Source organism: Xyrauchen texanus, chromosome 5 (genome assembly GCF_025860055.1).
Source record: "Xyrauchen texanus isolate HMW12.3.18 chromosome 5, RBS_HiC_50CHRs, whole genome shotgun sequence".
NCBI classification, from domain to species: domain Eukaryota; kingdom Metazoa; phylum Chordata; class Actinopteri; order Cypriniformes; family Catostomidae; genus Xyrauchen; species Xyrauchen texanus.
Genome location: NC_068280.1, coordinates 4,888,174 through 4,989,816, shown reverse-complemented (window position 1 = coordinate 4,989,816; position 101,643 = coordinate 4,888,174). Strand labels below are relative to the sequence as shown.

The following is a 101,643-nucleotide window of genomic DNA, read 5'->3' as shown; positions in this document are numbered from 1 at the left end:
ACAGGACACAACCTTTTAAGCTCGAATTGGGCCTGCAGAGAAACAATTATTATCTAAATATTCATATCTACAGTCTTGAGCAACACAAAATCAGCATTGTTTTAAAGCTTAGAAGAACAAATCAGAAGTGTTCCATTTTGATAATTGTGCACTCTCCATTTTATTGTAATCTGTAAAAACATCAAACTGATCAAATAGCCATGTTTCGTATGTAATTTAGAAAGCACGAAGAGTAGAATACAACCAGCAGATTTGATTTACTGACATACAAAAATATAGCAAGAAATGTAAACAGGTGTAGCTTATAAGCCAGGTTTTATCTAATAACTTCACAACAAATAGACAGAACATAATATATCACATACCATTACTTAGGCCTTGTTCAGACTGCCACTAAAAATCAGATTTATTTGCATATCCAGATTTTATCCAGATGCGTTTTTGATAGTCTGGACAGCAAAAAACCCACATGAAATCTGATTTTTCCAAAGCTGATTCAAATGACATCGGGAGGTGGTTTCAAATGCGATTGCAATCTGATTTTATCAGATGCGTCTCAGTCCAGACACTCTGGCTGCTCAATTCGGATTTCAAATGTTTTTTTTTTTCGTCACTCTTAATGATGACTGCAGCACGGAACATCACAATATTTGTTTGGACAAGGTGCTTATTTGATGTACCTCCATTTTTCCCACATCTGTTTTGAAAGCGTCGTCACATGGGTACGCCTACGTTTTTACCAAAGCAACCCATGCAGATAGGTTGGTTATGTCTGAACGCGCTAATCTGATTTGATCACAAATACAGTCTGCCTGAAAAGATCTGATTTGAGAGGAAATCAGATTTGCCTGCAGTCTGAACATAGCCTTAGAGAAGAGGATTGCCATTAAAACGAGCTCACACACAACGTAATCAGATGCATAGATCATTCGCTAATAATCCACACTTTAGCTCTCCTGGATCGTATGACTTCATCTGAAATTATGTAGTACTTTATCCAGCATCATGGAACACTAAACCAATTGTAGTAGTATTCAGATCACGGTAACCAGAGGTGAAAGTCATCCAAATATGGGCAGAGAGGATTGTTCCCTGTAATTATATAAGGCCACCAGGTGATGGCGCCAAGTACATAACACAGACTTAATAATGGCTCAATTGACACAGAATGGAACTGAATGAGATCTTGTTACTCATGCGTGTATGCTTTGGGGAGAGAGCATACCTTTAGCCATTGTTTTGTTGCATGTGTATATAGTTCTTATGTACAATTATTCTGTTATATTTGTTTGGAGAGGCTTTTGGACACTTGGAGATGTTTTTGTACACTAAGATAAATTATTTTTGTAATGCCATAAATGTTATAGCTTTGTAGTATTAACACAAAATTTTGCTCTCTATAGGTGTCTTGAAAAGTTAAACCAGTGAAAACCCATAAACTCAGGCCTGTGCTTTTTGCCAGACCAATTCGAAAATGTGGCATTATTGCCTGTCATTCATTTTATACATTCAGGTTCTCTCAGGATGTGCTAGACAGATCATTTTAGATGTTTTTAAGATGCTACTATATGTCACGCTTTTGACATTTTGAGTTTTGAAATGGCATGTGAGGGGTGGAGTAAGCCAGTGTTGTAGTACTTGAGACCAGATTCAGACCATATTTTCATGGTCTTGCTGACTTCATGTGCTATCGGAATTATCGTAAATACGAGTTTCCCACTCGGAAGCACACGAACGACCCCTCAACTCGACTGGGAAACTCTGAGATAATTTGATGATGGGAGAAGTCCTAAACTTTCAACATGGTGGAGGAGAGTACAGTTTCTTTAGTGAATGACAGCTTTTATAAATGTTTCTAAATAGTAAAGTCAAGTTGTTTTATTTGTATAGCGCCTTTCACAACACACGTCGTTTCAAAGCAGCTTTACAGAAGATCAGGCATTAACAGAAGATAAAACTGTAATATCTATGTTGTCTTAGAGTCATCATTGTGTAGTTTGATTAAATACAATTGTGAACGATTGTGAATTGAGTTTAAAAATAAGCAATTAAATCATAAATATATTAATAACTCCAGTGAGTAAGCTGAAGGCAACTGTGGCAAGGAACACAAAACTCCATAAAATGTTGATTAATGGAGAAAAACAACCTTGGGAGAAACCAGACTCACTGTGGGGGTCAGTTCCCCTCTGACTAACATCATGAATATAATGCCAATATTACTTATGTATAGTTAAAATCATGGTTTAAAATGATTAAATTAAGTAAGTGTTAAGGGCCAGTGTTTATTCATAGATTTTGTATGAACTGTAAGATTAATGACCACAGTCTTTGAAGTCCATCTTGATTAACTGCAGATCACATAGATGCAATTGTCCTTGTTAATTGGCTGATGAAGGGTTTTGTTGGCAATTGATAGTCTATGTATTTAATTTCAAGAGTGTAGTCCATCATTAGACCGAGGTGATGCAGGCAGAGGTCAGTGAGGTGCATTACAGTTCAACCTGGCCGGTAATTTCGGCGAGGTCTATCCTAAGTCCAAGGTTCAGGCAATGGCATATGAAGTATCATATGTCACATGTTTGGAGTTGGCATCAGTTCATCCTCTGAAGTCCATCATAATAGACTGAAGTCATGTTTGGCTGGCACCGGCTGCTATTAGTCATCACACAGAGACACGTTACAGTGGAGTCCAACACGAAGCAGGAAAGGAGCTGGATCCAGCCGGTTCTGGTGACCTCAGGATAGGAGTCCTGAGGTTGAGACAGGGAAACAAATAATATCATATTAGCGTAGATGCCGTTTAATTTTTTACAGAGTTATAGATCATGAACAATATTTCTGGTTCCGGCAGACCTAACTAAAGCAGCCTAATTGTGAGTTGATGGATAAATTAGGTGTATGTCTGGCTAAATAAATGAGTCTTAAGTCTAGACCTAAAGTGAGAGAGTGTGTCTGCATCCCGAACAGAGTTCGGGAGACTATTCCATAGTTTAGGAGCCAAATATGAAAAGTATCTACCTCCTTTTGTGGATTTTGATATTCTAGGAACTATTAACAGGCCAGAATTTTGCGATCGTAATGAACATGATGGAGTATAGCGTGGTGGAAGATCACTTAAGTACTGCGGAGCTAGACCATTCAAAGCTTTGTATGTAGTTAACAGAATTTTTAAATGAATACGGAATTTAACAGGTAGCCAATGTAACGATGATAAAATGGGGCTAAAATAATCATATATTTTGGTTCTCATCAGCACTCTGGCTGCTGCATTTTGAACCAATTGAAGTTTATTTATTGATCTTGCTGGACATCCTCCCAGTAATGCATTACAATAATCTAGTCTTGAGGTCATGAATGCATGAATTAGATTTTCGGTATCAGCAACAGTGAGCATGTCTCGTAATTAAGCAATATTTCTTAGGTGGAAGAATGCTGTTCTACAGACATTAGTAATTAGATTTTCCAAGGACAGATTGGTATCAAATATAACATCCAAGTTCTTTGCTGTTGAAGATGATGTAACAGTACATCCATCTAGAGTCATTATATTTCTGTGATTTATTTAAAGGTTTTTGGTCCAATAATTAGTACCTCTGTTTTGTCTGAGAATTGTGAAATTTCATCAGGTTTTGAAGAATATAAAGTTGTGTATCGTTGGCATAGCAGTGGAAACTTATTCCATGATTCCTGATGATATCTCCCAGGGGAAGCATATACATGGAGAAAAGCAGAGGCCCTAAAACCGATCCCTGTGGCACTCCATACTTTGTTTGGTTTGACAATTCCTTATTTACACAGACAAAGTGGTAGCAGCCTGCTAAAAAGGACCTAAACCATGCTAATGCAACTCCACAAATGCCAACATAATTCTTCAGCCTATTCAAGAGAATGTCATGATCTATCATGTCGAAGGCAGCACTAAGATCTAAAAGCACTAGAAGAGAAATGCAGCCACGATGAGATGATAAGAGCAAGTCATTTCTAACTCTGATAAGTGCAGTTACAAATGCAGTACTGTGATGAGGCCTAAATCTTGACTGAATTGTTCATATATACTATTTCTCTGTAGAAATGAACATATTTGGGTGGACTCGGCCTTAACCCCGAGTCCAGTCAAGTTTTGTGAAATCTTCGACTTATCTGACAAACACTTTTGACTGACAATATCAGAGATCTTGGTGTTTATCCCGCATTTCAGTCTGCTGCATAGAATCAGAACTAGTGATGCCCAGTTCACAAATCAATAATTTTATTGAGTCAGTTCTTTTGAGTGAATTGGCCAAACCAGTTCGCAAAAGGCCTCGATTGGCTATTCAGTCCGGACTGCTATCTCACTGAATAATTTCCAGCAGTTTCTCACTCATTAAAACAGCATCGGGATATTTCAGAAAATGAAAAACAAACCAATTGTTGGATAAAATAGATATTTACCTACAGTCAACAAAAGACTGGTGCAAGACATTGGTGCTGTGTCTTGTTAATAATGGGCTGTTCACACGAAAAGCATTATTGGATACATCCATGCTGTTTTTCAGTTGTTTTTCTATTTAAACATGCTAAACGGATGTCTTTGACCATTGCATTACGTAACACTGTTTTTTGACGTCTTGTGCAGGAGTGCTACAATTGTTTTAAGTTCTTTTGTCAAGTGACATCAACTGTTAAAAACGTATCTCGAGACACTTGTGTCATAATCTATTCCCTGTTTATATCTGGAAGACGTCTATTTTACATTGTTTACTCATCTGCAATATTGTGTCTATGATGTCAATAAGCAAATATCTATGAGACGTTTATGATTGAGAATGATTGGAAATCTGATCTTTTTAAGATGATTAGCAGATGTTAGATGCTTATGTGACGCTCCTGTTCTACCCGCTCCGTACGGGACTTGAACCAGCGTCTCCGGCATGGGAGGTGGGTGCGCTAACAAGGAGGCTAAAGGCTACAGCCCCTATAGCGTCAGTCACTAGTGCACCTCTTGAGGTCAGGAGAGTGAAGTTTATACACATTGCACAGCTATCTATCAGCTGGCTCACGTTACACTCACCCCCCTGAACCTCACTCCCATCCGGGTCACGGCACCATTGTGACGCTTTTGTTCTACCCACTCTGTAAGGGACTCGAACCAGCGTCTCCGGCACGGGAGGTGGGTGCGCTAACAAGGAGGCTAAATGCTACAGCCCCTAGAATTAGTCGCTAGTGCACCTCTTGAGATCAGGAGAGTGAGGTTTATACACATTGTACAGCTATCTATCAGCTGGCTTCCATTACTCTTATCAAATGAAAAGATCTAAAACAGACATTTTGGAGACATACTTGTGCTGACTTTTAGAAATGGTCTCAACTCGGCGCTCTCCGGTCTTGGTCTTGACTCGGACTCGACGCTCTTCTGGTCTCGGTCTTGACTCAAACTCGACCTACTCTGGGTTTCTAGGCTGGATTTGTACTTGGATGAGCTGGTCTTGACTACAACAAAGGAATACGTATCTAGATTACATTAATCTTGTACGTGAGTAACATTAAGTTAACTCGCCTATAAATGTGACTTGTGGTAGATTCTAGATTAACGTGTCCTTCGCGAATGCCCCCTTGGATGTCTGGCTATTTAGTATGCTTTGGGTACTTGTATGCAAACGCAATATGTTCTTAAAATATGATAATAAAACTGCATTCCCAGCATGCCTCAGTGCCTTAATCCAGTACTGATAGCCCCTGTCACTACCAGTGAAATTACAGGCAGACTACCGAAACAAGTCAATCACACCCATTAACTATTGAACCCAGCTCTTCCAGCTCTCTTCTGGGCATTGTGACTGACAGAAGAAGAGAAATGAGAAAGACTAAGACAGATTGGAGATGTCTGACAGTCCCAGATATTTCTTCAACTTGTCCATCATTGACAACAAAGGTTTTGTTCCTACTGTCCAGACAAAATGACAACGCTCATTAAAGCAACTTGACGGTGTGGTTTGTGAATAAGTAAATAAGTAGAGTAGTGCATGGGGGCAGGTTATAGCTTGTCACTCCTAAAATGTCTCTAGGCTATCTAATGAATGTACACTGTCAATGATGTGCTGAGTGAGGAATGCTGTCTTTTGAACTCGTCATAGGGCACAGGCAAGGTAACTCAATAATCTGTTGACATTATATGCTTTAAAACAATTCAGAGACTTTTTTTTGCCATTAAATGGACAATATTTTGAATGGAAAGTGTTCAAAGCAAATGTGTACATCTTCTTATGGATGGCTGAATAGGTTGACTTGTTGCCACCAGGATGTCACGTGCCTCTGAGGCAGGTGCTTTGCTGCCATCATGTGGCTCACTACAGTTGAACATCTAGTATAGCATTAATATGTCTGCACATTTAAAGCAACTCTTTAAGCCCAAGAGCTATTTTAATGTCAAAAGTCTCCCTCCATGTCATCATAGCTCTGTTCAGGTAAAATGGGCCATCCGTTCAGCTAAAGTATAGCAAAACCATCATTGTGAATAAAGAAATGTGCTCTACGGTTATTTCTAATACTGTTACGTTCTGTTAAGACTTCATATACCATCCCCATGGATGGTAAGCAGTTTTGACAATTATAATATGCCCAGATAGCACATGTACATCTCTGAGATGTCTGTTTAAGATCTTTTCATCTGGGATGCATCACAATCTAATTTACATCTTCTAAACATCTAAAACAGATCATATTTATGAACGTACTTAATCAGAAACGTCTCAAAGACATCTGCTGAATGTCTGATTGACATCCGAGACATACTTATTGACATACGTCTAATAGATGTATTGCAGATGACCACACAACGTAAAAAATACGTCAACGCACACATCAAATAGACATCTGGGTGATGTACGAGTGCTTTCAGAGAATTTCTTTCCAATTGTCATTTTATGTGTAAATGTATTTTTTACTCATTACAGTTGTAATCAAATTGGTATAAATGTCTGTTAGTGTTTGTGTGAGGTGGTTGTGTGTATTTGAACACATTTACAGTATGGATGTCGCATTCATGCAATACTAATATAACACATTCAAACTTGAATTACTATTTGAGCAGTTTTAATGGAAGGAAACATCCAATTGTATCTCATAAGTCAGTTTGGCCCATTTTATCTGAAACTTAGTGGCCCATTTTAGCTGATCGCAACTAGTCTTCTTTCATAGTTTTATCAAAGAATTAGGTTGTTTTGCTAAATCACACATTTTCTTTCTTATACAGACCCTCGTGACACACTTCATAATACATAACAATTGGATGTTCAATAGTTGCTTATTTAAGAAATAATTGACAATGGACCATTGAATTATGTAAAGGATATTGAACATATTTCCAGTTTAGTAATTTGGCATGGCGGTCTTCAAGTTCTCTAGGGGGAACCCCTGGATTAAACCTCTGGAGTGGTGTGGATGACTTTTATGCTGCCTTTATGTGCTTTCTGAAGCTTCAAAGTTTTGAACCCCATTAACTGCATTGTATGGGCCTACAGAGCGGAGAAAGTCATAAACATCTGGGATGGCATGAAGGGGGTAAATGATGAGAAAATATAATTATTTTGGTGAACTATTCCTTCAAAGTAAATGGGTTTGTCTTGCTGTCCATAATGGAGGGGCTCGAGCACAGGACTGGGCTTGAGCTCTGGGATCCCATTCTTTTCTTTAAACATTGGCACACACAACTGAAATCAATGAAATGTCTGTCTATTCATATTTTCACAACATGACAGAGAACTGGTATCAAATGAACATGTGTGTTTTCATCTAGAAATCACTTGCAGCATCAATCCTTCACAATGACGTCACCCCCAAATTTCACAGCTCTTCGCCCCATTAATTTAGCCCTAGTGATCAAAAACAATTAGTGGATGTGGCGCTGTTTTTGTCTCCCAAAGCTCATTAGCGCACTACATGCACTGTCGAAGGGAGACGGGTGGTAAAAACAGTGGGCGCACGCGACGCGACGCATCCGAGAGCGGCAGCGAAGCGACTCTTGTCTGTCTGTCTGTCTGTCTCAGGTTAACAGAAACATCGCTTTGCATCTGAACGCGTCCCCAAGCCCTTAGCTCTGCGTTCTGGGGGAAAACTACACTCAACTGGACACCTCGGGGGACAAACTGCTCGAAAATGTTTACCTTGTTGTCGGCTATGTACTTTGTGGTGCGCGCGGCTTCGGCGCAGGTAAGACAGCGCAAGCGTAGCCTACGATGCTGCATGAATGACCGACCTCGTGAGTGCACGGTTTGAAAACAAGGTTGCATTAAAATAGCATAAACGCAAGTGAATTCCTTATATATATATATATATGGTTGCTTAAAATGTCTGTAGTAGGTTTATTTGGCATGCATTCGTCTTATTTATAATGCACGAGGTGAAAAATAAGTACGATGGGAGGGCATCGACCTCTTTTACGATGCCTTGTGTGCAGCACCATAGTTAGCACCCGTTCTGTTGGAGGCGCTGCTCCACCCTTTCCACAGCATGTTATGCAATGTTAACTTGGCTGAAATGCCTCTGTCCCAAGCAAGGTTAAATATCGCATCAATGTCTTGGGTGATCAGTAGTGCATTGCTTTAAACGGCTCTGTATTTAAGATGATCATAACAATAGGCCTAGCAGCCTGATGCTAGAGGAAAATGAAAGTAAAATGCAAAATAATAATGCATTGTTTGTGCTTAAACTAAGAAGTCCTGGCACAGATACAAAGGTAGCCCTGGAGTCTAATAGGCGTTTTGCAGTTTATTTGTTAATCCAGCATCATTTAAAAAACTGGTTATTACTTACTTGACCCTGGGTTAGCACATCTTTTGCTCAAATATGGTCTTATAACTCAGGAATACGTCACCCGAAAGCTATCAAGCTCCAAAAAGGACAAAAGAGCTCTATAAATGTAGTACATGTGACTGGTGCACAATATTCCAAGTCTTTTAAAGCCATACGATAGCTTTGTATGAGGAACAGGCCAAATGTAAGTCACTATTCACTAAAAATCTTCCCCTCCGCCAGAGCTCACAAATCTCATTCACGGCTTACGTTCAATTACTCTTGCTCTGAACAAGCTCTATAATGACTTCAATCACATTGATGATTTTTGGGTGAGTGAATGAATCCTTTAAACGGCACCTATTATGGCATTTAAAATGTTCCTAATATTGTTTTGGGAGTCCCCAACAACCGTTTTACATGCATGCAATGACAAAAAACACTTGTGTTGTCTTATAATATGCATTTATGTTTACCTGATTTGCTCACCGACTCCCAAATGATTCGTTCAACGACTCATTTTTCCAAACCCCTCCTTTGCGTGATGCTAATCTGCGGTGATTGGTCAGATGACCCAGTCAGTTGTGATTGGTATACTCTGTGCAGAGATTGTCGGAAACAGAACGCCCATCACCGCTTTGTAGTAAAAAAATCAAAATCAGAGAAGGAATTTGAGTTGATTTATGTTAGCGATCATAGCCCAAAGTTCGGTGGTAAAAACCCAATCAGTTATTGTTTGCGTTAGCCCAACACATAAACATATTGATAAAGCGCTGCATTACTACAAGTTATTGCTCTATTCTTTATGACAACTCCAATAACATCGACAAACATTTCACATATTTCAAAAAAATTTACATTGGAGACCTAGAAGCTGCGCTGAGCGTAACTTACACAACACACACAAGTACTTATTAACATGCTAAAAAACACATAAAAGCAACAATTATTAATAATACTTACAGGTTGTGATTCGGAGGAGGAAGCTGATCCAAATAAACTTGGTACTGAACCTTCCTTCAGTATCAACCGCTCGCTGAATCCACACTTGAAAGCGTTCATGTTCGTAAAGCAATGGTCATTAAAATGAGGTGAACACAGCACAAGGTTCGGGCTATACTTGTGTGGTATAGTTGTAAATATAAACTCTAGCCACTGATTCTTCACATGCTCGTCCCTGGGCAGTGAAAAAAAGGTCGCGTTTGATACGCACTTCAGAACACAGCGTCATGTTGTCGACATGATGTTTTCAAGTTTTCCCTGGTGTCTGCGCACGCAATGAGTGGGCGCGGCCAATTTGATAATTTTTCGTCTTGACGTCACAACGGAAAGGAAAATGACTCACTGGAAGAACGATTCATTAAATTGACTCAGAGTCGACTCCTACTTTTGAGAGACAATAACCTTTTTTACGGTGAACTTTCATATATAAAACTTTGCAGGATGTTTTTGTTCACTTAAATCTGTGTTACACTCTACATGAAAGGTAATTTTCAAAATTCCATAATAGGTGCCCTTTAAGAGTGCTAACCCCCTGTCAAACGTATAAAAGTGGCCTTAACCCAGGTTTAAAAAATATCTTAAACTAGGATTAAGCAAAGTGTGAAATGCCTATGGAACAGCTCAACTAGATTAAAGGTATATATCACACAAACTCAGTGGTGGATAAAGTACTGATTATTTTTTTAAGAGTAAATAAGTGGTTTGGTGAAAAGCTGATCAAGTAATTGCGTTACAAATTACTTTATTTTATATAGTAAATACACTTCCATTTTTAGAGCACTAAGACATTTTTGTTCTTTTTATTTTTACAATTTCTTTCATTTAAAATAATGCCCAATTCCCACTACTTAGTAGATCCTCGCGGTGGCACGGTTATTCACCTCAATCCGGGTGGCGGAGGACAAGACCCAGTTGTCTCCACTTCTGAGGCCGTCAATCCGCGCATCTTATCACGTGGCTCGAGACTCACAGCATGTGGAGGCTCATGCTACTCTCAGAGAACCACGCACAACTTACCACGCGTCCCATTGAGAGCAAGAACCCCTAATCGTGACCACGAGAAAGTTACCCTATGTGACTCTACCCTCCATAGCAACCGGGCCAATTTGGTTGCTTAGGAGACCTGGCTGGAGTCACTTAGCACACGATTCGAACTCGCGACTCCAGGGGTGGAGCAACCCAGGCCCCCAGATATTTTTGTTCTTGAAGTAAATTGATGCTTCCTTTCACCAAGGAGGCATTGAATTGATCAAAAATACTGCCAAAATCATGAATTGCAAATTATTATTACGGAGGCATTTTTCCAGAGGCATTTTTTGCCCCCGTATTTTGAATTTTGGGGATATTTTTGTTAATTTCGGTGTTATTTTTGCCCTGTTCATTTCTGAGACTATTGGCATTGTATCTTTCTACCGTATTTAAAAGATTGTTTTAGACATATATTAGCAAATAAACAAGATAACAAACTACATTGTGTTAATGTTTGGCATAGTTAAAACACTGCCTACATTAAATACAAGTGAAGTTTGATCAGTGGTTAAACGTGTTCAGATGTTCCCTCGTACCTGAATGAAAGGCTCCTTTCCAGAATAAAATGAAATATGCAGAAAATCACTGTATTACAATTTTTGTATAGTGACAGGAAGGAAGTTCTCAGCTCTGTAGGTCCATACAATGCAAGTAAATGGTGACCAGAACTATGAAGGTCATAAAAACATACAAAGGCAGCATAAAAGTAATCCATAAGTCTCCAGTGGTTAAATCAATATCTTCAGAAGATAAATCATAGATGTGGAAAAGAAACAGATCAATATGTAAGTGCTTTTAACTATAAATCTCCACTTTCTCTTTCACATTCTTCTTCTTTTGTTTTTGGCAATTCGCCTTCTTCATGCATATCGCCACCTACTGTGCAGAGAGGGGAATTTATAGTAAAAATGTACTTAAATATTTATCTGTTTCTCACCCACACCTATCATATCACTTTAACTATTGAAGTCTTATGGATTATTTTATGCTGACTTTGAATGTTTTTCAAAGTTCTGGTGCAACTTGAACTTCAAGAGCCAATCAGGAACCTAAACCTATATGGCCAGTGCAAAGGCAGAATTTCTCAACTCGACCTTTTTATGAGCTTCTTGGCGTTTTGCCCATATATGGAATTGGTGTGGGCGTGAAGGATGAGCTGACGTCACAGATGACGTTCATGGGGAATGTGTTCGTTTCTGGTGGAGAAGAGCAACAGACTCGGAGAAGTCAACTACATATCCCAGTGTACATCTCGTTTTTATGCCACAATGCAAACCGTATGACATTTCCATTCAAGACTAGAGGTGACCCTCCGTTCAGTCCGAGTTGGAAAGCAGCAAGTCTCTGGCGCACATCTTAACCTACACAATCACGACTGAAAGATGGTGAGAAATCCGGATCCATCCATTTTAGAGCTGTAGTATATTGTAGAATGAATCATGTTGTGCATAAGATGGCGGGCTACTTTAATTTGAACACTTCTGAAGGAAATATTGATTCTGAAATATGACCTTAAGAGCTATAATATCAAAGAAATGTTGTGAATGATATTAAATGGGCATTTCCGCTGTTGTGGAGTCGGTGTAACATCGTGCAGGCGTAATTGTTTGCAGACAATCTTTGGCGCGTAAATTGTTGAATTTGTATATAATATTAACGGAATATGACATTCAAATTTCAAATGCTGAAGTTACCGTTGCTACTCTGGTCGCGTGACTCGAGTCGCTCGGAGCATCAATTGCGACCCCATCTCATTCATTCATGGTTTTATTTAAATTAATAATGTTTGTTTTACATAATCTTTTGGTTTGAAAACCTACAAAGAATGTTCCAAGACCGTTTAAAGTTGGCTCCCAAAATATTATCCAAATTAGAGCCATACACTTACGTTAGCGTAACGTTCTGGGCCCATTTTCTGAAACAAATGACGAGCAACCTCTGGACTTTGTCAAATGTGTAATTGGGCCTGCTCAACCGCTCGGAGTGGGATTCGAACCGTTGTCTCCGGCATGGAAGGGGGCGTGTTAACGAGGAAGCTACAGTCCCCAGGGCAGTTGCTAGTGCACCTGTTGAGGCCAGGGGAGTGAAGTTTACACACTGCACAGTTACTTACCAGTTGGCTACCGTTACACTCACCCCCCCCCAAACCTCACTCTTATTCACCATTGTAAACGGTCCTGCTCGACCTGCTCCGAACGGGATTCAAACCGGAGTCTCCAGCCTGGGAGGTGGGCGTGCTAACAAGGAGGCTAAAAACTACAACTTAACTGCACAGCTACCTACCAGCTGGCTACCTTTACAAATGCACTTGATTTGTGATGCCATGTCAGTTTCATTCATGCAAAATAGGTCATGGATTTTTTTTGTCTCACTTCAGGCTGAACCAATCCGAGTTTTGGTGACTGGCGCAGCTGGACAGATTGCTTATTCTCTGCTGTACAGCATTGCCAAAGGAGATGTGTTTGGCAAGGACCAGGTAAGATGGCGAATGTTTATCATTGCATATGTGTACTGTTTCACATGCTATATTTTAAAAATGGACTGTATAGAAAGAAAATGTTGTATATATAATGTGCCGCAAGCAGTAATCTAGTATTCCATTCCAAACAGAGCCGTATAGTTCTTATACTGCAAATTTTGCCAGATGTAGTAGGGCATGGCCATAATTTTAAAACTTCTCTATTTCAACTCATTTTTTGATAGCACTACCAAACATGAAGATATTTCTACACAAAATGTTATTCAAAATGCAAAATAACTATGCAAAATGTACATTTACTACAATATTTATGAAGTAGGCTGGAAAAGTCTAGATAAACTTTGATCTTGGTTTGTTGTCTGAAAGTTTATAGGCTCAATCGGGTCAGAAATATGCACAGAAAATTTTTCAAAAAGATAGATGGATCGAAAGATAACAAAAGAGAAAAATACAAGAAAGAGAGCTTAATTTAAAGCAAATTAAGACTACCTCAACATTAATCCAGATACATTTGAAAACAGCGTTTTCATTTTCGAAATGCTCTCCGTCCACACGGCCATTTTACATGTTTTTCATAAGTTGCCAAGTTTATATTTAACAATGCTATCAAAGTGAATATCATGCACAACAATGCTGCTACAACATGGGCCGCCATATTGATTGTTTTGGGTTGGATGATCAACAACCGTGTCACATGACTATGAATACATCATCGTGTTCAGATATCTCCATTTTCACTCTCTACGCTACAACTTGAAACATTTTCAAATGTATCCACTTGGGAGAGCGATTTCTGAAAGCTCCGTCAAAAGGGGCATCTTAGTGTGAACGGAAGGCCAAAACTTTGGGGGGAAAAAAGATACGTTTATAAAAGAAGGCCTATTGTGGGTTTGTTTACATTTGAATTTTTGAATCTGTAGGCGTTTAAATAGTCTTGACCTGTTTGAACATTCCATCAATGTAAGTTTATGGGATTTTTCGCAGATTGGAATGTCCGTTGTACAAAAAAAAAAAAAAAGTAATCCGTTTGAAAATTCAAAGCAACACAAGTCAGAACAGACTGAAGGTCTGTGCCAAATTTTGTAGATGTTGCTTGAAAGCTCTGGGAGGAGTTACTGTTTATAATTTTGGTCTTTAAGGAATTTAGAAAAACATAAAATAATGTCTGTATAATAAGATGACCAGTTGTTTGCCAACAGTGTAGCATACTACTGAAACATCGCATAAGTATATTCCAATGTTAACACGGCCTGTTTTGTGGCTGATGCTTTGTAACGTATTTTGTTTCTTTTCATTCAGCCCATCATCCTGGTTCTGTTAGATATCACTCCGATGTTGCCTGTGCTGGATGGCGTTGTCATGGAACTGCAGGATTGTGCTCTTCCACTTCTGAGGGGTGAGGGTTGCAATTCATGTGCCTGATCCCAGATCTGTTTCCCTCTTTTCCATAAATTTACAATTTAAAGCTTTATTTTTTTTGTCCTTTTTGGAGCTTTAATGAAGTTGTCACTATGAACTAAGCAGCGTAAAGGAGATTATTCAGAATGTCTCGTTTTGTATTCCAAGGGAAATAAGAGCATCTGTGTTTGGAATGACACCAGGGGAGTAAATAATGTCAGAATCTTCATTTTTGGGTGAAATATTCTTTAAATCCTCTTTAAAAGAAATCAATTCAGCGATAGAGTGCCTGACAGAATGAATGAAGAAAATTATCTTTTAATTAATTTTGACCTTATGAGCCTTTGATATCAAAATCAGGTTGGGGAAGATATGGCTGGACCAGTTGTCAATGGACTCCAGTGAAAACCGGTTTAACTGGCTCATCTCTCTCTCTCATTTGGTTTATTTATAGTCAAGCTCTATCCACATCTTGAATGTGTTAAATGCACAAGAGCAAGCATGAGACTGCAGAATAGCACTGCAGAATCAATGCAGAATGAGTGTTTGGGACACTGTTTTTGATGAGCGGGGAGGTGTGACTAGCCTCAAGTCATCTTATTGGCTTAAACTGTAGGATGCTGTTCATAGTCAGGAACCAATCAGAAACTTGGTGACACAACAGGGGGGGTTGGAGGGGAGGAGTCCAAAGAACAAGTTCTATCGCAAAAGCTGAGCTTTGGTTGAAGGTCCACTCTGATAAATAGACTGTCATTCTGAAGATTATCAATGCAATAAGCCATTTCAGGAAATATTGACAGCCTGATAAATGATTTATGGCCATGAGAGATGAAAGCATTAGGAGATAATGTGAGCACATCCTCTGGAGATATTTTAGTATAGGTACAATTGTAAAAAAAAATTTAGTGTGTGCACTTTAGGTGATTGGACCATGATAGGAGCGAATTATGTCACTCGTTCAATCACATACTGTCCTTTCTTGCTTGCTAAAACTAAATTGTACTTTGGTTTAAAACTTGTGTTTCCTTTGACCCTAGAACAGTGGTTTGCAATTTGTTTTTTTTAGGTCCCTTTGTAGAATGCTTACCTCCCCAATAATTATCATCATAATCATATTTCTTTGAATGCTAATCAGTATTGAGTTGCTATAAAATTGCTACTTTTTGGCACTACTTACAGTGGCTAGAAAAAGTATGCGAACCCTTTGGAGTTAGCTGGTTTTCTGCATTAATTGGTCCTAAAATGTGATCTCATCTTCATCAAAGTCACGAGTATAGATAAACACAATGTGCTAAAGCTAACAACACCTCTTTCATCTCTTTGTTGAACGCATCCCATTAAAAATGCACAGTGCTGTGGAAAAAGTAAGTGAACCCTTGGATTTAATAACTAGCTTTTGTTGATGCCATTAGCCTAGTGGTTCACATACTTTTTCTAACCTACACTGTTAAAGATAAATTTTAATGCATTATAAACAATTTTTCTTTTGAGAAAATAGCTTTAAAAAGACAAAGTCATACTGCTTTGCATAGTATCCCATTATAGTGAATGAAACATCATTCGGTTTTGGCATGTAGTGTCAACGCACCAGATTTGAATTTGTGGTCACAAATGAGATTTTTAGGGCAGTCAACTGTAAATATGGTTACAATGTTCAGTAAATCATGTATAAAATAGTCTGTAAAGATCCTATGTTAGTCTCTTTGTCATTCTGTACCCCCTTGTTTCTCTCTATTTCCCTCCACAGAGGTTATTCCCACTGATAAAGTTGAGGTGGGCTTTAAAGATCTTGATGCTGCCATCCTGGTGGGCTCTATGCCCAGAAAAGAGGGCATGGAGAGGAAGGACCTGCTGAAGGCTAACGTGGCCATTTTTAAAACCCAAGGTGAAGCACTGGAAAAGTATGCCAAGAAGACTGTCAAGGTGAAAACTAAATTCAACCATTAATGCTGCATTGCACACATCTGTTTATGTAAGACTAAAGTTGTTAAACACGGAACATTAAAATTCCTCACAGGCTAAACTTTAATCTGGCTGAGGATTTTTTTTTTTCTGTTAAATAATTTGTACCTTACAATAGGGTTCCTGAAGTAAATATCTTTCTCTCTATATATATATATATATATATATATATATATATATATATGGTACTGATTTTTAACATACAACAGTTATTGAATATATAGGCTATAAATATTTTTTTCCTTAGGTGCTGGTTGTTGGAAACCCAGCCAACACCAACTGTTTGATTGCCTCCAAATCTGCTCCCTCCATTCCTAAGGAGAACTTCTCCTGTCTGACCCGTCTGGACCATAACAGGGCTCGCTCTCAGGTCTAAAACCCATTGTCTTTTTCCCTTTCAGTCAATACTCTTAAACTGTGTCTGTATGAGCTTTGTGTTTCCTGAGGCACAGGTAACTTGAGCTTTTCTTTAATTTCCATCGCAGTGGCTACATTTTGCAAGCAATAAAAATTAAGTGACATATTGTGAATATTGCAATAATTTTAATGCACTTGGATATTACCCTTCCTACAGACCTCATTGTTTGACTAGTTAATTTTTTTTATTTAGTGAAAAACAGTGTTGAAAACATGCTTTGATTTTTTATTTTTTTTTAATAGATTTTTATTGTATTTTAGATTTTGCTTTAATCCCAAAAATGACAATTCTCATCATTTACTCACCCTCATGCCATCCCAGATGTGTATGACATTCATCTGCTGAACACAAACGAAGATTTTTTTAAAGAATATTTCAGCTCTGTAGGTCCATACAATGCAAGTGAATGGTGGCCAGAGCTTCGCTACCCGCTAAAATGCAGGACAACACGTGTCCCTTATGGGATAAAATACTGGACAGATCAGCTAAAACGGGACCATTGTAAACCCTAGCAGCAATAAACATAGCATATGCCACGTCTCTTGTATTTAAGCCATTGACAAATATAATATTTGATACTGCCCTCATGAAAACATCAATTGCATTTTTATTTTTTTTGAAAATGCTGAAATGTTACACCATGTACACTTACTATCCTGTCAAAATGCATTTATTTCCATCTTGGTAAAGAAAACAAATAATGTGTAACAATATAATGCCTTGCACAGTATAAAGATAGAAATGCACTAAAATAGCACAAATTCAAGTAACATTAAATGTTTTCCAAAGTCTAAGTGGGAGGTTGACTTATTGAAAGTAGTCATCCCCATAGGTTGAGTATTCATTCATAATTTCATTCATTTCATATTTCTATATTCATACATTTACATTTTTAAATATTAATCTCATAAAAAAATATACATTTGCAACTGCTGTGTAAATACATTAATTCCAGCTCGGTGAGAATACACATCATTTCCACTTCAGATGTAGCTTCTGTGCCACCTTTGCTGTGTAAAGATGGATTTAGTCCCCATAGGTTTAGTATTCATTGCAATGGGCATTAAATCTCTTAAACACTCATCCTCTGCGATATTAATCTGCCGGTAGACTGACAATCCGCTTTGTTGCAGCTATCGTGAAGCTGCATTCATGATTCACGTTTATAAGAAGAAACTGTTAGTTCTTCCTCCAGGTAGCTTTGTGTTGGTAAATGTCCATTTGTGAGTGCATGCCCTTAGCTCATTGTCAACTTTCCTCCGTGCCTATAGGTGGCGATGCGTGTTGGCGTTTCCTCTGACAGTGTGAAGAACGTGATTATCTGGGGAAATCACTCCTCTACTCAGTACCCAGATGTCCACCACGCTACAGTGAACAATCACGGCAAGGAGATGGCAGCTTTAGATGCCGTAAATGACGAAAGCTGGCTGAAGGGTGACTTTATCTCCGTAAGTCAAAGATCTTGGCACTATACTTTGGCCTTTATAGCTTCATTTTAGTGTTTAGTGTTCAGTTAGTCTTTTCAATTATCTATAATGGTTGGTTCTTTATCAGACGGTGCAGCAGAGAGGTGCAGCTGTCATCAAGGCCAGGAAGCTCTCCAGCGCCATGTCAGCTGCCAAAGCCATCTGTGACCACATGAGAGACATCTGGTTCGGCACTCCTGAAGTGAGTCTGGACATCCACAAGTACTTTACACATGCCATGAGTGTCCGGAATTCCAGTTTTGCAAAGGAATATTTACAGTCACTGTAGAAAAGAAAGGCTAAAATGCAATTGATTTTGTACCCGAATTGATATCAGCCTGGTACTTTTTGTCGCTAGAATGCAGTAGATCCTCAAAAAGGGTCAAATGCCAACATCTTGTAGTCAACAGACTATTGAGTGCTAAATATCTCTTTCTCTGTCTCTGATCAGGGCGAGTGGGTGTCTATGGGCGTCTTTTCATCTGGTAATTCCTATGGAGTTCCTGATGACCTCATGTACTCTTTCCCGGTTATGATCAAGGTTTGTTTTCATCATAACTGACTTCCTAAAACCATTCCTAAACCAACAACTCACCCCATAAAAGTGGGTATGTGTACAGATTTTAATTTCTTGGAAAAATAACTATTTGTGACCAGTGTTGGGCGTAATCCAATTACAAAATAATGTGTTACTTTAGTCTTAATTCATTATTTTGCCAAGAAAAGTAGTGTAATGGATTACCTTTTTAATTTCTTGTAATCAGATTAGTTACTGGCTTCAAATTAATTTAATTACTTTTAAGTACGCTATAGGGTTATGCTTATTTCGAATATATTATTTATGTAGAATTCATGCATTGTGGTGCCGTAATGAGTCATAGTACAGGAGAAATGTGAGTGTAAGACTTGTTTGTAACAATGAACAAAAAGAATTAAAGACATTATTTAGAATTTGTTGAGCTGAAAAGTGTTTTTGAAAGTAACTTAAAAGTAATGAGTAATCTGATTACAGTTTTGGCGAAATAATTAGATCTTTTGTAGTGGATTATTATTTTGAAATGACCGAACACTGTTTGCTTGAAGTACTGTACCACCATGTTTTTACGAGTCTCAGTCAGCACGTGTCAGTAATGCCTCCTACACACTACACGACTTTCAAAGACGTTGGATTGTGGTGCCGTTCATATTACACAACTGTCTGTCTTGTCATGGAAGATCGTAGCTTTTTCAAATTACATGAGGAATCGGCGACAGGGGTGAACACATTGCAAGGCTATTGATGAATCCCCTACGACTCTGTCTGGACTCCAAATTACGTTTCACAACAGATTACACACGAGAAGTGATACGAAAAATATGCATGATCATTACGTTATGCATTTCAGAATATGATGTGTGTGTTTTTAATCACCTGTACATAATGTGTAAACGCATCATATATTTTATTGCTTACAATATGAAAAGTCTTACTCCACCCGGTTGTGGTACAGTTCGGAGGAAACGTCAGATATTCACTGGTGCTCCTGCCAATGTTCCAATAATTTTTCCTCCATTTCTTTGGTCCAATGAGACTTTATTGATACCGTAGCCATGCTAGTTGATGTTCTGTTGCAGGTACCTCAGTACTCCTACTGAAACTTCCCGTGCCCCGTTTCTTGCTCTCTCTCATTGGCTGTAGGTTAACGCTGTGGCTGTATTCAGTCAAAACACATTTCACATTGTGCGATTTGGAATCACTGACAGGTCCAGATATTTAACATCCTAGATATCGGTGATGCCTCGGCGATGTGTCAGCGCTCGCATCTTTGGTAGTTCATCATGGGAGCGAACTCTGATTTGCCTACGATTTCAGGCTTTTGTCGGCGATCTCCACAAAATTGTCGACAAGCGAAAATTGGGCTTAAAATCGTGTGGTGTAAAAACACACTACACGACATAAGCGCACGTTATACAGGCGACGCCACCAAAGTGAAATACTCCAAAAAATTACTTTTATTCGTACGTTTTTGTTTTTTGATTTTTCAGTTGTTTCTTAGGCTGAGAGTCTCAGAATCGAATTATCATAATCTACACTGGCGGCCAAAAGTTTAGAATAATGTACAGATTTAGCTGTTTCTGAAAGAAATTGGTACTTTAATTCACCAAAGTGGTGAATTAAAAGACAAAGGACAACTGTCTCTAACAAGGACAGAAAGAGATGTGGAAGACCAGATGTACAACTAAACACTCAGGGGTGCTTTATGGGAAGAATTGTAAGGAAAAAGCCACTTTTGAAACAGAAAAAAAAAAAAAGTTCGAGTGGGCAAAGAAACACAGACATTGGACAACAGATAATTGGAAAAGAGTGTTATGGATCTTAAGCCCATTGAGCTTTTGTGGGATCAGTTAGACTGTAAGGTGCGTGAGAAGTGCCCAACAAGACAGTCACATCTATGGCAAGTGCTACAGGAAGTGTGGGGTGAAAGGTCACCTGAGTATCTGGACAAACTGACAGCTAGAATAACAAGATCTGCAAAGGTGTCATTGCTGCACGTCATGTGAAGGATTTTTAGATGAGAACTCTTTGAAGTATTTTAAGAAGTTCTGAAAACTTTTTCAAATTGTAATAGTAATTTGTCACGTTATTAACGTCCTGACTGTACATTGTGATAATGTAAAAAGTACCAATTTCTTTCCATAAGAGCAAAATCTGTGCATTATTGCAAACTTTTGGCTGCCGGTGTAAATAGTTTAAAAATGTGTAAATCTTCTTTACATTGATGCCAAACATTTGACCCTCCTTGTTTTTTTGTCGAGTTATAAACCTTTAATTTTGGGTATGCCACTGAAACAGGAAATCTTTAAAACACCTTCAGAGCTTAAAGTGTTAATTATATGAATTTATATATAAAAATATTAAATGTCAATATTATAATTTAAATAATTGTTGGTGTTTGTGTGTATGTGTGTGTGTATATATTTATATATATATTTTTTTTTTTTTATTTTTTATCATTTATATATTGAATTATTTTGTTTAATGATCTTTCTCTGCAAATTTTGATGTGATTAATATGCATATGTAATTCATCATACATTTGTATCGAATGACTTCCCTAAAAAAATTACTCATACCATATATAGTTTTGGTCATACCGCCCTCCACAAATGCACCCATAAAACAGTCTTTACTGACCACTAAATGTGTTCCTAGCTGAAATCACATCACTGGGTCTAAATGTTAAAGTTTCTATTGCAATACTCAGCATTTCTGTGTGTGTCTGTGTGAACCCCAACAGAATAAGACCTGGAAGGTGGCTGACGGACTTGCCATCAACGATTTTTCCCGTGGAAAGATGGATGCCACCGCCGCTGAGCTGGTAGATGAGAGAGATACGGCACTCACCTTCCTCGGGGCGTGACTCGATGTCACCTCAACAACGCGGCAGACGCTTGACACTTCCAAGTCCCCAAATTCCCGACTGTAATGTCCTGTAGATTCCATAGCTGACGTGTGTGTGGATGAAAGTCTATGTATGTATGTATGTATGTATGTGTGTGTGTGTGTGTGTGCGCGCACGCACCACTTTACAAGTTATTAATGAAACTAGAAATGTCTGCAATGCAACTTTTCCTCTATTTTGAGTGCCTGGGGCAAAACCTGAAGGTGAAATTGTCCATTGATTCAAATACGCACATAGTTGTCCTAACCAAATTAACAATAATTTGTCATCCAACAATAAAAGACCACATGAAAATGAATATCTGTTGTGCACTTGGATTATGTGTCATTCTCAAACAAAAACAGATGCTACTAAGTGGATATGTGGATTCAGGAAGAAAGGAAAATAGGTATTTTACACTTTTAAATGTACATGGGATTCCTGCAAGATCACATCTATAGATATTTAAAAATGGAGATCCATACAAAAGTTATTTTGAAGCCAAACCAGTTTACTTGAATATCTAGGGTTTCAACAATCACTGAAAAACTGATACTTCTTAATTCACCTTTGAATTCAGATTTACAGGCCAACAAACGTTTTTGAAATTAAAAATGAAAAATTAATTTTTATATTGTAAATAGAAGTTTTTATTTTTTTACCCCCCTAGTTTTGCTCTATATACATATGTAATCGGTTAGATATTTCCCCGTACGTGAAATTAGTTTTTTAAAAATCCTCCGGTTATTATGGGCTGCAACTCCATGGGACCGTCTCATTTGTGAGTGTCCAAGTGGCGACCGCAAGATGCTGCTGTTTCACATATCCACACTGTGTCCGTTTACAAACGCGGTGAAAAATGGAACGGAATTCTCAGACATTTGATTGGTCGAGCCGGAACGCCTCCTGCTCTGATTGGTCCGTAAACAAACAATATTTCCACACCTCAATTTCGTGCGACACTACCGCCCTTGAAACGGCGTGCAGAGCAGTGGACGTGTGAGTATCCTCGCATGGGCTGGCAAAAATACGCAAACAGGCCTGTCTGATGTTAAGATGTGTTGCATTATAGTTGCCCAACCTCCCAAAACCCACTATCTGTACGATGTGTGCTCGTGCTTGCTTGCTAGGGCCGTTGTCCTTGAAGTTGTTGTATGGTAAAGTTCATAAAGGCTAGATAGGAGGTTGTTGTGTTACTTTGGTCCCCATGCTTTTTAATGCATATTTGGACAAGCAAACCTGGCAGTTAGGTCTGCGTGAGTTCATGGCCTCCTGTAATAGTTATCTTGGCCGTAAGGGAGAGTTCACTCAAGATACGTTGTGTGGCAGCCTGATTTTGTGCAGATTTTTCTGTGGGCGAAATTGGTATAGGGTACCAGAACTTTCGGAAACAGCATGCCGACTTCCCGTGTGATCATGTTTGTGTTCAAAATCAGCTATTGAAATGGAACCCAACACAGAGGTGTCGAGGCACTTTTTAAATGTTTTATAAAGCAATACGTCTTGCAAGGCTGTGCTTTACAGTAATTTTACAAAGGCAATGGTTGTTGTCCAAACATTATAAAAAGACACCAATAATAAATTAGTTGTTTTCCTCATAGTGATTTTTTTCAGCCCAAAAATACAGTTCATTAGCGTAACTGCTGACTGTTTACACTTGCAAATCAACAGATGCATGTTTACAGGTATGCTTATCCTCATTTTACCATCTTAAAGGGACAGTTCACCCAAAAATTAAAATTATCTCATCATTTACTTACCCTCATTCCATCCCAGATGTGTATGACTTTCTTCTGCTGAACACAAACTAATGTTTTAGAGTATTTCAGCTCAGTAAGTCCAAACAATGCTAGTGAGAGTCCAAAAGCACATAAAGGCATCTTAAAAGTAATCCATGAGACTCCAGTGGTTAATTCTATATATAACATGGTCTGTTATAATACTTGATTCTGATTGGCTGGAATGCACCGGTAGTTCCAGTCGGTTTTAATCACCATTCTATATTAATGTGCATTCTCGCTGTTCTCCATAATGACATATTACGAGAGTTTTACGCCTCTGTTTAAATTAACTCAGATGCGAATATCGTGTCAGAGCTGAGATTAACTATCACATCACAAAACAACAGTATCAAGTCATGCAGTGTCATCTTTAAATCAACTGTGACGCTGGCTGGAGAGAAGGAAACCAGGACCCATCAAATTTACATTTACATTTATGCATTTGGCAGACGCTTTTATCCAAAGCGTCTTAGAGAGCCCTTATTACAGGGACAATCCCCCCGGAGCAACCTGGAGTTAAGTGCCTTGCTCAAGGACACAATGGCGGTGGATTACCAGTTATGTGCTTAGACCACTACACCAACACCACTCCAAATGCATCTTTTGCTGTCCGGCAAGATGATTTATATTGTAATATGAAAAATATTCATCTAAAATGGCTGCTTTACTCAACATGTGTGCCTATAGAGGGCGCCCTGCGATCACACATCGCTGACTGAAGCTCTAAACACGCAACCTTTTGCTGTTTTGAAATCGAGCAACGCCACATAGCGGTTTTATTCTAAATTCAGCCAATCGTGCCGCCTTAATGGATACCATCTGGATGTCTCAGAGGTCAAAGTCTACCGGATTAGAGCGTTTTAGATGATTTTCTCTGCATCATGAACAGTAAGGACAACACCTCAGCAACACATCACCAACAGCGCTTTTTCCTCAATGTGAAAATGACAACGAATAGGAATATAATATTACACGTTTTCATATTACAGATTGCTATATTTCTCACCCACACTTATATCACTTCTGCAGATGTGGATTTAACCATTGGAGTCATATTTGTAACGTTAATGCTGCCTTTATGTGCTTTTTGGAGCTTCAAAATATTGGTACCAATTCACTTGCATTGTTGGGACTAACAGAGCTGAAATATTCTTCTAAACATCTTTATTTGTGTTCAGCAAAAGAAAGTCATAAACATCTGCGATGGCATGAGTGTGAGAAAATTACGAGATAATTTACATTTTTGGGTGGAATATCCCTTTAAAAACGCAATGCTCATGGCGCGAAACGAGACGTGCCGCAACGGCCAAAGACGTCGTCTGACATGTGTTAGCAGTTTACAATATATATATATATATATATATATATATATATATATATATATATATATATATATATATATATTATTATTATTATTATTTTTTATTTATTTTAAACATCACAAACGGAACGCAATAGACGTGAAACTAAAACCGTGCCGAATGCGTTTTTGCGTCCGTATGTGCGGTTTTTCTATTGTTTTGCCTCAGAAAATAAGTGCTAGAGTCTTGCAGCTAGACGGACGACGAAAGGATGCCCTTGACCGGGTCGCCCTGTTTTTTTGTTTTGTTTTGTTTTTCCCAGCGTCTCGCGCAGGAGTGTTGCATTTTTCAGACGCCGTGTCTAGTTGAAAATAACTGTTAAAACGCGTCTCGAGAAAGCTGCGTTTTACTATATGCGTTGCGCTGCGTCTAAACTTTTAGCGCAAGGTCTTGAACAGAACGCGTGCATCTCTTGAGACGCCTTTTCAAAGCTGAACCTTTTCGAGATACAAGATGCGACGCAACGACGAAAGCGCAGACTGAATGTAAAAATGCGTCTACTGTGTGAACGCCCCTTGAAGCGCACAGTGCGTGTTGCACGTCATGGTGCGATTTCCGAGCAGTTTTACTTTTTTCTGTGTCGTGACGTGATGGGTGGGAAGTGCTGGAGTTTATTAAAGGGGTTCTGCACTATTCTCTCTCTCTCCATCAGCGGTTCAGTCATTGCAGCAGTGCGTTACAAGCCCCGATCGGGTGTCCTGTGCAAAGACCCACTGAAATCTCATCTGACTTCAAAGAGGCTCTTGTCGGGTTCGGTTCAGATGCGGAGGAGCACTTGAGTCTTGTTTTAGTTGATCGGCAGTCCCATATCCAGAAACATAGAAAGAAAAGACCGTTCTGCGTTGCTGACACTCATACAGGATTATTATATATTTGGATTTGTTTATTTATCTTCGTAAAAAGTTCCTGATCATGTCTTTTGTCACTGGTAATTGGTTTATTCATGCCTAAAAATGATCTGGTACCATGGTATAGTGATGGTATCAGACAGGTATCTTTCATGGTTCTCCAATGCATGTCATAGAACATCATGGTATTAATATGGTACTTTGTGTTGCATTTTTGATATTGTAATTTGGGAGGAAGTGGTATGTGCCAACAGGAAAACTGATGCAACCTCACTTATTTCATTTTAATTTAACACCAGCAAAGGCAGCCGATGTCCTACGTGTCTTGTTAGCCGACATACATTTTTAATCCGTTTTAGCTGTGACATGGTGTTTTTATTTATTTTGTTTAATCTAAAAACATTTTGGAGATTTAAAAAAATGTAAACACTTAAAATGCATGCAGTTTTAATAATATGAACATGAATTGTACATTTAAAATCGTATTTTGGCACACCACACTGAAAAATAATGTCTTGGGTTTACTTAAAATATGTATGTAGCATTTTTTCAACTAATCCTTTTTATGTCAGCGCAACTAGAAAATCTTTGTTAGAGCTACAAATGTATCATTCATTCAACTTTATTTACTTTAAACGGCATGTTACACGAATACCTAAATTAATGGACTCATATGTTCATGGGACATTTACACGGATTGAACATCAAAGTTAACAATAATCACCCTATGTTGACTTTACACCAAATATCTTATTACAGTAAATGTCAATACTAATTAAAAAGAGCTCAAATCTCTACGAATTCTTAATAACAACTAATTAAATGCCCCAATTAGTTCCTTTGTTTTGACCAAACAAACATGCTTAAATTATTGAAGCGCAGGGCTTAGGAGTTCCCCACAAACTCAGTTCTGTACTGCTCCGTTGTAATGTTGTCACAGTAACGCTGTCTTTCTTTCCCTGTGTTAACGTATAGATCTGTATAGAGGTCGCACTAATGCAGGTATGACAGAGTTTCAGGAGAAGCAGAGATTGCAGCATGAGAACTCGATGCACACAGAGCTGGAGAAACTTCTGGCCACTGCAAAGTCACCGGAGGTGGAGGTAAGACTTACTGCTCTGCAGACTATGTGCTCAGTGGAGGCAGGGGCGCAAATACAGATTACCGAGCGGGTATGCAAAACTAAATGCCCCATGTATCTGGTAAGCGAGGGGGCGATGGGTTGCCATCCATTATAAGCATTGGGGGTTTATGTTGGAGGGGTCGAGGAGGTCGATTGCACCACCTTTAGTGAGTCGCTGGCATTGCCATTGCATAAATGGTTTGTGCGCCTCTGAGTGGATATGTCGAACATGTCCCACCCGTGCTGCTGCTGTCCTTGACTGCATGTCTGTGTTTTCCCCCAGCTCACATATGTACCCAAATCTATCACCACATGCATACACAGACACTTTTACCTATTTAAATGAGGACATGCCATAGACTTAAATTGTTTCAAGGGTCAATGATGTTAATGACATAATGCAAAAAAAAAATTTGTGATCAAATTAATGATATGATAATGAATAATAAATTAAATATTTATTTATTTAATTTTTAAGTCAAGATTTGCACTGCATTATTTAATGACAGCTTTAACTAATCAATGCTGGCAAGTGACCGTGGTATAAGTGGTATAATCCATGGCTAGGTGTGCGCTAAATGACTTTAAATGCACAAAAAACTAAATTGGTTTAAGATGGTGTAACTGTCTACTATCCATTGAATGGATAACCTTGTCATTCAGTACATTCAGATTGTCAGCTGACTTTTTTGGCATTTTATTGCCGCATAAATTTGCTAGAGTAGACCTGACCAATTGAAGCATCCCCAGATCATAACACTGCCTCCAGAGGCTTGTACAGTGGGCACTATGCATGACGTGCCCATCGCTTTGGTATAGAGTAAATCTGGACTCATTAGACCACATGACCTGTTTCCATTGATCCACAGTGCATCCTTTACGCTCCCCAGCAAATTGAAGTTGTTTTTTCCGATTAGCATCACTAACAAGTGGCTTTCTTGTAGCCACACACCTGTTTAGTCCCAATCCTGTAAGTTCTGTCAGGAAGACTCCCAGATTTGAGTAAAGTTTTAGGTTACATTTATTTGATGAATATAAAACAGGAATGTAATGTCTCTCATTGGCGTAAAGCGGTCTGAAAAAGTTGTACTCGGAACCAGCAGATCCTGCCGGGGATAGGAGGCAGGGGCGAGGAGCCTACCCCCGTGCAGGACAGGACTCAACTGGTGGTGGTGGGGTGGAGGAGGTTGCCGTGTTAGCACAGCAACGCAGCAGCAATGTGATAGAGTGTGAGCAGACTTATAAAGCAACGGCTTACATGTGATTGGCTAGGAGTTAGCCAGCTAATGATGCACAGCTGCTAGTCTTCCCGCAAGAACTACGCCGCGCTTACATTTCTCGTTGCATTGTGGGTGTGGGAATGCTCTTACTTTCACTATTAAACATACCCGTGAGTTCTACTGTCGAATATTTTATAGTGTGACTTCAAGCGTTTTAGTGATCTCCGATCGTGATAATTTCGACCACATTTCTTCCACAAAACTCACGATTTACACCATCCTTCCAGGTTTTAATAATGTGTTAGAAAGTTCTTAACCCAATTCCAGTGATTTCAATATCCTTATTTGTTTTCTTTGCTTGATGCAGGCCAAAAAAAATGTCCCCTTCTGAAACACAGTAACATCTTTTCCATGACACGGGATACATCTTCTGACATGGTTGTTTAAGAAATTAGAGAAGCGCTACACTTCATCAGTTCGGGTTAAATTGTTTCCAGCTGAAACATATTAATCACTACAATAATGATCCAATCATTGACTCTTAAGTATCTGCTTATTTAAATCCATACGGCAACTTTTCTTTTGTCCAGGCAGTGTATCTCTGGGTGTAAATAAGGTGGCTCAGGAAACTGCTTTTGTTTTGTTCCCAATCATGTCACCTGTAACTGAGAAAATGTTTGTATTGATACGACAAAAAAATCAAAAGTTGTAGGATTACAAATATAATTCATCCTAGTGTCCAAAAACGTCTCCAAACATATAAAACATAACAGTTGTACATTAGAACTAATTACACATGCAAACACAACAATGACTAAAGGTTTGTAAAGCATGCAGATGTGACTTTAGTCATGAGATTTCACAGATTGAACTCCTTTTGACTCAATGGCGCCATCTCCTGGTGGCCATATGTAACATTGTGCTTCGTGTGGATTATCTAATGATCTATTCATCTTATTATGTTGTTTGTGGGCTCCTTTGAAAGATAATCACCTTGTCAAAGTAATGGTATGTGATATTGTATGCTCAGTTTATTTTTTGTAAAGTTATGCGTGAAAACACAACATTAGCTATTACTCGCTATATTTTTGTCTGTGAGTAAAACAAATAGGCTGGTTGTATTATGACACATATATGACATAGTTATTTGAAGAGTTGAATGTTTTTACCGATTACAAAAATATGTAAAGTGCAACATTTTTTATATATTATCAAAATGGATTGTGTGCAAATATCAAAGCACCTGTTCAGTTTAGTTCATAATGTCTACATGCATTGCAAAGTAGAGATTCTAAGATTACAAACAATAACAATTTTGTGTTGATCAAGATTGTAGTTATTCATCTTTTGGCAATAATTTTTTGTTCTCGCAGTACCATCCGAGCTTAAAGGGTTAAAGAGTCATTTTCATCATCTTGGACATCTTCATATTTCATTTACCCATGAGCATTTACTTAAATTAAACATCAATTAGTAGTGTTTTTTTTTTGTACAACATTTAATATTTGCAATTAAATATGTTTTTAAATGTTCAGAAAGTCTTATGTACATTCACGATTAACTTGAAAACACTGTAACATCATAAGCTGAGTTTAAGATGTGTTTATTGCAATTAGCCTTTCATTAGTTTTCAAATAGACGCACTGAAACAGTGACCTATAGGCTTAATTACTGCCTGTCGTGCAATGATGCTACTCCAGAATCATTATTTCAAAGGAGACTCTTCAGAGTATTAATTAAGCACACATACTGCACAGTGTTTGTAAATAAGGACACGATTGCTGTCACTTCAGTAACTCTGATTTGATCTAGTAATTCTTATGTTTCTTATACAGCAACCTATTCAATTAATAAACAATTGAATTAGCACAGAAAATAATTCCAACTCATCTCTCAGTTTATAAAGATGGAGGGAAAACTTTGTACAGTAACACACTTATAATGGAGGTCTATGAGGCAAGGCATTCCAGTGGGGTTAAACAAGGGGGGTAAGTGATGCTATCACACTAGATTCATGTTAACATATATAATGTTTAAGGATTTTGTCTATAATTTCTTAACGGTGTGTATTTAACTTTTCTGTGGTGCAATGCCCCATAGACTTTTATTGTAAGTGAATTACGGTAAAAGGGATTTTCTTTTCTTTTTCAGATTCCTCCAGTTTTATTACACCCAGAACATTCTTTAAAAATCATCCAGACAACTTGTATTTTATCCACTAGAAATAGACAAGTGGCATGACAAATATAAATAATCAGACCTTGTATCACCCTAAAGGAGTTTATTTAGCAAAATTGACTGGTTGACTGTACCTTATCCTGCTTATTACAGAGCTAATTACCAAGAAATGGGCATGCAATGGACATTCATTTGGCTTAAATTATTTTATTATGTGAGAAGATACCACATAGTGATGATATAAGAGACACGAAACAAACAAAACTATGTAGGAAATCGGTTGCATGTGAAAACAATCAATTATACATGAAGTGTTCAAAAAATATTTGACCACAGAATGACACAATTGACCAGAAAACTGTGTAATAACTATAGAAATGTGTAAACAAACAATTGTCCCCTGATATCTGTTGAGGTCATCGTCACAAACATACTGTATACAGTCGGTACGTTTACATGCACAGTTATAATCGAGCTACAGTGGGTTTTTTGAGTACTCGAGTTACAGTCTGTCCAAGTATTCATGAGACAATCAAATGTTTGAAGGAAGAACATCAGCTAAGCAAGTGTTAAATACATGTTCAATACACCAAGGCCAGTTGTGGTCCAATTAACGAAACACTGTTTGTTCGACTTCATAAAATCGAAAAAGGACCATTTCAGTCAGACTATAGCGTTTACATGATGATTTAAAAAGACAAATCATTGTTTTAGTCTGACTCAAATGAACGTACTGACCGTCTTGTTGGTCACTTTGGTTGGGACAGTTATGCTAAGAAAATAAATGTGAATAATACTTTATATAATATAATTCTTTCTATCAGTATAGAAGTCAACTCTGCAGGACCATCCTTCACAAATGATGTTGAGCTCAACATCTTACCAAAGAATGTACTAAAATTGTAAATGCTCGATTTGTAATTACTGATTTGTGTGAATTGTGTCTCTTGCAGACCTCCAGGAAGGACTTTGAGGGCTTCACAAAGCTCTTTCACCGTTTCCTTCAGGAGAAAGGACCTTCTGTAGACTGGGCCAAGATCCAGAGACCACCTGAAGACTCGGTAAGACAGTTGATCGCATGCTTCCATGTGGCCCATGTGCATCTACTTGGGCTGAGCACTGTAGCTTAAAAATTATACCTCCAAATTTTGGTCTCCGATATAAGTTTTTTGGGGACCTTAAAAGGGAGAGAAAGAGTGAAAGTCAATATAGCTGGAGAGAGAGAGAGACAGAGAGAGAGAGAGAAGGAGGTGTTTGTGTTTGTGGGCAGTTTATTAAGCCCATGACATTTCTCTTCTGGTCCCCTCCCCCAAAAAACCCAGGGCCCATCCACAAATACTCACACACTGAAGGTTAAACTATGAATAGCAGAACACTTCCAGCATCCCACAACCTTGGCTGACATTTCTATTCAAGCACACAGCCGTTTGTGAAACTCAAGTTACAGCACATAGTAATCCAGAACAAATGATCTGAAATCAGCTCCAATAAATCAAGACTCATTCAACCCAGGACGAAATAAATGTCACAACTGCTTCTAGATCAGTGCTTAAGTGTAACATGCCCTCTCAATGGCTCAGTTCTATTTCAATCACTATCTCTATTCATATACTCGAAATGCTGAATGGTTGGATGGATGATCAGATAGCTGAAAGAGTGTGTATTTGTGTGTAGTAGGCTAATAAACAGTCTTGTCATGTTCTAAGCATGCTGGAGTGAAATAAATCAGCCAATCACATTCTCATTTAGTCTTTACTGTACTTCTGTACGTTTGGGTGTTCTTCTTTTAAAGGGGCAATACAACGAGAAATACAATTTTCCTTGATCCTCTTATTGTAGATAAAGGTTTATTGTACATTGAGAATATGGCAACCCATATGGTAAAACATTGTGAAATTTGGCACAATTTTTAATGTGTATCTCTGTAATACTGGTGCTGTGGGTCACATGACGCCATGCGAGGAGCAGATGTGTAAATGACGAGCTCTGCGCACTATGCTAGTTTTTTTTTAATTATTTTCATGTTTTAATCCAGTGAGATTTGAAACATCCAGCTACATATTTGCTCTTTGAGGTAAACATGGCAAAGAAGTCAAAGTCCTCAGGCTCTGGAGACATTAAAAAACACTCACGTGCTCAAGCTGAATCCTCTGACAGGCCAGCGGACCAGGGACTCGTTTTGGGCGGTGCCGCGGGAAAGCCATCGTCAACTGTCCAACATCTCTGTGATGCTGACGAAGGTTGTGGCTGACTTGGAGGATCTCGCTGTAATACGTCGATCGATTACGGCGATGGAAACAAAATTCTCTGAGTTGGTTACAAGAGTGGCAGACGTTGAGATATGGATCGATTATCTGGAGTCATCGGAAAGGGAGTTATCTGCTAATCAGCTAGCTAACAACCCCTAAAGTTATTTAGATCCATTGAGTTTATTGTTCCTGTGGAAGTGTCTTTGGATATTGAACTTTTGACATGACAGTTGCAAAATAAATCAAAAGTTTCTGCTGTGATGAAACTCGAACTTGTGCAATTTTGATTTATAGTTTGTTCATCTAATAAAAGTTGTATGTGTAGGTTTTTGGTGAGTTTACATCAGTTAGAAGCTGAAAGCTCTTTACTTGTCAAAAGCACACCATACCTAGACCGAGACCAATCAAAGCAGCTCATATAAACTGGGTGGTAATTTAGAGGATGATTTACTTTTGTAAGTTCTCTTGTTTCAGACCATCTTCCAAAACACAGTGTTTAATCTTCAGTGCGTTAAAGGACTACGGATTCAATTGAATTCTGTCTTTATTTACTCATCCTCATCAATACAAAATTATTTTGACGACCATTCAAGCTGGTCTATTCCATACAATAAAAGTGGATTGTGATTTTTACTGCCAAGCTCCAAAAAGGAAAAAGTACCATTACACTTTAATGAATGTAGTCTTCACGACTCATGCACTATATTTTAAGTCTTCTGAAGCCATACTATCTGGACTAGTTCAATTTTGAATGTGTCAGATTATTCATAAATTATATATCTTCACTCAAATTATTTTTTCTCTCTCTCTCTCTTTTTTTTTTTTTTACAGATCCAGCCCTATGAGAAGATCAAGTTGAAGGGTCTTCCTGCCGATGTAGCATCCAGTCTTAATAAACTAGCTGTGGTGAAGCTCAATGGAGGTCTTGGCACCAGCATGGGCTGCAAAGGACCCAAGAGTCTCATCAGCGTCCGTAACGAAAACACGTTCCTGGACCTGACTGTACAGCAGATCGAGGTATTACATCACATTGGTTATGTTTACACAGTCACTGGGCAATTTACTAATAATTATGTAAGTCCAACGACAGCGTCATTTATTTATTTATTTATTCACACTCTCTGCGTTTTAAGTATTTTTAGTATCGGCTCAACCAAAATACTGATACTTTTGACATCCCTAGTCACTTTGGTTATATATTGTGTTTTCTCTCTCTTTTATAATCAAACTGCGTATTAAATTAACTGTCTGTAGCTCAAACAGGACTCTTAAGTAATGGTGGCAATACTGATATTATCTTATATTTATATTGTTGTAATTTAAACATGCAAATGTTCATGAGTATTAAATGTACAATTGAACTGATTTAAAGGATAGTATTGTATGGAACTGAGGAAAGTGGGTGATGTGGCATACAGTGTTTACCTACTGTACATCTGGTCAAACATTTCTCTGGCTTATATGCAATCTGTTTAAGGTGATGTAAGACCCTGTTTGCTGTTTCAGACCTTGGTAAAGATTTGTCATCTGTGTTAATGACTGTATTCCCCAAAGTTGCATAATATCAGTAAAACCTGATTGCCTTCTCTTGAAGTGGTATTTGTTCTGCAGCACTATTATGAACTGGCAAAGTTAGTGTCTCGCTCGTGAATGAATCAGTATTTTTCAACAAACCTTTGAAGTGAACGAACAGTTGTAGTTTATTTCCATTGTTTCGGTTGTGACTGAATCTATGATTCTATGGCTCACTTTATAACACATACAAGACATTTGTCGTCACCTACTGGTGTAAAAATGTAATATACAGAAATAGTAATTGAACGAATCAGTGAATGAATCCAGAATCAAAAGACTTGATTCAGTGGAATGAATTAAAATCCCCACCTCTTACTAGCACTTCTTGATATGGTTGTAAATTTTGATTTGACAAATGTTTCTAGCCTTGTTCAACTATAAATGAATCAAATATTGTTGGCTAAATAGTTTCTCTGTCTTTCAGCATTTAAATAAGAAGTATAATGCAGACGTTCCTCTAGTGCTGATGAATTCCTTTAACACAGATGAAGACACCAAGAAGATCTTGCAGAAATACACACATCACCGTGTCAAGATACACACCTTCAACCAGAGCAGGTACTCTACTCTAACCGCTAGGCCACGGTGCTAAGACCTTTTCGGTTTTTAACCTTTCCTCACTTCTATCGACACAGGTATCCCAGGATCAATAAGGAGTCTTTGTTGCCCATGGCCACAAACATCGGCCTGACGGGTGAGAACGAAGAAGCTTGGTACCCGCCCGGGCACGGAGACATCTACGCCAGCTTTTTCAACTCTGGTGTGCTGGACAAGCTTATTGCGGATGGGAAGGAGTACATCTTTGTGTCCAACATTGATAATCTGGGTGCCACGGTGGACCTGCATATCTTAAACCACCTGGTGAGCCAGCCGAGCGGCAAACGCTGCGAATTCGTCATGGAGGTCACCGATAAGACAAGAGCTGATGTGAAGGTGAGGGGGAGGGAGAGGTTTGCATGCCAAGGTTGCATGCCAATAATACTATATACAGTCTCTTGAAGCCATACAATATCTGCAAGGAATATCTAGAGGAACAGATTGAAATTTAAGTTGTTCTTCACTAATAGTCTCATATAATCAAAAATGTCAAACCAAAATGCATCACTCATGTCAAATTTGATGTTCTCAGATGATACACTGACCAATCATGAATGAGATTTCTCGGTCTGTTCCTCTCATTAAACCATCGTATAGCTTCAGAAGACTTGAAATATAGTACAAGAGTCTACTTTTACAACACTTCAGGAACTAGAACTAGAAGCCACTGGTCAATATTTGCTTTCATTGTATGGGTAAACATTCTCCAAACATTCTGCTTTAATGTTCCACGAAAGAAAGACAGACATATGGGTTTGAACCAAGTGACATGAGGGTGAATAAATGATGACAAAATTCCTGACTTATTATAAACTATTCCTTTAAAGCTCACTGGCAGTGTTTGTTGCAGGGTGGTACGTTGACTCAGTACGATGGTAAACTCAGGCTGCTGGAGATCGCTCAGGTTCCCAAAGCTCACGTAGACGAGTTTAAATCCGTCACCAAGTTCAAGATCTTCAACACCAACAATCTGTGGATCAGCCTACCGGCCATTAAAAGACTTCACGAACAGAACGCGATGGACATGGAAATCATTGTCAATCCCAAGGTGACAAACCCAAGCAACATGCTAATGCCTATTAAAATGTATTTGTTTTGGACAAATTCTAAGGCAGCATTTTATGTGTCCTTCAAGGAGAATTCAGTACTGAAAAGTATTGAGTTCAATGTACTCCATTTAAAAATTCACTGTTTTACTGTCCGGTGTAATTAGAGAATACAGATGTTATCCTGTTGTTAGCTTAGCAACATGCTAGCGCCCAACTTTATTGAAATCAATTTGTTATGGCCGAATTCTAAGCAGCATTGCATGTGTCCTTGAATAATTAAATATTACATTTATAGAATTTAATATATTCTCCACAATCCATGCACAACTCACCACGTGCCCCATTGAGAGGGAGAACCACTAATAAAAGCTGAGCTACCCAGGTCCCCGCTTTCAGTGTATTTTTATGCTTATAAGAGAATCCTGTTGTTAGCTTTGCAAGATAATAGCGCAGACATGGGCAACATACGGCCCGCGGGCCAGATCAGGCCCTCCACATGGTTTAATGTGGCTCATTTATCGTAAAAGCGTTTTTATTTTCATTGAATATTTCAGTTAACTTGCATTGGGACCTAACACGTCTCCACAAGCATTTAACTTGCTCAGGGTTGCCAGATAAGAGATGCAACATCTCCAGTTTGAGATTTATACTTGCGCAAATTGGAAATATTCCACCTAATGTTATACTTATTTTGTGCAATCTGGCAACCATGCACTCGAGTGAGCTCTTTCTAGCTCTCGCTTTCCCCTTTGAACATATTTGGCGATCTGTAGTGCAATATTCTGCTCAAGGAAAAGGGTTATACGGCCACCTCGTGTCCATTCTTGAGGCTGCTTGTGATGTTTGGTGCTCCTTTGCAGGTAAACCTTCTTAGTGATGAAATTAAATACAAAAGTAGATCTCGGCATCATTGACATGCGAGCAAAAGCAAGCCAGAGATGAATATGTATTTCTTATTTGTGCACATTACATAATGTTTAAAAAGAATAATCCCATTAGTCACAGAAAATTGAGTACACAACTATTTCTTGGCTTAAAAGATATAAAAACCAAATCAATGCAGAACATTGTATCTCAAAAGGAATACTATGTGGCCCCCCATGCTCTACTTAAAGCCCGATGTGGCCCCTTTACCAAAATAGTTGCCCACCTCTCTACTAGCACCAAATTTGAAGGGTTCAGTGTGAACTCAATACTTCATTACAAATGAACTGTTATACTCTGGAGTCACTTGTGCACTTCGCATGAGAAGAGCTGTTTGTATCTACGGTTTTCCTAATTAACCGCTAGACACCCCCATGATGATTCTAATTACCAATGGACTGTTGTGGTTCCGTTCTCCATAAGAAACTACTGCACCAATACGAGCAATCCAGATGGAGACCAACAACCATGTTAGTGGTTCAACAGTTGAGCCTGAACAACGAGTTCAGGCTCAACTTGTGCCGTTGTTGGCTGTAATAACAACTCAAATAGTTAATGATATCAACTTAACTAACCTCGGTTCAAAGCTTCACGTCATCGACCCATTCCTTAATCTTTAACGAGTGTGATACTGTAAAAAAAAACAAAGGTTATTGCGACGCTAAACATCACATTATCGACTAAGAATATACACCGACGCAAGTGAAAATGCTTGAGACCAGAAAACGGAAACAGGCGTCCGTTATGAATTGAGGGCAGCTCCCTATATAGGCAGTAGAAAGCAAGGCATTTCACTTGGTTTTGCTCTCAGTGCCTTTATTTCAGTTCCTTTGTGATTTTGGGCATTGTAAATAAATTGAAATGTTTGTTTGTTTGTCAGACTCTAGATGGTGGTCTGAATGTGATTCAGCTGGAGACCGCGGTGGGTGCTGCCATGAAGAGCTTTGACAACGTGCTGGGCATCAACGTGCCTCGCAGCCGCTTCCTGCCTGTCAAAACCACCTCTGATCTCCTGTTGGTCATGTCTAACTTGTACAGCATGGACGCGGGGTCTCTGACCATGAGTCACAAGAGAGAGTTTCCCACAACACCTCATGTCAAACTGGGCAGCTCCTTTACAAAGGCAAGCCAATCCGATTACGGGACACTGTCTCTTTAAGGAATACATCCTTTCTATAGTTAGCCGTTTTTAATTATTAAACCTTGCAAATGTGTGTTTGTGTGTGTTCTAGGTTTGGGACTTCCTGAAAAGGTTTGAGAGCATTCCTGACATGCTGGAATTGGATCACCTGACTGTATCAGGAGACGTTACCTTTGGAAAACAAGTCACTCTCAAGGTATGGAAGTCTAGGAAATAAGACAATAAAAGGATGCAACGATTATGGATTGACTGAACCAAGATTGTATACAAAGGTTGTACAGTAGGAACAATGTATATCTTGATTTTTTTTTTTCTATACAACAGGGTACTGTTATCATTATTGCTAATCATGGAGACAGAATTGATATCCCGGCTGGAGCGATGCTGGAGAACAAGATCGTTTCAGGAAACCTGCGCATCTTGGACCATTGAGGCCTTAACTACCAAACTACAACTGTTGCAAAACATTTCAACTGGACTCTTATAGTGTGTGTGTGTATGTGAGATATATGAGTGTCACCCTCAAAAACCGTCCATATGATTAGCATTAAGTATCCCTTAAGACATTTAAAGTCATTTTGACCATTTCTATAAGGACTTTATATTCTGATGTAAGTTTAACAAGACTGCTGCTGGTTTTGCTGCTATGTAGCTCACTCAATACTAACACTGAATACAAGTGTCATCTTGAAATGGAAGAACTGATCAAGGATCAGCTGTGATGGTTAAATCGGAGATTATGGATTCAAACCTCTGATTCCAGCTCTGGGTTTGTGGATTAAACTGGGATAGTTCAAACAAAACAAAAAATTCTGTCATTATTCTGTCCCTTTAGGAATTTTTCACTTTTAGGTAAATTATTCCTTTAAGACTCGAATCTAAACATATAATGAAGGTTGTGTTGAATAAAGACAGAAATTAAAGTACAGATATTCCCTTCAGGGAGAGTGATTTGGTTCTTGGGCTTTTATTTCAATTAATAATTAGGACTCCCCAGTGACTTGAGTATAAAATAATATGCATTGTTTAGTGTTAAGAGAAAATTGTATATAACGTTAGTAAATACAGTGTGTGTTTTTTTTTAAGAATGTGTAATCAATCACTTTGCAAATTAATCAAATCATTGCCTTAAGTATCACTGCATACATTTGGAAAAAATATCGACAGAAAGTGCAATAGGGCTGAAAAACATTTGTAAAACTAACATTATTATCTTGATTTCAGTTTTATGAACAGTTCATTCCAGATATCAGGTTTAGAGACATTCATATAGTTTCAGCAGTTGATGCCCTCTAGTGGCTGTAAACGGGGGGGAAGACGACAGAAGTCTGTTAATCCGAGTTTCTGATCAAAATACATTCAGTAAGCATTCATTAATCATCTACAAGCATAACTCCAGACCCGTTATAAACCTTCACGATCGTATAGCGCCATATTTATTTTTGGCGGGAATGAACCAAGTTGTGAGGGATCGTCTCTGATGGCACAGCTACTATATTACACCAAAAATTTTTTTACAAATCGTGTTTTCTTGAGTTTTTGTCTACTTAATGTTTTGAAAAGATGTTTTAACCGATGTTTCTTCAGCTGAACGATACACACCCACTTAAACAACAGTTCAACAGTGAGTCTCGTTTTCATTTCCGTCTAAAATCAAATATGGCGCTGCTGTGAATAAGGGCTTTAACCTCGACTTGAGTAATAAGACTAATCCATTAAGGCATTAACCCCACTGTAGCTACAAATATTGCATTCCAAACAGTCTGCCATATTAAATGATCAAATAAAGACCTATACATTCTTTAGAATAATGAACTAGAGTAAATCACATAGGCTAATTGGGTTGTTTAACTGGCTGTTTAAAGACAAAGCTATAAATGCACATAAGCTACACCAATACAAATGAACCAAACAAATGCATCTGCATATAGCACACACAAAACTTCAGACTGTTGTTCACAAATGCTTTATCTATATCACAAATGAATCAGGGTGCAGAAGTAAGGAGACCTCAGTTTTGTAGAAAAGCACAGTTTTAACAAAAAATGCATGTAAGCAACTCAAATCACCATTTCATCATGCTTTTTTGTCCATATTGCTGTAGATCTTAAGCTCTGGGTGTATTTAAATCAAAACTGTCACCCTGAGCTCCAAATGTCTCCACTGCAAAAGCAGAAGTATTGAAAATTTCAAATATAAACACCCTCCATGAGTTTCATTCCACGTCTTGATTAAAAAGAATTGTTCACTTCCTTCAAATAGTTCTGCAGGACCATAAGATCACAAGTGTGTGTGTGCTGATGTCATACGGCCGTTGTGTCTCCATACTCTCTGTTCCAGCGTTCGTACTGATCCAGTGTTTGAGGACTGACACTGTGCTTTATCCTCTTCAGAGAATCAACAAAATCAGAGAAACGAATGTTCCTCATCTGTACAGGAGCAAAAGAGATGTTCATAATGCAATACTTGTCTACTGCTTACTGTGCAGTTTACCACTGCTATTTTACAAATAGTATGCGATAGAGTACACATTATGTAGCAATAAACATCTATATTTGAATAGCCAGGTTTTAAACATAGTGAATGACACAAGTGTGACTAAATGATGACAGAATCTTTATTTCTGGGTGAACTATCCCTTTAAGAAACAGGTAGATTCATCTTCAGATGTGAAAAAATCCTCTACCTCTTTGGCTGACAGGTTTCTCACTTGGTCAGGCCTCAGTTCTGTTTAGAGAAGGAAAACAGAACATGATTTAATGACTACATTTTCAGCTTAACATTGCAGTAGACCAAATGTCACATTTGTATTGGATACCAACTCACCTCGTATGGGACCAAGAGCTGCGTCTTTGGCCAGTGAGGTCAGATCGCTGCCAGAGTAACGGTTAGTCATGCTAAAAAACACATCGATACTGGCCTCATTCAAATTAAATGCAATATTAAACATACATCATTAATATTTATCATGCTCATTTGCATAAACATACATAATTATGACGCTGGCTTTTACCTGGCTAACTGACTCAGCTCTTTCTGAGTTAAAGGGTTGCCATGTTTACTGAGGAGGTTCATAAGCAGCTTCAAACGAGTCTGAAACCCACATACACACAAACTGATTAGTGCCTGTATTCATGGTTAATTCATTGACAAGCCTAAACCACATAATGAATATGATTGCAGTACCTCCTCTGAAGGTAAAGCCACATAAATGCGTTTAGCGAATCGCCTGTAAACAAAAAACATATCACAATCCATTTAGAGGGTGTAGTTAGAGGGAACAATGAAGTGGCAGATTACAGGTCAAAGGTCAGAGGTACCTGAGAACAGCCTCATCGAGCTCCTGAGGTCTGTTAGTGGCTCCCATTACTAGCACTCGATCATCTCCTCCTGACTGCACCTACAACACACACACACACACACACACACACACACACACACACACACACACACACAGTCTGATTCACATTGCAACTTATTTTGGCCAAGACCACACACTTATAAAGCAGAAACAATGAAGATTATTGCGACCAAGCACCTTTCGTTTTGTTTTTATGTGCCGTTTAGGGCCGTTTTATCTTAAATATATTATAATATTACTTTTTAATAATTACATTTTCAAGTCGTTACTGGATAAGGATTTTTAAGAATCATTAAAATACAAATCGATTCTGTAATGAATCATTTGGACCCATTTGTGGGCCAGTTTGACCGATTTGTTGAAAATGATCAGCTGATTCTCAGTCCACTTACTCCATCAAACTCGATGAGAAACTCTGTTTTGAGTCTTCTGCTGGCATCATGCTCCCCTTCTCTCCTCTCACACAGCAGACTGTCAATCTCATCTGAAGCATTAACATTAATCACACATACAGAAAGACACAAGCCTTGAAGCATGAATGAATCTGACTGCCAGTTCTTACCGATGAAGATGATTGATGGCTGCAGTTCCCTGGCGACAGCAAATAGAGCTCGAACCAGTTTCTCACCCTCTCCCACCTGCATGCACACAAACACATAAAAACATTAATGCAGATATATGAATGTGTGCTTTACAGTGATTTTACCACATGTGAGGATGTTTTTAGACAACAGTAAATTATTAAAAACACCAAAGTAGATAGACAAACTGTTGGTTTGCCAAAGCCTAAGCCTTGTCAAAATGTAACTAGTTTTGAGGTGTATACATGGACTACAGAAGGACCAAAAGTATGACAGCTAGCTAGCTATCTACAAACCGTCAGATGTATATAAATAGACTTAAAGCAGATTAAAGGGTTTGTTTGTGTTTTTTTACATTTGAATGTTTTAACAGTTGGAGTTTGAACGAATGAGCATTCCGTTGGGCCGTTTGAACATTCCATTAATGTAAGTCTAAAGGACTTTTTCGATTTATGATCATCCGTGGTTCAAAAACCATAATTCCAATCAGTTAGAAAAGGCAATGGGACAAGAGTCAGAACAGCCTGAAGGTCTGTGCCAAATATGGTGTAGCTTGAAAGCTGTAGGAGGGGTAACAATTTATCATTTTGGTCTTGGTTTAGGAATTTTAGATAAAACCTTAAACCAAATGTTATGACAGCTTCAATTGCATCTCAGTCAGGAAAATATATTTTATAATATAGGATATATAATATCCTTATATATAGATATAAAAATATATTAACCCTTTAAGCTCTGAAGGTGTTTTAAAGATTTCCTGTTTCAGTGGCATAACCAAAATTAAAGGCTTATAACTCATAAACCATAATAATAATACAAAAAAATTATTTAATAATAGAGTAAATAATACAATTGTTTGGGATCATTTTAAAGAAAACTTTTCATTTTTTGTATGATATAGATCAGGGTTCCCCAATAAGTTTTCAACAAGGGCCAAATTCTGGGACACGGCCATCGTTTTTTTTGTGCTCCTGCTATTATTATTATTACTATTGTTGTTTTTATTATTACAAGAGTCATGCATAAGTATTCTGATATTTTTTCTCAGAATTAATTCTGACCCACTGGAATTGTGATATAGTCAATTGAAAGTGAAACAATCTGTCTGTAAACAATTGTTGGAAAAATTACTTGAGTCATGCACAAAGTAGATGTCCTAAACGACTTGCCAACACTATAGTTAGCTAATATTACATCTGTGAAGTGGTTAAAAAAGTGTATGTAAACTTCTGACATCAACTGTAACATGTATGTCCAAGACATACAGTATTCTCTATAGATATGACTCGCTATATTTTTGTCTGTGAGTGAAAACAAACATATGATACATGGCTATTTGATCAGTTTGATGTTTTTACCGCTAACTATAATATGTACAATGCTAAATTATTTAGAAATTATCAAAACGGAACACTTTTCAAATTTTAAAGCATTGTGAAGTAGAGCTTTAAAACGATACCTATTTTGTTTTGGTTAGGACCAAGTGCCCTCAAAAGTGAAGCCCAAATGTCTCGATCGCCTCCCGGTGACTGGGCCTAGTATAGGTCATAAACCCCGCCTCCCCATGTTATTCAACGGGACATGAGACCAACTAAACAATTAAATTACACTTCACATATCTTTTTTCCAAAGATAGTTTCTGTCATTTACTGTAGTTTCTATCACGTTGATGTAATTTCAAGTGTTTGTTTTCAAAATAAGTTTGTTTTTAGTTATTTGATGCTATAAAAACGGTGCTGTGACATCATGATTGACAGCTGTGATTGACAGGTTCTCTGAGCGAAGTAGTCACTGAAGCACCTACTGACTTTTTTTCGGGATCTTCGGAGGACTGAGGAGATTGGAGCTTTAAATTGAATATCTAAATTTCTATAATTAATTATTTCACACCGTCATAATGGGTTGTTCAGCGAGAGTGAGGGCGGGGCCTTGATTTCACGGCTTTACTTCCTGCTCACTACTGCGCAGGTCTGGTCCCGAAATCGCAACTGCGCAGACTCAAGTCCCAAGATGTCAGCGCCATATCGGGACACTGGCGGCTTCAGTTCTCACCAATGGAAAAGAGTGAAGGGGCGTCGTCCATCTTTTCTTACAGTCTATGGTTAGGACTAGTTATTTATATTTTGATAATACATTTTTTTCTCGGTGTACCCGCCAATCCAAGTTTAAAGGGTTTTAATACAATATCCTATAATATAATAATCAAAACATCACTCACATATTTTGAAGTGAGACTGGCAGCACTGATGTTGAAAAAGGTGGCATTAGATTCCATCGCAACCGCTTTAGCCTGTGAGGAAATGGAAAAAATATAGTTCTGTTCTTATAATATCCAAATATTCATCTATAAAGAGTTATTTTGTATCTTACCAGCATGGTCTTCCCATTGCCAGGAGGGCCAAAGAGAAGGAGACCTCTCGCAGGAGCCCTGAGGCCAGTAAACAGCTGGAGATTAAAAAAGATAAGTCTGGCATCAGTGCAAACATACCTTCATAATATGTAACAATTGAGTTAAAAACAAAAGATTTAAAATAGGATAAAACAAAGAGTTACAACCCTTAATTCTGATTGGATGAGCCCTACATCAACTTAATTCTGTAATAATGCGCTAAGTTTCGCCATTGCTCTGCAACTGTAAGCAACAGACAGACCTCTGGACGTAGAGCAGGCAGGATGACGATTTCCTGCAGGGCCTGCTTTGACAACTCCTGCCCTGCGATGTCCTCAAACCGCACTGTAGACCCACTAAAGCAAACACACACAGATGCTTAAAATTTGAAAATTTCCAGTTGTGCTTAAAAACAATGTATGACTACACGAGTGATCTGATGTTACCTGTCCACTATCTCATTGAGAATGAGGTTGGCCAGCTTGCTGTCCACATTTTTCAAGTTCTTCATGTCTCTTTTCTTCTGAGGTGATGCTGTGGGGGCATGGCTGGCTTTAATGTTAGGTCTGTTTGCACCTCTTGCTGAGGGACCCTACAAAATAAACACACCCAAACATAATGTTCCAGATCAGCTACATGGACACTTCCTGTCGAAGAGGGCAACAGTGTTGTAGTCAAGTCACTAGATCTCGAGTCTGAGTCCTCACTGCTCAAGTCCGAGTCACCAATATTGTGTCCGAGTCGAGTCGCCAATAACTGCATACAAGTCCGAGTTATGAGTACTTGTCTATGTCATATAATAGGCACAAAAAAGAATCACAATTCTGTTGCCATTTTATGCACGCAAGACTGGTGGGCAATATAAGGCATTATAAGTATCAACTAGTGCTGGGCATATAGCTAAAACAAAATATGGGACCCACTTTATAGGTGTCTTTAACTACTATGTACTTAAGCATTTGGTACAATGTACTTCTAATGTACAAACATGTTGCTGCATTGTACTTACATTTAAAGTACTGTAGTTACACTGTTAAACATACCCCTAAACCTAATCCTACCCCAATCCTTACCCTAAACCCACCCCTAAATCTACCTGTACCTCAACCTCAGTAGCAGCAAATGCAAATCATGTGAGAATTTAGAAGAACAATAAGTAGTTACACAATAAATACATTGTATTATCTGTATTTTAAAGTTAGTACATAGTAAAATGTTAAAGACACCTACTATAAAGTGGGTCCTTCGTTTTGACAATATTCATTATATTTCAAAAATTAAGTATTTGCTCTAAAATGGCTTAAAATTGTGACATGCAAGTAAAATACAGTAAAATTCTAGTTAAAATTACAAGGTATGTTTTCCACTTCATTATATTTGCTAATTGATACTTTTTATTTTTTTAAAACTTAAATCATATTGTTTAATTATCTTATTAATTATTATATTATTTATGTGCACCATTACATTATAAACAGTGTTATACAACAGTTTGTTCTGGTCCTCGAATCTGATTGGACGAGAGACGTTCCAAGAGCACTGATATCTCACACCATCAGAACTTGGACATGTTACTGTTTGTATCATTCTGGATGTGTTTGTGCTGTTTTAAACTGAAGAGTAAAAGCAAAAAGCAGCTGGATGAGTGTCTTTTCAGTTTTGACTGTGACATTAAAAATTTTAGCCAACAGGTGGCGACAAAAGACCTCATGACTGCAGCTGAATCACAGCCGTGCTGATATAAGGCCATACAGCACAACAATATTTACCAACAAATATATATTTATTACATTTTACAAATGCCACACTTCCATTTGAGACTTCCATGAACATTTTCTTAAATGATGATGCAAACAAACCTTTGAACTGACTCACTGAAATTTACAATTTGAAAAACGTATTCATGAAAATGAGTCACTTTTAATATATTTAATAACGCTCTCATGGTTACAAAAGAAGTCAAACTTGCAAAACTGTCCAACTACCATGCTCTTTAGTAGATATGAGAATTGTAAGGATTTTAACGATTCCAATTCCTCTTAACGATTCGGATTCGGATTCTTTAAAGGTTCCATTGACAATTCTTTAAGTACTTTTGGGAAGGAATTATTTGTAAATAAGAAATGCAATTCTCATTTCAGATTTGATGGAGCAGATATATCAAATCTGAGTATTTAAGTATGGTGTTACATCTACATCGGGGACAAGTTGCTAGTTGGAAAGCATTATCAGAACCAAAAGTCAAGAAAATCATATGATTCTGGTACTTTTGAAAAATGGAACCAGTTCTAAACAGGAACCCTACTCTTTAGGAACTTAATGTGCAAAACAAAGCGCATTAAAAACAGTATGATATTCATGACGTACTAGGTTAATTCTATGTTGTGGACAAAATATCAAACATATCGTAAATATAAAAAAATACATATTTTGTAACAATGTGCACCTGACCTGAAGTCTAGTTCCTACTGGACTAACCTTCTGATTGTTCTGTGGACCGATCCTGCCAGTGTGACTGGTTGAAGGTGTGTGGTGTAGGGAAGCTGTAGGGGCACTGTGAGGTTTGGGTGGGTTTTTGGGTCGTAAATGAGGTTGACTTGATGATGTGAGAGTCTTTTTAGGAACAGCTCCACTGCCTGCAATTACAAACACATATTGCACATATAAACACACATACAATAATCAATAAAGTAACTCTTTTCCATGCACTAATCTCGTTATACAAATATAAAAAGGCGTAGCATGCGCAAGCATTTCCCATGACACAAAAGAACAGAATTCTCTCATCATTTGCTCACCCTCATGCCATCCCAGATGTTTATGACTTTCTTTCTTCTGCTGAACACAAACATTTTTTTTTTATTAGAATATTTCATCTCTGTAGGTCCATATAATGCAAGTGAATGGTGACCAGAGCTTTGAAGCTAATAAAGCACATACAGGCAGCATAAAAGTAATCCATACATCTCCATTGGTTTATATATGTCTTCTGAAGTGAAGCAATCACTTTGGGTAAGAATATTACTATGAATCTCAGCCTTCAAACATCGCTCCTAAGCTCTCGTCTCTTCTAAGAGATATTTCGTTTTTGTCGATTTGCACACTTTGTCCAGATTGCCACCTACTGGGCAGGGGGGATCATTTATAGTTAGAAGGAACTTAAATATTGATTTGTTTCTCACCAACACCTATCATATCACTTCTGAAGGCATGGATTAAACCACTGGAGTCATATGGATTACTTTTATGCTGCATTTTTGTGCTTTTTGGAGCTTCAAAGTTCTGGTCACCATTCACTTGCATTATATGGAATGTTATACCATTTTATGGAGTTGAAATTTTCTAATAAATATATTTTTTGTGTTCAGCAGAAGAAAGTAAGTCATGCACATCTGGGATGGCGTGAGGGTGAGTAAATGATGAGAGAATTATAATTTTTGGGTGAACTGTCCCTTTAACCGACATCTATTAAAGGGGTCATATGAGGGAACAAATGTTGATCTCAGTAAAAATGGTTCATTCTCATGTGACATGCAAAGAGGGCCTCTTAAAGACACAGCAACAAATACAAAACGTCCATTTAATTCTAAGGGTCAGAGAAAGGGTTGAAAACCAAAATACTGGTTTTTTGGTTTTTGGTGCAAAAAAAACTTCCAGAATCCTCTGATCCACCCCAGATGAAACACCCACCTGGCCGCAGATTCCCATTGGAGAAAGACAGGTCAGTGGGGTCAGAGCTACCCTCTGCTGGTGGCACCAGTTTAGCTTTTGCGAGAGGGAAAGGACATTTACAAAGAAACACAGTAGACCAGAAGAAAGCAGATGAGCAGGGATATTAGAAGATGAAGCTCACAAAGAACATGCCAAAAATGTCACCCCCAAATCAAAGCAGAACAGTTTTGATTTAAAACAACAAATGCAAAGTATGGAGAGAGGAATGTTGCGATAAGAATATTGCATGTTGTGTAGTTGATCCAATAAAGGTGAAGTGTGTAATTTTTAGGAGTCCAAAAGCAACATCTTGGCAACTGCCCAAAACAACCAAGCATCAGGGGAGCAAGTTTTGCATGTGCAATCACTGCTCACACTTTACTTAGAAAATATACAAATCTAGTTATTTTACCAATTCTGTTTGGTGTCTCTAGAGGTGCAGAAATTACACACTTAACCATTAAATGCCTAAAAACTGACTTGAACACAGCAGAGAAAGCAACCATACTAAAACCCCAGACAGAAGCACAACCACTTTACAATGAGATTATTTTAGTTCATGAATTAGAGATTTCCAGATGCCCTCCTGAACTCACTGTATCTGCTTACCCAGAAGCTCCAGTCGGTCTTTGGCCATGTTGAGGTTGCTGATCATTTTGTCCTGAAGTCGTCTGGCTCTGTCAGCCTTCTCACCTAAAAACAGACAGATGAAGAAGACCTTTTATCAAGTTCTACAGAAGCTTCTTCATCTAGCTTTAAAGGCTACATGAAACCCTGTTCACAACCCATTTTACTTCTGCAAGCAGATTATTTCTGGATCGCAACAGTTTTGGGTGTAATCTGATAACAAGGTAATTAGTTACTGTAATCTAATACACATTTCATTCAAAAGTAGTGTAAATTCTTGTAATCAGATTACAGTTCTTAGTACGTTACTTGGGTTGCACATATTTCTCAAATAATTCAATGTAGACTGCATTTAACACATGAATTATGTTCATATATATATATACACATCTGTTTGCATGGAGCACGTGTTGGTTGAGTGCATGACTTGTAAGTGACAATAAATTCATTGAGCAGAAAAACAAACTGTGAAAAGTTAAAAGTAAGGTGATTACTTCTTCAATGAAGTAATGAGTATAGTAATCTGATTTTTTTTAGAGAATTAGTAACTTGTAATGGATTACTTTTACTGAGTAATTAACTCAACACTGATTACAGATTGCAGTGTGTTTCACACACCAGAATGGAGACACGTGGTTTTGCCGAACATTATTACTAGGGCTGTCAATTTAATAAAAATGTTAATCAAATTAATGACATTGGATATCTATTAATGAAACGAAATTAAGCTCATGCATAACTATTAGCTGAGAAAGCCCCTCAAATAACAATAATGCAATATATGATCAAATAATTTTGCCTTGCCTATATGATAAATATACTAATTATATATATATATATATATATATATATATATATATATATATATAATAAAAATAATACAGGTCATTCAAATGCATTAAATTATTTAGGCACACAAGTAAAGCATTATAAAATACAAAAAGCGGCTTTAGAATGCAATGTATTGTTTATTTGCATATCATTGAACATAAGCTTTTCATTGGCCTACAGTTCACAGCAATCCATTTTGAAACTGAATTCGTCAATCAGTCCAAGAATTATTATAAGGGTTTGACTAAGGATGCGTCAATGTACACCTGCGTCAGACGAACGCGTTTGAAGCGCCTCAGTTGCATAGCGTCATAAATTAAAATTTTTAGTCGCTGTGTCAAGTTAAACGAAGTTTGAAACTTCGAAAAACCTGTCTTGAGATCCCTGTGTTCAGATTTGCACTTAATCATGCGGTGTTTGAATATACAACTGGAGTTTCGCTTACTGCCCCCTGGAGAAAAAAGGTGGTACTCCAAGCTTGAATTGCTCATATGGAAGGAATATTCCTTATTATGGTCCGTGGACATGATTAATTGCGTGATTGTTTTTATATAATTAATTGCACTGAATTAACACGGTAAATCAACAGCCCTACTTATTACATACTTGGGTCTTTTATTACATACATGAGTGTTTCAAAACGTATTACCGGTTGTGTACATCAAGTCAATCTCTGGCACATCAGCGCACATTGAGTATAAAATAGCGTGTATAATATGTATGTGTACACGCATGTGGAATACTGATAATTCACCACTGTTGAGCAGAAAATTGACATGATAAAGTTGACATTTGTTTAATAAGGTACTCATTTGTCTTGTAATAAACAAAGAAATATATATCATGTGATAGTAATCCTATATAGATATGAAATAATCATGAAAATGTGATTTATGGAGCACAAAAAAGGGTGGCACTAACACACATCTCAGGTCTTTATTGACCCTATACACTCGTTTATAAAAAAAAAAGATATCTTTTTTGAAAATTGCCCTTTTTTTGCTTCACTATTCAGAAGAGAAAGGTTGAGGAGTAATAAAAAGGTACAGGGGGAAGAATGAGATACCGGGTCACCGAAGACCAATTTAAAATTTTCAAGCCAAGAGTCAATTTTGATATCATGTTAATTCAACTTTTACAACTATAAAAGTACAATTACATCCAATACTACAAATCATGTACAAAAATCACTGTTTTTGAAAATATTTGAAATAGTTTAAGCCATAAATAGTATAACACTGAATAGAAGCATTTATAGCAGATTCAATGCAGTCTTGAAATAAACGGTTACCCCACACACACACACACACACACACACACACACTACGCAGTTTGTTTATACCCTAATGGAAATCAATATGAGTGAATAAGCTCACCAGTGCCAGTGACCTGGATACGGATGCCCTTTTCCAGCTCACTGATGCCCTTTCTGTACCACTGCACCGCCTGATCCTTATCACCTATAACATTACATTCAGGTTAGACACAGCAAACACTCATTTTCCATCCTGTATGGATTATAAATACAGAATGTTATTGATGCAATCCTAAACTAGCACACCAAGGTTTCAAAGTATCAATGTAAACTACACAATCAAAGATTGGCCCTTTTTTCCCCAAAAATATATTATTTTATTGATGAAACCATTTTAAAACAAACAAAAAAATTGGCCAGCTTTCTGACAATAGGCCTTCAAGTTGGAAAAGACTAATTTATTCCCCTCCCCTTTTCTCCCCAATTTGGAATTCCCAATGCGCTCCAAGTCTTCGTGGTGGCGTCACCTCAATCCGGGTGGCGGAGAACAAATCTCAGTTGCCTCCACGTCTGAGACTGTCAATCCGCGCATCTCATCACGTGGCTTGTTGAGTGTGTTACCGTGGAGACATAGCATGTGTGGAGGCTTCAACCTATTCTCTGCGGCATCCACGCACAACTCAACTCACGCCCCACCGAGAGCGAGAACCACATTATAGCGACCATGAGGAGGTTAACCCAACGTGACTCTACCCTCCCTAGCAACCGGGCCAATTCGGTTGCTTAGGAGATCAGGGGCCGGTTGCATAAAACTGTTTTAGACTAGTCTTACTAGTTAGTCGTCTAAAATGTTGGTCATAATTTTTTCAGTCAGTTGCATAAAAACTTAGATCAGTCTAATTAAAGACCAAAATGTAAGACAGCACACCTCAGGCTAACTTTTGTTTACATTCCATTTTGCCATTGAAAATAACTGTCAGCTGAGCCAGTGGGGGCTGAAAGGGGCTCGAGTTGAGACTTGGTTGAAACTTTGACTTCAAAAATGGTAACAAAATGTTGTGTTTTTAATTATTTGGGTTAAATCACTAAATGTGTTCATTAAAATACATTTTGAAGCACTGTAGTCCTCTAATAAGCAAATATTCTCAGCGAATAAAAAATGTATTGAGTGTCCACTGTCGGCCATTTTTTTTAAGCTGTTCAGTGTCTTATTTTTCCCACAATGCAATGCAAATTAGACTGTCTTACTAAAGACAACTGTGAGCTTGTTTTATGCAACAGGCTTTCTATGGTGTCTTTAGCTAGTCAAACTAATTGTTAGATGCAGTCTTAAGTTAATAGCTATGTTTATGCAACCGGCCCCTGGCTGGAGTCACTCAGCCCGCCCTGGATTCGAACTCGTGGTCAGCGTCAATACTTGCTGAGCTACTCAGGCCCCCTGGAAAAGACACTCTTAAAATAAAACTGTACATCCTAAAAGTCATGCATGGTCCAACCATATGCCCCAGGGCAACAGAAAACTGAGAATCAGTTGCTTGTTCACTGATAGACCATCTGTCAATGACACTACAAAGTGAAAAACAACCTAATCTTGTGATATGACAAAGTTAATCTAATAAAAACATGTCTAGGTCACATTTTACAGCAAAATCTTTAGGAAAAGGAAGACATTTTAAAAACAATTAAGCATGACACAATACTCATTAGTAATATAATTACCATATTAATATATTATTTGAATTATAAGGTGTATATTTGTTATCATAACAATTTTTGTAATTCCTATAATTTATGCTCTTTTAATCAAATCAAATCTTATTTAGCATTGTGACATTATATTGCATATTTTATTTTATTAAAATAAAGAAATTGGGTTTTTTTCCCATTATTGCTATTGATAATTGCCATTAAATGCTCATCACAGTAATATAGCATTTTTATGTGTAATACAGTAAAATAAATGATTGTGATAAAATGATTTATTTAAAGGGATCATGAAGTGGAGAATCCAATTTAGACATATAAACCTGTACTAGGTAACAATAAAAACATACTGTACATTTCAGATGCCATGTGTGTCCTTATGTCTGATGTTGTTTTAAGTTCATTTATATCATTAAACTTTATGTTGACTGTCCAGCCTGTTCCTGGCTCCTCCTTGCCCGTCCTTTTAACTGTTATAGTCTCGTTTTGAAATCTGTCTGATCATGACGTCACGACACATTGCTCGTTTGTATTTACACATCCCACAACATGCGTCAACGCACCCTTGGCCCCGCCCACTGGCGCACAGTTCAAGTCAAGAGAGGAAGCTATCCGTGGCTAACAATTCCTAACAACACCTAAGGGGACCCATCTGGAATAATTGGGATTATTTTGTAAATAAACATGAACTACACAGACTCTTTGACTGTTGTCATGTATCTTGATGCTTTTAAAAGACGGTTCATTGAATTCTATTCCGACTGAGCTGAATTTTGGGGGCTGCATGATGTTAGCCAGTCATGGTGGAAAATGACCATACGTTACTAAACTGTGACTGTGTTTTGGTCCAAAAAACTTTTATAACTTTATCATTGGACCTCAGGTAAGCACTTAAAAATAGCACTTCATAATCCCTTTAAATCTGCATAAATAAATGTCAGTACAACTGATTTATAAATATTTTATTATTTAAATATTAAATACTCATAATGGGGTAAAATTGGCTTTTTTTTGTTTTTTTGGGGGGAGTGAAATATGACCTGGCCATATGATGACACAAATGCAAAACTGAGGTAGATCCTTTCATAGCAGAGTGAAGGTCCACGTTTTCAATCGGACTGGTCATGTGGGCAATCCCTGACATCCTGAATCAGACCTCTACATCCTACTGATCCCAGGGATCACACAAATCACGGCTTTAACTCCGCCACTGATCACAGGACAGCTTTGAGACAGGGTTTATAATGGCTGAGGTCCAAGATCTGATCACAGATCAGATCATCATCTAAGAGAATTCTGGCTGATCTGTCAGGAGTCAAAGCTCTTCTAACATTAAAGACCATGACTATGAAATCTTCACAAGAGAATCCAACTTGACACGGTTTGTCTATCTGGTCGAAGCTGGTCATTTACGGTCATTAGCAGCTCCAAGCAGGTTCAGATGGAAGATCAGATGGACTGCCATGCAGCAAGAGGGGCTCAGGTCAACCTGGTTAGGTGGTGGTAAGCTGTTCGGGACACAGGCGAGTTGGTAAAACCCTGTTGAACCTGGTCATTCACAAACATTGCCGCTTAGCTCAAATCATCCAGAACAGATGAAGTGAAAATAAAAACAGTCCAAACCGAAACATCTAGGACGTTTTATAGTGCTGTAATGATGTATATTTCCTATTTACCCAGATACCTACAAAACCTACAAAAACGTACTATGACAGTCCCATGGTACAGTAACAGATGACAATACCATGATACTGAATGATTACTATATTCAAATACCATAATATTTACATTAGGATTTCAGTTGTTTCTTGTTTTTTAACCACTTCTCTACATCATCGGTTTATCGGTATCTAATACATTTCATTATTATTATTAAAACATTCACAATGCACATTATTTAATTGTTGTAGTCTAATTATAGCCCTCAATAATGAATTAATATATTCATATACCATAGTGTACACATTAGAGTTTGACCGATTTATTGTCCCGATAACGGTTTATCTGTACCTAATACTACATTTAATTATATAATTAAACATTGACAATATTATTTTTTTAATTGCTGTAGGTTAATTAATTTATTATGGTCAAAAAGCAGCAATGAAACATAAATATTGGTTCTGCCACCGATTATTGAACACTTATAAAATAAAATAAAAAATAAGTGTCTAAAAATAAGTGTTACTATCTCGGTACATATAAAATAAAAACATGGAAGTACCAAAATATTTTTGTTAACAGAGTGTAACTAAATTTCACAATCAAGGCAGTAATAAAGGCTGATTACCCTTGTCATCCTCATCGATCTGCAGAGCCACAGAGATGAACTCAAACGCCTGTTTGTGATAGTTTCGGATCTGCTCTCCGGTGTCATCGCAGCCTTCGGAACCGACATCTTTAGCTCGGGCCGCCATACTTCGGCGGATCGGCTGGTACAGCCACAAGAGGAGGAGTAGGGGTGCCCACAGCAGGGACACCGGGAGCCAGTACACGGTTCGGATAAAAGAGCGCAGCTGGTCCAGTTTAGCGCAGCCGGTTCGGTCAGACACCTGTCCGCAGGTGTGTCCTCCCGTACGCACTGATCCTCTGTGTCTCGCTCCGTCCCCAGAACTCATTCACCCAATTCGGGCTATCTATAACCATAACGGATCAAATGTTTGTGTTGAGTTTTATTTATTGGTGTTGTCGGTTCTTCAGTTTGTTGTCGTTTACAGCGATTGCGGAAGTCGCCGTGTGTGTTGTGTGTGTGTTTCTTTTTTTCTTTTTTTTTTTTGCTGAATACGGTCTCACGTTAATGACGTAGGACTGAGCACTCTGGGCGACAAATTATGTCGTATATGATGTTTTACAATTATAATTATAATTATTATCGTGATTATTTATTTATTTATATTAATTTAGCAAGAAACATACATATATTTATAATACATACTGAGGGATACAAAACAGATCTTCACATTTTGTATGCAAATATTAGTGTTAAAAAATGTCTTCGTCAATACAGTGTAAAAAATTTAATCAAAAAAATTACTTTAAATTAAGACATGTATGTCTTGTTTTTGTGTGTGTGTGTTTTGTTTTTTTACCGACTGAGCATTTTTTTTTTTTATGTATATATTGTATGTATTTTTAATAAGGACCTGTTTCGTGTGACGTCATTGTTTGACCGCGGCGCCATGTTTGTCAGTTTGTGACCAAAGTTCCACATTACTTCATTGTGCTGCACTGTGGAATGCGGCAAAGCTGGCTAAATTTTTGTTTCTATTTATAAATCATGAAAAGGTGAGACTGGTTTTTACTTACCAGATCCCAAATGTAAATTGTCTCTCAATAAAGTTGTATCTTTTAAGTGACACGTCAAGCAGCTGTGAACACACCACCAGACTACAATGTAAACATATGAGTCTTAAACACTAATATTCCTCGGTTGCTTTCTTTGTATTCTTCATAAGTTAAAAGCAGCTCTTACATTAATACAGGTGGGATCAGCACAGACGTTTTGTAATATTTTGACCAAATCAGAGCAAAAAACAACACAAACATTAGTAATTCTGGATGAGAGATGTTTACGGTGATCAGGGCCATAGCTAGTGGGGTGAAAGTTGGTAATGATTCTAGGGGTCCAAAGGTCCAGGGGGCCCCACAACAAATGTAGTTATAATTTGTTATAAGGTATAATAGGAAAAGTGCCCAGAGCAGTATATACATTCGGGGGGGCAGATTACCTTGCTTCGGCCCTTAAAGTGATTTACCAGCAGGGGCGGACTGGCTACAGGGAGAACCGGGACTTTTCCCAGTGGGCCGGCCATGAAACAGGGCAGAACGGGCGGCGATAAGCTGAAATGAGCTGCTTCGTTATGCCAAAAGGCATATGGCCGAAGAGGGGCACAAAATGGCAACGCGATATGTAGCCATTTCCATTCACCACCATTGTTTCCTCCCGCTGATGGTCACAAATATAATAGCTACAGGGAAAATGTGATGTCACTGAAACAGGTCAATATTTTCATTTTCACGGATTCCTTTAATGCAGTGCTCACTGCTCTTTGTTTATATAATGTGCAGATAACAACAATAATAATAATAAATGGCAACAAATGTAAAATATATATATATTATATTTGAGTATATGTGAATTTGATCACTGAGCAATATACCATAACTATAAATTTAATTTGTCGGGAATTAGCTTTCATAAATTAATAAACATTATTTATTTATTAGTCTTTTTAGTGCTACTATTTTGAATATTGCTCTGTATGCATATTTTAATTTCTCATTGTTTGCTTATGTTTGTTAATATTCCAAGATTTAAAAATATTTATTTAGTTAAAAAGTATTAAAAAAGGAAAAAATAAGAATAAATAAAATAAGAAAAATAAGTAAATAAAATGGAATAAATTCGAAGTCTTTTGGGCAGGTGGCCATCTTTGTAACGCTCTCGGGAGGTTATTTCCAGTCATGAAATTGCAGCTCCTGTCAACTTGAATGGGTAAAGACCGAAATCTCCAAAAAGGTTGGTCAAAGTTACGATCAAAGAACATATTTCAAGTCAGCAGTAAAATCTGACAACACTGGTATCATGAATTGTACTTCTTTACCTCGGATTACGTAGGGGGGAAAAAGAAGAAAAAATATGCCCCGGCTTATATTGCTAATGTGCATGCGCGTTCTCGAGTTGATTGACAGGCGATATCTGTATCTAAAAGCGATTGGCTCTTTTACCTGTAAGGCGGGACTTCCTTTCTTCATCCTTCCTTGCTGACCGTTTTGCGCTCCAATTTCTCCCATTCATTTGAATATAAGTGGTCCATCCACTGATCTATATATATAACGAATTGGTTACCTAACGTAACCTCGGTTCTCTCTAGATGAGGGAACGAGTATTGCGTAAGCTAGCTTACGCTACGGGAAAGATTAATCTTTTCTGAGATATTGAAGCCAAAAAATTATCCTTAATTTTGTATCATTTGTCAACGCAGTGCAGCAACTGCAGACCTTGATCGGGCTAGCTAGCGAGCTCATTGGTTGCTCTGCGGCAACTGCTGCAGCCTATAGATCGAACTTGGCTGAACTCGCGCCCAATGAGAGGCGTCCGCGCGCTTACTGCATCAAAGCCCGCCAAAATGGCCGTGGCTAGAGTGCATATAAGCGTAGTTCGTGAGGCTGGAACCCTGGTTTTCATTGAATGAAGCGAAAGTCGCCGTGGCACGAAGCACGGCCGGCTACGCAATACTCGTTCCTCATCTAGAGAGAACCGAGGTTACGTTAGGTAACCGATTCGTTCTCTTACGAGAGGTTCTTCAGTATTGCGTAAGCTAGCTTACGCCACGGGAACCCATTGTCAACGGCGTGTGCGCCAAGCATCCACTGCATGAGCCCCGGGGGTGGGGGGACCCGGGGGAGCCCTTGTGAGTGGGGAAATAATATTTGGCCGGCAAGAGTGCGGGCCAGTGTGTGTAATACATAAGCACATAGTGGGAAGGGAACGACAGAGCGGCAGTGCCGGTCTGTGTGGAATGAGTCCCATCAGTGCAGCTCACCAGGGGAGCTGTAGCGTATTAAACCGCTAGTAGTTTTGCCTGCATGGCGGGCACTTCCAGATTGTAAAATCTGACAAAGGTGGAGGGGGAAGCCCAGCCCGCTGCCACACATATGTCGTGAATGGAAATCCCGCTGGACCATGCCCACGATGAGGCCATGCCTCTAGTGGAGTGAGCCCTAATGCCCAACGGGCATGGCAGGTCTTTTGACGCCGTATGCGGCAGCAATAGCGCCCACTATCCATCTAGACAGTGTCTGTTTCGAGGCGGCGAGACCTTTGGTGCGCCCTCGAACGAAACGAAAAGCTGCTCAGAGCGCCTGAAAGAGGCGGAGCGCGCAGTATACAATCTCAGTGCTCTGACTGGGCAAAGGAGATAGGCGTCGCGTCAAGCATCGGATGCTGGCAGCGCCGATAGGGAAATGACCTGTGCTCTGAAAGGAGTACCGATCACCTTGGGAACATAGCCGTGTCTAGGCTTTAAAATGACCTTGGAGTCACTTGGTCCGAACTCAAGACACGCAGCGCTGACAGACAGCGCGTGAAGGTCTCCCACACGTTTGACTGATGACAGGGCAGTCAGAAAAATGGTTTTGAGTGAAAGGTATTTCAAATCCACGGATTGAAGCGGTTCGAAAGGGGGGGCTTTCATAGTTTCGAGAACTATAGAAAGATCCCAGATAGGAACCGATGGGGGGCGCGGGGGGTTCATCCTTCTAGCTCCCTTGAGGAAGCGGATGACCAGCTCGTTTTTTCCCAGTGACTGGCCGTGCAGGGGTTCAGCGAACGCCACGACGGCCGCCACATACACTTTGAGCGTGGATGGGGATCTGCCCTTATCCAGCAGCTCTTGTAAAAACACATGTCCGTGGGTCCAGGTCTCTGTCGGTGCACTATTTTGAAAACACAGACCATTTTGGCGCATAGAATCTTCTCGTGGAAGGGGCTCTAGCGTGTATGATGGTGTTTATTACCCCTTCTGGCAGAGCGACGGGTAGTCTTTGATCACCCACGCGTGCAGCGCCCAGCGCTCTGGGTGGGGATGCCAGATCGTGCCGCGAGCTTGAGAGAGGAGATCTGCTCTCACTGGGATGGGCCACGGCGCTGTCAGTGACAGCTGCGTAAGCTCCGGGAACCATGTCTGATTCTCCCAACGCGGGGCTATGAGCAGCACCGAGTGACGCGTTTCCCTGATCCTCTGCATTACCTGTGGCAATAGCGAGACGGGAGGGAAGGCGTAAAGCGGGCGGTTGGGCCAGTCCTGGGCCAGCTGCGTCCTCGCTCGAGAAAAATATTGGGCAGTGAGAGTTCTCTTCTGACGCAAGAGGTCTATCTCTGCTCTGCCGAATATGCGCCATAACTTCTGGACTGTTTGAGCGTGCAGGGACCATTCCCCTGGAGGAATATTGTCTCTGGACAGTCTGTCTGGGCCGTCGTTCAGGTGGCCTGGCACGTGCGTCGCCCTCAGCGAGCGCAGGTGGTACTGGGTATGCGTTTCGTCAGATGGAAGAGGTTCCTGGATCTGACACCGCCCTGACGGTTTAGGTAGGATACCACAGATCTGTTGTCCGAACGGACCAGGACGTGGTGACCCTGAATGACCGGGAGAAGCGCATGGCGTGCACTCGACCGCTATCATTTCCAGACAATTTATGTGAAGGAGCTTTTCCTGAACTGACCATAGGCCAAAAACCGGAGAGCCCTCGCAGACCGCGCCCCAACCCGTGTTGGACGCGTCTGTCGAGATGACTTTTCGGCGAGATACAGCTCCCATCGTCACTCCCCGCTGATACCATTCAGCCACTGTCCAGGGCTGCAGAGCTGAAGTACAGGTCTGAGTCACCTTGATCGGCTGGCGGCCTGTGGCCCAAGCCCGGCGAGACGCGCGGTGTTTAGCCAATGCTGAAGCGGGCGATGCGCAGTAAACCCAGCTGAAGTACTGCTGTGGCTGAGGCCATGTAACCTAGCACTCTCTGAAATTTTTTCAGAGGCATGAGGCTGTTCATCTGAAAGGACGCGGCTAGTCAGCTGAACACGGCGCTGGCTGTGTAGATAAGCGAGCCGTCATTGCCACGGAGTCTAGTTCTATTCCAAGGAAGGAAATTGCCTGACTGGGCTGTAGTGAGCTCTTGGTCCAATTGACTGCAAGACCCAAACTGTTCAGATGGCTGAGGAGAACTGTTCTGTGAGACAGAAGCTCCGTATGTGACTGTGCCATAATCAGCCAGTCGTCCAAATAGTTCAGAATTCGCAAGCCCTTCGTGAAAGTACGGGGTGCTAAAGACAGGCCGAACGGAAGGACGGTGTATTGATAAACCTGGCCGTCGAAGGCGAATCTCAAGAATGGCCTGTGACGGGGATTTATCTGAATCTGAAAGTAGGCATCTATCAGATCGAGAGAGATAAACCAGTCCCCTGGCGCGTATGCGTGAGGAGTTTCCTGATTGTAAGCATTTTGAGCGGTCTTTTTGCAAGCACCTTGTTCAAACCCCTGAGATCTAATATTGGTCTGAGGCGCCGTCTTTCTTGGGAACAAGAAAATAACGGCTGTAAAACCCGACTCAGCTCAGCAAGGCGGCACTTTCTCTATGGCCCTTTTGCACAGAAGGTTTGCTATTTCTGAGCGAAGCATGCAGGCTGCTTCCGTGTTCACAATAGTTTCGAGCCACGCTCTGAAGCGGGAGGGCGGCGATCGAACTGTAGCAAATAGCCCTGTTTTATTGTGCTTAACACCCATTTGGATATCCCTGGGATAGCTTCCCACGCTTTGAAGCGTAGCGCTAGAGGGTGAATGGCCAAATCGCCCTGATTGCCGCACAGCCAGCTGAACAGAATGTGTGGCGCTTACTGTGCTTATGCATGACTGCTCGCAGACAGCAGGGACAGGCTGTTCTGTGAGTGACTTCCCGATTGAGGTGAATGGGGAAATAGTCACATCTGTTAAGTGATGTGCGAGCATAGTCACGGGCACGGGACTTACATACAGAGAAGTGTTTGCTGGCCGTGTGACAGAGCGGGCAGAGAATGGGCGCTCGCACATATTCGTGAGCGCGTTTATTGACTCTAACACTCGAGCGGGCTGTGTCCGCTTTATGTGAGTGGGCTCTGATAGGAACATGGGAAGTGTAATGCTTGTGTGTAGGGGTGAACACTGGATTGTGGGCACATTTTCTACACATAAGGCATGTTTGCTCTTTACAAGATTTCTTTGGGTCGCCGTGAAAAAGGCGTTTGAGTGCAGGCAAGCGGGCAGTATCACCGGCTTGTTGGCTGCTGAATCCACCACTGTAGTAGCCTGAGAGAGGGGACTGACAGGGGCTGAAGCTTTGACGGTGGTCCGCCGCGGCGGACTGAGCCGTCGTTTTTTCAACAAGGCTAGGAGGACTTCGGTTGCTCAGGTTTCAAGCGCAACCTTAGACCGAGGCCCGCGGGGCGGCGGTCTGCGGCGGCTGTCTGAGCGCTGATCGAGCGGCCGCCCTGTCGGCGCTGAGAAGTCTGACTTTGTTGAGCTGGGCGCTGTGAAGAGGCTCGTGCAGGAGGCTGGTCACGTGGGCGGCCTGCAGAGGAGCTAAGCGCGACGCGGCAGGAAGAGGTTCATGGCTTGGGTGGCTTTCTGGACTTCTGAAAAGCGGTCAACAATGCCACTCACTGCGGAGCCGAAGAGACCGGTCGGAGAGAGCGGTGCGTTGAGTAATGTGGAGCGCTCTGCTTCTCCCATGTCGGCTAGCGTTAGCCACAGATGTCTCTCGGTCACAGTCAGCGAGGCCATGCACTTCCCTAGAGCTTGGGCTGCAGCTTTGGTGGCGTGAAGGGCGAGGTCTGTCGCGCTTCTTAGATCTGTAACAGCCTCTGGGTGCCTGCCTTTCTCATCCCACTCCCGAAGAAGGTCCGCTTGAAGGATCTGTAAGACGGCCATGGAGTGCAGAGCAGATGCGGCTTGGCCGGCGGCGGAATAGGCGCGGCCAACATAGGCGGAAGTCGCTCTGCAGGCCTTAGATGGGAGCACTGGCTTAGACCGCCATCTCGCGGAGGGCGGGCAAAGGTGTGCTGCTACCGAATCCTCGACCGGGGGATGGAGGAGTAGCCCTTGAGTGTGGAGTTCCGGCAGGAAGGGAGCGGCCGGGCGCGGGTGTTGCGTGATGACGGCTCTGAAGAAAGCAGCCGTCGAGTCTGTTGGGAGCCTGTTCAGGGGCGGTGACCACTTTCGAGGCTGAGGCGGTCGGCGGCCTGTGTGAGGAGGCGTGTTAGTTCCCCGTCGACTCGGCGCGGGTCCTGCTGGATTCCTGGGCCGAGGAGGAGGCGTGGGAGCCTGACCACTCCTGGCTGTCGGAAGCCATGATGGAACAGCCCTTATCCTCCGCCTCGATCCTCCGAGATGGCAGCAGTCGCGGCCGCTGGGCGGCAACTGCGGCGTCCCGAGGCGGGGAGGGTGAGAGCGATGCTTTCGAGGGAGAGGCTCCGGCGAGGCAGTCGCTTCTATCACCGGTTCTGTCAGCCTTTGGGGCGGCGCTTTTCCTGCTTGGCGAGCGGAGGCGCGGCGGCCGGTTCTGGCGCTCGAGTCGAGCCCGCAGGGTCGACATCGGAAGCTCCTCGCAGAGGTCGCATCCGCCTTCAGCGGGCGAGCTCTGCATGCCCCAGTCCCAGGCAGAGGCGCCAGATGATGTGGCGGTCTCCGGCTGAGAGGCGCGGCATGAAGCGCCAAGTGGTGCGAGGCATCTTAAAAAGACGCTCGTTACCCTTTTGTGAAGTTCGTTAAGAACTAGCTTGCTCTAAAAAGGATACGTCGCCGGATGGCGTAGCTCGCAGGATGGCTGAAGGTGGCGGAGGCGGCCGGCTTCTTCGGCTGTCCAAGCTTGCTAGATGCCCCTCGAGCGGCGACGCGGCTTCCAGTTCAGAGATGCGAAGAGCTTCAGCTGAAGAGATGAAAATCAGGGTTCCAGCCTACTAACTACGCTTATATGCACTCTAGCCACGCCCATTTTGGCGGGCTTTGATGCAGTAAGCGCGTGACACCTCTCATTGGACGCGAGTTAGCTCAAGTTCGTCTATAGGCTGCAGCAGTTCCGCCAGAGCAACCAATGAGCTCGCTAGCTAGCCCGCTCAAGGTCTGCAGTTGCTGCACTGCGTTGACAAATGATACAAAATTAAGGATAGTTTTTTGGCTTCAATATCTCAGAAAAGATTAATCTTTCCCGTAGCGTAAGCTAGCTTACGCAATACGAGAGAACCTCTCGTAAGAGAACTGGATTATATATTATATATATAGATCAGTGGGTCCATCTGTGCTGAATAGCTCTACGGCTCAGAAAGCCGAATCCTCATGGTGCTTTTGTCTTACTGGAAACAGTTGTAAAATATAAAGTAATTTGTTTAGATTGGTTTTTATTTTATATACTGTATTATATGTTTTTCCTGTATTTTAATAAAGACTTCACACCAAAGATACAAATGGAAGTCCGTATCAGCAATCTCTATGTGCCACTTTTCAGCATTCTGAATATTTACATCTGAATAATGATGCTGAGCAACTTATATAGCCATAGAATATTTGAGAAAACATACTGAAAAGTTAAAACAGTAGAATTATTTTCAGCATCAGGCCGATTTGAGACAACTCTTTCGGGCCGCCAAACGCTGCTCACTGTTTACGCGAATATTAGTTTAGCGGCTCTTTTGCGCATGCGCTACGTCAACTGCGTAGAAACCAATAACAAACTATGGCAGATGGTGAGTGATTTCTCTCAGCTTTGTGGTGTATTATACATTCAAAGATTCTGCAGAGATAGCGCTTGTATTACTTTAAGACCTCATTCGTGATCATATGCCGTATTGAGTTTTATAGCTCTTGCGATTCATCTGAATAATGAAATTATTGCAGTATGGCCCATTGAATCTCGCCGTTGACTGCAGCAAGATCTGTGGAATCATACTTGTGACTTTATATGCACAAATGCACGACTTATGTGTAATATAGATCTGTTTCTGGGTCCTTAACCTGGTGAATAACTTAACATGGTTAATACCACGGTACTTGATTATTTCCATATGTATATTATTACCATGGTACTCTTAGAGTGACTTTTTTATTTTAAGTAATGATTCACATTATGATATCTGATCACAGATCACACTGATGCTGAGCTGAGCATGGAAGGACACACTCCTGTAAGTAACAGTGTTTCATTAAGTCGTATTGTGGTTGGTTTGTCTTTATCAGTTGTTATTATTGTGCTTCTTGTTCATTTTTAGGTCTCAGAAAATCCTCATGCAGAATATGGCCTCACAGAAAACATTCAGGTAGAAGAACATCAGTGGAAGATCTAAGATCAGTGAACTATAAAATGCAAAATGCTGTAAAGTCTGTCTTGAAGATTGCATTTAAAACTTGTAATGATGCAGTGTGAATGAGGCTTGTGTTGGATTTATATGCTTGCATTCTGCCTCTCCAGAGAATAGTTGAAAATGAGAAAATGACTGCAGAGAAAGTCATCAAACAGAAGGTGGACCCCCAGACACTGCAGACCCTCCCAACACGAGCGTATCTGGACCAGACTGTGGTTCCGATCCTCCTACAGGGCTTGTCGGTTCTTGCCAAGGAAAGGTCTGCAGGAGCCTATAAGTTCTTTCCAGAAATAAGGGACCAGTTTGTAAAAAATAAATAAAAAAAGCTGTACCAACCCCCATTCAAAATTGCAAGCCAAATGTTGCATAGCATAGCCCATGGTTAAAAGTGGCCTTAACCTGAAGTTAAAAAAGATGTTAACCCATGGTTAAGTTGCACTGAAAAAAATAAATAATAATAATAATAATAAAAATAATAAAGTTAGAAAATAAATAGCTTATTTAATAATACATTATTAATATATGCAGGCTTTTATGCACTGATGCCACACGATTGGCTGATTAGATAATCACATGGATGATTGTTGGTGTCAGACGGGCTGGTTTGAGTATTTCTGGGATTTTCACACAAAACAGTCTCTAGAATTTACTCCGAATGGCGCCAAAAACATAAAACATCCAGTGAGAGGCAGTTCTGTGGACGGAAACACCTTGTTGATGAGAGGTCAATGGAGAATGGCCAGACTGGTTTGAACTGATAAAGTCTGCAGTAACTCAGATAACCACTCTGTGCAATTGTGCTGAGAAGAATATAATCTCCGAGTGCTATTCTGAGATGCTGGTTGGTGCTGTTTTTGCAGCACAAGGGGGACCTACACAATATTAGGCAGGTGGTTTTAATGTTGTGGCTGATCTGTGTAAATGTTATTGCACCTTTTGGACAAAGTTCCACGTCAGTTTGAATTTCCTCCCTCAATCAATAAAACCCTGCCTCTAATCTTGCTATCCATCTCTCTGTCTTTCCTCAGGCCTCCAAATCCCATAGAGTTTTTAGCGGCATTCTTACTGAAGAACAAGTCTCAGTTTGAGGAGCGGAATTAAAGACACAGTGTGGAAAAACTGCAGCGGGACACTTGTAGAGTTTTGTTTTGTGAATTTAAATTGAATGCGGTCACACTCTTCACATTGCTTGTTTGCCAATGTTAACTGTAGATTTTTAAGCTCGAATAAACATGTTCAAGCAGAGATGTATGTTTAAATGGGTAATTAACAGATTGCTTGCCAGGTACAACTTAAAGAAAAAACCCCAAAAGAAAAATCAGAGACATGGTTTGTCTGATAGTGCTCTGATGCTTATGCGCCAGTGACCTGACTTCGAATCTGGCTCAGGTCATGTATAATCATAATAATAAAACTATATAATAGATACATGATACAAGACAAAAATTCCTTCATTCAGATTAATTCGCTTGATATTTTATTACACAACACCAAGCACTGTACATGACAATATTAAACAAACCAAAACTATTTAAATTGTGAACATATAAAAGCAATCAAATGTTTAATTTGTAATAAATATAATTTCTTCCTTCAGTATAAACACTCACATCTGATTCTTGTGCACACTTTTGCAATTTCAATAGCACAGAAAAACTACTAATATGAGCTGGCATCCCGGCTATGGGTCAGCCTAGAAGTAATTCTGCATGTTGAACAAGACTGATGAGACTCATTGTTCCCGGTGTACTTATTACAAAATACAAGACCTGGTCAAATTGATCTAAACTGGTGTGTGCCTTTCATCCATGCAATCAAAAATATCAGTGACTATAAGTTTGCCAAGTAGGACATGTTCCTGAATTAATTTAAAATAAGTGGAACATTATAGGTTGATAAGAATGAATGTTGTGCAGCCTAACCCTAATATCTGATTGGTTTAAATATATTTTTACTTACATTTTTTTTTTAATAATGTTGCAGTTTGGTGTGGTTTTGGTTTTGTAGTGAAAATGTTATAATCGACATTTTGAGGTGATTGTATATATATATATATATATATAATGTCAGATATACACATTTCAATTTAATTTAGTAATCTTTAATAAAATAAAAGCACAAAATATTTTTAGTCTTATATATAATATACTCAAATATTCTCACCTTTGACTTATTTTCTTTTACTCAAAATTCACTATTTTAAAATCAATTATTTAAAATAATATAATTTTACTCAATTTTTGTTTGTGCTATTTTTACGCCTATTTAAGGAAAAAGTAATGATAGCAAATAAGATGGCTACATTTAAATGAATGAATATTTTACACAATATTTACTGAAAATGAAAAAAAAAATGTAAGTAAAATTAGCTCAATATAAATATAATTTATTTCAATTTAATATCATTTAGTTAAACATTACACAATTCATATTGATGGAATTTTGTTATGACATTGAAATGCGTTAATCTTAAAAATAAACACAAATACGTGTATTGAAAATCTACCAGGTAGACCTTTTTTAATTTGTATAAACTTAAAAAGGCTTCGTGACTAAAATGAAACTTCAAAGTTGTTACGGTTGGATACTGATCGTTTTTGTTAATCCAAAAATGTAAACTGAACAGCATGTTTTGGTGCCTTATTTATATTTTAGGTGTGGTTTCTAAAACACTGTTCTGCTATGCAACCAAACTGCAACACTGAAACATTTTGTGCTTGATTTAAAATTTGAAGGCCAAATAAAATGTGCATTAAAATGACTGGAATCACTTTATATCACCAGCAAAATCATTGTAAATATTCGATATATCTCCCGGCCCCATCCAGAAACATGTCTTAATCTGCAAAAATCATAGTGAATCTACACAACACACTTTTATGGGGCTTTTTTCCAAGCTACAATGTTGGTAATCCTAAAAATGAAACTCATTAGTTTAAACTCATTAATTAGTTTATTATGCACTGAAGCTGTAACCACTGGCAAGCCTATTATACGTAACACAACAGTCCTCACGTCTGCATGGAGTACCCACATATAGTACAGGCCTCTTTCTTAGGACTGAGTCTAGCAGCATTCAGTTTTTTCATATAGTAAAAGTCGTTTTTTATTATGGAATAAAAAACTTCCCCAACACCTGTCTGGATGCTGGTCACATTCATTTACCATGTCAGGAGGTACAAAAAAATAGTAAAAAGAGCTGCTCAAATTAGACCAAAATGCAAATGTGCGACCAGCATCGCTTGTTTTGAAGTCCCTCACCTACAGCTTCTCATTTCAGACTGAAACCAGCTCAGATTCATAAGAACTAAAAAAAGGTTGAATCTCATTTAAACAACGACTGAAGGGCACTCATTGTGTTCTCTTAGTGTCCTCTGTGTTTGAGAGGGTTTCGGTCAGATGTAGTACTGGTTGGCTGCCAGACTGTCCATGAAGGGCCGTACCAGATTGTCTGTGGAGAAGTAGAACACCAGGCCGAACGTGATGGAGATGGGAAGAGCCGGCAGTGCCTTCTTGAAAATGGCCAGCAGGAGGAGCGTCAGACACAGTCCCTGCAAAACAACCACAACAATAGACACTACAGCGGTGTGCCAAAACCTAGTGAGCTGTCTATGTAGGCAGCATCTTAAGGCATCATAAACACACTCCTGACAGAAACACTGTTCTGAAAGAAAGATGGAGAGTTAAGTTGGCAAGATTGGCAAGTTTTAAGGCAGAATCACATGTATCCTTTGCATTACAGGAAACCCCACAATGCATTATAATGAGCTCAATTAAAAAAATAATCCAAGATAGATGAGGAGGCAGTTATAAATGAACAATAATTCATACCGGAATGTATAAATAAAAAGTTGCTCAATATAAAATAAAAAAAACAGACAATATGTGTCAGTGCGGCCTATTTTACACTCAATTATAGTACATTTAATGATAGCAAATAAGAACTACACAAAATCTCATAATTTCAATGAATGAATGACTGTTTTACCAAATATATCCTCAAAATTCACTATTTTTTAAATTACAAATAGATCAATATAATTACAAATTTAAAATTTTACCCCAAATTAGTGGGTGCTGTTTATTTTTACGCATATAGTACATTTAATTATAGCAAATAAGATGCACACAAAATTACTGAATTTAAATTATCTAATATTTTACACAATATTTACTCAAATAATATACCCAAATATACTCACATTTTACTCATTTTCATTTATTCAAAATGCACACTTTTATAAAAGTAGAAATAGCTCAATATAATAAAAGATTATTCTTAAAAATGTATTTTACCTAATATTTGTGGGTGCTATTTTCATGCTTATTTACAGAAAATAACATTTCAGCAAATAGGATGTACACAAAATGGCTACATTTAAATGAACGACTATTTTACACAATATTTGTGGGTGCGGGTCTATTTTTATTGTAAATTGATAGCAAATATGTAAACAAAATTGCTGAATTTAAATGATTAATGATTAAATGACTATTTTACACAATACTCAAATATACTCACATTTAAAAAAAAATATTTTACATTGAATTCAATTTTTTTTTTTTATTAGAAATAGCTCAAAATAATAATAATACAAATAAAATAGTCTTTTCCCAATATTTGTGTATGCCTTTTTATGCTTATTTACAGAAAATAACATTTTAGCACATAGAATGTACACAAAATGGCTACATTTAAATGAACGACTATTTTACACAATACTGTCTCAAAATTCACTATTTTTAAAAGTACAAATAGCTCAGTATAATTAAAAAAATGACTATTTTACCCAATATTGTGGGTGTTGTCTATTTGTATGCTTCTACAAATGTAATGATAGCAAATACAATTGACAAAACATTGCTGAATTGAAATAAATGACTATTTTACACAATATTTACTCAAATATACTCATATTTTACTCAAAATTCACTATTTTTTATAAATAAATTAAATTAATTGTCACAATATTTCTGGGTGCGGCCTATTTTTATGCTTATTTATAGTAAATTTAATGCTAGCAAATAAAACACTGAAAATTTGCTGCATTTAAATAACTCTTTTACACAATATTTACTCAAAATTCACAAACAAATGCACGTTATCCATTGACAAAACTGTCGGTACATTTTAGAACTGAGACTAGGTGTAATGATTTCTGTCACAGTTATCGGCTGATGCAAATAATCTTAAAACTGGCCAATAATCGGCCTGGCTAATATCGGTGTTTTCCTCGTTTTCACATCAATCACTAGGTTTTAAAAACTATCTTGCCCTTGATGAAGATGACAAATGTATTGTAATGCTTACAATGAGAATGGCCACGAAACAGGCCAGTGTGGTGTTCCAGTCTCCTCCTGTTGCTGCTGCTTTTCCCACCAGAACACTGTAGAAGATAAAGTCTCCGAGCCCCAGTTTCACCCCTCCTGTGAGAAGGTCAACCAACAAGCATTTCAGCATACCTTAACTCTAGTTGTACTGAAATGGTGAAATGTAAAACCTGTTCGTTATGTTTGCCTTCATTGCTTGGAAGGGACATGAACAGTATTTACAAGTCAAGCTCTCCAATTTCTAGTAAAGATTTTGGAACGCTGAGGTCATGGAAACCACTTACGGTCTTCCTCAACGTCCTCTTCTGCCGAATACCGTCGCCTCCTTCCTTGAGATGAATCATCTTCTGACTCCACCCCTTCCTGTGGTCGGGGTCCACCCTCAGGGTGCTGCCTTTCATCAGCTGAGATGACAAAAATAGTTTATAGACCCCAATTTAGGTTACTTGGGATTATTTTTCACTTTCAATGTCTTCTATAAAGTACTGAAATACACAGTGACCTGAATCCTGATTACTATGATCAGCCATTCCAACCATCCAAACCATGGCAGCTGAGAAAGAGAAACAGTGCTTTTATTAGCACACATGACCCATCTTGAGCAGACTTATATTGACTGAACTAATAGACTATATATCCGACGAAGTAGAACAAATTGGTGCATATCAGAGTAAGCAGATGATTTATAAATTGCGTTCAAATTGCTTGCCGCATCGTGCCCGGTTAGGACGCAGTGTTATACGCATACTCATCTGCTTTGCTGCTTTACGCTTGGAGTGCTAGGTTTTATTTTTCAGTACGTACATGAATATATAAGTGCAGGAAAAATTGGCTCGTTTCTTTCCTGAGCAGTCTCAACCAGCATCCTCAATGGGCCTTTTGGAGAGAGCACCGCTATCAGATCTGGAGAACAAAAACAACAAATGCAAAAGAGCATGACACCATTGTCAGATTGTCTGTTGCACATAAGGTTTGTCAATCGATCTATGGCAAGTGTACCATAAATAGAGATGGCTCCCAGTATGACCCATGCCGACCACTCGGGCAGGTATTTGATGAATATGAGTGCCATGAGAGCACTGATGACAATGAGGTAGGCCTGCTGCAGCCGTAAAGGGCCTTTCCAATGGATGCAGATCATTCCCACGACGCCGAAGTTCCAAATGATCATCGCTAACGTTGGGTAATCCATGGCCACGTTATATGTCTTAAACACCTCTCTGAAATGCAAAGCGTTCAGCACAATTAAACAAAAGTATAATCATACCACATTCAAAGCAACTTAAAAGTCAAAGCAGATCTTTACTCATAGGAACAGATCTGCTCTTTAACTCTGTCAAAATGGGGGCGCTATGTCGCAAAAAAAAAGTCTCCAAATATTTAAGTCAGGCATCGTTTAAAAGCTTATAATCTGAACTTTTCATAGATATCCATCACTTCTGCATTTATGTTACTTAACAAAATATGGCCTGAAATCATTTGCGTCACAAATCAACGCCACCTAGAGGTCATGTGGTGGAAATAGCATGTAAATAGACAAATCATACATCAAATTGAAGCTCTAATTCTCAGGAGTTTATTTTGTTTCCCTAATATGACAGTTCAAAAGATTTTCAAAAGTATCACAGAGTGAAGTATTATTTCTATAAGACATCAAATACAAATGTCTCCTTTACGCAACGATTACTGCTGCTGTAAGCCCCAAATAGCTAAAAGGTTTATATCTGCTTTTACTTTAGGCAGTTGTCTAAAACAATTGCCATTTTTTACTTGTCTGTGAGCTTGCTTGTGTGAATAATCCAATGTTATATCTTAGATGTCCAAAACAAAATATGCAGTCCATCAGGAAATGCATCCCAAGCAAATCATCGGTAATATATGTTATTGATAGGGGAGGGTCCAAGCTTTCTAATGACACCTAGACTGAGCTTCTAGTCCACTCAGAGGCCGAGATATTCAATTAAACAATGGTGGTGGTGCATGAACTAAAAATGAGACTGAATGTCTATGGACGAGCACATCTGTGAGGGCTAAAAGAGCGTCTTCTGAAAGAAAATTAGGCAATTTGTCCATAGTGTGTAAATGGTGATCTTTTAAATTTGATCGTGAAAAATTGCAGACGGCAGCCCAAAAATGCCCCAGAGTTGAGGGGTAATTTCATGACGAATGTAATTTTCTGTGATCTTTTGAAATAAGAGATAATTTATGCAATGAAAACATACTGTAACTTTTCCCCAGTAAAAAACAAAAGATCAGTTCTTGAAATTGATGTTGATATCACAGTAGTTTGAATGTGTGTTTTTATTATTTTGGGCCACAAAGCGTTTTAAAGATGGTAAAATAAATGTTTTTTTAAATCGATAAAAAGAACCTCATTAATATTCTGAACGAGTTGGAAACCTTTATTGATTTCAGCAAATCAGTTCTTTCAAAATGTCCATTTCAATTGATTCAGTTGGGTCATAACGCACTAATGTTTATTTAAGTCTCTACATACAGTAGCATTTTATATGCTTTAAATATATATATATATATTATGCAGATAAATGTAGCAGTTTATTAATTTGTTTTGTTATATTGTTGAATTTATGAAAAAAAAAGGAGTTAAATATTTTTTCTTGTTTTCATATAGTGAAAACTGTGAAAAATATGCCTTGATTATTTTATTTTATTTTATATAAAAAAAAATTCTCCCCAATTTGGAATGCCCAATTCCCAATGCACTCTAAGTCCTCATGGTGGCGGAGGACGAATCTCAGTTGCCTCTGCGTCTGAGACCGTCAATCTGCGCATCTTATCACGTGGCTTGTTGAGTGCGTTAACCCGGAGATGTAGCACGTGTGGAGGCTTCACGCTATTCTCTGCGGCATCCTCGCCCAACTCACCAAGCGCGAGAACCACATTATAGCGACCACGAGGAGGTTACCCATGTGTCGCTACCCTCCCTAGCAACCGGGCCAATTTGGTTGCTTAGGAGACCTGGCTGGAGTCACTCAGCACACCCTGGATTCAAACTCATGACTCCAGGGGTGGTAGTCAGTGTCTTTACTCACTGAGCTACTCAGCCCCTCCTCCCCCTTTAAGCCATTTCAAAAGTAAGATCAGTTACATCGTAATATGAACTAAAAGCAAAGCTCAGCAGTGTCTTACCCCAGATACATGAAGCTAAACCAGAAGAGCAACATCAGAGATGACAGAATCAGCCAGCCATGAATAAACTGCACAAACACGCACAGAGAAACAGAGTAGATGGTTAGACATGGTAAGACCATCCAAACTCTGCACACTGTAGATGACGTTTCACTAATAATGCACGCATATATCAGGACCAAAACAATGTTTTAATGCAGATACTATAATTATGTAGATAATGTAACATTATCTAAAAATATATAATTCCCTAGTTATAGTCTCCAGATTTCTAAACCAATGCAGAAAATAGGGAAAAAGTCTGCAGAATTTGAACCTGATTGTAGTGTTATGTAATAGTTCTACTCACTTTATAGCAGCGATACTTATACAGCACCACCAGCACTATCGTCATGACGACAATGACACTGATCATGACAAGGGTGTTCAGGATGGAGTACAGAAGCCTCTGACCCACAGAGTTTGGGTCCTCTTCAAACGGAGTATATATGCTGCAAAACACAAACCATGACATTCCTTCTTTAAATTCCTCTTTTTTTAAAAAGTTGAAGTGTGTAATATCTGTGCCACCAACACAGAACTGCAAACATTTCTGATTTCGATTCATATGGGTACATTTCGGTAACAATTTCCATTTTACTTGCATATGAAAGAAATCCTCTCTCAGCTAATGCTGTTAATTATAAAGGGACCTTTTAGGTAACCCTTCTAGGTACAAATGAAAATATTGATTTGACAAATTATATTTTAGCATTCATCATATTGGTCACATTGTAGCTTTTGAAAAATGTTCAAATTGAGTGTATTCAATAAATAAATAAATGTCTTGAAATTGCAAATATTATAATGCATTTACATTTTTTGTTACATGTTAATTGCTTACACGCACAATTTTAACTATTTACAAGTTTTTAAATTGATATATTGAACACATGCTAAACGGTACCATCTCTTTAAAGCTACCGGCATCTTTCTGTGCATTTAATTTGTGCTCGTTATAGTGTTTTAGGCACACATTGGCATTTAAAGGAATGTTCCGGTTCAGTGCAAGTTAAACTCAATTGACAGCATTTGAGGCATAATGTTGATTACTACAAAGAAATTTCATTTAGATTTATCCCTCTTTTTCTATAAGAGAAGCAAAAATCTGGATTACAGTGAGGCACTTACAGTGGAAGTGAATGGGGCCAACCTGTAAACGTTAAAATACTCACTGTATCAAAAGTATAGCCACAAGACATAAAAAAAGATGTGTTGTTAACATGATTTTAATGTGTTAAAATCGCTTACTAACCTTTTCGATGTAAAGATATGGCCAAACAACTTTACAGCTCATGAGTTTTAACAGAAGAATTAATGCAAGTGCTTTTATAACATCATAAGCTTCACATTTCTGGTTTTAAACTCGCCAAAAATTGGCCCCATTCACTTCCATTGTAAGTGCCTCACAGTAACATTTTTTGCCTTTTTTCCCCAATTTTGAATGCCCAATTCCCACAGATTAGTAGGTCCTCGTAGTGGCGCGGTTACACACCTCAATCCGGGTGGCGGAGGACAAGTCTCAGTCAATCTTATCACGTGGCTCGTTGTGCATGACACCGCAGAGACTCACAGCATGTGGAGGCTCATGCTACCCTCAACGGTCCACACACAACATACCACGTGCCCCATTGAGAGCGAGAACCACTAATCATGACCACGAGGAGGTTACCCCATGTGACTCTACCCTCCCTAGCAACCTGGCCAATTTGGCTGCTTAGGAGACCTGGCTGGAGTCACTCAGCACACCCTGGATTAGAACTCGCGACTCCAGGGGGTGATAGGGATTTTTGCTTTTTCTAAAAAATGGAGGGACGAGTCGAAATTATAAATTCTTTGGTAATCAACATTATGCCAAAAATGCAGTCGACTGAGCTTATCTTCTATTGAACCCAGAATATTCCTTTATGGTAGAAAGGTAACAAAACAAAGCCCGTACAGCTGCTGTCCACTCTTCTCCGTGTAGAAACTGACAGATTTGATGGTTGCCACGACGACCACCATGCAAAGCGTGACCGGGACGAAGAGCATGATGACGTGTTTGGCGCCATATTTGAGGGTCAGCTCCTCTTCCTCTCCATCAGGAGTGGCTGCTCTCTCTCTCTCCACCTGTGCTACCTCGCCCGACTCTGAGCTGACAGTCCGTCGCTGTGAGAATCAAGAGTGAGGAAGAGGAAGATGAAAATGGGAAATGTTCATATACACACAAACAAGGTTTTGTAGTGCAGGCTTACTACACATTTTGATAACTGAATTTCAATAACGTCACCAGTCATTTGTAATTCCTTGATAAGGATTTTTTAAAAACCACTCATAGTTGATCTATTCATTGAAAAGAACCGGACTCAAAGAATGATTTGCTCACAAAGGCAGCAGAAAAGGAGGGAGAATTGTCCACTTACTCGTTTGGGTTCTGTGTCCTGAGGGAGAGACATGTCATGATCTTGGCTGTACGAGGGTACGGTTGGGCTTTCGGACTGGACCAGAGCGGACCTCTCGTTGTAGGAGTCCTCTTCACTGTCCGAGGTATTCATCAAGAAATGTAACAGAAGCCAAAACACCCAGAGCTGCAAAATGCATCATGCCAGACGTAAAAGTACATTTACATTTTTTACATTTATGCATTTGGCAGACGCTTTTATCCAAAGCGACTTACAGTGCACTTATTACAGGGACAATCCCCCTGGAGAAACCTGGAGTTAAGTGCCTTGCTCAAGAACACAATGGTGGTGGCTGTGGGGATCGAACCAGCAACCTTCTGATTACCAGTTATGTGCTTTAGCCCACTACACCACCACCACTCTCAGTACCAGAATGGCAAAAAAAAAAATCCAAAAAGAAAAAAATTCCAGATGCAGTATATTGTTCAACCAAAATCACAATAATTATTTGAAAAAATAAACTTATAAAGATTCGGTGGATAAAGAAGGACTTTGAACTGTAAACAAGCCCAAAACACACAAGGGACTCGTATTTGGCCTTGGCCCAGTTACAAAGCTCTATATTGAAGTATTTAAATATTTTTCTAGCCTATATATATATATTCACCAGATGAGGTATTTATAATTATTATTATTCAAAAGATATGAAGTTGGAGGCACGGTGTATGTGCTGACTGGGCATCTTTCCATATAGTCACTTTTTTCTTTGCATGTCCTCGCTTCAATTTAGAACAATTGATTATCTAATCAAAATAATAAAATATGACGGACAAAACTATGAACATTGACAATGAGGAAAGATTTAAATACAGCAAACACATGATCAAAATGTGATCATTAACAAATAATAATAATAAAAATGACTATCAGTAAACATTTTTGACAATAATAGTCCCATAATAGTTCCAAAATATATCGGCTTAACCGATATATCGGTCTACCTCTGATTTACAGTATCATTTAAGTACCGAAGTACACTCGAAAAAAATCTATTTTAGCCTAATTTTAAGATTCAAGCATTTCAATTGATTACCATATTCAAATACACTTTAAAATAATATCTATAATAATAAAATAATAATTGAAAACTGCATAAAAACAATAAGACAAGAACAACAATAAAAGTATCAAATTAATGTAAAAAGTGTGGAAGTAACTAGCTGGATACAATGACATTATTACTAGGGATGCACAATTTATCGGTGACAATATCGGTATCGGCCAAAATTAGTATCATCGGCACCAGTCTCTGCATCTTTTAAGCATGTCAAATATTAGATTGGAGCTTCAGTTTTAACACTTTTTTTTTTTAAACAACACAAAAAATCTCTTATTTTTTTTTAAACCCGCTATATATGACATCGGCATAATAAAATAAAATACATTTAAATAATTATCAGCTATCGATAATGGCCACAAAATTGTATATCTGTGCCACCCTAATTATTACCATATAGTGGTACAAGGTACAGCTCATACCTTGAGTGGCACAGTACATTATGCACGTGGATTATTTAAAAATAAAACACGTAGAAATGTGTTTTTTTTTTTTTAAATGTATGATTAATTTGCGAGTCAAATGCAGACATTTTTATTAAACATATATTAAAAGACTAAAAAAAAATTACCCCGGTTATAACAACTGCTACCCTTTCAGTAAATTAATTAATTAATTTGAAGTTTCTTGTAATGCTCTTTAAATCCATCTCAGGGAATTAATCACGGGCTTATCAACATAACAACTTAAAGTTACGCAGTTCCTTCCCTGGTCAAAAGTAAACTAATATATCCCTAAACGGAAGGGTAAGATAGAAATACCTTTAAATGTAAGAGAATTCACATGAAGAAATTTTCTGGCAGAGATTTTCGCAGATATCTCCATCAAAACATCGCGAATCTCAGGAAACGATGACGATCAGCTGATCCTCGCCACGTGACGCTCTGCGCATGTGACGTCACCTCACAATCCCTCTTTTTTTCCCCCCTCTCTTTTTGAAAATGTTCACTGTCTGATTCCGACTTGACAAATATTACATTTCTAACGCCTATCGTCGAAGTTAGCTTATATTTCAAATATATGTCTGTTTTGTGAATGTTAACACGATAAATGCATACTGAATTTGCCACAGTTTATGTGTGCGTGTTTACATTGATAAAGCAAATCATGTAGACCTGCTTCCTCATTTACAAAGCACACATACATTGAATACATAAGCAACTCTGGCTACTTACCAAATAAACAAATCAATGTAAATATTAATTTGATTTGAACGTTTTAAAGGGGTGCGAGCAGGGGCGTAGGTTCCAGGGGGGGATGTGGGTGAGGTACCCCCACCCCCCCCCAATAATAAAAACATTATCTGTGCTTACCCAGTTTGAGAGAGGCTAATGCTAATTCTTGTGTATTTATTTCACAGTTCATGTACATACTCAACCAATAAAATACAGAAGGAGGGACCTGGGAGCTTTACAAGGGTGGTCCCTTCTTCACTCTTACATATTAAGAGAGAGAGAGAGAGAGAGAGAGAGAGAGAGAGAGAGAGAGAGAGAGAGAGTGTGAGATGAATGCTCTGTGCTTAGAATGTGAATGAAAAAGGTTTGTAATCCTGAAACCTAACAGCAGGAGAAATGATTTGCCAGGAAAACACCATTTACTACTGCAGCTGGGCTTTTGTGGTTGGGGGACTGCTTTACCTCCTGCGGCAAATGAGCACACACACACCGTATGGGCGCTATGTGGACACAAACATCCAGTCCGTGATGGTCCCGGCCAAGGCAGGCTGGTTTATCCAAGAGCTTCCATCATTCTTAGTTCCTGTGCTGCTGTTGTTGGCAACGGAGTGTTTTCCGGGAATGGGACAACATTTACTGCTCTGGACTTTCTGCCTACACTACTTTCAAAGGTAATGACTCAGTTCACATACTGTGTTCAATGTGCATATTGTGGAAATACGTTGTCCAATAGTTGATGCATAACATGTCCATTGATATTCTTCTATCAGAGTTTAGGTTGAAATGTACATTCATGTATAAGGGAAAGTGTATATCTTATGGTAAGCATTTCTTTTCACTAGTTTTTCCACAATTTTAAACAAGTTTTTGCCTTCGTTCAACCTGTTTTGCAATGTGATAAATTATTAATATTATTACAAATAAAGTAATCGTACAAATATTTAATGCAATTAATTAATATGTGATCATAAAAGTTGCATGCATAAATAAATATTCATAAAAAATAAGTTTGTAGTTTTAGATGAGTGTATATGGGACAACTTACCATTTCAGCATGTCATCTACCCATATGCTGCTTGTGAATAATAGTGCAATATATCATAACAAGCACAACATTTTAATACTTACAAAGAATTTTAGTTTCTAGAATGGGAAGCACAGCTGTGATACATAAACTAAAAATGTTCTGGACTGTGTCTGCTAAGTGTTAACTGTAAGTGGATAGAGGCAGATGTTGTTTCCTCTTCATGCAACAAAGGAATGAAGAAAAAGGCAAGCTTTTTTCAGAGCACTGATGCGTTCAGTTAATAGGCTGATATCAGATGTCGAACGGCTTTCTTTGAATGTAGATAAGAATTTGCGGTAAGGAAAGGAACAAATAAACAAAGAGCTGTTATGCCGGTTAATTCCAGCAAGCAAACATTGTTTGCAACTTTGCATTCCTTGTTACTAAACTGCTGTTGTGTGGAAACAGGTTGTCACATACTGAATTGAGCGACTTGCCTGTTGCAACATGAAAAAAAAAAAAGTAAAAGTTTTGAAATATTTGACTGAAATGTTTCTCATGATCTTAACAATCTTTTGATCTGAAGGCTTATGCTTAAATGGATGACTTGGACCAAATAATAAAGAAAAGCAGCCAATAAGTGCCGATCATAGATGGGAACTCAAGAGTGCATTTCTGCAAATTCTGGGCAAAGGGCGACTACTAAGAAGATGCTAAAATATTACACAGTTTTGATTTATTTTGGATTTTGTTTAGTCACAACATAATTCCCATATTTCCATTTATGTTATTCCATAGTTGTGATGACTTTACTATTATTCTAAATTGTGAAGAAAAAAATATATATAATATTAGGGCTGTCAATCGATTAAAATTTTTAATCGAATTAATTACATGGTGTCCTGATTAATTAATCGCGATTAATTTCATATGCAAGAAAGCCCCTCATATAACATTAATTATAAATAAAATGATTATACATATTTATATCAATATATAATTATACATAGTTATTTTTACATATTTAAAATTATATATATATATATATATATATATATATATATATATATATATATATATATATATATGTATGTATAAAATACAAAATATTCAGATAATTAAAATGCATTACATTCCAGTAGCAGAAGAGTTAATCATTAATAAGACGATACAAAAAGCAGCTTTAGAATACAATGTATTGTTTACTCCATATTATTGATCATAAGTCAATCATTGGCATTCAGTTCACAGTAATCCATTTCACAAGTGAATTTGTCAATCAGTTGGAGATTTACTATGAGGGCTTGTTTAAGGACCGTCAATGAACACCTGCATCAGACATGCTTGTGTAGCGTCTCGGGTGCGTTGCCTCATAAACATAAAATGTTCTTTACTGTTTCAAGTTAAATATAGTTTAATACTCAATCTTTAAACACATCTTGAGATCCCTTAGTTCAGATTTACGCTCCATCAAGTGTTTTGAACGCAAGAATGTAACTCATGTTTGTGTTGTTCTGCTACTGAAGTGTTTCTTCACTGTATAAACTGCATGTTGCTCATACAGCTGAAGTTTCACTTACTGCCCTCTGGAGTAAACAGGTGGTACTACAAGCATTTCTCAGGAATCTTCCTTATTACTGTTTGTGTGCTGCATTGTGATTAATTGTGTTATTTTTTGTAAAATTAATCGCACTGAATTAACGCATTAAATCGACAGCCCTAATAATAAAGAACGAGTGTGTTTCAAAAGCTTTGACCGGTAGTGTATATTTGTCGAGGGCAAACGTATTTGCCAGTGTGGTAAGAAAAATAAACTTGTTTTAAATTAAGTTTATTTTTCTTAACCCACTGACAAATTGTTTTCCATCATAAAACTCACTAATTCGTTGTTAAATTTATCTGAAAACAATACTTAAAGGGACAGTTTGTGTTTGAAACAAGTTTAACTAATTTAACAGCATTTGTGGCATAATGTTGATTTCCACTAAAAAAGTAAATTTTGACTTTATAATTTCCTGACTTTATAAAATCTGGGGTTTTTACAATGTGGTGCACTTTACAATGGAAGTGAACGGGGGCCAGACCATTCAAAAACACAGTTTCAAAAGTATAGACACATGATAAAACATTACATATGTTAACATGATTTAAGTGGGGAGAAAAATCACATATCTGTATATTTACAACCAATACTAACAACTTCGTTGTCATGACAACAATCCTGAAATTGGATACATCTGAAAACGGAAAAGGTTAGTAAGGGATTTTATCACACTAAAATCATATTAACATAAATAATGTTAACGCTTTGTGGTTATACATTTGAAATGATGTATATTTTAGCGTTTACGGACTGGCTGCATTCACTTCCATTGTAAGAGCCTCACCGAATTACTGTTGATTGAGTGTTGGGTAAGTTACTCAAAAAAGTAATTCTCTAAAATTGTAATCAGATTACTGACTTCATTGGGAAAGTAATCACATTACTGATTACTTTTAAATTACTTTTAAGAACACTTTTCAAAGAAAAGCTTAATTTTACCCCTCAGCGAATTCAAAATAATGTCTTTATTTCCTCCTTGTTTATGGTCTCCTTGGGGGCCGCAATTACACTTAACACTTGAACTTAACCTGTATTGAACCTGCAATATTCCTTTAATATCCAATGTCATTTAATCTCTACTGAGTTTGAAAATTTGCAGACGATTCATTTATGGCACTACGCATGCATTATATGGTCTCCGCCAACGATATCTGAATACTGAGTCGTAAAACTAGCAAAGTGTTTCAATGGTGTCAGTGTCTTTGAATGTTCTTCCAGTGATACAGACCCAGAGTTTGCCATCTGCTTTATAATCAAATTCTTACATCGTATCAAATGAAATGTCTTAAACAGCATTTTCCAACAAACATATCAATTATGCCTGTGCTGAGACAGATTGAGGGTTCTTCATGGGATCTTATACAAGATGTACATTTCAAACAGTGCATTTCCTTGACCAACACGTTTGTTTTGTGACTGTTTCATTATACTCTGTTGTTCCGACAGGACTTTTGTGTTTTCCTTGCTGACTAAAGGCAGACCCTCTCCTCTGCACATTGTGGTGTCTGCAGTTGTTTTCTGCTCTCTGAACGGCTTTCTTCAAGGCCATTATATGCTGCATTGCACTCAGTACCACACAGAATGGCACAAGGATGCACGCTTTGTGATAGGTACATGGACTGGTGCTATACTAAACAAACCAGTTAACCACTAGACAACCTGTCAAAAGTTTGGACACACCTACTTGCTCTTAATTATTACCATTTCCCACATTTTAGAATAATATTAAAGTAATGAAACTGTGAAATATCACAAATGGAAGAATGAGAGCTTTGACGAATTAAAGCTATCTTTTATTTTAGCTTCTTCAATGTTGCCACCCTTTGTCTAGATTACAGCTCACCACACTCTGGGCATTCTCTCTACCAGCTTCATGAGGTGCAACCTGAGATGCTTTTTAAACAGCAGGCTATTGGAGGACTCTTGTTGTCTCTTTTTCCTTCACTACCCGGTCCAAATCATCCATTTAAAAATAAATAAAATAAAAAATTACATTACTAATTTCAAGCATTTGTGCATTAGATCATACATTCAAGTGTGTCCAATTTTTTGACAGGTAGCAAATTATCAATTCAAATAGAATCAATTAAATGTTGTTGTTTCATTGGTTATAAATAACAGAAACACTCAATAGTGAATTAAATTAGCTAAACAATTCAACTAACTTTAGAAATGGATTTTTCCCTTCCAGGGTTGTTAATGTTTTTCTCAGGAATGGCCATCAACATCCACAGCGACTACATTTTACGAAACCTGAGGAAACCAGGAGAGATCCATTATAAAATCCCGAGAGGTCAGTTTGACTCTTGAAGGGTTCAGTTGCATTTAATATTTTTCTGTCAAACTCATTTATATCATAATTTAAACACGTCCAGGTCACATTTCAAGCTAAAAATTAAGCATGTTTTATGACCCAATTTAATTTTTTTCTAATTGCGAAGGAACTCAAAACTTATTGCAAGAAAATGCAACATTCAGTGTGAGGGAACGCATAATATTGTGAATAAACAGTACATTTATTGTGAGAGAAGGCAGACACAGGACGGCTGTGGCTCAGGTGGTAGAGCTGGTTGGCTGCCAATCGCAGGGTTGGTGGTTCGATTCCTGGCCCACACGACTCCACATGCTGAAGTGTCCTTGGGTAAAACACTGAACCCCAAGTTGCTCCCAATGGCAGGCTAGCGCCTTACATAGCAGCTCTGCCATCATTGGTGTGTAAGTGTAAGTGTAAGTGTGTGTGTGTGTGAATGGGTGATTGTGACACAGCGTAAAGCACTTTGGTAACCTTTAAGGTTTAAAAAAGCGCTATATAAGTGCAGACCATTTACTATTGCAAGGGAATGCGAAAATTATTGTGAGGGAACCAGGCTATTGCGAGTGAATCCAAACTTTTTGCGAGGTAAAGCAAAACTACCTCATTAAATAAATTCCCTCCCTGTCCTCTAAGGGGCTACATAATACTGTGACTACATAATTTCCATCCTATCCAATCTATTGATATTGACAATATGGATTTTGGAATTCACACCATTATGTTTATCATCTAAGTAAACACACCTATCAGCTAATGCCAACAACCTGAAAATCGCTATTTTTGGGGAATAGCATACACCCCCCTAAAGCAGCAGATACTATGGAAGTGGTGATTCCTGCTTTTGGAAAAGGTCATGAGGCATCAGTGTATTACTCCCTGCTAATTCAGAGTCTGGGGGACGGAGCTTCAACTTCAATCAAGAGATTATGGGAGAAAGATTAAAACTTGATATTATAAACTTGGTAAAGTCTGCATCTAGAGACGCAATTCAAGATTTTATATTGGTTCTGTTGGACCCCCTCTCCATCAGATGATGGAGAAATAACCCATGTCTTTTGGGGGGGTGTTAAGATCCAGGAGTTTTGGTTGAAGGTTCAGAGTTTGGTGTGTGATGTATTGGGCATCATTTTGCCACAGACTCTGTATTTTGGGCGAAGGGGCGGTCATCGATGTTGAAAATAGACACATAAAGAGTTGGGTCTTAACCAGTGTTATGATCGCCAGACAGATACTTTTAAGGGGATGGAGGTCGGCTTGAGCGCCCTCATTTCAGGAGTGGTGCTCGGCGATGGGAAGGGTGGCGGCCTTTGAAGAAGGGTCATTTAGAAGAAAGTCTTAACTTGTTCATGGAGAAATGGGGCGGATATCTGTCATTTATGGATGTGTGATTATTATTATTATATTTTTGTGTGTGTCTATATCATGTCGACCACTGGGATGTTGTTGGGGGCCAGGGTGGGATTGGGGATTGGGAGGGGTAATAGTGGGGGTTAATGTTGAATCTGTGTATATATGTTTTGTTTTTCTATGTTCAAATATGTGAATCAATAAAAATTGTTAATCTGGAAGAAAAAAGAAATTTTGAAAATCACCAGATATCTTCTAGTTCATTGACCTGACCAATACATCAGTCTATTACTAATATAAACCACACATATGACATGTTCTTCGATTAAACATGCTTGAGTATGGTTGTTTTATCTTTAGGGGGAATGTTTGAGTGGGTCTCTGGTGCCAACTTCTTTGGGGAGATCGTTGAATGGTGTGGATACGCTGTGGCCACCTGGTCCTTTCCAGCTTTCTCCTTTGCCATCTTCACCATCTGCTCCATTGGACCACGAGCCTACCACCATCACAGGTGCTTGAGTTTTGCTTCAAAACGTAATGTTTAGATACTAATAAGCTGTCTTGCTGCCTACTGCATTCCTAGGCAGCATGCTGACTTTAATGGAACCTCATAAGTGACTAATTGTGAACACTACATAGGCAGCAACAGCCTCATTCAAACAGTACTTCTCAAGCAAAGTCTATGAGAGATTTGACTCTGGCAGTTTGGCATTAAGATATTAAGTATAAAAATACTTAGCACACACAAATGATGGGTAAAATAGTCCATAAATAGATTTAAAAGTATATTCTAAGTCTAATAAGTCTATTTTTATTGATATTTATTCTTAATAAAAGTTCTCTAGTTTGGGACTGACCTCTTAGTGAACAATACATGCTTCTGTTTATGGACTATTTATTGAAGGTAGTAGACATTAAGGCAGCTATCTAGATTTTGGAACAGAGCCTAAGACTACATATATAGACAAAATGACCATTTTAATGGTCATTCACTGTTGAATCCATCCAGAGTCCAGCCAAAGTTATGTAATATCACTTATCTTTTTCACAGGTATTATTTGGAGAAATTTAAAGATTACCCCAAATCAAGAAAGGCTGTGATCCCCTTCGTGCTATAGCAAAGTCAGACGGACGTTGACACATTTACAAGGACATTTGAAAGGGAAATCAAGGACACAAAGTTTCCATTTAAACAAAATGATTTTAACCACTGACCTAATAAGAATTCTGTTCTGATGTTATGTTGTTCAAGTTTTGTCTTTATTTTTTAAGTACACCATTAAAATCTTTTGTTTACAACTCTACATGGCAGAGAATGGTCAGTTATACATATCCCATTCTGCACAAGAAGTTTAGTAAAATAATGAATCATCCATAAATATTTATAACCAGTCAAGTGCGATTAGTGCTCAGGAAACCTAAAACACACACCATACAAAGCTGCCGTTCAAAGTCCTCTGAACTATAGCGTTTCTGTACATTGTTTCAAGTGAATAATATGATACACCATGTTTTGCTCTCAGTAAATGCTGTATGTAAATGTCATTTCATATGTGTTCATCAGAAACCATACGGAGAATAAAGCACTTATCATCTCCTAGAGAAACCGTATACAACCCCCATAACATCTCTTGAACTATATTCACTTAGAAGTTCTCATTTCTTATTACTTCTCTGGGATGGCTTTACTTTTAAGCTGTTGATCTGAGCGCACCAGGTTCTTCATTGACTTTTGCAGGAGCCATGTGCCAGTATGGATACCAAGAAATGCGCCACAAGCAACCCATAGCCAGTTCTTCCTTAGCCAGCTCTGGCCTTTCATCCTCTCGGTCTTTGCTGTACACAATAAATGTCTTTAGTAGAGGACGAGGTTCGGGATCTGCAGAATCAAAGGGATGATGTTAGGAAAAAAGGTACGATATAAGACAACTGACTGGCTGTTTTTGTTTTTTTCATTTTAAGTTAATTTCCATTCCAGTGTTGTTATATTTTTCATTCATGCACAAACTTGATTCACATTACAGTAACAGAGTTCACACACGGTCAAAAATTGGTGTGCTTGCTTAGCCAACAACACTTAAGTACATCTGTTATGCCCAAACACCACTCAGTGAGCAAAACTGAAATTGCATTAAAATACAAGAAAACATTTAACACATTCTACAATGGCTCCAACATTCAATGTATATTATATGCATTGTCATTACATACATATAGATTTTTTTTATGCAAACATAAACGTTAGTTTTTCTGCAATGATTAATTGAATGCTGTTGTGAAATAAGCTGATTTAAACAGGTCACCAAAGAAACTTTATCTACCTGGCTTACATAGATAAGGCTGTTGAAATTGAGGGGATGGCTTGTGATAATCTTGCAACATCAAGGTCATGGGCTCAATGAGTTCAAGGTCAGGGAACACACATGCTGATATAGATATATACACATACATACACCAAGTAGCTGTGAATTAAAGCATCTGTCAAATGTAAATGAGCCTTTTGCAAATGTAAATAAAATACATGAAAAACTCATTTTGAAAAATAACCTTTAAATTATGAATATATTATATGAATATATTTTTTTCTGACTAGGCCTGTCGTGATTTTAAGAAATCGTCTGAAGGCAAATATTTGATCAAACCGCAATTATCCTGTAAATGAAATTCCAGTCACATTTGACTATCCAAATTAACATGTAAGAGAAGAATTTAGGACAGACATTTTTACTATTGCACAATATAATATAATATAATATAATATAATTATTCAGGTTGACTGGGTTCCAAAAACAACTAATTGTCATATTTGCAATTATTTGTTTGACAATTAATCATCAGCCACATTTCTGACACATATAAAAATGTGTCACTAAAAATAATATTATATAAATTATGTATTTGTATTCATGTATTTTTTGTGGTGGGGCGAGTAAAAATGATCAAGGCAAATTTGAACTAGTAGCTGATTGGTCCAGAACAAAAAAAGGCCTTAATATTGGCCCTGTAAAAAGGGAAAACTACTACCATAAAAAAAAATGGAATATCTGCATAATCTGACATTAACAAGAATATATCTTGTAACCTTCAACACAAGATACGATTCGCAACAAAAATCTCATCGGAGAATAGAGCAGCACGTGTTCATTGTATGACTAGAATTGTGACAGTTGGACCCGAGTGACTGATTAACAAAGCACACACACTTAACGCTGCATAGGGGTCATATCACACTTTTCTTGATCTTTCCTTATTGATGAAAGCCTACTGAACAACAGCTAATGCACTATTATTCCTAAACACCAGAAATGCTATTGATAAAAGTTAAATTAGACAAAGTATGTCAGATCTTGTGCTGCTCCTGACTGTGTGTAGCACCTGCGCTCTGCAGATCCTCCTGAAGGATCCTGACGTTAGAAACAAGCAACTAAATTTGAGTTTTAACAACATCCCTGATCATTTCAGTCTCAACTTGATAGTTTGTGTGAAACAATTTCATTGTAAATGGATTGTAAGGTTCAGAAAAAGGGCTGGGTAAAAATATCAATTTACTGATGCATTGCAATCAATATCGATTCTTAAATCCCAAGATCAATAATTACTATGTGCGCAACCCTCTACAAAGTGAGTAAATCACTCAGATATGCTAACTAATTTCACGCTCAGCGACTACAAATCTCTGTGATTAGGCACTGGTTGGTAAATGTTCAGATTTCACTCACCAGTGATTGTGTGGTATAGCGGCAAAGTAGTTCAGCAAGATAATTTAACTGCGTGTTGAGGGTAAAAGATTAGTTTGACTCGTTCCGTGTAATGTGTGTCCAAAGACATGATCCACACAATCCATATGCCATTAAATAATGTCTCTTTTAATACTCTGGCAACAAAAATATTTTTTAAAATTCTAAACACATGGATGTGCTACAGAAACGCATCCTCTCTGATTAAAATGTGCTCACTGACTGATGCCGGTAGTCTTAAAGAGACAGCACCGATTTAGCATGTTTTCTATATATTGATGTAAAAACATTTAAATAGACAATTTATTCAAACAATAAACATGTCACAAAAAAACATATATATCCAATATACAGGGATGCAAACTCATGAGAGATGAAAAGGTGAGAAATTCATAGCATGTGTTCAAAGTGTATATATTCAGTGATTTGTTTAATGTATTTAAAGGGGTCATGACATGAGGAATTACATTTTCCTTGATCTTTTGACATATAAAGAGGTCATTGTTCTATAAAAACATACTATAAGTTGCAGAACTAAACACTTCCTCCTCACTGCTTATTCTTCATATTCCTCCATATGACGTCACACTGTGGTATACATTTGCATCTGACCACCTCCACAACAGCACATCAATGATTACTTTATCTTGAATTACTTTATCTTTAATTACCCAGCATTGGTGAGCAGTGAGATGCCAGAGAGAGCAGGTCAGTCAAGAGCATAGAGCCAATCATAACTGTAGCCGTTTACTGTCAAGAATTAAAGGGGAAGCAGCACCAAAACAGACTGTTTCTGACAGAGTGTCAGAATGAGGGAGGAAAATGATCCTGTTTTACAAATATATAACAGTTTTGTGTCAAAAAAAAGTCACTAATATTATAAGTAGGGCTGTCGATTTAACGCGTTAATAAAATTAATGCAATTAATCGCAATGCCCTGGACTGTAATAAGGAAGATTCCTGAGAAATGCTTGTAGTACCACCTGTATACTCCAGAGGGCAGTAAGTGAAATTTCAGCTGTGTGGCAACGCACAGTTTATACAGTGAAGAAAACAACCAGACAGCACAAAACAGACAAGATCTCAAGATGTGTTCTAAGTATTAAACTATATTTAACTTGACACAGTAAAGAACATTTTATGTTTATGACGGAACACACCAGAGACGCTACACAAGCATGTCTGATGCAGGTGTAAATTGACGGGTCCTTAAACAAGCCCTCATAATAAATCTCCAACTAGTGTTGTCAAAATATTCGGTACTTCGGTACCAAGTCGGTACTAAAAAAAACGTCTCGGTACCAAGTACCAGTGGTACCGAGTACCGGTCAAAGTTCGCGCATGCACCACGGCAGCGTGAAGTTGCGTCCTCCTCATGAAAGCGCTGAGACATGGCGACCGCCGGCGCTGCTGTGGTGACTGCTCTTGTTGATAAGAAAGGAGGAAAGAGCCATGTGTGGAAATATTTCGGATTTGCGGCTGATGACGAGGGAACATCATAGATCATCAAAAACCAATTTGCAAACGATGTCATCGAAGTTTTCTCTCAAAAGCAGGAAACACATCAAACTTGATAAAACACCTTAAAGACCGACACCGGATCTAATGAAAGAGTTCAAGCAGGTAAGTTTCAAATTAATTTCAAATTTAGAGGTTCTGTTTTGAGTTATATACCATATTTTAATTTGAATGTCGGATTGAAATAAACACAATATTAGCCGTGTAGTAAATCATTAGCATAACGTTACATGGTGCAGCTAACGCAAATATAATGAGTGTTAGAATTAAGCTTCTTTATTAACTATTTAATGCTACTATACATTTTATTAGGGTTAAAAAAAAAAAACAGGAGGACATGAAGGTTTTTTTTAAATGACACACCAGAGGTTTTTTTAAATGACGTTTTAATTTATAAAAATGTTTAAGTTTATAAATATAACACTGAGTGTTTATTCAGTCATGGCTTATTGTTGTGTTTTTTAGGTGTGTAATTTATTTTCATTTATTAGTTGTGGAAAAACTTGAAACACAATTTTAAATAAGTATAAAGAATGGCATTGTTTACCTTTATTAATAAAAATAGTGTGTTGTTCAATTAGCATGTTTTTGTGTTTTGCTTTGGTACCGAGAACCGTGGATTTTTTCTTGTAAATTTAGTCTAAATTAAACTTTGGTTTGGTACCGAAATTGGTACCGAGAACCGTGGATTTTCACTGGTATCGGTACCGAATACTGAAATTTTGGTACCGTGACAACACTATCTCCAACTGATTGACAAATTCACTTGTGTAATTGATTGCTGTGAACTGTGTGTCAATGATTGACTTATGATCAATAATATGGTAATAAACAATACATTGTATTCTAAAGCTGCTTTTTGTATTGTCTTATCAATGATGAACTCTTCTGCCACAAGAATGTAATGCATTTTAATTATCTGAATATATATTTTCTGAATATATAATTTTTTAATATTTAAAGATAACTATGTATCATTATTTCAACATTATATATTGAATTATTGTTATATGAGGGGCTTTCTCAGCAAATATTTGTATATGCGATTAAATGCGACTAATCACGATTAATTAATCGGGACATCATGTAATTAATTCGATAAAAATGTTTAATCAATTGACAGTCCTAATTATAAGTGAACCTCAAGGTACATATTAAAATAATTTTAAAAAGGCATATCATGACCCCTTTAAAGGTTTTTTAAGCGTTTAATCTTAAACGACCCATATCAAGTGATTTTAATTAAAGTAAAAGTAAAATAAAACATTTCACTGAACGATTTGTTCAAATTTGCTTCAGAAAAGGTGACTTTAGCCGAAAGGTGAGTAGTTGGCATCCCTGAATATAATATATGCAATTTCAAGACATTTATTGATGGAATTTAAAAAAAATTAAAAATTTAAAGCTAAAATGTGACCAATATGATGAAAAACTACAGCATATATAATTTATTAAATTAATATTTTCTAATTATAGCTAGAAGCGGTCACGTTATAATTGACAGCATTAGCTGAGAGAATTTCTTGCATATGCAAGCAAAATAAACACTGTTACTGAAATATACCCATATGAAGTGATATTGAATCAAGAAACTGGTTTGAATACTCAGCCCTAGTCAGAAAGTTCACAGAAATGTTAGAAATGATCTAAACATCAAAACTACATTTATTGACAAGTGGACCTCAGAGAGATAAAATAGTCAAAAGGGAATTTAAACTGTCCCACCTTGAGCAGCAGGTTGAGCTACTCCTTGGCTTTGGCCTCTCTCTTCTTGCTCCGCTCGGGCAAAGGGGGCAGAGGTGGTTGGGATGGAGCAACGTATGACACGATGCCCGGCTCGGGAATATATTCCTCCCTGTTCTTCCTCAGCAGTGGGTTGGATTTGATCGTATACCAACCCCAGTGCACCAACCCAAGGCCAGAGCCCATAACAATCAGCACTTTATAATTGTGCCAGAAACTCCTGAGCTTGCTCATACCTACAGACATAAAACATGCATGAAGAAAATATCCATGCATTACACCGAAGTCATGAAGGTGATTAAAAATGGAGGAAAGTTGAAAGATGTTGAGACTCGTGGGCTAGTTGACATATAGGAAAGTCACCTGGGCTTTATCTGAATAACTATAAGGTTTAAGTCAAGTGAGTGTTATCAAGCAGACACCAAAACAACATTAGTAAGCAGTGCACTACATTAAGGCAAGAAGATCAACTATGTAAATAAGGTAGATTTAATTCAAAAAGGTTGAACAAGGTTCTCAGGAGGAGGGAATTTCTAATAAATGTACATTTGGGGCAAGTTGTCACATGCATTTACATGTTGGAATTTATTAATTATGCCCATTTATAAATGTTTCGTACATTGGTTCGAGTTGCATAACTGATATTTTGCTATTTGATGGTAAACTTAAGCCGTTTTATATGCAGCCAATATTGCATGTGTCTATACAGAAACTTCATTTAAAAATAAACCAACCCTGATAAATATACACTGAAATTAAATGTGTGACAACTAGCCCCGGTGACCCTTTATGTATGTGTACTGTGTCACGCTCTCGTGTGTATTCTCAATAAACGGGTTTAGAAATGAAGACAGATAAAACTACACACATGTTTGCACCTTTTTGGCTAATAAGAGTTAAATATGAACTCCATAGTCCTGTATTTTACAGAATTATAACATAACACTCACCTTCAACACTCTGACCATCTTGGGTCCTGATGGACTCATAGGTAACCGATCATAATCCTGACTGAAAATACTATGAGCAAAAAAAACGTTTAACTATTTTAATTGACTGCGAACAGTAAAAATGAAACCCAAATGAATAAATAAAAATATTTATATGGCATTAGTCATAATGGAGTTGTTCAATGCGATTTTTTTCGTGGCTTGTTCAAGGAGCGTTGAAATGCTAAATTTCTTAAAACTGCTTTGGGACGATATGTATTGCGAAAAGCGCTATACAAATAAAATGTATATATATTATATTAACAGGCAACTCTTTTGGTTAAAGAATAGTGCTTTGTAAACAAGTAGGTATAGCTACAGCAAAGCCAGCAGAGGGAGCTGCCTACTTGTGTTATAGCTTATAGCTATTGGTCACCCAAAAATAAATGTATGTCATTATATACTCACCCTCAAATCTTTACAAGCTTGTATGACTTCCTTTCCTCTGTGAAGCACAAAAGAGGAAGTTAGGCCGAATGTTAGGGACTGAATGCCTTAGTAACATTTCACTCTTTGTTAAAAATGTAATGAAATGAAATGCGGACTGAAGCTGTCAGTCCGTCATACTACTTGAATAATTATGAATAAACCTGGCCTAGTTTGGCTAGTCAAAGCCAACCCTTAAAGACCCCATGAAATAAAAATGAGAGTTTTGTGGCTTTGGGTTTATATGCATTAGCTTTGAAGCCATCTATATGCTAGTGTCCTCCTAAACGTTGATAAAAGTCACTTTTAGGAGATAAAAAAAATAAAAATTATTAACATTTTCAAGCTGTGTCCCAAATGACACTATGCACTATATTATACACTATGCACTTGGCAATATAGTGTATGAATTAAAGTTTCAACCCTAATTGAAAACTAAAAGTTTATTATTTAATGGAATCACTCGCCGTTTAACAGCTCATGGAAGTGAACTTTCAAACACATGCGATGCGTTGCTGTTAGATTTAGCTTGTGATTCAAACTCTTATATCTCAAATAATGTGCATATTCACATAATGTGGTGTGATGATAAAGCATTCAACTCACAGTGCTGTCTTCACAGAAGTTTCGCTAGTTGCTACATTCTCCATTATTTACTATTGTTTTGGTCAGAATTGCGGCAAGGTAACTCCGCCCTTTCTGCACAGAAGTATAAGCCGCGACCTTTGAGTGCGCACAGAGGCACAAAAACCATATATGCAAAGTATGCAATGCATGGGGCACCATGTAAAGGTGGGCGCAGCAAGCAGCTCAATAAAGGTGGTGCAATCGGCCTCCTCGACCCCTCCAATACCACCACCCCCCCCCCCCACCCCCCACTTGACAGATACACAGGTCACAAAATGTAGTTTTGCATACCCACTCGGAAATGTGTAGTTACGCCCCTGACTGCACGAAGAGTCCTACATTCCACACTCAGTAATACCGGTTTCAGACTTTCATCATCCGGCTACTCCTAGTATGCTTCTTTTTGTTGCATTTTCAGTGTAAAGATATACTGGCACTATGCTATAAATTGGCTTACATAGAAGAATGCAGTTTGGCACAAAATTAAAGTCTTTAATTTCTGGGAAAACGGACAAAAAGTACTGATGACTTCATCCTGTACTACACAGATTTTTGTCCAATCAAACACTCTCTCAAATGAGAATGTCCCTCCCCTTAAAACCACCTACAACAGACAAGAAAATAGCAAAGCATGATTCATGGCTGCAAAGTAGCTAAAACTTGATAGCTATTTAAAAAAAAATGGATGAGCCTTTCGATATGTCCCGCCCCCAACTTCCTTTTTTCAACACATCAACACAGGAAAGAAAACTGCACTCGTCAAGCCATTTCATGAGGCTTTTATTACACATGGAACTGAGAAGAACACAGCTGGTCAATTGTTCATAATAGATGCACTCTTACTCTCTCTCTCTCTCTCTCTCTCTCTCTCTCTCTCTCTCTCTCTCTCTCTCTCTCTCTCTCTCTCTCTCTCTCTTTCCAACCCATCCTGCTCATGAGTTACAAAAGATGTTAGGCCTACTACATTTAGCTCCATAGCATAAATGTACCCAAAACATCAATAAAATGTTAAAACATTCTGCATACCTGATTTTAAAGATGACGTGAACTTACACACATTACAGTTTTATGGTGTTATCTTGTTTGTGTTATAGTGTATCTTTTCTAATGCAAGGAATGTGCAGCATCTGGGTTTTATCTGTTTATAAACGTTAATGACAGGGTGTGGAACATTTGGGGAATTTGATACTCCTACAATCAAAGTATGATCATTCCACACAGTTCCACTGACATGCTCCCTGCATTACTTTAGCATTGACAGAAATGCAACTGACTGCAGATCAGTGTCTGCAGGGCTCTGTTTACCTGTTTCAAATTTGTCTTACACATTGTAGGAACATGTGCAACTCTTTAAGAGGTGTAGAAAGACAACAGACAGCAATATTTGCACAGCAATGGAATAGTTCACCCAAAAATGAAAATAATAATTTATTCACCCTCACATCTTCCAAATGTATCAGTCTGTGCTTCACTAAACCAAAAGCAGCTTATGAGCTTTGATGACATGAGAGTGAGCAAACAAGTACAAAATTTACATTTTTGGGTAAACTATCCCTTTAATGTTTCCATAAATCCAGTCCTGAGAGAGCTTTTTTGTGTATAAAGTCAGGACTGAAATATCCTTTACAATATAGTTTCCCACTCATTTCGACACTGTGCTTTCTCTCTAATTAGCCTGTGTAGTAAACACACTGTTTTTGTTAAAACAGGCCGCTTTCTCTGCAGTTCCCATGAGAAATTGTCCTCACACACAGACTGTGACGCCACAAATAATCCCACTGAGGGCAAGCCAGGTTCCCCTGCTGTGTGTGTGTGTGCGCGTGCATGTAAGGACGACATCTATACTTTACTTGATTCTCTTACTATAAGACGCTAAATAGAGATAAATGAGAGGGAGTGCCTGTTTATACGCTTCCATTTAGAGTCTATGTATTCTCAGGCTATGTTCAGAATCACGCTCAACCACACTACTTTTACTATTGCTGCGGTATGTACTGTAAAACGTTTATTTACAGTATATGGCACATTTCATAGACTATGGTAATTCAAAGTGCATCACATAGACATAATAAAGATAAATAAAATAAAAGTCACATAGAACTCGGTTTTAAATCATTTAAGAACAAGGACAAAAAAATAAAAGCTTAATTAAAAAATTATTAAAATATTAAATAAAAAATAAATCAAATTGTACAGTGCAAGTGCAGTCAGTAAAGTACATATGCTGTATTATGTATGCTGTGCAATTTAAGGCGATATTCTATATGCATGAAATACCTGGATGACTAATGCATTTGCCAAAATGTGCAGTATACAAAATAGCATACTTTGCTGCATTATATATATTTATATATATATGTACAGTTTTGCTACGTATATATATATATTATATATTTTTTTAATAAGTAGTAACAGAGACTATTTATCAGAGATAAATTAAATGTTTTTGCTAATAATGGGGGTGGGGGGGTGTTGAATGACTCCAGGTCTCCTAAGCAACCAAATTGGCCTGGTTGCTAGGGAGGGTATCCGTGGTGTCATGCACAGAGAGCCACGTGATAAGATGCAGAATAGGCAACTGAGACTTGTCCTCCACCACCCGGATTGAGGTGAGTAAACGCGCCACCACGAGGACCTATTAAGTAGAGGGAATTGGGGAGAAAAGTGGATAGAATAAATAAATAAAAAGACAAATTAATAATAATTAGAAACTGGAATGCCCAACAGTCAATGGATGTACAAAGGAAGTCATGCCTTACTGGTAAAAGAGCCAATCACCTTTTAGATACAGACATCGCTTGTCAATCAGCTCAAGAACGCACATGCACATTTGCTAGCCTATACAAGCTGGGACAATTTTGTTTTAAGTGTAATCTGAGGTAAAGAAGCACAAGTTATTAAACCAATGTTGTGTGATTTTACTGCTGATTTGAAATATGTTCTTTGATCATAATTTTCACCAACAGTTTTGGAGATTTCGGTCTTTTCCCATTCAAGTAGATAGGAGCTGCTCTTGTATGCCACTTGTTTACATAGAAAAACCGCTACCTGAGAGCGTTTCAAAGATGGCCGCCAGTGGACTGACTTGCTAAAAATACTTTGGTAGTAAGCAATATACAGTGTTCTGCACAGTATGCAGTAAGCAGTAGGTTAGAATGGCATTCACTGTCATGGAAAGTCACTAAAACATGGTTCATACAAAACATGTGTCAGTATTATTTCCTGTATTAAGGTGATGTTTATTTCCCAAGAGCTGGTGGAAAGCTTTATTGAGGTGTGTTTCAGATCCATCTCTATTTTTCCTTCTTAATTAAAACCGTTGACATCTTCCCATGCCACACGGAGAGAGAATGAGAAATTGCAGGTTTTGTTGGAATGACAGAGGGTAATAACAATTTAAGTTGGCTAATTGTAAGAGGCTCAGGGCAATATGGCAGTAATCTATCACACACACAAACACACACAGAGTGTGGGAAGCTAGCTTGTGTTACAGTAACATGCCCAAGCTTCTCCCTCAGGCCAGTCCACCAATCAACATCTGCTTTCTCTGGGCATGTTTAAACACAGTGGCTCTGATTACACCTCACATCAGCCTTGAACCACAGGCATATATGATATATTGTAATTTATACATGGTGTTAACATGCATCTCAAATGTGTCTCCTGTGACAGCTTGTGATCATATTTTGTTGAGCATATTGTGCATAAAAAGGCCAAGCATTGACATTTGAATGACTGAAATCATCAGTTCCAATGGAGTTTTTTTTTCATGTCATTCTATTATTGTGGGATTACTGATTTCAGATTTACATATTAGTGGCACACAGTATGTGCTTCTATTGGCCAGAATAACCTGCATGGTGGAAACTGGCTACTTTGCAGCTTATTCCAACAGATAGATAGATAGATAGATAGATAGATAGATAGATAGATAGATAGATAGATGTTGAGGTCATTTTTACTGTAGCCCACCTCATTCTTATCCTGCAACTTCTACTTCAGGAGGTGTGTGTGTGTGTGTGACACCTGGTTTTGTAGCTGTCCATTATTATTTTGGGGTAATTTCCAAGATAACTACCACAGTAGACACATTACCCCTTTTCCCCTTCTCTCGCCCTCTCTGAGTCTTTTTCTTTTTTTCTTCTTCTTTTCTTTCTGGGAATTGAACAGCTCAGGTTGACTAAAGCATGATTTATCATCATCGTTGTCATCTTTGCATTTGCATCAGAACAAAACATGAACAAAATCGCTCCACCCTTAAAAAATTATTATGGGTGTGGAGATTACAGGAATGCACTATCACTAAAAAGGATTGTGGAAGATAAGGCCATCTGAAGGTTTGCACCATAAATGTGTGTGTTTTAAGCTTACTCTGTTCTCTAAGGGGCTGCTAAGACACTACTAGTGTCACGATTCACTGTTGTCTGCCCTGTGTTTCTCCCCTGTCATCTGTTCCCGGACTACACTTCCCATAATTCCCTGATCTCATCTCTGCCAGCTGTCCTTCATTGTCCTCACCTGTGTGCTATTTAGTCATTATCCTTTGTTTATTTAAAGCCCTGTTGTTTGTATCATTGGTTGCCAGTTGTTGTATGTGTTTTGACCCTGTTCTTGACCCATGTTCATGTTTTCGCTGATTCTGTGTTTATGTTTTCTCTGATCCTGTGTTTTTTCCCCCATCGTGTATGTTCTTTTGTTCCCGTGTTTACCCCGTTAATCTGTACGTTGTTTATCTTATAAAATACAGTTTTGCGGCACATAGATCCAGCTCTTGAACTTCCTTCCAATACGTATAAACTAGTCTGACATCCCTATCGGCATAAAGTCTGGTCCAGTTTTTGGCCAAGTAAAATCAACATGAGAAGCGGTGAATCAAACTTTGTTTTGTTTTTATGTGCCGTTTATCACTAATGGATTATACCACAATAATAGGCCAGTGTGGAAAAATACTAATTTAAACAATTGCATTGTCGGTCTGTCACCGGCTGTGTATATATATATATATATATATATATATATATATATATATATATATATATATATAATATCTATCTTCCTCAAAAGTGCATATTCTATTAATCTGGAACACTACAGACAATATCTACATTTCAGGCATCCTTATGTTTCTACTTTGGCTTCATATGCACATACTGTATGACAATTGTTAGGAATGAGTCTGTGTTGTGCATGTGTGTGTTATGAAGTACTTCCCAGTGCATGTGTCCATGGGGAATCTTGACTTTTGGCCACATAGTCTTTGAGCTTCAGAGGGTCTAAACAGGTCATACTGTTAGTTTCGACTGTGCCTGACCCAAATTCCTCATTTTTGTCAACAGTTTGCGCTGTAGGGTGAGATTAAATACACAAGCAGCCCAGTGGTGATTTCACCAGCAGAGTCCACGGAGAGTGAGCACTGGACTCTCAGCATTACTAAACCGGTTTTATCTCAGACCATAAACATCACAATAATATAGGGTTTTTTTTTTCACTGTAAACTCTTTACCAACAACCACTTGTGAGTTTTTAACCACTTGTGAGATTATTAGTGCAGCTCTATATAAAGCATATGATACTGTGGGAAATAACATCAGAGAAACCAATCAGACTGTTATCACAGTGAAGAATAGCGCAGCCTCTGTAGATAAGCCAATAAGCCAATAACGCTAAACCTCAGAAATCAAGACACCGTCTTCCATCTGCCAACTCTGTTTGATCTCGCACTTCCTTTCTCAGTTACCAAAGACCAAGATTTTTTTCCAACTCAGATAAAAGAGACTTTAAAGACCATGACACAGGAACATATATAAGGCAATTTTCTCTCAGCTGTGAGGCCGTTTTTGGTTGTTTTTTTATGACCTCTCTTAAACGCTATCATGTTTCAGTGATTAAGGAACTAGAGAGGACACAGGTCAATGTGTCACTAAGTTTGTGTTTATGAATGTGTTGTATGACGTGTTTCCCCCATTTTATTTTTATTAGCATGTGCTATTAGCTTGTGCTTGTCACATTTAAATGTGTTTTTGCTCATGTTTTGTGTTTATGTAATGTTGTTTCAAGTCAAGAAATGTATGCTTGTTTGGTTTTGGATTTCACATTGTAAATAAACTGCACTTGGGTTCTTCACACTACATCGTCTTCGTCTGTCTGTCATTGCTAAGTGATGTTACAGAATACTTGCTAAAAGGAACCCAGCAGTTCAGCTATTGCGCTTACATCAAGGGAGACGTTCCATTGAAGAATTCGTTGTGGACTCTGTGATCGGGTGAATTTCAATGAAGTCGCTTTTAAGGATATCTTCCGGGTGGGCTTAAATGAGCCAGTCTCCTCCATAATGCCTGGAGGCAAGATTCAATGGACTCTGGCTCAGTTCATGGACTATGCCTTGGTGCTGAGCGGTTCGTCGTTCACTGTGGAAGTGGCTGATGAGGAACTCAGCAATTCCATAGCACCCGCCATGGCAGAACCCACTGTCATGAGTCCACCATCAATGTTGCCATGCCACAATTTTCCATCATGGTTGCAGAGCCAGAGTCCCACGTCATAGTCTCAGAACTTGCACCACCTTCTGCCCCGGATCCCGAGTCTGCTCCATGCCATGTCACAGCCACACCTGAGCCTGCTCCATGCCATGTCACAAGTCTGCCTCTGCTCCATGGTCCAGGCCCGCCTCTACCCCATTGCCCAGCGTCCTCGCTTGCCACGGACAATGAGCCAACGCCCATGCCTGCCACAGCCAACGAGCCAACACCCAAACCCGCCATGGCCAACGAACCAGTGTTACAATCCTCTTCCATCCCAGAGCCAGCTCTCACTGAGCTATCAGACCTGGAGTTGGTTCCCGCCCTTGTGCACACCCTGAGTCCTCCTGATCAGCCGGTTCCCATCAAGTCACTGGCTCGACCATAGCACCCTGTGACATCACAGACAAGGGGAACTTTCGACCCTCCGACTCTGCCTAGACCATCCGAGCCCTGGACTCCGCCTTTGCCCTCTGATCCCTAGGGCTCCACCTTAGTCCTCAGCCCCACCGGCTCCGCCTCAGTCTTCCAATTCCCCAGCTCTGCCTCGGTCCTCCGAGCCTCTGGCACGGCTTTGGTCCGCCGTCCCTCTGGCTCTATCCTGGGCCTTTGAGCCTTCGCCGACTCTTCAGGCTCCAAGTTCTCCCATTTCGCCCCTCGAGCCTCTCACGGCTCCACCTTTCACGGCTCAACCTGCCTTCATTGAGCCTCCCTCGGCTCTGTACCCCCTGGGTCTCTGGCTCCACGTCCTGTTTCGCCAGGTAATGCCCCCAAAAAAAAATGTCCATAGACTTACATTGACATTACAATACATTGCATTGTTCATACAGTATGAGCAACATAATGTTTGTTTATTCAAAATCTTAATGTAAATCATACAGAAGACCTGCCATATCATAACTTTAATATCATTCTTGCTTTTGATCATTTAGTTAGAAACCATGTGGAAACTACACCTTGATTGTTTTTAATGACCATTTAATGTATTTTACTGAATTTAGCAAAAGTCAGTTGACTATTCAGATACAGTATATAAAAAAATATAATCAAAAGGCTGAAAAATATAAAAGATATAATCACCCAGCCCTAGTTCTTACACAAAAGGACACATGTTTGCAAATCAGTAGACAATCAGTGGGAAACTGCCTCTATTAGACTGTAAACAAAGCATTTCCAAAGTAGCTTGAGTGTTAAATGCCGACTAAAGCCTGAGGGGAGGCTGCTGGTCTTTCTCTTTACCTCATTTGATTTCGCACATTCTTCAGCCTAAAGTAAAGTTGACATCATCATCTATGAGGGCCCACAGGTTCCCACACACACACACACATATACACACGCATGCCGAGTCATGGTACGGAACAAATTTTTGGCTCAAAAATGCAGTCTTGTCAGGGTGTGGTTGGACTGGGAAAATGTTTCTGCAGGAATGGGTCTCACATTGTATGCATCCGTGTGTGTGTCGTCTACCTAGTCATTGTGTCTGAGAGAAACTGTGCATCATAAAAATAACACAAGTCCCAAAAGCAGTGACTTTTCATAGAGACCAGCTCAAGACAGACCTCTCATGTTAAAATGAATGGGAAAAATTGTTAAAGTTCAATTGGATGTAGAAAAGGAAGTCCCATCTTACAGTTAAAAGAGCCAATCGCCTTTTTGATACAGACATTGACTGACAGTTAAAACATTTAAAATTATACCACCTGTATATGCATGCATGTTCTTTGGGTTGAACTTCAGGATACGAATGTGCATTTATTGGACCAGCCTGAAAAATAATCCCTTTTCAATTAGATAGAAGCTCGACTTTTATGCCACTTGTTTTCATAGAAAATAGCTGCCCGGGAGCGTTCCCAAGATGGCCACCAAGTGGACTGACTAGCCTTAAAGGGACTACTGAGTTTGGTGTTAGCAACATGCTAACATCAAACTCTTTTGGAATCAAAATCATCCTGTGTGTGTGTGAGTTATTTTTGTAGTGCACAGAGTAGCTGCCTTGGTTTTTAGTGAGTTTGACATTAGCATGTTGCTAAGCTAAAGACACGAAACTCTGATAAGCACAAAAATACATAGGATAAATATGCGTAAAACTGGGTTTATTTTTAATTAGATTAAGCTAGTTTTATTGGTGTGTCGAAGTGCTCACTTGCAAAACCTACCAAGCTGCCTTCTTAGGCAGCATTTTTAACTTTTCAGAGTCGTAATCCCAAAACGCTTGTTCCAAAATGTAGACAGCATAATGATGTGCCTCCTAAGAAACTTTCTTTTGACCAAATTCTTAGGCA

General features: G+C 38.5%; 6 protein-coding genes across 7 annotated transcripts; 4 read left to right on the top strand and 2 right to left on the bottom strand.

Annotated features, from left to right (window-relative positions):
• The first annotated feature begins 7,980 nt into the window (after positions 1 to 7,980).
• Positions 7,981 to 22,267, top strand: LOC127643773 (malate dehydrogenase, cytoplasmic-like). The gene is made up of 9 exons (XM_052126641.1): positions 7,981 to 8,190; positions 13,181 to 13,279; positions 14,582 to 14,678; positions 16,428 to 16,603; positions 16,890 to 17,012; positions 18,332 to 18,508; positions 18,615 to 18,728; positions 18,978 to 19,067; positions 21,805 to 22,267. The coding sequence occupies exons 1-9, from the start codon at positions 8,137 to 8,139 to the stop codon at positions 21,925 to 21,927; spliced, it is 1,053 nt and encodes a 350-aa protein (XP_051982601.1). The 5' UTR covers positions 7,981 to 8,136; the 3' UTR covers positions 21,928 to 22,267.
• A 3,456-nt stretch (positions 22,268 to 25,723) lies between these two features.
• LOC127643772 (UTP--glucose-1-phosphate uridylyltransferase-like) lies at positions 25,724 to 38,922 on the top strand. The gene is made up of 10 exons (XM_052126640.1): positions 25,724 to 26,018; positions 26,914 to 27,041; positions 31,413 to 31,520; positions 33,540 to 33,725; positions 34,708 to 34,841; positions 34,919 to 35,216; positions 35,731 to 35,928; positions 37,734 to 37,976; positions 38,086 to 38,190; positions 38,319 to 38,922. The coding sequence occupies exons 1-10, from the start codon at positions 26,003 to 26,005 to the stop codon at positions 38,424 to 38,426; spliced, it is 1,524 nt and encodes a 507-aa protein (XP_051982600.1). The 5' UTR covers positions 25,724 to 26,002; the 3' UTR covers positions 38,427 to 38,922.
• Positions 38,923 to 38,945: 23 nt separating this feature from the next.
• Positions 38,946 to 55,210, bottom strand: LOC127643771 (spastin-like). 2 transcript variants are annotated; one of them, XM_052126637.1, is made up of 17 exons: positions 54,744 to 55,210; positions 50,871 to 50,954; positions 48,646 to 48,729; positions 48,016 to 48,090; positions 46,804 to 46,961; positions 44,772 to 44,917; positions 44,588 to 44,681; positions 44,307 to 44,381; positions 44,155 to 44,226; positions 41,918 to 41,993; positions 41,748 to 41,839; positions 41,315 to 41,394; positions 41,181 to 41,223; positions 41,008 to 41,087; positions 40,821 to 40,891; positions 40,681 to 40,721; positions 38,946 to 40,423 (listed from the first exon to the last, which is right to left on the bottom strand). In XM_052126637.1, exons 1-17 carry the CDS (start codon positions 55,069 to 55,071, stop codon positions 40,298 to 40,300), a joined length of 1,725 nt encoding a protein of 574 aa, XP_051982597.1. In that variant the 5' UTR covers positions 55,072 to 55,210; the 3' UTR covers positions 38,946 to 40,297. The 2 variants fall into 2 exon arrangements, with proteins under 2 accessions (XP_051982597.1, XP_051982598.1); XM_052126638.1 differs by lacking the exon at positions 48,016 to 48,090.
• Positions 55,211 to 63,664: 8,454 nt separating this feature from the next.
• LOC127643452 (protein dpy-30 homolog) lies at positions 63,665 to 65,599 on the top strand. The gene is made up of 5 exons (XM_052126218.1): positions 63,665 to 63,725; positions 64,123 to 64,163; positions 64,248 to 64,295; positions 64,448 to 64,599; positions 65,369 to 65,599. Exons 1-5 carry the CDS (start codon positions 63,716 to 63,718, stop codon positions 65,439 to 65,441), a joined length of 324 nt encoding a protein of 107 aa, XP_051982178.1. The 5' UTR covers positions 63,665 to 63,715; the 3' UTR covers positions 65,442 to 65,599.
• Positions 65,600 to 66,762: 1,163 nt separating this feature from the next.
• LOC127643450 (presenilin-2) lies at positions 66,763 to 77,588 on the bottom strand. The gene is made up of 11 exons (XM_052126216.1): positions 77,120 to 77,588; positions 75,263 to 75,427; positions 74,800 to 75,008; positions 73,171 to 73,312; positions 72,822 to 72,889; positions 70,671 to 70,891; positions 70,476 to 70,574; positions 70,174 to 70,224; positions 69,956 to 70,075; positions 69,652 to 69,767; positions 66,763 to 67,891 (listed from the first exon to the last, which is right to left on the bottom strand). The coding sequence occupies exons 2-11, from the start codon at positions 75,392 to 75,394 to the stop codon at positions 67,736 to 67,738; spliced, it is 1,314 nt and encodes a 437-aa protein (XP_051982176.1). The 5' UTR covers positions 75,395 to 75,427; positions 77,120 to 77,588; the 3' UTR covers positions 66,763 to 67,735.
• A 217-nt stretch (positions 77,589 to 77,805) lies between these two features.
• On the top strand, positions 77,806 to 85,107 carry LOC127643451 (3-oxo-5-alpha-steroid 4-dehydrogenase 2-like). Its single transcript, XM_052126217.1, has 5 exons — positions 77,806 to 78,204; positions 81,589 to 81,752; positions 82,334 to 82,435; positions 84,164 to 84,314; positions 84,855 to 85,107. Exons 1-5 carry the CDS (start codon positions 77,930 to 77,932, stop codon positions 84,919 to 84,921), a joined length of 759 nt encoding a protein of 252 aa, XP_051982177.1. The 5' UTR covers positions 77,806 to 77,929; the 3' UTR covers positions 84,922 to 85,107.
• The last annotated feature ends 16,536 nt before the right edge of the window (positions 85,108 to 101,643 follow it).

Coding starts and splice junctions, on each gene's coding strand:
- LOC127643773 (XM_052126641.1), top strand. CDS start 8,137: ATGTTTACCTTGTTGTCGGCTATGTACTTTGTGGTGCGCGCGGCTTCG. Junction 8,191..13,180: donor TGCGCGCGGCTTCGGCGCAG/GTAAGACAGCGC, acceptor GTCTCACTTCAG/GCTGAACCAATCCGAGTTTT. Junction 18,729..18,977: donor TCTGGTTCGGCACTCCTGAA/GTGAGTCTGGAC, acceptor GTCTCTGATCAG/GGCGAGTGGGTGTCTATGGG.
- LOC127643772 (XM_052126640.1), top strand. Junction 31,521..33,539: donor AGAGACCACCTGAAGACTCG/GTAAGACAGTTG, acceptor TTTTTTTTACAG/ATCCAGCCCTATGAGAAGAT. Junction 37,977..38,085: donor TGGGCAGCTCCTTTACAAAG/GCAAGCCAATCC, acceptor TGTGTGTTCTAG/GTTTGGGACTTCCTGAAAAG.
- LOC127643771 (XM_052126637.1), bottom strand. CDS start 55,071: ATGAGTTCTGGGGACGGAGCGAGACACAGAGGATCAGTGCGTACGGGA. Junction 41,224..41,314: donor CTCGATGAGGCTGTTCTCAG/GTACCTCTGACC, acceptor TTTTGTTTACAG/GCGATTCGCTAAACGCATTT. Junction 41,088..41,180: donor TGGCTTTACCTTCAGAGGAG/GTACTGCAATCA, acceptor TGTGGGTTTCAG/ACTCGTTTGAAGCTGCTTAT.
- LOC127643452 (XM_052126218.1), top strand. Junction 64,164..64,247: donor GCATGGAAGGACACACTCCT/GTAAGTAACAGT, acceptor GTTCATTTTTAG/GTCTCAGAAAATCCTCATGC. Junction 64,600..65,368: donor TCGGTTCTTGCCAAGGAAAG/GTCTGCAGGAGC, acceptor GTCTTTCCTCAG/GCCTCCAAATCCCATAGAGT.
- LOC127643450 (XM_052126216.1), bottom strand. CDS start 75,394: ATGAATACCTCGGACAGTGAAGAGGACTCCTACAACGAGAGGTCCGCT. Junction 70,575..70,670: donor GGGAGCCATCTCTATTTATG/GTACACTTGCCA, acceptor TTTGTTCTCCAG/ATCTGATAGCGGTGCTCTCT. Junction 67,892..69,651: donor GTTTCGTGGCCATTCTCATT/GTAAGCATTACA, acceptor GTTGTTTTGCAG/GGACTGTGTCTGACGCTCCT.
- LOC127643451 (XM_052126217.1), top strand. CDS start 77,930: ATGATTTGCCAGGAAAACACCATTTACTACTGCAGCTGGGCTTTTGTG. Junction 82,436..84,163: donor CCATTATAAAATCCCGAGAG/GTCAGTTTGACT, acceptor TTTTATCTTTAG/GGGGAATGTTTGAGTGGGTC. Junction 84,315..84,854: donor CGAGCCTACCACCATCACAG/GTGCTTGAGTTT, acceptor TCTTTTTCACAG/GTATTATTTGGAGAAATTTA.